Below are 114,197 nucleotides of genomic sequence, written 5' to 3'. Positions count from 1 at the left end.
TATGTGCATTCGCCTGTAGGAGGTCGAGGCCAGGGCAAGTACTACGGCAAGTGCTATGGGCTAACATGGAGTCTGAAGAGGTGCGTTTTCAGTCTGCGGCGGAAGATTGGGAGTAAATCTGCAGTTCTGATTGTAATGGGAAGTGCATTCCATAGTTTTGGAGCCAGAAGGGAGAAGAGTTTGGGACGTGTGGAGCGTTGTCCCTGCGTTTTTAGCGAAGATACAGTACTTTCAGCTTCCCTGCAACGGCTGATCTGAGCGCTCGAGAGGGTTTGTATCGTGCGATCATACTAGAAAGATATGGCGGTGCCATACCTTTGGTTACTTTGAATGCCAGCATCAGAGTTTTGTACTCTGTACAGGCAGCGACCGGGAGCCACCGGGAGCCAATGGAGGGAGCAGAGAAGGGGAGTGACATGTGAGGATTTTGGCTGGTAAAAACCAGGCGAGCTGCAGCATTTTGGATCAACGAGAGGCTTAAGTGCGCATGCCGGTAGGCCAGTATGGAGGGAGTTACAATAGTCAAGTTTTGACATGACTGATGTCTGGATTAGGAGCTGGGCTGACACCGGTACATACTGTACTTAATTACAGTAAATGTATCGGTGTCAGCCCAGCTCCTTATACTGTATTTAAGTACAGTACATGTACTAAGTTACTTTACAACATTGCGTGACATAGATACAAGAAATCAAACAAATCATAAGCCTTGTATACACCAAGCTGCAATGTTGAGTTTCATGTATGACCTTGACATCAGTACCTGAACGAATGCAGCAAGCAGACAAGTTAACGTCTCAGCACAGGGAGACTACAAGGCAAAAGGTGTTCAAATAAAAAGCACTCATCTGTCTCCTTTGAAATGTTTTCCAGCTGCCTTGTGGTTTCATAGCTGTGTCTTTATCATTCAGAGTCAAAGACTTTTTAGTTTAATTTAAAAGTCAAGCCCATGAAAACCAATGTGAAACTTTCACTTGGGTTCTGCTGACGGGTGAAGGCAGGGGAATGGAGATAGAACTGAACTGAACTCTCAAGTCTCATTCTGTCATCACAAAAAATATATTTTTAACCACATCAGCTGATCTTCTACAACACTTTCAACATCTGGTCTCCGGACCTGACTGAGTTACAGACCCGTAAGGGTTTAGAGAGTCTATAACTCTCCTAATGCATATGAAACTGGTGTTCCATGAAATGGTAAAGGTTGGGAATCACCATCATTGTACAGTCTGTAGGTTATTAGAAAACACCGGGGGAAACTGGAAAGGTACCTCGGAGATCTAAAGCCTAAAGGAGTTGCTACAGGTACTGATGCTGGACTCACACTGATGTGTGTGTGTGTGTGTGTGTGTGTGTGTGTGTGTGTGTGTGTGTGTGTGTGTGTGTGTGTGTGTGTGTGTGTGTGTGTGTGTGTGTGTGTGTATATATATATATATACCTGTATATATATATATATATATATATATATATATATATATATATATATATATATATAATAAAAATCCAGTGAGGAGCAGGAAAGATACAGTACAGCTGCTACACTAATGGAAGGTTTGGTGCATTGATTTCTGTCTGTAATTGACTGTGAAATGTCTTCCAGGAGATAGAGAACTCAACACTTAGTTATAACAAATTACACCTCTACTGACATGAAGATGCAATATAACCTCAACAGCTATAATGCCTCAGTTCAAGGGTCTTCAACAGGGGGTGTTCAACAGGGGTCCTCAGAGTTACTCCAGGGGAGGGCACCAAATCTTTAGGATTTTTTCTCTCTTTTTTTCCTTATCTTTGTTTTAATTAACCTCTTTAACTGTAGCATCCCTATTCGGGGGGGGGGGGGGGGGGGTTTGCAAATCACAAAAGGACCTTTCTGTGAGGAGTTTGCATGTTCTCTCCGAGTCCCGGCCTAGGGTAAGTACCCTCACAAAAAACATGCAGTAATCCTAGTCTCTAAACTACCTCCCCCATGGCCAGCCAGGGCACCTGAAGGAGGGGAAAGGAACTGGTTGGAATAACGTGTTCGTTCCACGTGCTACGCCCAACCGGGGAAACTCCCCACTGTCAGGTGAAAAGAAGCAGCTTGGACTTGGACATGCATGGAAGGGAGCATGAGGTTGGTGTGTTGCTCTCCCCAGGTTGGCAGAGGGAGTGTAGCGTTCAGGATTACACTAGACAATTGGCACTGGGTGAAGAAAATGGGTTACAAAAAGTTTAGGGATAAAGATTTAGGGGGAAAATTGGCTAATAATAGTAAAAAAAAAAAAAAAAGTAAAAAAAAAAAATCCATTTATGGAATTCCCTAGATGCTTCACTTATGTCCTCATTATCCTTGCCAATATTCAAGAAACATCTAAAGAAATATCTTATTTCTTCCTCTAGATTACATGATTTAGTTTCATGTGTTATATTTTCTTTTATGTTTTTTTTGTTGTATTGTTTATTTCCCCTTTTTGTGCAGTCTCTGTGTTTTTATTTCTTTATTGCACAGCTGCTCCCTTTGCCAACTTGTAGTAATTTGTATTGTTCTTAATGGACTTTTAATCTGCTTAATCAATGACCTCTTCCATACAGGAAAGGATTCCAAATAAGCCAGCTGGCTTCTACCTTTCCTTGCATTGTATTTTTGTTCTTTGATATGTATTGTCTATTTTTTATAATATGTGCTAAATAAATAAACCTTAACCTAAACCTAAACCTAAACCTAAACCTAAACCTAAACCTAAACCTAAACCTAAACCTAAACCTAAACCTAAACCTAAACCTAAACCTGCTCACCCTCCACCACCCCAGCCACCACCTGTCGTGTTGTATCTGCCGTTTACTTGGGGTCCCTATGGTTGGGAAAGTATAAAAGCAGATCCAATTAATTGCCAAACCATAATACATATATTGCTCTTATTAGATGCAATATAAATATCTTATCCTTCATGAGTTGTCCTGAAAGAAGTGTATCTTTCTTTCTCTATATGTGCCAGACGCATGCAGTGGGTGCGTACAGGCGCTTGTTGTGTGTGAATGGGTGAACGTGAAATACATTGTAAAGCACTTTGAATGGTCGGAAACACTGGAAAGGTGCTATACGTAGAATGCAGATCATTTCCCGTTCACCATTGATTTTACTGTATGGCCACATAGGGGGCCAATTTGCGCTGAATAGACATGTGGAGACTGGAAATTGCTGGCTTGGTTCTTCTATAATACGTTCTAGTTTAGACTTCAGCATGGGGCGAGAGAGAGGGGGTGAGGGGGGAGTGAAAGGGGAAGGTATTGTAGGAGATGGTTAAAACAGAATACATCAAGAATAAAAACAAAAATAGAAACCGGCGTGAGACATGGATAGTACTGTACAGGAGAGCCTAAATAGGTTCAAATCAGTTCACATTGAAAGCCAGGGAAAAAAGGTGCGTTTTAAGCAGGGATTTGAAAATGTCAATGAACAGGCCAGTAATGGAAAATGCAGGCTGGGTTCTTTTGGGAGAGAGAGAGAACAGAAGGGGAGAGAGACCTTTTGACCTTTAAAAGCACCTTTATTAAAACACTGCAATACAAAATGTCGCATCACAGTTGCAATTAACTTATGCACTGCTCATTGTGTGAGCACACACACACACACACACACACACACACACACACACACACACACACACACACACACACACACACACACACACACACACACACACACACACACACACACACACACACACACACACACAGTGAAACAATGTTTACTTCAGATGGCCAATTCCAGTCAACGTTAACAGTCATTTGCATTGATTTTAGCCTCCAGTGGATACGCGTGCACACACACACACACACACACACACACACACACACACACACACACACACACACACACACACACACACACACACACACACACACACACACACACACACACACACACACCTGTGCGTGTTCACACAAAGACCAAAACTAAACACAATGTTGTGTTCCAAAACATGCATGCAGCTCCTTTAAAATGGAGACAAAGGCATCATGAATTGATTGATGTAAAACTGCATGCATTTTTAATCACTTAGTTCATAGACATTTCCTCCCTGGGGTATACAGTGCTGACCTTGCCTTGTTAAAACTCATGTGCGTGTGCGACGTGCGTGCATGCACATGCATGCATGAACGTACACATACACCTCTCTCTCCCTCATCTCCTATGACCTCATATCACAGCCATCGATAACCTCTTGCCTGCTATATAAGATCGCACAACTTGCGGATCGACGTTTCGTATCAAATTATAAACGCTGGTGCTATCAATAATACCCCAGAGTGTTTGGATTAAATTAGGAGGCATAGAACGTCGATAAGAGAGCGGTCGCGTTAGTCCAGGCCACGCCCCATCGATGGCAGACAGCGACCTAACAAATGATAATGTGGACCGATCAATAGGTGATATCGATGATAAACCCCCACCACCACCCACTACTGTAAAATGTGCATGTAAGGTCACACCGAAACAATGCATACATAAATACAGCTGAAAATATATTTTTGGGTCCAGAAACATGTTTCTTTCCAGATATTTTGACATGATGTGTCTACTGTCTACACTACTGTCAAATGGTGGAAGAAGTACACAGTACATTTTTCCTTTATTTAAGTAAAAGTAGCGATACCACAATATAAAAATAGTAAATGTCGTGTATTGTGTCCTGTATCGATTACTTTTTTCAGACTGTCGGAACTACAGACATTCGTAGAATACAGAGGAATACCTTTCCCTTTTTTGATACGATATATAGGTTTAAAAAAGGTAAGAATTGAGGAGCTAATCGCGCCCTCAACACTTTGACGGTCAGAGTAGCTCATCTGAGGTCACAGATTGGGTTTAGAGAATAATTCAGATCATAATAAATCTTTAATCCTCTGAAGTAAAGTTGGCTATTTTAACATAAAGCAACAAGTAACAACTGTTAGTCTAGGATCTGGCTAAGATATGTATACACTTCATTTAGAAGAGAATATCTAAAATTTTCTTGGCTAATATGACCCCTGCGAACAACTTGGGAACTGTGAAAAATTCTCTATCTGGGGCGAAATACTCGAAAATGACCACACCCTTTATAAAATGGCCGCTAGTTCAAACATGGCTCTATTTTCTAAACTGTTGGACTGTTGGAGCTACAGATTTTCTGAGGTGCTCAAAATGTTCAGAAAACTCATGTTTGTTGAATCCGTGCCCGAGCCAGCAACCCTCCAGGTCATCATTGTGGCCAAATCCAATATGACCGCCAATCCGCCACCTGAAAAAGGTTTTGTCTACAACTTTTGAACCAGATGAATGCAAACTTGGTGTCTAAATCATGTTTTTTGACATTTAGAAACATTTTGGAATGCTTATCTGTATGACTGGGTGTGGCTGAACCTCTATTTTACCAGAGGTGGACAGAGTACTCGACCTCAGTACTTGAGTACAAATACGACCTGTTCAGATTTACTCCACTACAAGTAAAAGTAGCTCAGTCAAAATGTTACTTGAGTAAGAGTGAAAAATTATATGCTATTAAATGTACTTAAGTATTCAAGAGTAAAAGTAAATTCAGGCCTGGACTGGCCACTTGACGTGCAGGGCATATGCCGGTGGGCCACCCAATGAATGGGCCGCTCCATACATTTCCTTTTTGACCCTGTCCAGGGTCCGCACGCACGCACGCACGCACGCACGCACGCACGCACGCACGCACGTACGCACGCACGCACACACACACAGAGAGAGGTAGCTCACATCATATGTAGACTACTTAAGAAAAGTATCTGGTGTATTTAAGTATCAAAAGTAAAAGTATTAAAGACCTTTTCATGGTACAAAGAAAAAAAAACAGCCAGACTACTGTTTCTCTTTCCTTTCAGAATAATGCAGCTTTTCAAGTACCGGTACTTCAGCTGTTTTTGTAGAGAAATTTCTCTTAGACATCAAGCGTAGCCCTTATGCCCATGTCGCCGCAGAGCAACGCCAATACATCTTTCTTGCAACATCAAAGAAAACTGCCCTCTTCAAGTGGCTGCTGTCCATTACACCAAAGAAAGAATTCTCCGTCTATATCCATTAGCTAGTTTTGTCGTCCAATGGTTTCATCTGTCCTTCAGTGTCCTGGGCTGAATGAAGGTCTAAAAGCACATCATAGGAGCTTGTGCTCTTATAAGCCGGATGCTTAGGGGGAAGAAAAGGGAAAAGATACCATTCCTTAATACGAATGAATGTATACAGAACTTAACCATGCTAGTCTGCCTCCAATATTTCAATTCAATTCAATTCAATTAAATTCAAAGGGCTTTATTGAAAGGGCTCTTTCACTATATCCATAAATCTTCTCTTTGATCTTCCTCTAGGCCTCCTGCCTGGCAGTTCCAACCTCAGCGTCCTTCTACCGATATACTTACTATCCCTCCTCTGTATGTGTCCAAACCATCTCAGTCTGGCCTTGGCCTCTCTGGCTTTATCTCCAAAACATCTGACATGTGCTGTCCCTCTGATGTACTCATTCATGATCCTATCCATCCTTGTTACTCCCAGAGAGAACCTCAACATTTTAGTCTCTGCTACCTCCAGCTCTGCTTCCTGTCTTTCTGACTATCTCTAAAACATAAATGTGTAAACTACAGATGTAATTTTATTGAAACAAGACAATAATAGCATAAGAGCATAATAGCCAAATAATTTATGCTGAGCATTAGTCAAAGGTATCACATTTTAACAGTATGTTTAAATTGGAAACACGCGTGAGCAAACACACCCACACACACACACACACACACACACACACACACACACACACACACACACACACACACACACACACACGCTCTGTCCTTTAGATTGGGCACGGATTCAACAAACATGAGTATTCTGAACATTTTGAGCACCTCAGAAAATGTGTAGCTCCAACGGTTTAGAAGATAGAGTCATTTTCGAAGTAGTGGTCATTTTAAAAAGGGCGTGGTCATTTTCGGGTATTTCGTCCCGGATAGAGATTTTTTCACAGTTCCCAAGTCATTCGTGGGGGTCATATTAGCCAAGAACAGTTGAGATATTCTCTCCTAAATGAAGTGCATACATATCTTAGCCAGGTCCTCTACTATGTAGCAGTGTTCCCAAACTGCAATCTATTTATATGGAAATTGCGTTACATTAACACATGCATTAGTCCCAAGACCCATGGTCCCAACTCTGGGAATGTGTGATGTCAGATGTGCCTGCACAAATTGGTATTGCTAAGCAATGGTTTGTGTTTGTGTAGGGTTGGGTATCATTTGGGTTTTATCCAATGCGGTGCTAAATTGGTATGTTTGTACTATAAAAGGTGTATAAAAATAGAATCAAAAAATTGTAGTGGTCGTTATTATATTGACAATTGGTCGGTAGGTAGGAACCTTTGGTAAGATGCACAATGTTCAGGAATTTAAGTGCCACTGAAATGAATTCACCAAAACCTGTGATCCGTTCCGGAAGGTATTGAACCTATAGATTTCAGTACCCAGCCTTGGTGTTGTGTGACGTCAGATGGGAGATGTATAAAGTCAACTTTGTCAACTTCATTCACATTGTCCTGTTCAAGTGCCAGTTTTGCATCAGCAGAGCACCCTCATTTGAAGTATTACTGTGTGAGAGCCATGTCTGTAGCCATGGTGGTGGAAGTACCAAAGGATGGTGCCAAGACGAAATTCTCTGCTGAACAGTCCTCACCCACACAGGCTGTCAGTGACCAGCACACAGATTTCCCATTAGTACCATCAGCAGGGGAGCCTCCTCTGTGGACGTCCAGAGGCAATGAGGAGGTGAGGTTGAGAATGGAGGAGTCTGGCACGGCCGGCGAGCCCCCAATGACGATCCACCAGATGTTCACCTCAGCCGTGGAGTGCTTCGGTGACCGTACCGCCCTCAGCTGGAAGGAGGGCGAGCAGCAGATGTTTATCAACTACACAGACTACTACCTGGCCTGTCGCACGGCAGCCAAGAGCTTTCTCAAGCTTGGTCTAGAGCAGCACCACGGTGTGTGCATCCTGGGCTTCAATTCTCCCGAGTGGTTAATCTCCGACATTGCTGCCATCTTGGCAGGAGGATTTGCCGTGGGCATCTACACCACCAATTCTCCCGAGGCGTGCCGGTACATAGCAGATAACTGCAAGGCCAATGTGATCGTATTGGAGGACGACACACAGCTTCAGAAGATCCTCCAGGTCCAAGACCAGCTGCCATACCTAAAAGCAATTATCCAGTACAAAGACGCGCTAAGAGAGAATAGGCCAAATCTTTACACGTGGACCGAATTTATGGAGCTGGGACGGCACGAGCCAGATGTTCCCCTTAACGACATCATCACCAACCAGAAACCCAACCAGTGCTGCTCGCTCATCTACACCTCAGGGACCGTGGGGCAGCCCAAAGGAGTCATGCTCAGCCACGACAATCTGACATGGACAGCCTTTGCCACCAGCCGTCACTGGTCCTCCGAGGCCTGGGTGTCTGTGATCAGTTACCTGCCCCTCAGCCACATCGCCGCTCAGATGAATGACATCTGGTGCCCTATGAGGATCGGAGGGGCCACATACTTTGCACAACCAGACGCCCTCAAGGGCTCCCTGGTCAACACCCTGAAGGAGGTGCGTCCCACGTTCTTCATGGGTGTCCCCCGCGTCTGGGAGAAGATGCAGGAGAAGATGATGGCCGTCGGGGCCCAGTCGTACATCATTGTCAGGATGATGGCCGCCTGGGCCAAGGATGTGGGGCTACGCACCAACCTCAGCAAAATGAACCAGAGCGCAGCTGTGGGTCGCACGCCGCTCAGCTACTACATCGCCAAGATGTTGGTGTTCAAGAAGGTGCGGCAGGCGTTGGGCCTGGACCGCTGTGACATGTGCTTCACGTGTGGCGCCCCCATCAGCAAAGAGACCCAGGAGTACTTCCTCAGCCTGGACATCCCCGTGTACGAGATTTTCGGCATGAGCGAGCTCACGGGACCTCACTCCTTCTGCCGGCCCGACACCTTCAGACTCACCAGCTGCGGGAAGGAGCTCCCAGGGTGCAGGACGAAGATTTACAACCCTAACGAGGAGGGCATCGGTGAGATCTGCATGTGGGGTCGACACGTCTTCATGGGCTACCTCAACATGGCCGACAAGACAGAGGAAGCTATGGACGCAGAAGGCTGGCTGCACTCCGGGGACCTGGGCAAGCAGGACGAGGACGGGTTCCTCTTCATCACCGGACGCATCAAAGAGCTGATCATCACCGCGGGCGGACTGAACATCCCTCCTGTCCCCATCGAGGACGCCATTAAGAAGGCTGTGCCGTTCATCAGCCACGCCATGCTGATCGGAGACAGGAGGAACTTCCTGTCCATGCTGCTCACCGTCAAGTGCCAGGTGAACGAGGAGACGGGTGCCCCCGAGGACCAGATGACGTCCGAGGCCATGGAGCTGTGCAGGACGCTGGGCAGCAAAGCCACGCGCGTCTCCGAGATCGCCTTCGGCCGAGATGGCGGCGTTCATGCCGCCATCCAGGATGGGGTCAACCGGGTCAACGAGAACGCCGCCTCCAATGCCCAGCGTGTTCAGAAGTGGATCGTCCTGGACAGGGACTTCTCCATCGCCGGAGGGGAGCTGGGTCCTACCATGAAGCTGAAGAGACCCGTGGTCACCAGGATGTACAACGAGCAGATCGAGAACTTATACAAATAGGTAGCGATTTGTAGAATGTTGCTTTCAGAGGTAGACAGTGACCATGGAGACCTATGGAGATCTCCATATCCATATCTTAAAATGTTCATATTTTTGAGGGGCGCTAGCCCCTCCTACTATCTCAGTATTTGCCATTGACAATGAAAGGAGAAATTAGGTCAAATGTCCGCCAAATATGACGTAAATTTGTACGATGACAAGAGCGCCTCTCACTTCACACGGATGTGATTTTTGTAAATCAATTTCCTACTTCATCACACTAAAGTGTCACATGGTGGACATAGCAGGGGCCTTCCCTGAGCCAGGCCAAAACCTGACCCTAACCCATACCAAAAATGCCCTACTTTGTCATGCTGTGTCACAAAAGCAGCGTTGGAAAGTAACGAATTACTTAAAGCAGCGGTTCCCGAACCTTTTTGGCCGTGCACCCCCTGTTACCTCCCGACCTAGCTGATGCACCCCCTCACATGGAAATATAAATTGCATAAGCTATATAGAGACATATATTTCCTTTTTATCCACATATATGCACATATATGAACCTGAATATGGCATAATATATGAAGCATAAACTATATTCTGCATTACTTGCCATATATTGGCATAATATGTTAATATATTTAAAATAAAACCATAGCACCACCATTAGACTTTTCATGTTGCGCACCCCCTAGAAGGCGCTCGCAGTTTGGGAACCACTGACTTAAAGTAATATTATTACCTTTTTTTGAGCGCCCCTCAAAAATCACTCATGTGTGAAGTGAGCGGCGCTCTTATCGCCATACATCACCATGTATGAGCACATTCCATGCTCGACACACAACGCTGTGCATAGGATTGGCTAGCGCCACTCAATTAGTTACAGTATATTACTAGTTACTGGAAAAAGGTAATAATATGACTTTAAGTCAGTGGTTCCCAAACTGCGAGCGCCTTCTAGGGGGTGCGCGACATGAAAAGTCTAATGGTGGTGTTCTGTATACAGAACTCCCATAGCTTTTGTCCCCACACGTCTCAAGATTTGCCATTGACAATGAACGGCGAAATTAGGCCTAAATTTCGCTAAATATGACGTAAATTAAACATCAAAACATTAAACGACATTGACAATGAAGGAAAGATTTACGTCACATGTAAACGAGCAAATCAGCTAACCAATCACAGGCAACAGCATTCTGATTGGCCAGTATGAGATGATGCATGATGATGTATGATGATAAGAGCGCCCTTCACTTCACACGGGTGTGATTTTTACTCTGCATTTTGAGTAATGGTATTACTAATATGTTACTAATTTACTACGCACACTTGTCTCCATCCATCCATCCATCTTCAACCGCTTATCCGTAGTCGGGTCGTGGGGGAAACAGCTCCACCAGAGTGCTCCAGACTTCCCTCTCCAGAGCAACATTAGTGACTTCATCCTGGGGGATTCCGAGACGTTCCAAGGCCAGTGAGTCGATGTGTTTCCTCCAACTGCGCCTTGGTCTGCCCCGGGGTCTCCTCACAGTGGGACATGCACTGAGGACCTCCCTAGGGAGACGCCCGAGAGGCATCCTAACCAGATGCCCGTACCTCTATAAGTTGGCTCCTTTCCAGACGAAGGAGCATCGGTTCTACTCCGAGTCTCTCTGGTGTGACTGAACTTCTCACCCTATCTCTAAGGGAGATGCCACCCTTAAAAAAAACGAATTTCGGCCGCTTGTATTCGCAACCTTATTCTTTCGGTCATGACCATAGGTGAGAGTAGGAACACACTTGTCTGTACGTGTGAATTATTGGATGCAGAAGGGCAGGCCGTAAACTGTCCGGAAGTCCGGGTAGTGTGAGACTTTTGGAGACAATTAATGGGGGCGAGGGAAAAAGTAACTAGTTACTTTTCGTGGGAAGTAATATGTAAAAGAAAAAGTAATAATATTACTTTTTTAGGTAACTAGTAATAGGTAATATGTTACCGTTTTGAGAAACTCTTTCCAACACTGCACAAAAGTAGCAAAAACTAGAAAGTGTGGTTGCTGCAATCGCCCCTCCCGTTCATTTTGCTAGCCAATTACAACGTCACTATCATGTATAAGTAATTTGGAGTGGATTTATCCCCCCCAAAAGTTTTTCTGCAACAAACGGCTATAACCTCTCAACGTGTTGAATCAAGACACGTGAGGATCTTCATTTTTTGCTATTCTTTTTGAGTAAAGCAGGATTTTACATACCGATTCTGATATCCATAACTTGCATATCGGTCAATACCGAGTACCAATACGATACCAGTGTATCGTTTGTATTTACGTCCGGAGACTCCTGTCCAGGACAGGCTTTAGACACACATTCTCAGGAGACCTGTGTAATTTAAACAAAATCCATTAATAATAGTTAAAGTGCAGCTCCAAGTTAGTAAAATAATAATAATTGTACAGTATAAGAATATAAAACAGTATTGCAACATGAATTCAAACTAGATAAATGCGAGTGTGGTTTCCAATCTTTATAGGAATATTGTTTAATTAGAGCCATTTAGAAGTGTCTGTCTGTCTGTCTGTAACTGGACACTGGACATTCTACCACAAGGCCACTGAGCATTTTGTGATTCACATCGGTGAACATAAAATTACCACTTGGATGGACAGAAGCCATACTTTGACTTTTGGCAAATAATAATAAATAGTCTGCATTAGAAATGCCTAAATGCTGCCATCATCACACAGGTGATAAATTAATTGCACATTTAGCAGCTGCTGGGCAGCAAGCCAGGTTTGTTTGTTTTTACTCTGACCAGACATCTGTTTGATGGTGTTTATCATGAATCACAATCTGAAATTGGCCTAGGTTATACTTAATTTAGTGGTGCCGGGGCCCTCTGGTGGATCGTGAGGATATTGCAAGTGGGTCCTCAAATAATAATAAATGGCAAAACACTAAGATTTTAAAAATATGACATTAAAATTAAATTGCATGGTATCAAGGTTTGGATTTAAGTCCTTGTGACATACTATAGGGTCATATCTTGTCCAGGCCTGGTGTACTTGTACATCAAGCCACCTGCAATACAGAAATGGGCCGCAAAGCTTACTACTACTTAAGGGTGCAAGACTTAATTGAACGAATTGATAAAAAAAAATATGATTTAATAAAATAATCAATGACTAATCAAACCCAATAGGCCTATCTCACAGCCCGCTTTCCATGCCCACTTCCGGTAGATAGTGGTGTCATTTAACATTAGGCATTTACACTTTTTTTCTCTGGAGAATCTAAGTACATTTCCTAATGTTAAAATGTCAAAGACCGATAATAATATGAAGAAAACACAATGGTATAACAACTCAAATAAGTAGAATAAACCTTACCTTTACAAAACGGTAGTTTGTGGCTTGTGAAAATACCTCTTTTAACATGGAAGCCTATGGACCGAAAAAAATATAACACCACTAGTTCTAAAAGGGGGCGTAGAAAGGGGGCGGGGAAATTCTGTGAGATTTCAGAGAGGTCATTATAGGCAAAGATCTTAAAGACATTTTTTAAATAGTAAAATGTGGCAATCTCAGCTATTTTCACAATATTTTGCCATATAAAAAAGGGCTTAGGTGATTAATGGAATCGTTGATAATGTGTTTTGATGTTGTTTATTAAAGTTGCAGTCCTAATGCATGGCTTGCTCAAACCATTAGAGGTTTAGTATTGAATGTTGCAAACTAAGCCAGAAGCGATATTTAATGAGGAAATGGCAGTAATCCCTGACAGACAGTATGTCTATGTGGGCTAGCTTCTCTGGTGACTAGTTTGTGTTGCTAATGAAGGGTTGTGAAGTGACAGCTAAACGCCTCCAGCATTTCTGACTTCTCCGACTTCCTGCTCCATAGAAGTCCCCTGCAAGAGAAACTGTTCTGCTGTAACAACACAATCCCTCTAACCTTGCATTGTGTTTACAGTGTGATGCTTAAGGCGAGAGCTGTCTACACTGATTATAGGGCGTTCATCCGTGTATGTATACAGTATTCTGTATGTCCCACAAATGTTTGTGTCCATTCGTGTCAATGAGAGAGACGGCCTCTCAGAACTAAATGTTGTGGAAAGAAGAGGCTGTGGTAGAAATGTACACTACATTTGTACGTGTTACCCCAAGTGTGACATGGATCAATAAAATGGGAGTAGGCCTACAAGAGAAGATAAGTGAGCCCTATCTTGGTAATCATTCCACACACACACACACACACACACACACACACACACACACACACACACACACACACACACACACACACACACACACACACACACACACACACACACACACACACACACACACACACACACACAAACACACACACACACACACACACACACACACACACACACACACACACACACACACACACACACACACACACACACACACACAAACACACACACACACACACACACACACACACACACACACACACACACACACACACACACACACACACACACACACACACACAAACACACACACACACACACACACACACACACACGGATGCGTGTGCGTGCACGCAAGCGACCTTTAGGGCGAGGTCGCTTCTCGCCCTCAGGCCCTGTGTCAACATGGAGAGAGACATGGTGGATGGTGAGGAGCTTTTTGCACAAGGTGTCGGCCTGTCGGCTGCAGTCAGTGCCCGTGCCATGCAGCGAAAGAAAGAAACCACTGGCCATTAGCTGGACCGTATGCCAACTTCAGTGTTGCTCTACATCTCACAGTGACTGAATGTGACATAATCCATGAGCCAGACAAGATTTCAGTACAAAATGAGTGAGCAAAACCATACCTATATAATAAATTGTTTATAGAGTCAATATAAGTATTTAATACGGTATATGATAACCCCTTCCACAGGAGTAGCTTTTTCATGTATCACACTTTTGTTATTTCACCTACCATACATGATAGGTGAATAGGATGAAAAAACATCCCCAGTTAATTACTTACATGAAGACAATGTGAAATTATACGTTTAAATATGCATGTTAGGCATTATATAGGAAAATATGCCTGAATTTGCATGGTTTTGCACACTCATTTTGTAATCATGGCTACATTTTGGGGCTCTGGCTCATGGACTGGTTATTATTATAATTAACTACACTAATAAATAATATAATTAATTAACTGCAACTAGAATTGGAAAAACATTTTAGTTAACTTAAATGAAAATAAAAACAAGGCTTTACAAAAAATATGTAACTAACTGAAACTGCAGTGTATTGTGTGTTTACAAAACTAAACATGATGTGAGCGAGTAATCCGTATATCCAACAGAGTTGTCTGGGTTGGGTTCTGCCACAGCAGAACACATGGGCACATCCGCATCCATCAGAGCTGCCTCCACATGCCAAGGCTATCGGCGAAGACCCATTTGACCCCAGCACCATGGCAGTCACCACCCTGATGGTGAAAGGGAAGTCTTTTGGAATTGCTGGTGGTCTCAGCAACTTCTCTGCAAGGGCCCCATGTCCAAGCTGTCGATTCCCCCCACCATCTCATTGGTATAGCATACCATGGAGAATGGAGCATGGAGTTCTTGTCTTTGATGCTACTCGGTGCTGTTGTGATGATATCCGATTTAATACTGCATTCCTAGGAGTCAAAATAATGTTACACCGCAAAGAACTTGTCATCTCTGAAAGACAGCCGAGACATGGAATGGTTTGAAGACGTCCACTTCACAAAAGAGATGTGCCTCAAAGAAGTCAGCTCTCTCCCATCACACCTCCTGTACTCGTTGAGAACCACTTTTTGAATAGCCGTTCGTGACTGTTCTGTTCATTTCCTACATTAAAAGCAGTGAGTATCAGTATCAGAGTCAGTTATAATTATCTTTTATTTCAGTTATACAAAAGGCTTTTTTTCCCCCTTTTCCCCTTTCTTTTTTTTATCACCTTATTTTGATGAATTGAAAATGGTGGGCCCTATTGTAAACAAGTGTAATGCTTTATGGTGTTGTCCACTCACTGTTAACAGTTTTTGTATTGAGTTGTACTTGAAATGTACTATAATTCTGCAAACTGATAATAAATCAATCAATCAATTAATCAATCAAAATCACATCCGAGACAGAGAGCAATTTCTTTCATAGAATTAAAGGCTAATTACAGTAATAATGGCTATGATTCTACTATACTTGAATGATCTGGACCTGTATTCAACAAGCTGGCTGGAATTATCAATGAAGCACCCACTCATGACAAGAATAATGAAAGACATTTTATATGAGAGACACAATGGAATATGATGTATGATTCAGTGTTGATTTCGTTGACTAAAACTATGACAAAACATGTTCAACTACCTTTTTTCACTGACAAAAACTAAATAAAAACTAAACAAAAACTAAGCTATGATGACTAAAACTAAGACTATTGACAATTGCGTCAAGAAAAACTAGAGAGATTGCGGGTGTGGTTGCCTATCTATAGGAATATTGTTCAATTAGAAGAGTTCAGTTGGGTATGTCACCGTATGCTGTCCAATCAGATGAGAGCAAAGCGCACAAATGCCTTGGGAGAGAGTTATTGCACGATTTAAACGTTTAACGATTGAAGCGATGGAGTGCAATATAACAATAGTCTGCTTGCCTATAGGCAACCACACTAACTAGACTAAAATTATGTTTTACTCGCTTATCACATTGAAGTCTGTAGGTCGACACCATTGTTTAAGTTTGTTATATGTGGTTTAAAAGGTACAGAAAACATCTGTCTGTACTTCTGTCTGTACATCTGTTCGTGGCAGCGGTGGCCGAACGGATAGCGGCGCGGTCTAGATACCGGAAGGTTCCCAGTTCGAATCAGCCGTCCGACACGTTAAAATTACCACCGCTGAAATGCCCTTGAACAAGGCATCAACCACTACGATGAAATGTGTTCTATGAGCAGGGCCTGGCTGGAAACAAGTTCTTGAGCTTAGCCCAGATACCCTGGGTAAATATAGATTTCATTTCATTTCATTTCATTACTGTGACTACACATTCAAAGCATCTCATCTGGTTCTCCATGTGAAGTTGAACCTATTCTAATGACCATCGTGAGGTCAATCATCACACAGACAGATACACATACAGACTATTTCTAAACTGTAAAAATAAAATAAAATAAAAAAAGATAGAGATGTGTGTATATTTTGTTTAATTGTTGTCTTTTCAGTGGAGGTGGTGGTGGTGGGCAGGTACTTTAGCACTGTGCCACCCGAGCAGCCAGAGATTCATGGAACTTCTATCATGTCCATGGTTTTAAGTTGCGAGTACACCACACATGGAGGGGTGACAGAAATCAGGAAAACCACACTGCCACTGTGTTCTCACGCCACTGAAACACTCTCTACAGGATGAGCTACTTGTGGTTTCACAGGAGTGACTTCTACTGCTGTATGTTCATTTACACAATTTAAAACTATTAGATGTGTTGAACCTCCACCGAAATGACCTCTCAAATAGTGAAGGCTCAGATAGGGAGGGTACAACAAGTCACAGCCAGGAAAAGCCTTACATAGCCAGAGGTGTTATTCCCACCAAGCCAATCATATCTTTGGTGTCGGGCAGCAACCTCTTATCTCCAATTATCCATATTCTAACCTATGTGTTTTAACTTTTTTCACAAATGAATGCCCCACTTGATCATACTAACTATACAGAGTCACATGATTAGCAGATCCACACACAATTAGCAGATCCACAAGCACGAAGCACGCCACGTTTTGAGCTTGTAGATCTGCTACTTTTGCTATCTATCTGTCCATCTGTCTATGAGACAATGTGAAACAACTCACTACATTCAACAGCAGCCAGCATTTGGAATTGAAGGCTGCTCATGTCAGAGCCAAAAAATATAGATTGAACTTTAAAGGAAATAGCAAAACTCACACAGGCTAAGTGAAGTGACTAGAACCACAACTCACTACCTCCAACAGCAGAAACAACACAACATGCACACTCAAGATTCACATCAGTCTTCAATTCCAGAGCCAGACAGTCACTGCACATGTTTCATTGCCACCCAGTCTCTGGGTCCCAAAATGACAGCAAAAGAGCAACAGTTTGAATCACTTTAGTTCGTACACAGCATACAACACAAGCAGCAGCAACAAAGAAAAAAAAAAGGTTCCTATACTTCCTACCTTGAGACCTTCTGCTTGACTTCATCAGTTGTGAAAGTGAATTGGCAGGGTCAAACTTTGAAACCCATCCATAGAGAGATATAGGCCTAGAGCCCCTCTCTCTAGTCCTACTCCTTACACAGGCGAGCCCTCCAGTGGCGTCTTCAGTCATTTTCATCCTAGCTCTGGTCCATTTGTGGCAGCGGTGGCCGAACGGATTGCGGAGCGGTCTTGATACCGGAAGGTCGCCAGTTCGAATCAGCGGTCCGACACGTTAAAATTACCACCGCTGAAGTGCCCTTGAACAAGGCATTGAACCACTACGATGAAATGTTCTATGAGCAGGGCCTGGCTGGAAACAAGTTCTTGAGCTTAGCCCAGATACCCTGGGTAAATATAGTAATCATTTAATTTCATTTCATTTCATAGCCTTACTGCTATGGAACTGATTGGCTTCCTGCCTCGCATGAAATGCAGACCAGCCAACCTGCCAACCTGCAAAGCGGCGCCAATCGGCGTTGCCGTCTCAGTATTTTTAATTATGATTTCAAACGATTTATTTTCAAAAGCTTTCTCAAACGAATTTCAGAAAAAGTCATACATTTAAGAAACTATAATAATAATGTGAAAATATAGCAGATAGGCTACATGAGCTTGTGAGGGGAGAAAGCAGGGGAGAAAGCAAATGTATCTTAGTTTAAATATAGTTTTGTAAACACCTAACTAATTAGCTTAGCTAATGTTTTATGACTAGTTTCTGCTTTGAGTACAAATTAATAAAAGTGAAATTGCATTCAACTCAAATATTAGCCAAATATTAGCCTAAGGCTAAGCAGCCAACTGTAGGTGGGCTATAAATAACTCACCTGAATCATAAATAAAATAAAAGCAGTACAAGTAGCCATGATGATGTGACAGCTAGTGTTTTCACTCCCTGACAACACTAACAACTCTGCTAAACTTTCATGTTGTTAAAGTTTACTTTATATGTTCTTTTTTGTTTGTTTTTTAGCACTTTATTTTAGCTATATGGTTAATTGTATATTCCATTACAGATTGTGCCTCACTGTTGAACCTGCTGTTCTTTTTACCTTTTTGTTTTGTTTTTAAGTCCATGCTACTACTACAGTTTTATTCTTGTTATACTTTATACTATAGCCCAAGTGGCTCTAAATGTGTCCTCATCCTTACTGTCTTAAACCTCCTGGTTAATTATTAGGCTACCGCCAGAGACAGACTTGGTTAATCGTTAGACTGCAGATTTACACTTGATTATTGTCCCTTTTTACTATACGTGGTGCTTATGGCTTAAGCCTTTTAATATTTGATTGCAGTGATCTTTACAGTGGGTAATGCCAATTATACCTGGCTCAGAGTTTTTATTTGCAGTGTTTAACTGTGTACGGACTTAGTCAAGTGGAGTAAATCTCAGTGCAGCTATTCAGTCCAAGTTGTCTATCTATTGGAAACCTATGCAACCTATCATGGTGACAAGTGGAAATAGGTCTTGATTGAAATGTCAATTAATAGGCCTAATTTGTACTTTCTCTGAATAAAGTTGTATTCACATTCAGCAACTGACCATTCTTGTTCACTCAACTGAACACTTATAATATGTAGCCTATTCCGGGTCTCCCACCCTGTAATTGGGAGTGGCATAGTTTAACTGTGATACTAGGAGTATTTCATTGTAACTCCATTTGGTTACATAAGCTTTGTACAGTCAAAGTAAAATACAGTCAAAGTCAAATAAGTATAAGTAAAGTAAGTAAAACAAACTAAGCCATATAAAATAACCCACTCATAGGCAAGTAAATTAAGCCGTAGGTCTGCTATATTATTATCTTATTAAGTTAGAGAGCTGTGACTTTGTTTCATAATAATATTAATAATAAATATAGCTGCAAGCAGCTATAAAACGGGGTCAAGCCCAAAAAGAAAACAAATCACACACGTGTGAAATGAGGGGCACTCTTATCATCATACATATAAAGGGGTTGTCTGTCAACACTGTGGTCCAGTAACCAGAGTCAGACTCCATTCGCAGAGTCAGATCTCTTTTGACGAATGAGTGTGAGCTTCAGTTCCTCAGGGATTCTCACGGCCCTCTACCATAATGCCGAATGTCGTGAAGAACAATAGCACAGAACTGGCAAAACTGTTAAAATGAATAAGGGGTTAACGCCCTTTGGGCTTGACCCCTAATAAATATAGTACTGTTCCTGAAGAAACCGCATGGGCTCGAGTAGCTCACTACTCGTGTCAATGATATGTGTTGACCGACATGACGTCACGGCCACGGGGGAATAATAAATAGTGAAAATAATATAGTGAAGATAATAATTGTCTTATTGGCTTATACTCGAGCTGACAATTATTAGTAGGCCTATTCTCTCTATCTCCCTCTCCCTCTCCCTCTCATATCGTGTCAATGTCTATGTAAATCCCTGATGGCTCATCGAAAGTAATACTCGATAGCAGCAGAGAAAGCTGCAAAGCTTCCACATCCCAGCACACCTGCCTTGGGACCAGCACGGAATCCAATGAGCCCCCCTGTGACACAACCGCTGTAGACCGCGTTCTTCCAGTCCGACTTCCCTCTGTGCGATTCAATGATGCATTCTGTGCAGGAGAACATGGCGCCCACGATGGCAAAGTTCTTAGCATACGACACCCCTCTCTGGCCCATGTCCTTGAGGACATCTCGTGCCGTCGGAGTTTTCAGCGGGTCTTTGGGGTCAAAGCCAGCGTTGGTGTCGATGCCGGCTGTGAAAAGTCCAAACGCTCCTCCAAGGACGGACCCTGCGACGCACGCTAGGACCGTCTTGAAGGTACAGCTCTCCATTGCTCTTTCTATCGTCTTCAGCTCCTCACTTTTGTGGGGCACCGGTAGCCCACCTAAAACCCTGGGATTTAGGTCCTTTATTGGCCTCTTGTCACCAATAAGGTGTTCTAAGAGTGTGCTATACTGAACATGTTGGCTATCAACGTTCAAACTAGTCGAAGCTGAGCCTTGTGAGTCGGAGACGGGATGATTTCCATCGTCCATGGGCAGACGTAGCTGAGTGGATAGAGAGGCCGGTTCGTGCCCTGCATGGTCCAGTTCAATGTGTTGAAGTGTCCCTGAGGATAATAGGCAAAGAGTGATGTCAGTACTGTGATGTCAGCACTGTGATGCCAGAATGTCCATATATGGGCATAAAGGTTCATACACACAGACATGTGGCAAAGAGCAATGACAGTACCGCAATGTCAGCATGCCCATATATGGCCATAATGATGGTTCAGACACACAAACATGTACATCCATAATGTGACTTTGACAGGTGTTCTTCTATCTGGAGTCTGGAGTCACAAACATTCAGGGAGAGTCATGTACTATCATGACTCTCCCTGAATGTCTGTGGAGACTGACTGACTGACTGACTGACTGACTGACTGACTGACTGGCAGGCAGGCAGGCAGGCAGGCAGGCCAGGTGTGACTGGTGTGACTGGTGTGCCCTGAGTCCTCCATCCCACAGGGCAAATGTGTACACACAGCAAACATGGACATTCATATCATGACACATCTGTGGACATTTTCATCTCTTCGGCTACAAACACATTGTATAGAGGTAATGAACCAGTGTACCAAAAGGTACATTCTATGCACATTCTTTTAACACGAAGACAGTGGTTCTCAAACTTGTTTCTACAACAATTCAGAACCTGTCGCAATGCACTGCGTAACCAAATGAAACAAATGTAACCAAATGGACTATTGCGGTCCTTCTCTCACTTTGAGAAACGGTGGTGTAAAGTGAAAACAAAGCAGGGTCTGAGGATGTAGCAGGACTTCCTTTGTAATCGAAACAAAGGTGAAAGTTCAGCTTGTTGTTGTTCGTTGTGCGTTTACTTGCATTACTATACTTGTGAAGTATTGTAATATTTGAAAAATGTATAGGCTTAAATTTATAACTAAGATTTAGGCATTTAGAGGTTAAGTTTAACTAACGTTTAGCGGTTAGGGTTAGAGTTATATCCCTGATTTTCAGTGTCAGGCACCGAAAATAGTACTTCTACAAGCTCAAGTGTAGCTAATCTACAATCTACGTGACATGGTACACACAGTACAATACAATACAAACAACTGTCTTTAGGATTAGTGTTAAAAATACAAAAGGGTGGAAAGGACATTTATTTATAAAGTTACCATCCTAAAATGTTGACGTCCTCACAAGGATAGTAACGTGGGTGGGTGTGCTTGTGTGCGTGTGTGCGTGTGTGCGCAGTTCCATGAGAGCTGCAGCTCGATACAATAACCTTTCGTAACCAATAGAGAGTGTGTGAGTGTAATTAATCATGTTGGATGCTGGCCGGGCGTTTTCCTCCACAACAACACTGATAAAAGATGGAGCTTCTGGTGGTATAAACACATGAATCACTGGTTGGAGAACACTTGCTCTGTACTTCAGTGGTTGCCAAACAGTATGCCGCCCCCACAAGTCCTGCTGGCTTGTGCCACAAGTCCTGGTTTAATTGCAATATATCATCGCTGCCGGGCATAAACCTGCCCTACTTGATCATATTACAGCATCACACAAAAGTAGCAAAAGTAGCAGATATCTGCTTTGAGCTTGTTGAATCCTGAAAAATAACAGTTTTTTGGACACTCCTGTCCACCCAACAGAGATGATAAACAACTATATAAAAAGTTGTGATTTCTTTTCAATTATTATCATTTGTTACTATATAATATCAGGCCTTTTTTATGGTATAGTGATTTATTATGTTTGACGCAGTAATGGAGACAGAGTTGAAAGAGTTGACAGAAATGGAAGATTTTAGCGTTGGCTATTCAAAAATATATACAAGCGCAGTGCATTATTGTTCCACGCTGCAAACCTGAAAAAAATAAAAAGAATCTGCTGTTTTAGACATTTTTTAACACATCTTGAAACATTTTCAGATGGGGGTCCATGGCTAAATACATTTGGAAGGCATTTTGTAGAATCTGACGCATGGGTTAGTGGGATTAAGGAGGGGAGCAGTAACGACCTGCAAACAGGATGCTCATGGTGGGCCTGTGTCGGATGAAGAAGAGGAAGGGGTGGTCAGCGACGAAGCTTTGGGGCCCCAATCGGACACTCACAATGGCGGCGGTGCTTGCCGCCGCCTCGCTGCCCTCCTCGCTCACCTCCACACAGGCCTTGTGCACCACCTTGGAGAGCACCAGATCGTTGTCCGGCGACATGCCGCTGAAGTCGCTGCGTTTGTCATCAAAGGCATCCGCCATGCCCATCCCGATCAGGACGTCCTTCATATCGTACGTCTCCTCCATCTTGAAACGAGGCAGACCTACCTCGACTTCTCTCCGGTGCATGGTGCCCGGTTTGGTCCATTCCACGAACCTCTCGTAGGTCAGCTCCTCTTCTAGCCTCTCCAGGCCCGTCGTGGTGTTGTCCTCCGTCTCCACGGGCAGAAAGACGAGCATGCTGAGGTCTCCGCCCGCGTAGGGCAGCTCCAGCACCTGACAGTCCACCTCGGGGACAAAGCCCAGAGGGAACGTGGCGGTCTGGTACATCATCTTCGCCGTCTTGCTTTCGGTCTTGCTGAGTCTGAACTGAACATCGCCCGTGCGGGCCTCGCTGAACGGCTGGTCCCACTTGCCTTTGAAGTAGAGGCCGTTGACCAGCACCAGCCTGGTCAGGTGGTCCACCGCGTCTGAGGCAAGCAGCTCCTTGATCTTACCTTGCGTCCGTTTCTCCACCCAGCCGTTGACGTTCAGCCTGGCTCCTTCTGCGTCGTTCACAAAGTCCACAGGCTCCAGCCATGCGTCGTAAAGTTTCCCGGTGTCACTCAAGAACTCCTCTGCGAACCGGTAGGACTGCTCTCCGTACAGGCGGCCGGCCAGGCTGAGGGTATGGTGGGGTTCCTCCCCTGCCGGCGTGTTGTTCAGGTCCTTCATGAGCTTAGAAAGGTCCATGTGGTCATCATGGCTGTTGAAGTGCAGGACCTGAGACATCTGTGCAGCCGTGTCACCTCGGGCTCCCAGCAGCACCATGGCCAGAGCAGAGCAGATGCTCAGAGGAGAGTAGAACACGTTGCCTGATGATGAGTTGTTGTTGTTCATTTCTACCAGCTGTTTGAACAGAGACATGGAGAAAGAGTTGCAGGCTGCTGACGGGGAGGAGGGGGATGACGCCATTGTTGTGAACAATGTCGTCGTGACCAGACTCCAAATGTTGCAAATAGCACAGAGTGAAAATATTAAAACTATACTTTTTTTCAAAGTAGTCATGTGCTCTGAACTAGTTTATTGGACAGCCTGCAGAGGAGTCCTACAAGAACAAAACCGATTATGCCTTTCTTTATAATTTCAGAAGGAAAGTCTGGAAACTGTTGCCCTGACTCCAGATAAGTGGTTGAAGATGGATTATTTGTGAGAAGGATATCTGAGGTTTGTAGAGGGTTGTATCTTTGTATGTCTGCCCAACGGTTGCGCTTGTTTATGCTATGAAGACATTCAGATAGCTAAGTTAAAACAGCTCACTGGAAGATGTTGTGTGAGATGGTGTTATATTGTTCATCACTCTGATGTCATCATGATGTCAGACAATTTGCCCAAATATGAGAGTCCTGCAGTGTCATTTGGGTGCCTTGAGGCTAGAGTATTAATGGTTGGGTGCTGGGGTACTTCTATTTGAAGCTAGAGCATTACATTGGGAGCGAATTGTATACGATACAGATCACACCCGTGTGAAGTGAGGCGTGCTCTTATCACCATACATCATCATGCATCATCTCATACTGGCCAATCAGAATGCTTGTTGCCTGTGATTGGTTAGCTTATAGCTGGTTTGCTCGTTTACAAATTATGTACATTTTGTAAATGTTTAATTTACGTCATATTTAGCGGAATTTTGACCTAATTTCTCCTTTCATTGTCAATGGCAAATCTTGAGACGTGTGGGGACAAAAGCTGTATATAGGAGGGGCTAGCGGCCCTCAAAAAGTTACATAGCGCGGCTCTAAGTAATGTGCTATAGTTACTGTCCACTGTCCACCACACATCACATGTGAAAACATGCGGTTGACTTGATGGTATTAATTAACTCATCTCCCATGGTCTTGTGTGTGAGACCTTCAAACCAAACCACCTCCTCTCTCCCTCTGTGCGTCAGGATGAAGATAAATTATTTAGCCATTAGAAATCTATATGATCAGAGTTATGAACACAACAAAGGAGCACCTCAAGGAGACTGCATGAACAGCCCTGGTCCACATTAGAGCTCATTAATAAATGGATTCATCTCAATGTGTTTGTTGTGGAACTTAAGCCCAGGAGAGCCATTAATTGACCATAAAACACTGCAAGGAGTCATGCAAGGACAAAATATTGCGTGTGTGCATGTTTCTCCTGTGTCTGTACAAGGCAGGAAGTCCAGAGGATAGAGTTCAATGAGAGTACATGGTACTCAGATAAGTAAAAATCACACCTGTGTGAAGTGAGCGGCGCTCTTATCATCATCATCATCTTATCAACATCATCATGCATCATCTCTGGCCAATCAGAATGCCTGTTACCACAAATTTACGTCATATTTGGCGGACATTTGACCTAATTTCTCCTTTTATTGTCGATGGCAAATATGAGACGTGTGGGGACAAGATTACGTACATTTTCCCATTCATTTTGTGGGTAAGTATAGCGGGTAAGTATAGCAAATATCACAAATATAAAAAGACTATGTAACAAGTAAAAGTCCTGTATTGAAAATGTTACTTTAGTAAAAGGAAAAAGAAAAGGAAAAGAAAAAAGTATTGGCATCAAAACATATAGGCCTATACTTACCAAAGGAATATTAAAGATTATTTTTCCTACAGTATGAAACACTGCAGGATAATAATCTAAATAGTAAGTGAAGCTATCAAGTAATTGCAATACAGTAACAAAGGTAGGCTATACTTACAATACAGTACTTTTGTACTTTTACTGTTCTTTTTTGAGTGGTGTAAACCACTCCTACAACTGGCTTTGTTAGTTTACGTGTCTGTCTGTCCGTATGTCTGTCTGTTCGTACCAAAAAATGAGCATGGTTGCTATGGTCACCCAGTTCACACGGGTGTGATTTCATTACGTCAGACATTACGTCAGACCACAGCTGATCAGTCTATATAAGACCTTACACCACTCAGTTCACACGGGTGTGATTTTTTTTAATACAGGCCTTTAACTTATTTTTATGAAGTGGTATTGCTAGCTTTTAGTCAAGTAAAGGTCAGTGGAAAAAAGCACCCAGTGGAAGATGAGCCTCAGTAAGTGACTGATTGCACTATTGTGAGTCTCTCTTCCTGAATGTATATACGTTTGTCATGCTCACCACAGTCTACGGTCATGCTCCTAAGAGATAAACAATGGATTGATGTTGAGATGATTATTTCAGCTGCCATCTTCTTTCGACACGGCCATGAGGAATGACGCACTGAACTCCTGTAAGGATGAATATTCATCTGTCCTGGCCTGTCCCTGTGCAAACAATAAATCCACACAACTAGCATGAACCAATAAATAATACAAATCTCTGCTGTCAGGCAGAAACCTTTTATCTCCATATAACTTGAATTAATGCCCTATATGCAACATAGTGACCAACTAAAAGGATCATGGACAATCAAATGTGAACAATTTTTAATTAGGTTTAAATTTAGTTTTTTACTGCTGTTATCTCTTTTGTACCCTTTTAGTAATGTTTTGCTCTTTTTGTAATGTAATGTTTCTTTATGGGAACAAGGGATAGAAATTAGCATTCTTGCTTAATCTGGCGTATTTACATTGCATTGCATGTGTGGTGTTACTGTTTATCAATATGTGCTGTGACTGTAACTTAAAACTTAAAATAATAAATACGTCAACGACACACAAAAGTAAAGTATTCAACAAGAGCTTGTGGCTAAATAATAACTATATTGGATCCACTGTAACCACAGGCTATTAAGTGGTGCAACCACTTCATTACGGAGCTTTGTGTGTCTCTGGCTGGGTCTGTCGCTGGCTGGCTGGCTGGGTCTGTCTGAGCACGAAAATAGCGTTTGGTTGGTTTTCACAACCAAGTGTCACTGTTGCGTAGCCTAACACACACACACACACACACACATATATTAACTGCATATATGATGATTCCGGGTGTGACAGTACAGTACAGTGACAGTACAGTACATTAGAGGGACCCCCTAGGGACCCCCACATGGTAACTTTGTCATTTCTCAACCGTTTCAGACACGGGGCGGCTCGCCGGAACCGGGCCGGCACCCTGGGCACGTTCCTGTGGGTCTGGAAGATCCAGGGACACCCCGGGGACGTCCACACGGAGTTGCACCACTTACTTCACACGGGTGTGATTTTTTTTAAATATATTTCAAATCAATCCTCTGAAAACACAGGATTTGAATAATCTCTCAGTGTTTGGTTAATTATGGGTGTGCGAGATGTATTCTCAGATATTGGGGAAGAAAATATATATAGATTATGGTGTCTAGGTGTGTTCCCAATGAAGAGAGAATTACAGCAATTGGTGAGTTAAGGAGAGCCTAGGAGGTCGTAAATGCCAGGCCACTTCCTTGCTGGGGGGTTGGCTGTTGGCCAGCATTCCAGCTGTGAAGGGTCTAATAGTTTATGGCACCTCTCAGGGCAGTGTCAACTCACACAAATAGAACATGGAAAATGGGGGATGAAGTAACCAATCTTTAATTCCTCTTCAATTGTTTAAATGTGTTCTAATAACCTACCAATATATTGGGTTGGTAAAAAGGCTAAATGATAAATACCTGTAATAATCTAAACAGTTTAAAGTAGTTGGGCATTACAGGGACTGTGTAGGAGCTGCTGTAGCCAGAGGTGCAAGCAGGATGGTCTGTGGGATCTGATTGGCTGAAAGTGTTTGTATGGAGGTGGGATCAGTCAGAAGGCTGCATTGACTATTCTGTATGGCACAAAGTGCAATTAGATTCACCAATACCATCGAACGTGACATGTCTAGGCAGAGACCAGCGGTAATTATATGCTATAATGTATTATGCGATGTAATTGTGCATTATTAATAATTGATGTAATATGATGTTTAGATTGTAACCAAATGTCATCTGTGTTCTTGTCTCCCGATCATTGATCAATTACCATCTGATGAATGCTAAGGTAGATTTAAAACCACTTAATCACTTAATGTAACTAAGTCTGAGAGTCAACAATGACAAGCTAAACTGTACCATGATCTGGGAGATTAGAGTGTTCAAATGATAGCTAGAATTCCTACCAACAGAGCAGATAGAACTGTACCAATAGGACTGTAACCCAGAATCCGGGATACTGAATTCATCTTGTGTTGGGGGAAGTTAGGGGAAGTGTGAACAGAACGTGTGAATGTATGATTGTAAGTGTTTAATTAATATGAATTAATAAAAACCCTATAAAATGCACGTTTGAGTTCATCAAATATAAGCTATCATTGGAGCATTTAGTTCAACTGTGCGTGTTAGTCACTTTAACTCTGCCTAGTGCAAGGGCTGGTCGGAGCCTCGGCATGACATCGCCAAATAACCGAACACTCAGTCTCAGTTGACTATCCCTCCATATTCATGGACTGGAAATGTATAAAACATGCAAGCATATGGTTCCTGCAACATTTTGGTTTTTGGAGCAATGGAGCCTCAATTGCAGCACGCACGTGCGCACGCACGCACACGCACGCACGCACACGCGCACGCACACACACACACACACAAGATACAAAAACATGCAAAAATATAGGTAGGCAAATTGAAAGTGGATTCAATCAAGTAATGATTTTGTGCAACATGTTTACAATAATGTGGACTACCTCCAAACAAATAGGCCCCACCTGTGATCTCTGGTTCTTCCACAAGGGGGACCCCAGAGCCCAGGTTGGGAAACACTGACATAGATAGACCACCAGTGGTTCTCAAAGTTGTCTGGGTCCTTGAGGGGGTTCCAGGGGGTCCCCAGTCAAATCTGTCAATATAGCATCAAAACTACTTTGACCCTATAGTACATCAGGTGCCAGCCAGGCCGTGTCCTGAAATCATGTGAAGACCAGCTGTACACAATAAAATACACCGTACACACAGTATAAAATACCTAAATACATGTGGATATTTTCTAATTAGGTAATAAAACTATGCTATTGCTATTGGACTGTATTTTATTTAAACAGAGTAAGGTTATATCTACATACTGTACATTGGATTGGATTTGTAATTGCTTTTTTTGCAAACTGGCATAAGCCAAAGGCCCCATGAAACAAAATACATATGATTGAAAGGACAGATTGGTTAAATAAATGAAATAATAATAAACATAAATAGGCAGGTTTTACTATATCTTTTTATGAGTGAATAAATTAGTAAATAAATAAAGTAAATAAAGGAGATGAATAAACTTCATGAATGGTTTTAATGAATTCATGAAAACGTGACCAATGCTGCGGTTTAAAATCAGTGGTTTAAAAGCCGGCTCCATCGCTGAGCTGTTTTAAGTCATTCAAGTGAAGTCACAAGTCCTGAATTCAATAAGTCCATTCTAATTGGCCAGTTGCGATGCCTTGTGAGCTTGTACGTCATCACGAGTCTCACGTGAACAGTATAGTGAAGACACAATAAACAGTAGTATTATTATTATGTTAACATTCCGGAGCAGGGGTCTTCAACGTCTTTCAGGCCAAGGACCGTGAGACTAAGGCGCGATTCATACTCCTATTTTAGAGCCGAATAAAAGTCGGTTCGGCTCTGTAGAGCCTACAATGTGACGTCATTTGAGGTTCGGGGGGGCGGGTACCGTCCTAAAGTCGGCGCTTCGGTGCTACTGAAAATTTCTGACGAGCCGAAATCATTTCGGCACTACAGCGCCGAAACAGCGGTAAAATAGGAGTATGAATCGGCCCCAAGACCAAGGCTGTGAGACATATTGTATAAAATTGTGCTGCATATTAAACCTTTTCATATATTTCATACATTACAACACTGTATACATACACACTCTGAGGAGTGAGGACCCACTAGGGCTCCCATGTTGAAGACCCATGATCTGGGTTAAAATCGTTAAACCTACTTATGTCCTCCTCTGAGATTAGATCTGAGTATAGGTAAAAAGCTATACCATATATAGCGCATATAGCATTTGTAGAATCGGCGTCAGGTCTTAATGGGTTCATATTCATAACTTGATATTTGACAAATAAAATAAATCTTGCTTGTTCCATGTTTTGACCTTTTCTTTTTTATATATATTAATATTATATTAGCATTAACAATATTGTGTTTAGGCGTCACTTTGTTTTGGTCCCCCCCTGTTTGTTTTTAGTCTTGCCTGCGGTCTCCGAGGCTAGGCCCTAAATGAAACAAAACGCCTGCGGTCTCCGAGGCTAGGTAGGCCCTAAATGAAACAAAACGCCTGCGGTCTCCGAGGCTAGGTAGGCCCTAAATGAAACAAAACGCCTGCGGTCTCCGAGGCTAGGTAGGCCCTAAATGAAACAAAACGCCTGCGGTCTCCGAGGCTAGGTAGGCCCTAAATGAAACAAACGCCTGCGGTCTCCGAGGCTAGGTAGGCCCTAAATGGAAACAAAACGCCTGCGGTCTCCGAGGCTAGGTAGGCCCTAAATGGAAACAAAACGCCTGCGGTCTCCGAGGCTAGGTAGGCCCTAAATGGAAACAAAACGCCTGCGGTCTCCGAGGCTAGGTAGGCCCTAAATGGAAACAAATCGCATGCGGTCTCCGAGGCTAGGTAGGCCCTAAATGAAACAAAACGCCTGCGGTCTCCGAGGCTAGGTAGGCCCTAAATGAAACAAAACGCCTGCGGTCTCCGAGGCTAGGTAGGCCCTAAATGGAAACAAAACGCCTGCGGTCTCCGAGGCTAGGTAGGCCCTAAATGAAACAAAACGCCTGCGGTCTCCGAGGCTAGGTAGGCTCTAAATGGGGGTAATTCTGATTCCGGTTTGGTAGTTCTGGCCTTATGACTACAAACCAGTGACTATAACATGATGTCAGTTATCATCCGCTCCCGACCGGATCAGAAACCTGAAAATGGTATGCGTCCCAGCAGGCTACTGGTTTAGAGGTCAGAGGTTAAGTCCTTCTTGTTTAAAGACCAGCTCCACAGCGGCCTCCACATCGTCTACGATGTGATGCGGTTCCACCAGGGCGGGGTCCAACAGGAAGTCACGCTGGTCGTGGAACATGGTCTCTGTCACCGTGCTGTACTGGTCACTAGGCAACGGTGACTGAGGGTTATAAACACCTGTACACACCTAGAGACACAAACACACAAATACAAGACACAGTCCACTGTAAGGATTTGTTTCTAATAGCCATTATTCTGTCGATTAGGCTACTTTTTCAATTATCAAATAATCGAAAAGAATTTGAAAAGAATTGACTGTCACTAAGCATATTCGTCTGATTAACCCTAAGCCCATTTCTTCTTTATTAAACACATCTATGAAAGAAAGAAAAAATATTATTCCCCAAAAATATATTTTTTTAGAAAGAAAGAAAGAAAGAAAGAAAGAAAGAAAGAAAGATTATTATTCCGCCAAAATCGATTATTTATAAAATATCAAATATCAATAGTCAGTCAGTAAAAGTCATTACCAGAATTGATTGACAGCTGGTTGCTGTAGCTGCAGAAAGTAGATTGTCCCAGGCTGCAGTTCCAGTCTCATCCTGTGGGGGCGCCATGGTCACCTGATCCCTGCTTCCCTGAGCTACCAGTTTAGCGGGGGGCGACCGGGCAACGTGCCGCTGCCCAAGGTAACGGTTGTACAGGTTGGCGCCATAGATGTCTGTCATCAGGTTGTCGCTAGGCAACGAGAGACAAATGAGACAACAACATGAAGAAACAACATGACTAGTGTGTACTGTACACTACAGTACCTACACCCCCCATACTGCCTGCATTGTACACTAGTAGTTCTACCTACAACACCACACTGTCTGCATCATACACCAGTAGTTCTATCAATTCTACCAATGGACAAGGCACAATCTCATGCATTCATTTCATAGCCAATCGACAAGCTATTATTTGTAAGGACCAAATGTCGCCACAAGTAGAATTTGAGAAACAGAGAAATAGTGAGGACCATTTTCCTGAGAGGTGAACAAAAGTAAGACACAATTATTTGTCTCAGGTTGACACTAAAGGCCAGTCCACACCAATGCAACTCCTTGCAACTGCCATTAGGGATAATGGTTGCTAGTAGCTACTAGCAAGCAACCATTATCCCCAATGGCAGTTGCAAGGAGTTGCATTGGTGTTCACTGGCCTTAAAACAGTTTTGTTGCAAGGAGTTGTGACTAGTTGCATTGGTGTGGACTGGCCTTAAAACAGTTTTGTTGCAAGGAGTTGTGACTAGTTGCATTGGTGTGGACTGGCCTTAAAACAGTTTTGTTGCAAGGAGTTGTGACTAGTTGCATTGGTGTGGACTGGCCTTAAAACAGTTTTGTTGCAAGGAGTTGTGACTAGTTGCATTGGTGTGGAGTGGCCTTAAAACAGTTTTGTTGCAAGGAGTTGTGACTAGTTGCATTGGTGCGGTCTGGCCTTATAAGGGCTGCCAGTCTGGCAGGAAATAAACTTTCGGGCAGGTGGCGTTTGCCTTCAGGTTGCCCCTGACAACCTGGCAAGTGCGTGTTTGAGTGGAGACGCAAACGTCTTTAGTTCGCTATAAACACAATACGAGATATCTGTCTAAACACCTGAACGTGGCCAGAGCGCTGTCTCTATTTTATTGCGCAGCCCCAGAAAAAAAAGCGGGCAAGTGAGCATGAGTGTGTGTATGTGTGTGTGTGTGTGTGTGTGTGTGTGTGTGTGTATGCGTGCGTGTGTGCGTGCGTGCACGTCAATGAGTCTTACCCTATAGCGTACAGGGTGCTGATGGGGGCGTGTCCAGCCTGCTGGGTCAACAGGTATTCTGCATGCTGATAGGTCAGCTGGCTGGGTTTCCCTAGCAACGCTTCATACTGCAGCTTCCTTCCGGTCAACTTCCTGTACACGTTCTCCAAACACGCCATGAACATACCGTGACCAAACCTACACACAATTTATCATTTAGCCATTTAGCAGAAACTCTTAAACCAGAGCAATTTACAGTAAGCAAGGTAAAGACAAGGTGGAGACAGTATAGTGCCTCAATAATAGGATCATAGCATCAGTTTAAACTTCTAATATCAAAAATATGCAAACTATAGAATGCCAGCCAGGTCAACAATTTTAACCTTTGTATAAGACTGCATGGTGATCAAGGCTAGGGCAAGTGCTAGGGCAAAAGGGTATTTCATTCGGCGACCACCCGCGGCCGCACATGTGTGATTATGCATGCGTGTGCTGAAGTCGTTAATGCATTTTTGGATTTTGTAATAATAATCAAAATCTAAAAAGTAACTAGTAACTAAAGTCTTCAAATAAATGTAGTGGAGTAAAAGTACAATATTTGCCTCTGAGATGTAGTGGAGTACTGGGGTATAAGTATTGGAAATTGGAAATACTCAAGTAAAGTAAAAATGCCTCAAAATTGTACTGTTCCAACAGTGTGTTTGTTTAGTTGTTAGTTGTTTAGTTGTTACCGTGGCGACGGGGCCTCGGCCATCCACAGCAGGTCCATGTTGCATGCCAGCACAGGCAGGTGGGCGGAGTCATGAGGCACGTAGGCCGAGCCAAGGTTCCCATTGGTCAGCAGCACATCAATCACCAGTTGGAGGTTTGTCTCCCACCTGACTGGCTCACCCAGGAGAATGATAGCTGGGGGGAGGGGTCACACAAAATATTAGTGTGTGTGTGTGTGTGTGTGTGTGTGTGTGTGTGTGTGTGTGTGTGTGTGTGTGTGTGTGTGTGTGTGTGTGTGTGTGTGTGTGTGTGTGTGTGTATCTTACCCTCTACTTTAGGGTGAGGCAGAGGAGAAGACTGGAGAAGTGAGAACACATTGTTAGCTTATACATTTCCTACACACACACACACACACACACACACACACACACACACACACACACACACACACACACACACACACACACACACACACACACACACACACAGTGTGTCATTCGTAGATTATACAAATATCGATTCAGGCTAAATAACTACAGTAGATATGGCAGGCTGGCGGCAGGCTGTATCTGGCATTATAGCATGCTAATCACTTTAATAGTGGATGTGTAGATCGAGGTGTGCAGGTTCATGTGCCCTAAGATATAGTATGCCACGAGGAAAACTTGAGAATATCAGTTTCCATTAGGGAAGATTGAAAATTACTTTCTACTTGACATTTAACAACTTCCAGCATCCATATTCTGGCCTGGGGGGAATATTTGCCAAAAATGTAGATAGAGGGTTAGGGTTAAAATTAAGGGATATTGATCAATTTCAAATATTTTCAAAGTAAATTCTGTGGCACCCCTGAACTCTTTGAGAAACCCTGAGCACACCCACTGTTAATTTGATTAGCTGCAGCTGTGCTGCTTACTTTGCCTTGTAGTGTACACGGTCAGCCTTATACGCAGCCTGCTATGTTTTAACCCTGCTGTAGTCTTTAACCTGAACTCACTGCAAAACAAGGGTTGTGATATAATACGTACAGCTAGTTTAGGTCGTCTGTTGTGATCCACCATGTCTAGCAGGGGGTACTGTTCTCTCAACTGGTCAATAGTCACTGCCTTCTGAAAACCAAGACTAGTTTCACAATATTAGTTAAGGATTAAAAACCAGCCAGAGACACTGTGGACTGGAGGACTCAAACCCCAGTAAATATTATGATTAATTGATTATAAAAAAAGAGCCATATTGCAGCTTCAATTAATACAGTTTTTAGTAGAATGGGTTAAATCATATTTTGGTGAAAGGATACTTGTTTGCAATGTCAAGGACAGGTCCCTGACCTGAAACCAACACACACTTATCATGAAACCTATGAAACATCTGCAAAGGACTATGGGACAGCATCACCTGGTCCTCTGAGATCTGTCACAAAGACAGACATACACATAGACAGATACAGAGTATGTATGATATGTTGTTAATACAATGACTAGTTCATTTGTATGGTAGAGTATAAACGTTTGCAGATGATGGATGGAGCTCGCACACCACAGGTACAAGAAAGACTTTCTTTATTGAGAATTGAGAGTAGCTTATAAACGTTTGACATTTTGTGACATTGAAACTATTTAGCCTATTATGAACTAGAACTGCACTCTGTCGAGTGCCTACTTGCTTGTTGCATACAATGGCCTACTAGTGCGCAAGCAGAGCGTGCAAGTACTGTAGACCGCTACAAACTTTCAAATCTCAGCCTCTCTGTGAAAGAACGTTTGCAATATTGAATTATTAGGTTTAGCTATTTGCTACGTACCTTGCTTTTGGTGGAAAAAAAGTAGTATTTTGAAGTATGGTAATGATTACTTATGCCTGTTATGGCAGTGGTGTCAGATTACATACATGTATACATAGGGGCATTACCTTTAGTCCACCCGACACTAAAACATGTCATCGTTACGTCACCATCAATAACCAATTATACCCTGGCATTGGTACATATATTCATCACGTCATATGCTCATATATATGTATATGTATGTATATGTAATTTCTGAGTTGATTAGTGGTATAATGTGGTTACTCGGGTGGTTTGATGCGCATGTCCCTTTAATCCACCCGACACTGAAACATATCATCATTACGTCACCATCGTAAACCAATTATACCCTGGCATTGGTACATATCTTCATCACGTCATGGGACATACGCTTCGTAGCATGACGGAAAACATACCTGCACGGTCTGCTTCCGTATGTCCCGTGCCAGCATATGACGTCATATAATTTGCTGCTAAGGGACATTGGTACATATCTTCATCACGTCATGGGACATACGCTTCGTAGCATGACGGAAAACATACCTGCACGGTCTGCTTCGTGCCAGCATATGACGTCATATCATATGCTGCTAAGGGACATACACATCGTAGCACCTGACTGATAACATTACTTGCACGCTCTGCTTGCGCAAGTAATTACAGAAACGGGGAGTGAGTTTTAATCAATAATTTGTATTAAATCGATTATTGATTATCAGATATTGTTTTATAATCGATTGCTGTACTCTCTCTACCTGTCTGTCCTACCTGGACTCCCAGGATGTGAGACAGCTGCTCAGCCTTTTGTCGCCTCAGACAGTTCCCTGCGTTGGTGACGAAGACAACAGGAAACAGGAAGTGACCTTGTGAGTCCAGCAGCTTGTGGAAGGCTCGTCGCGCAGCAGGAAGAGGCCGCTTGCCCCGAACCAAAACGCCATCGATGTCAAAGATAAACCCCACCCCTCCCTATGTGCAGAGAGACACAGACAGACACCCCGATAGACAGACCGTTATCATTTTTTTATCATTGAAATTGTCGCTGTCTATACGTAAATACATTTTATTGTACTTATATATCTCACACACACTCAGTTTGATCCCATTGAGATAGAATGAGCACTTCCGCATTCCGTTATTACAATGGGAGTCAACACTAGTGTCGTCACTCTCATACTAGATCACGCTGCCCGAGACTAGAATTTCAATGAGTTTCAATACCAATACCTCTTGGACAAATATGGTAATGCTATATAGTCGTGAAAACAAAGTGATTTTGTTTATTCATATCGCACACAGTAGGTGGATTTGTAACAGAAGATAGGATACATGCAGGCCTATGCATAAGGGTCAACATAGCCTTAAGTACTTTGGCCCATAGTAGAATGAATGACAATGAATGAACCCATACTTCATGCTTAATGTTAAAAGGAACAAACATTGACCAACTACATGCTCCATTTCTCGCCTAAATGTTATCAAAAACTACCTTTGTTTGTAATAATTAAGTTATATACTGTACTGTCAGCTCCCAGTACAACAGTAGAAGACTGTGGTTGTACTGGTCAGCACTCAGTACAACAGTAGAAGACTGAGTGGTTGTACTGGGTAAAGGAATGACAACTATTTGACAAACAGACCTTTCAGTTTTAAAAATGTACTGATAACAATGTTTGCCACACACACATACACACATGCATGCACACACACACACACACACACACACACACACACACACACACACACACACACACACTACCTGGTTGTGTGTGGTCGTAGAGGCTGCCCTTCGGCAGTGAGACAGTAACAGTTGTCCAGATGTCTGTCTGTCTGCTGTCCGTCCAGCCAGCATCACAGCCCTCTGCAAACCAACGCCAAGCATCTCCACCTGTCCGTCTGTCTGTCTGTGTGTGTCTTTCTGTACACTTCATGGTGTTGCAGAAGTTCATATAGGCCCTCGCTCCCCCCACCCCCGTCCCCAACACAGCACCACCCACAACAGTGTGTGTGTGTGTGTGTGTAATGAGTTGATTGTGGAGTCGTGCGGATCACATGTTCTCACATGGCCCAGACAGACAGCCTCTAATCAGCCAATCATATGCAGCAGAATGCTTCCAATCATTAGACTGTCAGGTCCCTGGCCGGAGAAAGAATATAAATAAAACTAACCAGTTTAAAACTGACCCATCTAATACTAAACAGTTTAAACTAACCAAAGTCTAACCCATCTGAAACTATAACCAAAGTCTAAAACGAACCCCTCTAAAAGTAACCAGTTTAAAACTCACCCCTCCAAAACTAACCGGTTTGAAAGGGGGCAGAGTGGCATTCCGACGCACCGCCATTCCGACTATGTGGCTTCCGCGTGCGGTTAGGGACAGGGTTGGTAATGCGGTGAGTCATCGGAATGGCGGTGTGTCGGAATAGCGGGATTCAGAAAACCGGTTTGAAACTGCCCTTTTCAAAATACTGAAGCCTAGAGCTGCATGGACATTTTTCACTCATTGGTTCCAGTATTTTGTCCATAATGAATAGTTGTGTGGAAGTTATACAATATACTGTAGGTTTGACATTTTCATTAGTTTGTCCAAAACCAATATCGTTGCTGTCGGGCAGAAACCTCTTAACTCCTCTTAACATTGTTTTTTTTCGTCAATTAATGTCCTCTTTGATCATACTACAGTGTCACACTGACAAAAGTATCAAAAATAGCTCGAAACGTGGCTCAAGCTTGTAGATCTGGTATGTTTTGTGTTGCGCTGGGCAGACAGCCAGTCGTCTCGGAAAACAACTGTTGATCAAATAGAATACATAATAATACATACAGTACAACTAATCAGAATCTTACTGGTTTCTCACTTTGTACTGTAACATAAATCAATACATTTGGGGTTCCTTGAGATGAAACAGTCTGAGAACCAGTGCTGTATGCAGTACAAATGATATGTTGTTGTTGATCTTCACACTACTATGGTATGGTTTGGAACTTTGGATCAAAATTGTGTGGCTGTTATTTTAAATTGTGGCCATCATGGAAAGGAGATTGAAAATTGGAGAATGAGATTATCCCAGGATTTTGTAACATTATTCAGCCGGTGCCAACGAAAATTTGTTTTTAACCACTTAAACCTCTACAGCAGTGGTTCTCAAAGTGGGGTTTGGGGTCCAGGACCCAGACAAGCTACAAGCTTGTAGATCTGCTATTTTGAGACTAACGTTTCCCCCCCAGAACATGAATGCTGGCGTTAAAAGCATAGAGCTATAATATAATCTAGAGAACGGATTGAGGAGCGATAGCCCCACCTCCCACTATTCAATGGAAATTGCTCAGTGGCGTTTTGAAGCCACGACAAAGTCTTCCGGGTAGTACCCCTCGAGCATTTATATGATTGGTTGGCTCCTATCATAGTACCCTTCACGCTGTTCTTGTGGTACCTCTACGTCACGACCTACGTCACAATTCATTCATACATGTAACCTGGGCCTGTAGTACCATTTTTGACTAGTAGGGATGGCGGCTTCAACATTGCCCAGCTATTCTGCAGGCTTGGGGGGGGCTTAATTAAGATGGCAACAGACAACTGTGTTTGTACAATCTGATTCACATTGTCTTTAATCTTTAAACAAAGTTCATGTAGAAAAAATATTATTTACACAAACATCCAATATCCAATATTACGACAGTCACCTAGCAACGGCCACTAATATGGAGACAGACACTTCTGCTGGCACGATGGCGTTTACATCACTGGTATTGCTGCTCCCTCCCATTTTATCATGATTATTAGTGAGGACCTATTATATGAAGATAGGTTGAAAAGTGGTGAAGTGGTCCTTTAACAAACGTGCCATATTTAAGTCTAATGGACCCGTGAAATGTGTTCCAAAATCCCATTTCGTCCAACATATTACAGAACAACAAAATCCAACTGTTGGGTATTACATGGACGTGGCAAAAAGAATAAACTCAGTTCTACCAGCAGATGCCAGTTATAGACTACTGCTCCATAATTACACCTACGTAGCATACCTATAATAAGAGAAATACAATTTTTTATATCAATGTTTTAGCTGAAGAAGGAATCCAAGATGGCACAGGGTTTGCACTGTGCCCTGCTTTGATCCCATGGAGGTATAGTTTGATGTAATCTCAGCTGCCTGGTACACACAGATGCACAGCTTTCCCCCAAAGAGTCATCTGATCCTAGGTCAGTCTAGTCATCAGGATTTCTTTTCTTTCCTGATCAGTTCGGAATACGAGTCTTCACAGATCCATTCGGGAATTACACATAACGATAAACAGACCTGAGCGGTAAAATAATTTGAACCGACCCGGGCATTGTTGGATTCTTTCGGTTCAGGTAGACCCGTGAAGAGCCCCAACACACACAGTGCCTACATTCCCAGTAGTGTTTTGGCCTCTTGGCTCTGTGCCATCAGACTCTCACTGGCGTATCGTTCCAATAACTCCATCTTCCTCCGACGAACAAGCTCCTCCTCCACCTGCACACACACACACACACACACACACACACACACGCACACACACATCATGTTTCTGTACAGTTATTTCAAAAGGAATGAAATCAATACTTTAAGAATATTTTGATGCCAATACTTTTGTACTGCTCAAGTAAAAACTAGTATTTCTAGTTCTACAATATATTGTGGTATTGCTACTACTTTGACCACCATTGATGAAATGAAAACATGACAGCACTCATATAAGCGCGTCTCACCTCTTTCTGTGACGGTACAGGTACATGGGCGATGAAGGTATGGGCCCCTTCCTCTTCCTCTGTCTGCTCTCTGTTCCCCTCATCCCACTGGCAGACAGGAAGACAGACAGCTTGGGAGTTACTAATTATCATTTTGTACATGAATTTACGAGTTATGGAACTGTCGCCAGCACACACACAGACTGCCTTCTTGTACCCTGACGGACTCCAGTGTGTATGATCTATTATCTATTTATATGTTGGCAATTCAAAAATGACTTTCAATAATTTTGAATTACTTCCACATAAATATATAATACCAGAGCATATGATGAGTGGCATAAAGTGGGAGCAAAGCGACAGGATTTTGAATTGAACGTGGAGCGGGTTTTAAAATGGGTCAGAGCGGCTTCGTAACGAGAACCGCATGCCACTCAAAGCCACTCCGGTCGTGGCCGTGCACCACATGTTTAAGATGCCCGGTCGCACGGACAGACACAGAGAAACGTTTTGCCGCGTGTTTGTTGCGTGTTTCGAGTCTAAGCAGAGGGACCGGTGCGCAAATGAAGGCGAGCGACAATTAAATCAACATGAGCAAATGAGCGAGCGTGACAGCAGCCCTCTGGAGTGAGGAGCGGCTCGCCCCACCCAAACACAGCTCAAGTGTCCCCGAGCAAGGCTGCAGCCTTGTGCCTCACCTCTTCATCTCTCTCAACAGCGTAGATACTCTCCTCTTCCTCGTCTGCTGCTGCTCCTCCTGCTCCAGAGATACGAGCCTCCTTCTCTGCTTTCCACTTTTCTACCGCCTCAGCTACGGCTACACACACACACACAGACACACAACATAAACCAGTGGTTCTCAAACGTTTTTATTTCAAGGACCACCGGTTTGGTAAAAGGCCAAGGACCCCGGCAAGCCTGAGAGGGTACCAAATGGTTCCATTTGCTTCCATTTGTACACTAGCTCCATTAGGGTACATTTGGTTCCTAACCGGTTCCTATCAATTTCCTGGTGACCCCCTGGAACCACCTCAAGGACCCCACTTTGAGAACTACTGGTAGAACCACATATCATACCCTACTACATTTTTTATATTCATCAACGAATCATCATGGCAAAATTCTAATGGATTATTTTATATTAGACTAAATGTATTAGTCTGCTTAGCCTACACATTGTACATTTACATTAGCTAATTTTGCTATTTTTGAAAATCACTTGTAAAGGTGTTACAAGTGACCTTTTCACTAAAAAGATATCAAAGCTCTATATTCCCATAGTAATCATTCCTATAGTGTTTTGCTTTGACTGCTCAGTCCAAGTCGCTCACCTTGTTTTTCATAGATTAGTTCCAGAGGAAGTAGGAGGCCGTCATCTTCATCTCTATAGCCGTAGTATTCTGCGTCTACCTCCTTCATCATCTCTGCCCTGGTCCGCCTCGCCGCAGGAGTCGCTATGCACACGCACACGCACACGCACACGCACACACACACACACACACACACACACACAATGAACCAAGGGTTAATGCCCCCCCACCCAGTCGTAAGTACTCTACTAGTCTACTTAGTACAATCTTTGAGGTACAGTATCTTTACTTAAAATTTAGTTTGGTTTTTGGTTTACAACATATTTACTCCATATAGGCCACTACAAATTAAGCAAATATTGTACTTTACTTCACTACAATTATTTGAAAGCTTTACTTTCTAATTATTTGCAGATTTAGATTTGATACAAAAGCAATTCCAACAAAACATCCTCACACCTGTTGTGAGCTTGTAGATCCGCTATTTTCAAGTACTTTTACTTTTACTTTGCTTCAGCGTTGCTGTGGGGCAGAAAACTCTTATCTCCTGAACTTTTTTTAAAAATTAACGGTGCACAAAAAGCATCAGCAGATCCACAACTTCGAAACATGGCACGAAGTGATGTTCGTGATGTTTTTTAATTTGAATCCTGAAAAGTAACAGTTTTGGACATATGAGGTTTCCATCCGACAGAGACAACATGAAGTACTGAAGTGCAATAGTTGTAGACAGTTTTAACTGTGGTAGGTTAAGTACCAAGTAGAGCAATAGTAGTATTAATAGAGTTAAGTGTAGTACTTGTAGTATTAGTACATACGTTCTTTCTCAAACAGTTCTCGAACTCCTGGTAAATCTCTGGCGGCTCCAAAGTATTTGTACCCTCTGTTACCAGGTACTTCTTTACCTTCATGATCCAACATCCTAGGACCTGTACGCTACAACACATTAGATAGCCATTACATACAGTATGTACATTCTAGGACCTGTACGCTAGATAGACATTACATACAGTACAGAAAAGGATAACATAATCACAAAATGATAACGAAAACAAACTTACAGCATAGTCGGGTCCTCCCAACTCTTTAATTCTGACCTCCCAGTGACCTTTCTCTCTCAACAGTTTGTTGATTTCATCGTTTAGATCTCTAATCTTGAATTCTCCGAGACCAGCTGGACGGACGGACAGACAGACAGACAGCAGTCAGCATGGTGGACAGTACATCTTCATCAACATGTTAGGGAAGTCTGCACACTGTAGATCCCAGTATAACATTTAGTTTTAGTTTCAAACAACATTTCGACCACTGTGGGTCTTCATCAGGTCTGAATCAACATATTCTATTAAAGCAATAAGCCACAAGAGGTCTCAGGTTACCGGGTATTTTATAATGGCTGAGAGGCGTAGTGAGACACTACGCGCAGCGGAGTGTCTCCGACCCTTTCCGACCCAATCAAGTGCTCCCCTTGCCCAGTTCAGCTACAGAGCTGCGGGATCAATGTAACGCAGCTGGGAATGATATAGTGATTGAAGGTGTGGATGGATTATCGTGAGATTTACCATGGCTACCAGCCAATCAGATTATCAGAATCAAGTATTGGGACTAACCATTTTAGAAATGTCTATTTGGTCAGGGTATCTTTGTTATTGTTATATTATTGGTGACTGATGCAGACATTGTGATGTACTTTCAAGTTTCGCATCAACCATGGTGACCCTTTCAGCGATTGTTTGCTATTCTCAACTAATACGGCACTGAGCCGGCAGGAGGATTGACGAGCCTGTCTTGTTTACGGGCTCAAAAGTAAATCGAAGTAATTGATTATAAAAGAGAATCGATTTTTTTTTTAAATAATAGATGCAAATAATAGACGAGCAATGATACTTTCACTGTGTGTAAAACAGGGCCCAGAGTTTTTTTTTAATTTTTACAATCTGTCTATTTCTGCAATGCTACATGTCTAAAATATGTCAACACATTACTGTTGCATATGCATTTAAACAGTTGTTTTATTTGTGTGTGTGTGTGTCCTTCTCTTATCCCACATAATATTCTCACCATTCTGGATCTGAGCCACTTTCTTTGAGACTTCACTGATGATCTGCAGAACAAACACACATATAATTTATAGCAGGTCTGACATAAAACAGAAACACTGCCACTATGAAAAACAACTGCAATAATAACCTGTCTCCTCCACTTCTCTGCTTTAGGAAGTTCACTGCACTCTGAAGCCAAGAATGGCCTCCTCTCCTACAGACAGACAGACATGTGTTGTATTATCAGTGTTCATGTGCGTAGTAGCAGAGTACAGTAGTTCAGTAGAACAGCAGAATTAAACAGTATAATTATTAGTTTCTTACCCTCACTTTCCCCTCCTCCAGCTGTGCCTGTCTGAACCGAGCCAGAGCAGTCCTACAATACACAAGTTACAACCCATTAACACATCTTGTGCCCAAGACGTCTGTGGACGTCCTGGGTATTGCGCAACGTGCATAGCCCAAGACGTCTGTGGACGTCTTGGAAAAAAAAAAAAAAAGAAAAAAGTTTTTTTTTTTTTTTTTTTATTATTTTTTTTTTTAGTAAAAAAAATCAGAAAAATCAAAACACTTTTTTTTTTTTTTTTTTAACACGTGGTGCCAAAGTTTGTTTTTTTCGCCATTGAGAATGCATTTGGCGTTTAAATTAAATAACTCAGAAACTATAAAACATTTCAAAGTAAAAAGTTCCAGCATGTGTCTCCACAGTCAGCTGAATTATAAAAAATGTGAATGGATTTTCTAGGTGAAAGTGATTTTGGGCAGTTAAGCGTGGGCTCTCAATGTGTTAACAACAAGCCTGAGGCCGATTCTACACATGTCTTCTAAATCCAAACAGTTTTCTAGAAAAAAAACGTGTGTTGCTATATCAGTGGTGCTCAGACGCTGACCGCCATCTCAAAATATTTTGTCCCAGGGACCCCAAGCAGGAAAGATTTTAGTGAAAAATGTTCGCTTGAAAAAAATATATGTAGGCTATTCATAGATTTGCACAAATTTAAAAAGAAAAATAGGCAACCTATTAAATAATGGTTAGTGCCAGTGGTTCAAATCTAAAATGACAGAGATGCTTTCCCGGTTTTAATGGGTTGGGTGAACACAAACAACAGCTCAATAACTAATACAATAACTCAGTGGTTCTCAAACTGGGGTCCAGGACCTTGAGGGGGTCCCCAGCTAAATGTGTTCATAGAGCATCAAAATATGTTTAACCGCTTTACCCTAAATACATCAACTACTTGAAAATAGCTGATCTACAAGCTCACAACATGTAACATCGCATTGTAAGCTTGTACATGCGCTAAACACAATAAAAATAAGAATAGAAATATTGGGGGGAAAGGAACACGTTTAGAATATTTTAACACAAATCCTGTATCCTGTAATCCAGAGCAAGGTAAATAATCACACATTATAATGTATCTGTTTAATTCAAGCACAATACTCACATGGCTTTTTCTGCATTTCGAGCCTGGAAGAGAAGGAGGAAGGATGAAGGATGAAGCGATGGTATGGAGGAAGGTAGACAGACAGACAGCAGTTAACACCAGTCAGGGTCACAGACACACAGATTTCACAACTGCTGTGTGTATATGATGCTAGTTATTATAAAATTACTGTACAGCTTTCACCATTACATTAATGTACACACGTTTCATTGCATAGTGAAAACAAAACATACTGAGTGAGCGTCAATGTCGATTTGTGGCTAAAAGTAATGTAGAACAAAATCTAAATAATAATAATAATAATAATAATAATAATAATAATAATAATACATAGAATTAAAAAAGTAAAAACAAAAAACGGAATACATATCATGACAGATTTTGGCCAGGGTGAAAGTAGTTACAGTTCAAACGTCACATAATTTAGCCGCAATTTGCATTTAGAAGTTAGCTTAGCCTCCATTCACATTACATTACAGCACCGCTAGCAGCTAAGTTAACAGCAAGCATTTTAAACGTCTGCATAGGTTCTAATAGCACCAGGTGCTCCTTACCATCTTTGCTGTCTTAAGTGTTTTTTGTCTGTTAAATGTTAACTGTTAGTTAAATTGTAGATTAATTAATTTAACTGATAGATTTTAACTTTGTAGTTCACTTCACAACGAACACTGCACGATCTGGAAATGTGAAAACCACCGGAAGTACTTCTTAACAACAAGCCCGATACTTCGGCGCAAGACGGTGTCGCGTGTCAGAAATGGCAGATCTACAATCCCACGACTCCTCGCATCCGGGACGCGCTGTGGGCTTGTAGATCTGCTATTTTCTGTTGCTGTTTCCGGCAGACTATAGACGCCCGTTGGCGTAATGCTGCCGCCTACTGTTCGGGAAGCAATAAAGCGCTCCAACTTTTATTGTCATCACCTCATCATAAAATAATTTAGACTCTAAATGAACTTTATAATATTAAGTATATAGCCCCTAGATTGTATTAGCCTCGGTCCCAGGCTTACTTTTCTGCGAAAATAATTTGTATCAGTTTGTAATTGTAAATGTGATTGAACCAATTAAAAGATTAGCCAGGATGTTGTGAATGTGAAACATCTGTCTGTGGGAAATAAACCTTTGTCGCCATCTAGCGGAAAGAAACCATTACGGTCTCCTTGCAGAAAAAAAGCACAGGAAAGTATAGCCTACAGTATATGCCCTATATCTTGCGCCACCCCTTACCCCATATCCCTAAACTTATTTGCCATTTTTTACTAGCCGATCTACATGCTAACAACGTGTCGATGTAGATTGGCTAATTTAACTATTTTTAAATGTTTTAAAATAGCAAAAAATGGCAAATAAGTTTAGGGATAAGGGGTAAGGGATGGATGGAGCCCTATGAGTACAGTTCAATACAAGGTCTGCTAAGAGGAGGAAGAAAGCCTATAGGCTTGTTTCCATTGGAGTCCTTTTATATTCAATTCATCTGAAAGCTGTAGTGTACTAGTGTACTGTGTAAGCATGAGTGTCTATTTCAAACAGTGTTTTTTGACTGGGGGGTCCCTATCTAAGTATTGGTCAGTATTATTGATTTTGTATTCATCTTTAGGCTTGAGTGCTTTCAAACACAGTGTTTTTTGACTGGGGCGGGGGGGGGGGGGGGGGGGGTCATCAAGCTTTGTCTTGCCCCACTTTCTTTTGGCTGCCCTTAGAGGTGTTTGTTCAGATCTGAGAGTTTCAGATATTGATTGATTGATTGATTGAAGAATTTATTAACAGTTTGCAGAATTACAGTACATTTCAAGCACAAACTCAATACAAAGGCTGTTAACTGTGAGTGGACGACCCAATTAAGCATTACACTTGTTTCCAATAGGGTCCACCATGTTCAAATCATCAAAACATTTAGAGACGTACAAATAGACACTTCTATAGACAGAACAGGAATTCATCATAAAGGAGGTAAAAAGGGAAAAGAAACATATACAGTGAGGGAAAAAAGGGGGTGGGCGGTGGGGGTGATTCACGTTCAGCTCCGTTAATTTGTTTGTTTTCCTTGGAGGAGCTTGGCCGTACCTTGAGTTGGCTGTGTGGCCGTGACCGTCTCTTGTGTTGTCCTTGTGTTAGGTCCCCAAATCGGCTCCGTGGCCGTACCTTGAGTTGGCTGTGTGGCCGTGACCGTCTCTTGTGTTGTCCTTGATATGGGTGCTGTCGAGGACGACACCCAGACTCTTAACCTGAGGGGAGGGGGAAACCGAGGAGTTGTCAATGGTGAGGGTAAAACTGGGTTGCTTGGTGAGTGTGGATTTTGAACCAATGGGGACCAATGGCCCTGGGGAACACCGGAGGAGATGAGGGAGGGATGGGATGTGAATGTAATCAAACGTAATCAATTTAACGTAATCAAAAAAGTCAACCATAGAACAAGATTCCTCTACAGGATCTCCTCACTGGTCAACAAAAACACCTTGAAGACCTTAACAGGAGCCCTTGTACAGGGTTTCTTTGACTATGCATGCACCTCCTGGTACCACAGCACCTCAAAGGCCCTTAAAACCAGGCTCCAGACTTCCCAAAACAAACTGGTCAGGCTCCTACTTGATCTAGCCCCCCGAACCCACCTAACCCCTGCCCACTTCGACAGGCTGGAATGGCTTAGGGTCGACGACAGAGTACAGCATCTTGCAATGGGTCTGGTCCACAAGATTCGATACACCACCAAGATACCCATGTACCTGTCTAGATACTTCCTTAATGTTAACGAAGTCCACACCCACAACACCAGAGGGAGTGCAACGAACCATGTACAACCCAGATTCGGCACAAACAAGGGACTAAATTCTTTTCGCTCCTATGCCACCAAAATGTGGAACGCCCTACCAACTGTCATTAAGACATGCGAATCCCTTGACTCCTTCAAAACCGCTCTCAAAGGGCACCTACGGATGGCTGCAATTCGAAACTGGCCCCCGTAAAATCTGAATCCCCCCCCCCCCCCGCCCCCCCCTTTTTCCCCTCACTGTATATATTTCTTTTCCCTTTTTACCTTTATGATGAATTCCTGTTCTGTCTATAGAAGTGTCTATTTGTACGTCTCTAAATGTTTTGATGATTTGAACATGGTGGACCCTATTGGAAACAAGTGTAATGCTTAATTGGGTCGTCCACTCACAGTTAACAGCCTTTGTATTGAGTTTGTGCTTGAAATGTACTGTAATTCTGCAAACTGTTAATAAATTCTTCAATCAATCAATCATTCAATCAATCAATGATTTTAATTGAATGAACTGAGTACGGCCAGAGAGATATATGAATGAAACCAGTCTAGGGGTGTGTCAGATAAACCAATGGATGCAAGTCGGTCAAGGAGCTGGGTGGAGTGGGAAATGGTGCCGAAGGCCGCGCTCAGATCTAGGAGCATGAGGATGGATATTAAACCGGAGTCAGCTGCCATCAGGAGGTCGTTAGTGATTTTAAGTAGGGCTGTTTCTGTGCTGTGACGGGGGCGAAAACCGGACTGGAATTGTTCATAGAGGCTATTGTTAGTGAGGTGGGCCTGAATCTGGGATGCTACCGCTTTTTCCAAGATTTTAGCGAGAAATGGCAGGTTGGAGATGGGACAGAGGTTATTGAAGATGTTTGGGTCTAAACCAGGTTTTTTGAGTAATGGTGTAACAGCAGCAGATTTCCCCCTCCTACTATGTAATAACATCGTATAAACGGGTGCACACACGGTGTGCACGCACGCACACACACACACACACACACACACACACACACACACACACTGAATGCTTCCCTGCCGGCTGCTGTCTCATTCACAACTAATCACGAGATTGGGACAAAAACACAATATGTTGATGATGTCACACCAGGGGTGTCAAACTGTAATCAACACATGATGTAACTAACAATATAACTGCACGGGAGGGGGAAACCTCGTGTCGTGTGTGTGTGTGTGTGTGTGTGTGCGTGTGTACAGTGTGTGTGTGTGTGTGTGTGTGAGGGAGGGGGGGGGGGTACTACATCGGGTCGTGTGTGCGTGTGTGCACAGTGTGTGTGCGTGAGGGAGGGGGGGTACTACATCGGGTCGTGTGTGTGTGTCACAGTCAGTGTGTGCGTGTGTGTGTGTGTGTGGGGGGGGTACTACATTGGGTCAGTGTCTGTGTGTATGGGGTGGGACCGGTGGGTGGGGGGGGGTGGCTGGGTGTGGTGGTCGATCCTCTGGTGCCGTGTGCAACAGAGTTTGGGGGGCGGGGTAGAGTGCCGTGCGCAGACCGCGTGTCGCAGAGAGGAGGAGGGATAGAAAACAAACAGCAGCAGAGTCACGTCGCCAGGTGAGTTTTATTCACAAAAAAACATTTAAAAATATCCCCTTAAAAAAAAGTAAAAAAACTTCCTCACGCACGGACACGCGCACGCCGCGGGTCGACGCGCACGCGCAAATTAAAGTCGATAAGAAAACAACAACCGTGGCGTTGTGTTTGATGCTAACAGTGGCTAGTTTGCATGCTAAGCTAACAGCAGGCCCGGCCGTTGCTGCGTCAGACTACACAGTTGTGTTTCTTTACGGTGACGTTATCATTAAATTAACACACAGGCGCGCGCTATACGGTGTGCGGGGTGGGATTGTGAAGAGGTGGGGGGGCGGCGTGTGTCAGTGTGTGCGTGCGTGCGTGGCCGCAGGTCCGTTACAGGGGGTGGTGACCGTGATGTGTTTGATTTGTGTTGTATAGGTGTGTGTGCGTGTCGTGATGGGGTTTAGGGGTCACAGTCACGCCTGTCTGGTAGTTTGGGGCTGTTAAGGAGGCCTACAGCGTGGGTGGGCGGACTGGCGGAGCAGCATTACTTGACACCAACAACAATATACGTGCCTACCAACCTGTTTGTGTGTGTGTGTGTGTGTGTGTGTGTGTGTGTGTGTGTGTGTGTGTGTGTGGAGAGGGGGGGGGGGGTCAGTTGTCACGGTTGAAATAATAGTATTTTAATTAAAACACGAAGTTTGTAGTTTAAAATCACTTATACAACTTTGTTGACCCGTGTCCCCAATGGGTCTGTGCTAGGTCCCCTCGCCAACCAATGTCTTCGAACCACAATTGCAGCTGTACAATGTATACATAATGAGCTATTTTTGCCTTCATTACCTCATCCACAGATACATAATAATTGTGAAAATAGTTTTCCCATGAATCCCATTTTCACAGTGTTTTCCTCTTTCTTGCGTAATATTTGGCAATTCATCATCCATCACTCTTGTTGATTGAAACTTTTGAAAAAGAATTGTAAAACATACTACTTCCATTTGGATATTCTTTTCAGCAGTAGGAGTAACCTCACAGCAACAAGAGAAGAGAAGCAGTGTAGAGATTGTAAAGCCTGGAGTATACCTGCTATGAACCCCCCTATAAATAATGCTGCAAAACACCCGCCATCCAAGTTTCCTTTTTATGTAGGCATTGTATTTTTAATAAGAGTGACAAAAATAAATCATGCAGGGCATTGCAGGCTAATCATCTTTCTCTATCCCTCTCTTTCTCTGTCTCTGCTTGTGGGGCAGTGAAAGTGTTGGACACTTTCCAACAAAATCCATGCATAAATGGCGATTGTGTGCTGATGACATAGAGTATATAAAAGGATAGAGACTGAACTGTCGCGAAGCTCCGCCCCCCCAGCTATTCATGTCAGTGGAAGTTGCTCAGTGGCGTTTTGAAGCACCCGGAAGACTGCCGGAAGTACCGTCTCAGAACGTCTACTTCCGCATTTGACCACCAAATTTTGGTGGTCAAATGCGGAAGTGCATCCGAGCGCTCAATGTTAAAGCCCAGCTGCACGGGGTTTCCCGGTCATGAATCCACGGGTCCGCCTGTAGTCCCTCCTCCTACCACTAGGGCCGAGCGCCTCAACGTTGAATAGCCTCACTGGCCCCTTGGCTGATGACCGTCAATCACATCATAACGATTCGAGCAGCACTTCCGGGAGCCACATAATGCATGCGCTCTGAATGGCCACATGCTCCAATTGGGCACGCCCCCCAAATAGGCCCCTGACAACTGCGTGCAGCAATATTAGGAGCCAAACACGCACTGCACTAATCTTAGTTATAAATTCCAGGAATTAGAACCAGCAACCTACTATGAATGATCTTTGATTATCCTATTGATTACTTATATGATTCATCGAATAATAAATAAGTGCGTTTTGGGGATAGTTTAAAAAATATATATCAATGAGTGAATCAACCACTTTAGCCTTTTTGCACAACGGTGTCAGGCAAAAGTGTAGGCCAACAATTACTACTACTTCTTAAATGTAATGCATGTAATGACATGCTCAAAATATTTGTAATAATTGATAAAATGTATTAGATTGATTAAGTGTTAAGTGCACCCCTAGCCTAGTAGACCAATCTCTTACAGCTGTCTGTCTCTGTCTGTTACAGGTGTAGTAGGAGTGTAGTGGTTGCCGTGGTGATGAGCAGTAACGAGTGTTTTGGGTGTGGCCGGACGGGTCACTGGATCAAGAACTGTCCCAACGCTGGGACTGGGACTGGGACTGGGACTGGGACTGGAACTGGAACTGGGACTGGAACTGGAACTGGAACTGGGACTGGGACTGGGAGGGGGCGGGGCAAAGGACGAGGTCGAGGGAAAGGTCAGTCTGCCTGTCTGTCTGACTAACATATTGATTGCATGGATTAAAGTTCTCAGTCACCACGACTGATTTCAGACAGTCATTTGAATATCAGCATGTCTTCTATGGAAGCACGCCATTCAAAGGCTGTGACGTGTTTGTAAGCTTGTACATAGCCTATTTTCAGTTATGTGTTACTTTTAAGTGGTCAAACTAGCAATAGAATGCAAGTTCAATCTTCCAGAAAATCCTAATGATTAGGGTTATAACCCTCTGGCTTCAATCTGCAATTTCTTCAACTGGTTCGTTGTATGGCTACCAAAACATCATAAATGTCACATCACATATTACGACTGGGTCTAACTTTTTGTTGTTGTTGCTTTAATCCATGTGATTGTTTCTAACTGTTCAGAAGTCAAATGTAACACAAATTACATTTAGTCAAACTGTGTGTGTGTGTGTGTGTGTGTGTGTGTGTGTGTGTGTGTGTGTGTGTGTGTGTGTGTGTGTGTGTGTGTGTGTGTGTGTGTGTGTGTGTGTGTGTGTGTGTGTGTGTGTGTGTGTGTGTGTGTGTGTGCGCGCGCAGATCTGTTCTGTTATCGCTGTGGAGAACCAGGACATGTCGCCAGGGACTGTGAGAGAACTGAGGATGGTGAGACACTCCTGACTATCTGTCTACCCGGCTGTCTGTCTGCATGTCTGTCCACCGGGTTTTATTACCTGTCAAATACTTCTCACCAGAGCCTACTATTAGAGAGTTGCGTCACCTCCATTCACTTCATCGGGACCCACACATTTTAGACTTGAGAGTTACTTTCAAAATGACCAACTCACCCAGATCTACCCACCAAAATATTTATATTATCCCATTGCTGAAAATAGTTACATATTAGGCAAACGCACTTGGAATGGGAAATAGAGGGGGGAAATGGAATTGGTATGTTTTTTTTGTATATAACTTGTATATAACTAAATGCCAAAAAATTATTTTTATTTATTTAAATTATACATTTTTAAGGGCATGTCATGTGGTCCCTGCCTGTGTGATCTACTGGTAGATCACGATCTACCTGTTGGGCACCCCTGTGACTGGAGTCTATGAGCATGTCACTATTTCGAGTTACATGAACCACGTGTTTTCTGCCTCCTTTTTGACAGACCTCTAATAGAAGGCTCTGCTTCTCACCATTTGTCTAAGATGTCAAAACGTCACATAAAGTAACTATTGTCTGTTTTGTCTCCTCTCCTCTCCAGCCTGTTATAACTGTGGTAGGTCAGGTCACATCTCAAGGGACTGTAAGGAGCCTAAAAAGGAGAGGGAGCAGGTCTGCTACACCTGTGGGAAAGGAGGCCATGTGGCACGGGACTGTGACCACGCTAACGAGCAGAAGTGCTACTCCTGTGGAGGCTTCGGACACATCCAGAAGGGATGCGAGAAGGTCAAATGTTACCGGTAAGAACAACGAAACTAGAGCCCGGCTGATCAATGGGTTGTCCGATTTTATCAGACGATATGTTGTTGGTCCCTGTCTGGTCATGTGCTTATTCAGCAAATAGAGAGAGGCACAAAAACATTCATATAACCCATATGAGTGCTGTTTTGAAAGACACGCCCCAGTCAATTGAATGATGCCAGTGATGCAATGTTACACGGGAGGTTGTGCTTTAGCATTATCATTGGCACGACAGTGATGTGGCCAGGAACGAGGCACTTGCACCTCTTTCTGTAAGTGTCATTGAAGTGCCAATAATAACCCCTGCCCTAGACCCATTGAGATTTTACTGTATAACATCAAGGTTGAACAGTTGTATTTGTAAGTAATGGGAGTAATATTTAAAGGCATGCTCATTTTGAGCATGGCTTACAAGCCTATTTATCATAACAACTCAAATTAATCAGCTATTAATAAGGAACTGCTCTTTGTAGGTTGGAAAAATTGGTAGAAAACAAACTACTACTACTAGACCTCACTCCCAGGACTCACCTAACCTCAGCTCACTTTACTAGGCTGGAATGGCTGAAGGTAGAGGACAGTACACAGCGACTTGCAATGGGCCTTGTCTTCAAGTTACTCAGGGGATCTGTGCCCAATCTGTCAAACTACTTAACTAGAGTGAGAGACACCCACGGGCATAGAACCAGATTGAGCTCCACTGAATCTCAAACATGAAAGGTATAATAAAGTTTGATATTATTTGAAACATGGTGATTCTGCACTATTCTGCAACCTTTCTGCCACCAACATGCTGTCTCTAGGAGTAACATAATCTAGTTTTTATTTTTCTGAAGCTCCTTATCATCGTATATCATTATGACGTAAAATAGACACTATTTGCTCAGACACTATGACGTAAAATGTTTTATTCATTGTCAATGGGAATTGAATGTTTGTGTAGGACAAAGTCTGTGGACACACCAAAAGCTGGATATGGAACGGACTAGCGCCCCTAAAACAAATACAAATATGTATGGATAATCGGACTCTGATGATCAATTGTAAGGAGGCGAGATAGTTGTATGCTACCTGAGGTCATGCCAGCTAGCCTACCCAGCCAGTAACGCTTCATAATGGTCTCCTCATGTCTGTTCATAATACAACTTACTGATGTGACGCCGAGGGGGAGACTGATTGCATCCCAGTCAGTGTTTCATCGTCCATGAAATGTGACTCAGTCTCACTCTCAATACTTACAATATAATTCCACTGACACTAATCCATACTATTTCTGATTTCTAGTTTTTAACCTTTTAACTAGTTTTTCTAATAAAATTGGGTTTACTTCTGTTCTGTAAAGCGACTTTGGGTAAATGGTAAATGGTAAATGGTGCATTTATATAGCGCCTTTATCCAAGGCGCTTTACAGATATTGTGCATTACATTCACCCATTCACACACACATTCATACACCGATGGCAGCGGAAACCATGCAAGGCACAAACTAGCACATCGGGAGCAATTTGGGGTTCAGTGTCTTGCTCAAGGACACTTCGACAGTAACTCTGGGGGAGCCCGGGTTCGAACTGGCAACCTCACGGTTCCCATCCAGCCACTCTACCCCTGAGCCACCGGGGTACCTAGAAAAGCGCTATATAAATTGTATATATGATTATTATTATTATTATAGTTAGTTTATTTATCTCGGTCATGGTTTAGTACAGCATTGGGAAAAAAAGGTTCATATATTATACAGATTGACCAAAAAGGTATGGGCCTTATTATGCCCACCTTGTTAACATTAGTTGATTACATAGAAAAAATCACACCCGTGTGAACTGAGTGGTGTAAGGTCTTATATAGCCTGTCTGACGTAATGAAATCACACCCGGGTGAACAGGGTGAACATAGCAACCATGCTCATTTTTTCTGCACAGACTAACAATGCCAGTTGTAAGAGTGGTTTACACCACTCAATAATGAAATCACACCCGGGTGAACATAGCAACCATGCTCATTTTTTCTGCACTAACAAAGCCAGTTGTAGGAGTGGTTTACACCACTCAAAAAGAAACCAAAGCAGAATAATAAAAACCAAGAATCAACGATGCTGCACTTCTTGCTATATCGTCTCTTACACCAGTGGTTCTCAACCTGTAGGTCAGGACCCCCCAGAGGTCAAATAATATAAAAAAGAGGCATCATTTTTTTAAATAGCTGATACAAGCGCTGTGAGTCTGAAGATCGTCTATTTTCACAATATTTATCTGTGGAACCGAGTCAAACTAAATGAGTCAACTTGTACAATCTTTATGCTTTTCGGATGGGGGGTCCCCAGTGCAGACATGACTTTTGGGGGGTTGCAGCCTGAAAAGGTTGAGAACCACTCACTTACACCATGCTCCTCTCAGCTGTCCTATCCGTCTCAGTAACGCATTCAAGTTGTAATAAAGTGTGTTTGTCTTTTTGTCCAGGTGTGGAGAGATTGGACACGTGGCGGTTCACTGCAGCAAAGCCTCTGAGGTCAACTGCTACAACTGTGGGAAGTCGGGTCACCTGGCCAAGGAGTGTACCATTGAAGCTAGCGCCTAGCAGCCCGCTAGCACGCTAACAAACCCACACACCCTCCCACTCTCAACCACCGTCTTTCCTTTTATTTCTATTATTATCTCTATCGTTTTCTTCTCTTCTTTATTTTATTATTTTTTATCTTCTCTGATCCTCCTTTTTCCATTGGTTCAGAGGGCACTCGGGTCAGCCCCTGCACCAGCCAGTCAGAGCAAAGATAAGGAAGGACACTAAAGTTTTCAAAAAACAACAAAGAATCCACTTTGTTTCTAAAATATATATATATATATATAAAAATACAGCTTTAGTTTGGTAGAGATGTTATAAAGCTTTGTTTTAAGACCACTGTTCTGCCCAGCCGATTGGCTGAGAACGTCATGTGACCCACTCAGCTCTGACACAGACTGGGTTACCTGAGGAAGGCAGAGCTTGCCTTACAATAAGCTTGAGAATTCACTTTGTATGGACTTATTTGAGTTTGTCTTAGGGGTGAAATGTGATTGGCCAGCCTCCGGGCAAAGCTACAGCCAATCAGATCACAGGACGACTATCACATCATCACACTATAGGAAAGGAACAAACCAACAGAAAAGCCGGATGTTTCATAATAATAATGATAATAATAATAATGACATGTAAACACTGATCATTCATTAATATTTTAAAGATTAATTTTGTTTTTTTGTACAGTTGAGCTGACTGAAGTTCAGTTCAGCTCACAACACATCAAAGAGCGCCACAGAGAGATGGACAAACGGATAGACATCAGAAAAGACAAAAAAATTAACAAAAAAAAAGAACAAAAAAAACAATTTTAGGTTTGGACATGGAGAGGAAAAAGTTTTCACAGCAAAAAAAAAACAAAAAGAAAAAAATCCAAATGTTATTTTTGTACAATATATCACATAGAAGTACAGAGTGTAAAGATGAAAGAACATTCAGCTTCTTTTTACAGCGTGGCTGTAGACTGGGCGTGGCTTTAGACGGTAGAACTGTAATTTTAACCAATCAATAAACGAGGAGGAGGAAGGGGAGTGGACTGGAATCATCAGCTTGCTGACTAATGTCTTTATTTAACACTCCATACAAACACAGCTCCCTGTTCAAAACAAACCCGTGATGAGCTTCATTTATACTTCTGGCGCTTTCCAAGAATAACCGCTGTTCGTTTGTACTTTGTAGATCAGTTATTTTTGCAAGCGCCAAGCTTGTATTACAGAGTGAAAATTAGGCTTCACTCTTGTGAAGGATCAGTCTCAGCGTTTCCAGACCTGAGCCGACGCCTCGGCCGTTTTCTCTGTCGGCTAGCGTCTTTTCCGGGTTTTTAGATGGAAAAGAAGCTCCCACCCACGCGGCTGAATGTCGCGACGGCCAGATTCCCAGAAACGCTTGCCCCCGCGGCAGTCAGTCGCGGGGGTGGAGCTTAATTTCCATCCACCAGCTGTCTAAAAACCCGGAAAAGACGCTGTCCGACAGAGAAAACGTCCGCTGCTGTCTGGTAGGTCTGGCTACGGCTTCTGTCGACCACTGTGACTAGCTGTTGCCAGATCTACCAGACAGGCTTATCTGGCCGTCGTGGCATTCAGCCGCATGGGTGGAGCTTCTTTTCCATCCACCAGCTGTCTAAAAACCCCAGACCACGGCTGTCGGCTCAGGTCTGGAAACGCTGACTGAGTACCAGGTGTTTTTACCCGGATGGGTGTGGTTTAGCAGGGTGTGGCAGTGCGTGCTGCTGATCAGTAGTACGGTAGTATAATTACTCCCACAAGTATCACTGCTACTGCTTCTGGCACTGCAGCCTTTATTGGTGAAACACGAGATTTAAAATGAATATGTTTGACGTGAAAAGTTATGAAGACCCAGCCTGGAACGGTAAGTGTGCGTTTGTGTGTGTGTGTGTGGGTTATATATAGTCTGGTCTGTAAACTGATCTGGCCTGTATTTGGACAGGGCCTTCTGCACTGAAGTGTGCGCGCAAGTGTGTATAACTGGGAGTGACATCAGGAGTTCAAATCAGGCTCATGACCTTTGTCATATGAGGAGTAGTATTTATACATAGCCTTCGACATTCTACATATTTAACACAGGTTTTATATTAAACTATGAATACAAGTGAATGGGAGTCCTACAGAGGCTATATACAGGTATGGTGACTTGGTGAGCCAGGCTACGGGAGTTCAGCACCCAGCCGCCCACTATTAGAGAAATTTAATATTTTTGGCATGGTTTAACCACTTCATTTAAGCAATACTTAGCTGTTTGGGGTTCCCCATGGGTATATACTTGGCCTGCCCTTTTTCCCACTAGACGTCACCTCGGAAATAGACCATCAACAAGTTTGCGATTGGCTTTTCAGTTTGTTGATGGGCTGTTTTCGCCGAATGTACTGGTGGAATTTCATTGTGTTATGTTTTGGATTTGATTTTTGTGTCTGAATGTTTGGATCCCATGAAGAGTATAGAAGGACTACTGTTGATCCCCACAGAATGGGCAGTTATCTCCCCCACAGTATGGACAGTTGTAGAATTAATAATCTAAACAAAAAAATAACCTCTTATGGGGGTCCATGGCACAAAATCCTATCAAATGGGTGTCTATGGCCTAATGTGTATCAAGTTGGTGAAAATGTTTGAGAATCACTGTTATATAATGTATTGTGGCTCCCTCTGCTGGGCGAGATGATCTTGCTAGGTGTGGATATTTATAAATAGGCTTTTTGATTGATTGATTGAAATATTTATTAACAGTTTGCAGAATTACAGTACATTTCAAGCACAAACTCAATAAAAAGACTGTTAACTGTGAGTGGACGACCCAATTAAGCATTACACTTGTTTACAAGAGGGTCCACCATGTTCAATTCATCAAAACATTTAGAGACGTACAAATAGACACTTCTATATAGTCAAAGAACAGAACAGGAATTCATCATAGAGGTAAAAAGGGAAAAGAAACATATACAGTGAGGGGAAAAAGGGGGGGGAGGGATTCAGATTCTTACGGGGGCCAGTTTCGAATTGCAGCCGTCCGTAGGTGCCCTTTGAGAGCGGTTTTGAAGGAGTCAAGGGATTCACATGTCTTAATGACTGTTTGTAGGGCGTTCCACATGTTTCATTAGTGTTTAGTGTTTCATTAGTGTTTAGTGTTTCAGTAGTGTTTCATTAGTGTTTAGTGTTTCATTAGTGTTTAGTGTTTCATTAGTGTTTAGTGTTTCATTAGTGTTTCATTAGTGTTTAGTGTTTCATTAGTGTTTAGTGTTTCATTAGTGTTTAGTGTTTCATTAGTGTTTAGTGTTTCATCATTAGTGTTTAGTGTTTCATTAGTGTTTCATTAGTGTTTAGTGTTTCATTAGTGTTTAGTGTTTCATTAGGGTTTCATTAGTGTTTAGTGTTTCATTAGTGTTTAGTGTTTCATCATTAGTGTTTAGTGTTTCATTAGTGTTTAGTGTTTCATTAGTGTTTAGTGTTTCATTAGTGTTTAGTGTTTCATTAGGGTTTCATTAGTGTTTAGTGTTTCATTAGTGTTTCATTAGTGTTTAGTGTTTGTTTAGTGTTTCATTAGTGTTTAGTGTTTCATTAGTGTTTAGTGTTTCATTAGTGTTTAATGTTTCTAATGAAACACTAAATACTAATGAAACACTAATGGAACACTAAACTGAGGTAAAAAGGGAAAAGAAACATATACAGTGAGGGGAAAAAGGGGGGGGAGGGATTCAGATTCTTACGGGGGCCAGTTTCGAATTGCAGCCGTCCGTAGGTGCCCTTTGAGAGCGGTTTTGAAGGAGTCAAGGGATTCACATGTCTTAATGACTGTTTGTAGGGCGTTCCACATGTTTCATTAGTGTTTAGTGTTTCATTAGTGTTTAGTGTTTCAGTAGTGTTTCATTAGTGTTTAGTGTTTCATTAGTGTTTAGTGTTTCATTAGTGTTTAGTGTTTCATTAGTGTTTCATTAGTGTTTAGTGTTTCATTAGTGTTTAGTGTTTCATTAGTGTTTAGTGTTTCATTAGTGTTTAGTGTTTCATCATTAGTGTTTAGTGTTTCATTAGTGTTTCATTAGTGTTTAGTGTTTCATTAGTGTTTAGTGTTTCATTAGGGTTTCATTAGTGTTTAGTGTTTCATTAGTGTTTAGTGTTTCATCATTAGTGTTTAGTGTTTCATTAGTGTTTAGTGTTTCATTAGTGTTTAGTGTTTCATTAGTGTTTAGTGTTTCATTAGGGTTTCATTAGTGTTTAGTGTTTCATTAGTGTTTAGTGTTTGTTTAGTGTTTCATTAGTGTTTAGTGTTTCATTAGTGTTTAGTGTTTCATTAGTGTTTAATGTTTCTAATGAAACACTAAATACTAATGAAACACTAATGGAACACTAAACTGTTTCATTAGTGTTTAGTGTTTCATTAGTGTTTCATTAGTGTTTAGTGTTTCATTAGTGTTTCATTAGTGTTTAGTGTTTCATTAGTGTTTAGTTAGTGTTTAGTGTTTCATTAGTGTTTCATTAGTGTTTAGTGTTTCATTAGTGTTTCATTAGTGTTTAGTGTTTCATTAGTGTTTCATTAGTGTTTCATTAGTGTTTAGTGTTTCAGTAGTGTTTCATTACTGTTTAGTGTTTCATTAGTGTTTCATTAGTGTTTAGTGTTTCATTAGTGTTTAGTGTTTCATTAGTGTTTCATTAGTGTTTAGTGTTTCATTAGTGTTTAGTGTTTCATTAGTGTTTCATTAGTGTTTAGTGTTTCATTAGTGTTTAGTGTTTCATTAGTGTTTCATTAGTGTTTAGTTTTTCATTAGTGTTTAGTGTTTCATTAGTGTTTCATTAGTGTTTAGTTAGTGTTTCATTAGTGTTTAGTGTTTCATTAGTGTTTAGTTAGTGTTTCATTAGTGTTTCATTAGTGTTTAGTTAGTGTTTCATTAGTGTTTAGTGTTTCATTAGTGTTTAGTGTTTCATTAGTGTTTAGTGTTTCATTAGTGTTTCATTAGTGTTTAGTGTTTCATCATTAGTGTTTAGTGTTTCATTAGTGTTTCATTAGTGTTTAGTGTTTCATTAGTGTTTAGTGTTTCATTAGTGTTTAGTGTTTCATTAGGGTTTCATTAGTGTTTAGTGTTTCATTAGTGTTTAGTGTTTCATTAGTGTTGCATTAGTGTTTAGTGTTTGTTTAGTGTTTCATTAGTGTTTAGTGTTTCATTAGTGTTTAGTGTTTCATTAGTGTTTAATGTTTCTAATGAAACACTAAATACTAATGAAACACTAATGGAACACTAAACTGTTTCATTAGTGTTTAGTGTTTCATTAGTGTTTCATTAGTGTTTAGTGTTTCATTAGTGTTTCATTAGTGTTTAGTGTTTCATTAGTGTTTAGTTAGTGTTTAGTGTTTCATTAGTGTTTCATTAGTGTTTAGTGTTTCATTAGTGTTTCATTAGTGTTTAGTGTTTCATTAGTGTTTCATTAGTGTTTCATTAGTGTTTAGTGTTTCAGTAGTGTTTCATTAGTGTTTAGTGTTTCATTAGTGTTTCATTAGTGTTTAGTGTTTCATTAGTGTTTAGTGTTTCATTAGTGTTTCATTAGTGTTTAGTGTTTCATTAGTGTTTAGTGTTTCATTAGTGTTTCATTAGTGTTTAGTGTTTCATTAGTGTTTAGTGTTTCATTAGTGTCTGAGTGTCTGAATGTTTGGATCCCATGAAGAGTATAGAAGGACTACTGTTGATCCCCACAGAATGGGCAGTTATCTCCCCCACAGTATGGACAGTTGTAGAATTAATAATCTAAACAAAAAAATAACCTCTTATGGGGGTCCATGGCACAAAATCCTATCAAATGGGTGTCTATGGCCTAATGTGTATCAAGTTGGTGAAAATGTTTGAGAATCACTGTTATATAATGTATTGTGGCTCCCTCTGCTGGGCGAGATGATCTTGCTAGGTGTGGATATTTATAAATAGGCTTTTTGATTGATTGATTGAAATATTTATTAACAGTTTGCAGAATTACAGTACATTTCAAGCACAAACTCAATAAAAAGACTGTTAACTGTGAGTGGACGACCCAATTAAGCATTACACTTGTTTACAAGAGGGTCCACCATGTTCAATTCATCAAAACATTTAGAGACGTACAAATAGACACTTCTATATAGTCAAAGAACAGAACAGGAATTCATCATAGAGGTAAAAAGGGAAAAGAAACATATACAGTGAGGGGAAAAAGGGGGGGGGGGATTCAGATTCTTACGGGGGCCAGTTTCGAATTGCAGCCGTCCGTAGGTGCCCTTTGAGAGCGGTTTTGAAGGAGTCAAGGGATTCACATGTCTTAATGACTGTTTGTAGGGCGTTCCACATGTTTCATTAGTGTTTAGTGTTTCATTAGTGTTTAGTGTTTCAGTAGTGTTTCATTAGTGTTTCATTAGTGTTTAGTGTTTCATTAGTGTTTAGTGTTTCATTAGTGTTTCATTAGTGTTTAGTGTTTCATTAGTGTTTCATTAGTGTTTAGTGTTTCATTAGTGTTTAGTGTTTCATCATTAGTGTTTAGTGTTTCATTAGTGTTTCATTAGTGTTTAGTGTTTCATTAGTGTTTAGTGTTTCATTAGGGTTTCATTAGTGTTTAGTGTTTCATTAGTGTTTAGTGTTTCATCATTAGTGTTTAGTGTTTCATTAGTGTTTAGTGTTTCATTAGTGTTTAGTGTTTCATTAGTGTTTAGTGTTTCATTAGGGTTTCATTAGTGTTTAGTGTTTCATTAGTGTTTAGTGTTTCATTAGTGTTTCATTAGTGTTTAGTGTTTGTTTAGTGTTTCATTAGTGTTTAGTGTTTCATTAGTGTTTAGTGTTTCATTAGTGTTTAATGTTTCTAATGAAACACTAAATACTAATGAAACACTAATGGAACACTAAACTGTTTCATTAGTGTTTAGTGTTTCATTAGTGTTTCATTAGTGTTTAGTGTTTCATTAGTGTTTCATTAGTGTTTAGTGTTTCATTAGTGTTTAGTTAGTGTTTAGTGTTTCATTAGTGTTTCATTAGTGTTTAGTGTTTCATTAGTGTTTCATTAGTGTTTAGTGTTTCATTAGTGTTTCATTAGTGTTTAGTGTTTCAGTAGTGTTTCATTAGTGTTTAGTGTTTCATTAGTGTTTCATTAGTGTTTAGTGTTTCATTAGTGTTTAGTGTTTCATTAGTGTTTCATTAGTGTTTAGTGTTTCATTAGTGTTTAGTGTTTCATTAGTGTTTAGTGTTTCATTAGTGTTTCATTAGTGTTTAGTTTTTCATTAGTGTTTAGTGTTTCATTAGTGTTTCATTAGTGTTTAGTTAGTGTTTCATTAGTGTTTAGTGTTTCATTAGTGTTTAGTTAGTGTTTCATTAGTGTTTCATTAGTGTTTAGTTAGTGTTTCATTAGTGTTTAGTGTTTCATTAGTGTTTAGTGTTTCATTAGTGTTTAGTGTTTCATTAGTGTTTCATTAGTGTTTAGTGTTTCATCATTAGTGTTTAGTGTTTCATTAGTGTTTCATTAGTGTTTAGTGTTTCATTAGTGTTTAGTGTTTCATTAGTGTTTAGTGTTTCATTAGGGTTTCATTAGTGTTTCATTAGTGTTTCATTAGTGTTTAGTGTTTGTTTAGTGTTTCATTAGTGTTTAGTGTTTCATTAGTGTTTAGTGTTTCATTAGTGTTTAATGTTTCTAATGAAACACTAAATACTAATGAAACACTAATGGAACACTAAACTGTTTCATTAGTGTTTAGTGTTTCATTAGTGTTTAGTGTTTCATTAGTGTTTAGTGTTTCATTAGTGTTTAGTTAGTGTTTAGTGTTTCATTAGTGTTTAGTGTTTCATTAGTGTTTCATTAGTGTTTAGTGTTTCATTAGTGTTTCATTAGTGTTTCATTAGTGTTTAGTGTTTCAGTAGTGTTTCATTAGTGTTTAGTGTTTCATTAGTGTTTCATTAGTGTTTAGTGTTTCATTAGTGTTTAGTGTTTCATTAGTGTTTCATTAGTGTTTAGTGTTTCATTAGTTTTTAGTGTTTCATTAGTGTTTCATTAGTGTTTAGTGTTTCATTAGTTTAGTGTTTCATTAGTGTTTCATTAGTGTTTAGTTTTTCATTAGTGTTTAGTGTTTCATTAGTGTTTCATTAGTGTTTAGTTAGTGTTTCATTAGTGTTTAGTGTTTCATTAGTGTTTAGTTAGTGTTTCATTAGTGTTTCATTAGTGTTTAGTTAGTGTTTCATTAGTGTTTAGTGTTTCATTAGTGAATTAGTGAACTACAGCCCTGAAAGCGACAGGTGTACCATCATAATGTGTCATAAAACTCCATGTTAACTGCCTGAATGAGTCAGCAATTTTTTCATCACAAACACAATTCTTAACTCGCTCTTATAACCACGTTTTTATCGTACCAATACCACGATCGCACACGGCGTACCTCAATGTCTCGGGTCACTCACAGCGAAAACAAATCGCATTCGACTTTTAGCGATAGAGCAATTTGTTCGGACAGTGTGCTTTTAACTTTCAATAGTGGTTGCATTTGCATAGACTAGCTCAGGTGAAAAGGATACTTTGTTAATGATTCAAGGTCAAGTTGACCACCTCTCACACACGCACACACGGATGCACATGCACGCACATGCACACACGTGCACGCACACACACACATTGAAAGTCAATGGAGAGAAACGGGGAAACGCGTAACTCTGTCATTTCTCAACCATTTCGGACGTGGGGCGGCTCGCCGGAACCGGGCCGTCCCCCTGGGCGCATTCCTGTGGGTAACCAAATAGACCCTTACAGGTCTGTCACTGTGAGAGTGTAACACATGTAACCAAATGGACCCTTACAGGTCTGTCACTGTGAGAGTGTAACACATGTAACCAAATGGACCCTTACAGCTCTGTAACTCTGAGAGTGTGACACATGGAACCAAATGACCATTACAGCTCTGTAACTCTGAGAATATGACACATGGAACCAAATGGACCCTTACAGGTCTGTAACTCTGAGAATATGACACATGGAACCAAATGGACCCTTACAGCTCTGTAACTCTGAGAGTATATACATGTAACCAAATGGACCTTTACAGCGCTGTAACTGAGAGTATATGTAACCAAATGGACCGTTACAGGGTCCAATGTCATCAAATGGTGGTCTGTGGCTCAAATGGGTCTGAGAGGCTAAATGTCATCAAATGGTGGTCCGTGGCTCAAATGGGTCTGAGGCTAAATGTCATCAAATGGTGGTCCGTGGCTCAAATGCTGCACAGACTTGGCGAGCTGCAGGCACCCAGTCAATTTTTTTTAAATGTGTTTCTAGTTAAGTATGTGTTTCGGATTTCAACCTGTGTTTCTGCCATTGCATGGAAGGCACCCAGAATGAATCATATTCGGCCAACTGTTTCCTATATTCGGTATTCGGTTTCGGCCAAGAATTTCCCTTTCGGTGCATCCCTAAGCCCTAAGTCAAAATTGGTTATTTGTGGGGATCGAAAACACACATATTGGAGCCCCAAAAACACAAAATAAATTGAAAAGGTTGAATTGTATGTTATAGGTCCTTTAAGGTCTAAAATACCTTTATAGTAAAGAGTGACACAAGATAGTTTATTGAAAAGTCTTGATCCCTATTTTTATTAGTTTTGTAGCAAAATGAGACAGAACATTTGAGTGTGTTCCATCCACTATATTCATCTCATATAAAACAATACATTCAAACAGTGGATCATATTGTTTTTCCCTAACAGTGCTGAATATTTTGGGTCTGGACTGGTTTAGAATTGGTTCCATACGTTAGCAGTAAGCACTGAACATTTATGATAATTACAAAACAATTTGAAGCCATTTTCTTAAAAGGACCACACCAGTGATCTGTCATGTTTGCCCACTGACTACAAGTCACATTCTGACCTTAAAAAAAACATACAGTAGGCCTACTGTTAGTTTGATTTAGGAAGAACTTAAGTCATTTGTTCTACAATTTTGTACAGACCTGGTTTGTTCATTTACCAACATTAATGCCAAAAAGCCTACCCATTCATTCAACACACACACACCTAAACTATTGCTTCACTACTAGTGGGAAACCATGTTAGCTACATACTGCCTACAGTTAAATTCTCTCGTAAACAAATATAATCTGTTTGTGTTTGCATCATTTGGACAGAAGAGACAGACAGACAGACAGACAGACAGACAGACAGTGTCTTATACTAGACAAGATGTGAGTTCATAGCTAAACAACCGTATAAGATTACTGGCATTTTATTTCAGTTTGATAACTACCTTTAGCCTACTTCCAAACTAAGGCCACATGTTCACTAAATTACTTCAAGTTTTGTTTGTGTATCATGTGTGTGACATTTAAAAACAGTTATGTTAGTGGAAATAAAACTTCCATTTCCTTTTTATATGAATTCTGAAGCACTTAACTATTTTGGTTACGGTTAGGCATTTTAATGCATTCTAAAGTAGGCTATGGACTCATTTGAAAGGTTTAGGAGAAAAACAGTTGCAAGTGATGGTGTTTTGCCAACATTGACACAATTATTCAGGTACGTTTGATGATGAAATGATTTGGGAATTGGGACAAAATGTAAACAAACAGGAAACAGTTTATGTAAGATATGACTGAAGTTGCGATAAACAATGACATCTACTGACAACGGTATGGTCCTTAAGTTCAGCACTTTTCACAGTGCGGGAGCACGGCAAAAGAAAGGAAATATAACTAAAAAGAAATACATACTGTAACAGGACCCTCACAGGCAGGCAGACAGTCCTTCCAGACTCATCTACAAACCAACATGAGTGGTCAAACAAAGAGATCTCTGCAGTTGTACAGATATGGACAGTTATTTGGCATAACATCACATAGCTAGTTGCTTAGCACCAGTCCTCCTGGCCTCCCTTCACTGGATTGATTTTAAGATTTTACAACCAGTAAAAGTTACATTTTAGACATTCTGGAAACGTATGAGCCTGTGTCCTTAGATCCTCAGACAGGGCTTTCTTGATTGTTCCCCAAACTCGTCTCATCACTATGGGTGATGATCAGGCTTTTGACTAGTCTGGGAATACCCTGCCTCAGGACTGGTTGCAAACTCAGTGTCATCTTTTAAATCAATTCTGAAAACCTACTTTTATACCAAGGCCTCTCTTAGATAATTTTGCTTATTGTTTTGTTTTATTATTGTACATGATCTTACCATCAGTTTTTAAGCTCAAACCTTCAGCATATTACATACAAAAACAATTAAGCCGAATCGTTCTTAGTGTACTGTATTTTATATTGACATCGTAAAGCACGAGTAACCATGATTTGAAAAGCACTTTATGCGTCATTATTATTAACAGTTTAGCCGTTGAATAAAAGCAATGGAACACTAGTGGAAGCCGTATGTTACTTGAGAAGAACACTGGCGCCTGTGATCACACTTCACAGCTGTTGTATTTACCAAAACTCCCTCCTTTTCGTGTTGTTCTGTTGTTTAACCACTTTAATCCAGGCATCCGAATGGTTCCCAATTTCTTTTGTGGTTAAGTGGTTCAGTGGTACAGCAGCATTTATGGTTGGATTACTGTTGAAAAAACTGGTGAGAAGCCCTACTGTAGTTGTCACCTATGTTACTTAATGGGAAGTTAAGGAACAAGGTCCAGCTTGCTTGGCATCGTCACTGGTCCGTCGCTGCGAAAACCACCTCAGAACAAGTTTGTTCTAACACACTTCCATCCTTCCATGATTCTATCTAGTATCTGTCTCTCCATCGACATAAAAAGTCTATCTACAGTATTAGTGACTACTGTGTGTCCTTCATTCTCCTTCAGTGTTGTGCTGCTGTGATTGTCAGAGGTGTTTACATGATGATCCTGGGTTCAGGCACTGAGTCACTGATAGATTTGTGAGGCAGAACGTTGGCTCCGTTCAGGTACAACTCGTCATTGACGATCACATCCTCCCCAAGTACTGTTACGTTCTCCATACGCACCTGCAACAAACAGCACACAGTCAATGCAGGACCACTTCTAGAATATACATCGTCGCTGTCGGGCAGAAACCTCATCTCCATATTTTGACGTTTTTTCGTAACTTAACTAGCTTGGGATCTAGCCTGATTCACTATATTCTGTGGATTTCTTTTGGCACTTTGAGAAAAAAATCCACGGAACGTAGTGAATCAGGCTAGATCCCAGGCTATAAATTAACACACTACTTGATCATATTATAGCAGAGGCTTTCAGCTGATTGTGAACCAGGGACCACCATCCTGACTAAGAATCAACCTATTCCTATCCTACGGTTACCCTTATTACATTCTCTTACCTTTACTTCCATTAAACTACCCTTTTCTGTGGAATTGACACACTTCAACGGAACAGTGCACACGAGTTTAGTGCACTTTTCCGTGGAAGAAAATACAAAATCTTCATTTTGCTACATTACTAAGTGCATGGTCAGGGACCACATGCAATACCTTCACGGACCACCTGTTAAACCTCTGTACGATAGCATCGCACAAAAGTAGCAGATCCACAAGCTTGAAACGTAAAGAGACACGTTTTAAGCTTGATCTACTACTTTGGTCTTTTTTTTATTTGAATCCAGCAAAGTACAAGTTGTGATTTTAGACATATACAGCAATAGTATAATAGTACAGTAGTAGTGTATATACTGTAGCAGGGTATACGTAAGGATAATTCATGATCAGTGCTACAGTTGTAGTAAAACATATTTGTTCTGAACTCACCCACTGGCCCACACATGAGCTCCATCCCACAATGCAACTCTCCAGCCAGGAGTGCGACCGAATGCGTGCTGCTTTCAGGACGGTACATCGTTTTATCCTCACGCCATCCTCCACAACCACGCCTGCTCCGACCGTTACATTAGGCCCTATCGTACAGTTCTGTCCTATCTGAGCTGTAGGGTCCTACACACAGAGAGACAGAGGAAGAGGGACAGACACACACAGAGAGGGACATACACAGACAGACACACAAACAGATGGAGACAGAGACACATACCAACAGACATTAACAAAAGAGACTAAACTCATGCACTGTAACCTGGAAGTTATCGCTACATATTAACCAGTGCTTAGTATGCGTGAACACAAATGTCAGAACTCATGGGACCTGAAATGCCAGACTTGACTGTGCCAGCTTCCATTGAGTGAAGTCGGTGTAATGTCCAATTTAACCGTAAAGGCTCAATGTGTGAATGGGCGAGGTGATTGTCCAGTTAATGGGCCAATGCAATGCTGCCATTCTAACATAGGATTGGTGAATGACGGCATTTTTGTCATTTGATGAAAGTAAAAATCCACACATTTTTCCAAACAAGCTAACCAACTAGCCAGCCAACTCACAACCAGCACGTTTCCAAGGAAGCCGGGTCCTGTGCGTAGCTTATCTGGTGCATGTTGCCGTAGCGATTGCAGGTACATACACATCCCTGTCAGGAAGTCTTTAGGCTGACCAATGTCCATCCAGAAACCTACGCACACGTACGGACACACATAGACACAGCATGAATCAGTATGTGCAGGATTGTAATAGTAATAATAGACACTCTACTGGTCTCTAGTACTGCTGGTTTTCTATCCTACCAGGATCTCTAATGCAGCTGGTTTGTATGTGAGGCCAGAGAATGATTAAGGCCATACACTTACGTTTGGTAGCACTGAGAGCTGAAAAAACCAAACACAAGAACGCCACACATTTACAACCATGACACCGAGTCTACACACATTTACAACATACAACCATGACACAACACATTTACATCCATAACTCTACACATTTACAACCATAACTCTAATTACAGCCATAAATCTACACATTTACAACCACAACACATCTACAACCATAACTCTACACATTTACAACCATCATGACTCTACACATTCACAACTTACAAGCATGCTAGCACACACAGCCACACACCAGGCATACTGTAGGCACACGTGCCCCGCCTCCCAACAGCTCTGGTAACATGAAGGAAGTCAGCGATTGTGCAGTGGGCTCTCCTGAGTCCCGACAGCCAGGTACGTTCACAAACAAACTGTGTACAGTGCCCCGCTCAGCTGTTTATAAACCAAAACGCAGTTTGGGCTTATTTTCACAGGCTGCAGCTGCTGCTCTGTTCACAATCGTGACAGGTACCCTCACAACTGCTGTACAGTATCCCCGCTGCGCTGTTTATAACTTAAGCCAAAAAACAGTCAGTTTGGGCTGTTTTCACCGGCGGCTGCGATCGCAGGGGGGTTGCTGTCGGAGGACCAGCCTGCGTCGGGGCCTTCTGACGTCTAGTTACGCCCCTGTACAGTAGGTCTCATCACCAGCCGTTTTGTGGGTGCAGGCTGCAACCAGAAGCCAGAGAAGGCTGCACAAAAGGGTAGAGGAATATTAGCATTAGTGCCGTAAGCGGCAGTACTGTAGCATCATTACCTTGTAGCTCCATGGCGTACAGTTGTCCCTCCTCTGCCATGACAGGGAAGATCTCCTTCTCTATGGACGTTGGTCTGAGCTGCAGAGAGACAATAAGACCTTAATATACACAATGACCTGAACAAAACGTAATCATATTATAGGCCAACTACTACATTTTAGTAGTTTTAACCCATTCCACAAATGTCTTCTAACAGTTTTCTGAAAAACACATGTTGCTACAGTATCAGTGGTTCTCAAACTTTTTCATGTCAAGGACCTGAACCCCCCCCCCCCCCATCTCAAAATATTTAGTTCCAGGGACCCGGCAGAGGCATAGATTCAAAGATTTGCATGCACGTATACCTGTATGCGTTTCAGTATGTGTGTGTTGAAGATGTACATTCCAGCGTTGATCTTGTTTGAGACAAAGGTTTGAGGTTTCTCCACGAAGCGCTGGATTCTGCCGCTGTCAGTCTCAAAGATCACAACACCGTATTTAGAGGGCTCCTCCACGCGTGTCACCTACAGACAGACAGACAGACAGACAGACAGACAGACAGACAGACAGACAGACAGACAGACAGACACACACACACACACACACATTAAAACAACAAATCTAAATAACATATGTAACAAATACCTGTAAACCACATACTGTACTTAAATCAAATACCAAAGTGGAAAAAGCGACACTCCAAACTCCAAAGTAAAGGATGCAAGACTGGCTCGGATACAAATTCTCATTGTATTGCCAACGCTTATGCATTTCTGCCTCAGCCTTTCGAAGAACAGATAACATTTTTAATCTGAGCCAGTCTTGCATCCTTTACATTCATTGGAGTGCCTCTTTTTCCACTTCGGTGGCATTTAAGTTTTTATCGCTGAGCACCCACTGCCTACACTAAAAGGATATCCTGAGGATGTGCACCGGTTTTAATTTTTACAACTAAACAACATACATTTGCGTATGGTAAATGGTGTGTCATCATCGTGTTTTTACGTCCAGAGACTTATCATCTTTCCTTTTTTTCTCCCAATTTAGTCGTTATGCCAATTCCTTAAGGTATTGATTGAATTAACACAGAAATGCAAATGGCACGAGTACAGTCATACACTTCGTCTAAAACCCCCAAAAGGTCCTGATAGGACTTGTTTCCCATTGAGGTACTGTAATCCCATGTCACCGCTGACCCCTACTGGTTAGTTGGTTAGGCAGGGAGCAGACGAGCATGTGATGCCACCAGTCTGTTTCTTTTCACCTGACAGTGAGGAGTTTGGAGGAACATGCTATTCCTCTCCCTGCTCAACAGCACTAGACCAACCGGCTAGTGCAGTGACAGATCTCTTTCAAAATCGCTTCTGAATACACATCGTTACGTTAAGAGTTTCTTACCTATGACACCTCTAATGTTGTAAAAACAATAATTGCTGTTATAATATTTTAATTTAAAAAACTGCAAACAACAAAGCAAATAAAGATGACAGTCTTTGCTTTACAAAGCACTTTGTAACTTTGTTCAGAAAAGCGCTATATAAATTAATTTATACAAATTTCTGCCTCCTCACCTGCTCCAGCAATTGGAGACATTAGTGACCTGCCGGAATATGTGACCAATCTTGTGGACTTCACATAACACCAATATCAGATGTGAATCACTGCTGTTTGTTTGTTTGTTTGTTGACAGGGATAAACTTAGTATACTCCCATTTTACGTTCGGACAATGACGTTATGTGAAGACCACAAGGCGCCGGCGGTCACATATTTCAGCAGCTCACCAATTTCACATTAAAGCCTCACTATGACACTTTTTGAATGAATAAAATAAAATTGACCAATCTGTATGATATGAGTATATTAATACAATATAACGCATACAATGGTTGTGTTTTGTCTTCGTACTATTATATTGAGACATTTAGACCGTGTCAAAGGTCAAGTTTGACCAAGATTCAATTTATAAAGAAAAGTAAGAAAAAAAGATTACAGGGTTCAAATGTGGGGTTTAAGGGGAATAGTGCTGCTTTAACATGCCGAAACAGGCCGAAATGTGAGTGTTGGAATTAGTCTCTAGTCTCCACAGTGGTGGGAAAGAACTTTAACCATGTGCCACCTGAAGAACTTTAACCATGTGCCACCTGAAGAACTTTAACCATGTGCCACCTGAAGAACTTGAACCATGTGCCAGCTGAAGAACTTGAACCATGTGCCAGCTGAAGAACTTTAACCATGTGCCAGCTGAAGAACTTGAACCATGTGCCAGCTGAAGAACTTGAACCATGTGCCAGCTGAAGAACTTTAACCATGTGCCAGCTGAAGAACTTGAACCATGTGCCAGCTGAAGAACTTTAACCATGTGCCAGCTGAAGAACTTTAACCATGTGCCAGCTGAAGAACTTGAACCATGTGCCAGCTGAAGAACTTGAACCATGTGCCAGCTGAAGAACTTTAACCATGTGCCAGCTGAAGAACTTGAACCATGTGCCAGCTGAAGAACTTTAACCATGTGCCAGCTGAAGAACTTTAACCATGTGCCAGCTGAAGAACTTGAACCATGTGCCAGCTGAAGAACTTTAACCATGTGCCACCTGAAGAACTTTAACCATGTGCCACCTGAAGAACTTTAACCATGTTCCACCTGAAGAACTTTAACCATGTGCCACCTGAAGAACTTTAACCATGTGCCACCTGAAGAACTTGAACCATGTGCCACCTGAAGAACTTTAACCATGTGCCACCTGAAGAACTTTAACCATGTGCCAGCTGAAGAACTTTAACCATGTGCCACCTGAAGAACTTTAACCATGTGCCAGCTGAAGAACTTTAACCATGTGCCAGCTGAAGAACTTTAACCATGTGCCACCTGAAGAACTTGAACCATGTGCCACCTGAGCTGTCTGTCTGTCTCTCTCACCACTATGGTCCCCTCGTTGCCGTGGCGGCTGTGAAAGGCGAGGAGGTCTGTGAAGGGGAAGTCGCAGATGACATCAGAGTTCAGGACGAAGAACGGCTCATCGTCATCACCACCCAACAACTCTTTGGCCAGAGCCAGGGGACCCGCTGGAGAAAGACAAAAACACACACACGGTCCGGTCAGTCTCAATGTCCACGGAGAGCACACTTTGAGTGGCAGCGCCAGTCTGCTATGCATATCTATGGTAAAGACGGACTGGAGCACTCCTCTCCCCTGTGCCCGAGCATTGCTCCCGACACCCAGCGTTTTTTGTTCAACTTTTAGAAGAGTTTTGATCCTCCTGGCTGTGTCTGACAATCCAGTGATTTACGACCCGACTCCGAGTCGTCATCGTGACCATGAGAAGCCCTTGTTTATCCTTGTTTCAGCTAAGCTATTTGTGTTAATAACAAATAATAGATGAGGATATTTGAGCACAGCAATGGTTGGTGGGTTTGAACGTTGTGGGTGTTATTAAACGCTGAATGCGAGCGATGGACCTGATGATAACCACGGTGCTCTTCAGCTCAAAAGGCCCTGACAACGCTGAGGAAGACCTGGTAGGTTGAAAATCGTCTATTGCTCTGTACGTGGAGAGGTAACATGGACATTTATTGTGAAAAGGGCATTTACTGTGTGTAATAGCCAGTGCTAGAATCTAAAATGACACAAATGCTTTCCCAGTTTTAATGGGTTATGGTCCAGTAGGAACTGGTAGATGGACTCACCTGTTCCCAGTGGCTCCGTCTCATGAGACAGAGAGATTTTAATCCCAAGCTACAAATGAAACAAATTATTGTATTATTATTATGAACAGTAACGGTGCACGACAAGGACAGCTAACAATTAACCACTTACATTTCTATTTCAAAATAGCAATCCACAGGCATGACACATTGTGAGCTTGTAGATCTTCTCTTTTTGATCATTTACATCACAAAGAAACATTTTATGTGGTTCTTCTGAGTGTCAGATGCATTGTGGGAAATACTGTACTAACCCTCTGCTCCTGTATTCTCATCTCTCTCTCCAGCAGATCAGACATGTAGCTCACAGCTAGAATCACATGGTCCACGCCAGCCTACACACACACACACACACACACACACACACACACACACACACACACACACACACACACAAATGTAAAAATCAGTCAGTCATCAACAGTTTGACTGGCTGAAGAGAGACGTTCCTCTGGCTCTTTTGTCATTGGGCAGAACTACGTGACGGCTGAACAGGAAGCACTGCATGGTGAGCGAATCACTGGAAATCTCCACGCCCCGAGAAAGGCTTGCCCATGTTGAAGCTGCGAGACGTACTGGTGAAAGCTGGAACTGCTAGCGGGCCCCTGAACTCGTTTGCACTTCCGCATTTGCCAACCAAAATTTGGTTTGGCAAATGCGGAAGTAGAGCGTTCTCGAAGTTGCTCACGCCAGTGAGCAACTTCCATTGAAATTAATAGCGGGGGGGGGGGGGGGGGGGTCCCTCTATCCTTTATAACTCTGTGGAAATCTCTCATTTTGACCAGAGCCTCAGCATGGTGCAGGAGGAATGGTTCGTTTACATATGACTCTGTCTCTCACCTTGACCAGAGCCTCTACTTGGTGCAGGAGGATTGGTTTGTTTACATATGACTCTGTCTCTCACCTTGACCAGAGCCTCTACTTGGTGCAGGAGGATTGGTTTGTTTACATATGACTCTGTCTCTCACCTTGACCAGAGCCTCTACTTGGTGCAGGAGGATTGGTTTGTTTACATATGACTCTGTCTCTCACCTTGACCAGAGCCTCTACTTGGTGCAGGAGGATTGGTTTGTTTACATATGACTCTGTCTCTCACCTTGACCAGAGCCTCTACTTGGTGCAGGAGGATTGGTTTGTTTACATATGACTCTGTCTCTCACCTTGACCAGAGCCTCTACTTGGTGCAGGAGGATTGGTTTGTTTACATATGACTATGTCTCTCACCTTGACCAGAGCCTCTACTTGGTGCAGGAGGAATGGTTTGTTTACATATGACTCTGTCTCTCACCTTGACCAGAGCCTCTACTTGGTGCAGGAGGATTGGTTTGTTGCAGAATTCCACCAGTGGTTTTGGCACACTGAGCGTGAGGGGGCGGAGCCGGGTTCCATAGCCACCAACCAGAATCAGAGCCTTCATCGTCCTGAAATCACCATGCCAACAAATTGTAACCAACACAATTCAATTAAATTAGACTTTTAACAACAGAAAGAATATATAAAACAGTGGAGTTGAGCTGCAGGTTACAAAACTAAACATAACGTCATCACTGACAGATTTGGTCCTGAATAATGCTGTGCTGAGGCAGTTGGAATTGGAAAACTATTCAATTTTCAGAGTAATCCATTATTGAGACATCTAAATGTTTGTATTTTCAACTTTCAACTGTTCCGCAATACCCAGTACCCTCAGCCAGCTCAATCTGTCTTGAAGTGTCCATGAGAGGAGCACTTCCCCAGTGATCATAATAGTTGGGACAGGATAAACACTCAAACCCTTGCATCCCCATTCTGGGAATGTCATAATAGCTGAACATTCCACAAAAATAGTCCTGGGGGATCCCAGTCAACAAAGTGTATATAGGGTTTAAGTCAGAGAACAGTCCAGGTCTTCCTGACAAATACCCCAACAACTAAAGGAGACACAAATGTAAAGAATCTATTTATCCTGCATTATCCAGAGTTCTGATCTCATGACTGAAAGAAATGTTTTGTTAATCTAATCTTTTTTATCTATTATCCATCACTAACCAGGATAAGTCTGGTCTGAGTCCACACCCAACCTCTCAGCAATGGCTTTGGTTATGTCACACAACTACATCTCAATAGACCAAGACAATACGCACCCACCCAGTCAATCAGCACCTTATGCCCGCTCTGTGCGTCACTTGGTACATAACAATGAGGTAGGGCAGGGCAATTATTAATAACCAAAATATTTAAAAATACTGAAAGTTAGAACCAATCCTTATCATCCTGTTCATGTAATACAAATAATATATAATATAATATATATAATAATACAAGATTTCTTACAAATCAACAGATCGACACAAAAACTAATTATTCTAAATTGATTTGCAGTGTTGGTCATTCCACGAATGCCTGGTCTTTACAAGCTGTACTTCATTGTAAAGGTGACTAATCAACAATTAAAATGAATGTGACTAATCAACAATTAAAATGATATAAAATACAATACTAATTTATTAAAGTGGAGAAATAATTGACCAACATTAAGTTTTGCTGAGTTTATTTATTTGACAATTTGGCAATTTATGTATAGTTTGAGCTGGCCTGAAGACCTAAACCTGATCCAGTAGGACTGCATTCCTGACAACAATCACTTCTCATATTATGACCTGCAGCCTGACATGAATGAATGAATGAATGAATGAATGAATTAATGCAATACTATCCTGCTAGTGGGTGATTCGTATCAAACCAACAGTTACAACAACAGTGCAAGAATTTGAACCGATTCAGAAGTAAACAAAACGATTCGGTCATTGAATGACAGCTGCATGCATGCTACTGTTAGCATCTTCCAGCTATAGCCTCCAACAGTCATGCACTATAAGAACTATGAGAAGTATTGACGTATGGTCATATTATTTTATATGGTGTCTCTACGTGAGGCTCTCGGTCTGTACATCACTTTCCAACACGGACTTCCAATTGGTGTCACCGTACGTTCGTGTGCTTGAACTTTCCACAGTTCATTGACAATTTGACATTCTAGCTCACTGAGGCTAACAACAGCTAACACTGGCAGTGATTGGCTTAAACCAGGCAGTAACAGATTTGTGTAGTCATAATGACAACAACACAGTGAGTGATATTATTAACACATACTTTTAACAGACACACAGTACCTCCTTTAACAGAACAGTTTACACAGTAATTATTTCTTACAGAGTACACTTTCAAGGCATAACAGCCACTATTAAATGAAGTATATCGTTATTATTATGCATCAGTAGTGGTATTATATAGTAGTACTTACAGTGAGTTGAGTCACAGTGTGTGTACAATATCCTATGTGTAGATGGCATGAATGACCATAGAATGACACGTACATTAGAATATCAGGATGGATTCCACTGTTTCTGTTCCTGGATCCATGGTGGGCGGAGCTGGGACCGTACCATTATGTAGGTAGGTAGGTACCCTTCCAACCAAGTATCCTTCACTGACTGACTGCAGACCGCGCAGACTGCACAGGCGCACATCTACAACAGAACAACTGCTCTTTTCGGCGAGCGACACCCTCGTCCTCATTACCTCATAGATATTGCTCGTCCTCGCCCGATGGAGTAGGACCTACTCCATCGGGCGAGGACGAGCAATATCGTTGCTCGGATAATCCCAGAGCCTTAGATATAGATGGCCTGGCCTGGCCTGGTTACTGTCTCCATAGCCCCCTCCATCCCTCCCTAACAATAATGTAATAATGTCTCTGTTGTCCCGCCTCTTCTTCGACTTTTGACCAATCAGATGGAAACAACGTGGCGGGGGGAGGTGCGGATAGAAGTAATAATAATAATCGTTATAATATTAATATATCTATTCTATTCATTTGAAATGATTGCTTGTTTAAATGTATTCTTATCTGTGAAATATACATTATTTTTTTGTTATGTCTTTGTTTCATTTTCACAATTTGTGAAGTTTTCTTTTTTTTTTACAATCTACCTGAAGCAGACTTGAATTGGTTAATTGTTGGGGGTTTGTCTAAACAATGGGATGTGTGTATGTGGATACTGTATGTATGTGGATTTTGGCAGGTCATTTCTCCACCAGGCAAAACTGGTATGTGGTTTTTCTTACATCTGAAGGAAGACGTCGTGTAAAAGTGTGAACTGTAATGTTAATGAAGAGTAAAGTTGCTGTGTAAAAGTAAAAAAATCAAACGAGAAACAAAAACAAAAAAACACATGTATGATAGTTTGTTTTTTTAAAACATATTTATTAAAGGTTGTTCCTTAATACTGCATCTTATGTTTCCACATTGAAGCAGAAGGAAGTCGTCAAGCAGATAAAACAATAGTTTCGTTTAGACAACTCAATACAGCACTGGCTGTTATTGGTCACCTTGCATTTGGTCAAGTGATGCGATAGGTTAAAAACAATAAATAGGAAATAATAATAATTGAAACATTATATCATTATGAAAATAACCATCATATATATTGTCGCTGTGGAGCAGAAACTGTTCTCATAAATTACTGCCATTCTAAAAGAAAATCCTTCTGTATAATATTATGCCGAAAATAAGGAGGCAATGTTTAAAGTTAACTCCGTTTTCTTTAACAAATTAAAAGTACTCTATTAACAAGAGCTTAAAATAATAACTACATTGTAGATTATGAATTGATTAATACATAGGACCACAATGGAAAAAGGCTTTTTTGTTTTATCCCTTTACTTAGCATTGCTTGCGTAATTGTACTTGCTGTACTGTTTGCAAACTGTAAATAAAGTCAAAAAAGTATCCAATTGAACACAGGGTCTTTTTTCCATTTCCTGAAAAGTAACGGTTTTATACAACCACCAGCAACAGTGTGTGTGAGTGTGTGTGTGTGTGTGTGTGTGTGTGTGTGTGTGTGTGTGTGTGTGTGTGTGTGTGTGTGTGTGTGTGTGATATCACTTTATTTGAATACATAGACTGACATACTGTCAACAAGGAACTGCCAGGATTTACCGCCCACGGATCTATAAACTCAGTCAATGACCAATGTCAGGGAGATAATCAATATCGTCGCTGTCGGGTGGAAACCTTGCATGTCAAAAACCATTACTTTTCAGGAAATTGAAAAAAAGAACCTGTGTTCCAATGGACCCACTGTTGTAATTATTTAGTCCTGTTAATACTTTTCATTGCTTCAATATTTACATTAAAAAAAACCTATAGATCTGCTATTTTCACTACTTTTGTGCAACACTTTGTGAAAAAGTAATACATTTAATTTACAAAAAACATAACAATTTGAAATACTACACCGGTGCCCGTTGGGACCTGTCTACTCGGGAACAATGCATATTGGAAATGCATGCCACACCCGGTTGTACCTGATGTCGGAGTGACCTCTGTGTCCGACTGTCTGTCTGTGTCCCTTTTTTATGCCCATATGTGGAGATCTCTGTACCTCACCTGTCTGTGTCCCTTTTATACCCATATATAGAGGAGTTCTGTGTCATGCATGCACAAATATAGAGTCCAGGCCAGTCTATGAAGTCAGTACTATGATGTCATATTGATGATATCAGGATTGGGGATTTTTGGGAAAGCTGATGATCCGACTCACTTTCCACTCGGTGCATATCTGTCTCTGGTCCTCGGTGACCCACGTTTGAAGGTGGTCAGCCAATATATGAGCGTACCGGTTGGATTGACGGTTCTGGACAACCAGGTTCTGGACAACGAGATCTCCCATGACGCTTGCACAGAGTTTGAAGTCAGTCGGACACAGTGACACACTGATGGACATAGATTTTGTTCATCAATAGTAGGATTGAGATACAAGGTTTCTACCCAACAGCGATATACAGTATAAACAATAAACAATTAGCTCTGAAATGTAAAACCATTAAAATAATAATAATACTAAAACAATAATTATAATAACAATAATGACATTATTTTAATCTTTGTCAAAGATAATCTTCATTCAAAAAGGAACACAAAAAATATGTTAAATAAAGCAGATTGTTACAAGCTGCTGTGTGTGTGTGTGTGTGTGTGTGTGTGTGTGTGTGTGTGTGTGTGTGCACATGTGCACTGAGAAGCCGTTAAGAACCCAGAAACAACGTAAACAGGAAGTCAAATTTTCAGGACTCTGTGGCACTGTTCAACATCATATCCATGTTCAATTATTAATGTATAAAAAAACACTGTCTGTCTGTCTGTCTGTCTGTCTGTCTGTCTGTCTGTCTGTCTGTCTGTCTGTCTGTCTGTCCATTAGATGCAGAGTTCACATCATCAGTAGACTCCAGCCAACCAATCATACCGTTTGCCCGGCCTGTGAGTTGGGCCAATCAGCCGGTGAGTTCCACGGGCAGTTCTCGACTGCAGAGAGCCTCCCACTGGCGCGCCAGGAGAGAGAGGAGTCTCTCCCTGCTCTCTGCTCCTGGTACCAGGATGCACCACTGCACCTCCCCGACCGCACCTCCTCCCACTGCACCTGCACCTCCTGCTGCTGCACCTCCTCCTGTTGCTTCCGTCTCCTGGTTGAAGTGGTCCATGGTCAGGTGACACAGGAGGTCCGGTCCGCTCCAGTCGTCAAACACCAGAGTGAGAGCCTGTGGGACCGGCTGGTAGCCCAAAAGAACCCTGTCCAAGTCCCGAATCCTCCGCCACTCCCTCACCTGGTACTTCTCCCTGGACAACATAGAACATATCGCTTTAACCCTAACATCCTTGTTCTGGGGAGAACATTCAGAGAAAATAGCCAATCTACAAGCCCTCAACGCACAAGTAGATGTAGAAGAGATTTGGTGTAGAGGGGGAACAAAAGAGAAGACCAAGTACATAGCTAACCACAGGACGAGACTGTCCTCCGTCTCTTGCTGAGCGAAGCATTTAGAGTTTAGAGACAGTTTTGGAAGTGCAGCTTATAGAAAAGTATTCTGAAAGTTGAAGGTCTGAGAAATCTGGCATCAAAGTTTTCACAAGGATTTTCAGTTTTCACACTTACTCAGCTCCACCCACTGAGTTTTGTTAATTTTATCGTAAGATAAAAATAATAACATTGTCATTAGGCTAACATTGGCTTTCAAAGTTTGCAGGATTGGTCCGTTTTGACCAAAAAGCCTCAAATCATGAACGCAGTGTGCAATTTACATTTTTGGAACAAAATCAAATCATCCAATTGCCATCCAAAGCGTAAGAAGAAATGGTACCCTTTTCACATTGGCCTATTATAGCGCCACCAGGAGGCCACAACCTGACCTGCCCTGGTGGTGACCTGTTATTTCTGTGCCCAGCAGGTGGTAGCATAAGCACAGCTAAGCCTTGCCACCGTTCACTCCGTAATGACCCGCCGTTTAATTTCCGGGTTATCAGGGAGGTGCTAAAAGGTAAAGTGACGGTCGCCGCTTTCATATATGGAGTATACGGGGGGTACGAACATGTCCGTAGATGGCTGATGCCGTACCCTAGACTAGAGGGTACGAGTATAATCGTAGATCACGAATTAATGATGACACACCTGGAGGGAGGTTCCTTGGCCAAGTCAGGCAGAGGGTAACTGACATAATCCTCGTCCAATAGGAAGATGTCTGTAGAGGTCAGGATCAAGGTCCTGGGCTCCAGCAGGGGGTTGGGGGAAGGGCCAGTGCCAGTGGGACTCCCAGGTGTCTGGACCTGGACGGAAGGAAGGAAGGATGGAGGAAAGGAAGGGTAGAAGGAAGGAAGTGATAAAAACAAAGGACGAAAGAAATGAAAGTTGAACCAATTAAACCATGTAAATGAACCTAGTAAATCAGTACGAAGTTGTGAGTTGTAGACAGACCCTACTTACTACACAATCACAAACTTAGTCTGTGCTCTTAGAAACTATAGCTGGAAATTCAATGGAATGCACTGAAGGCAATGATAGCCAGCCAGGTGGACAAGCATATGAATAAACAACAATATGTTTTTTAATGTTTGCGACCTTTGTCAGATGAAATCGCTCACGAATTGTTTTCATCTTGTTTTTCTAAATAGCACTGTACGTTTGGGCAGTATGGGCTGTCAGAACGAGAATCGGTTGACAATAATTGACCTAGTTGTCCTAGTACGTCCACCCAATGCATCCCATGGAGTGTTCAGCTCAGCTTAGTGTGTACCTGGAAGGCCAGCAGGTAGAGGAGGATGTTGAATGAGGATGAGGATGAAGAGGCAGCCGTCTTCCTCTCTGCCACGATGAAGGTGAGATCTCCCATCTCCTCATCACTGGGATAGATAAACCTCACCCTACCACCATGAACCAGCTCGTAGTTCTTCATCTTACCTGCAGGGGGTGACGTCACGCACGCACGCACGCACGCACGCACGCACGCACGCACGCACACGCACACGCACACGCACACACACACACACACACACACACACACACACACACACACACACACACACACAATCATGCCATTATATCTATCTATTCTAAGTATCTCTCTCTCTCTCTCTGTGGGTCTCAACTAGTGGTACGGGGACCACCAGTGGTCCTTGAGGGGGTTCCAGGTGGTCCCCAGCTAAATGATCCGTAACCCCCGTAGATCTTTAACCATTACGAGACGTTACGCGTCCATTTGATTTCATTTTCATTTTACACTCTCAAGAGTTAATTATTGTTAATTATTGTTAAAGGTATATTCAGTGATTTCACTTAATTCAAATATCACTTATTTTTTCTTATTTTTTGGTTAATCCTCCCTACTATAAAGTGTGCTGACCATATGAGAAGTTCCTCCCTGTCCCCAGTGAGCCCCTGGGGTCAAAAAACCTTAGTTTCGGTTTGGGCTTTGGGTGGCAAAGCCTTCATCCAATCAGGATGAGAGGGGCCTTCTTCCAATCAGGATCGAGCGGGGCGGGTCTTGGTGCGCATGCTGTTGGCCTGTTGCGTGTCCCCCCACTGTAGTGCGTGCATGTGCACATCTTGTTGTGACTGTAGATGGATGGATGTGTATGTGTACCAGTGTCTTTGTGGCTGTAGATGGATGGATGGATGGATGGATGGATGTGTATGTGTACCAGTGTCTTTGTGGCTGTAGATGGATGGATGGATGGAGGGATGGGTGTGTATGTGTACCAGTGTCTTTGTGGCTGTAGATGGATGGATGGATGGATGGATGTGTATGTGTACCAGTGTCTTTGTGGCTGTAGATGGATGGATGGATGGATGGATGTGTATGTGTACCAGTGTATTTGTGGCTGTAGATGGATGGATGGATGGGTGTGTATGTGTACCAGTGTCTTTGTGGCTGTAGATGGATGGATGGATGGATGGATGGATGTGTATGTGTACCAGTGTCTTTGTGGCTGTAGATGGATGGATGGATGGGTGTGTATGTGTACCAGTGTCTTTGTGGCTGTAGGTGGATGGATGGATGGGTGTGTGTGTATGTGTACCAGTGTCTTTGTGGCTGTAGAGTGTAGATGGATGGATGGATGGATGGGTGTGTATGTGTACCAGTGTCTTTGTGGCTGTAGATGGATGGATGGGTGTGTATGTGTACCAGTGTCTTTGTGGCTGTAGATGGATGGATGGATGTGTATGTGTACCAGTGTCTTTGTGGCTGTAGAAGTCTTGCTCTGTGGATTCAGGTTGAGGGACCTTCTCCTGGAGACTGAGGACTGCCATCAGCTGCTGTAAGAAGGCATGAGTCCCAAAACTGTCTCTGCTGAGACAGCACACGATCTGATCTGCACTACTACCTACGCACGCACACGTGTGCGTGTGTGCGCACACACACACACACACACACACACACACACACACACACACACACACACACACACACACACACACACACACACACACACACACACACACACACACACACACACACACACACACACACACACAAATGAGGACAAAAACTATGACTAAATATATATTAACAATTTCGTCAACAAATAAAAACTAGACTAAAATGTTGGGGAGGACTAGTGGACCATTAGAACTAAGACACCGCATTTTATGCTTGGCTGTGCATGGGTGTCATATTCAGAAAATAGGCCATCTACAAGCTCGTAGATCAGGGATTATGACGCCGTCAAGGCCTGCCAAAATAAAAGATTGTCGACAAATTCAACTGTATTTAGGTTTAGGTGTAGTTTTATTCAAAAGACTATGACAAAATGATCAGAATTTGCTGTCAAAATTAACACTGCTACCAGGACCTCTAGTATTGCTGGTCAACTGACCTACGACCCGGAAGTACTGGTCAAATAGCCCCACGTTGACAGACAACAGGTCAGCCAATCGGATGGTCAGATAGTAACATGACTCCGCCTCTGGATCTCTGCACGCTGAATCTGACGTTTCCCACACTGATGGCGAGAGAGAGAGAGAGAGATAAAGAGAGGGAGAGAGGGAGGGAGAGAGATATATATATATTTTTAAATATTTTTTATCCCACGATTTTGTAACCCATTTTTCACCCCTGTGTCAATTATCTAACAAACCCTCTACAAACCCTCCGCCAACCTAGTCCCCATATATGGGGGACATGGGGAGAGCAACGGACTTGAACTCATGCTTCCTTCATGCCTGAGTGTCCAAGTTGCTCCTTTACACCTGACAGGGGGGAGTTTCCCTGGTTGGACGTAGCGCATGGAAGGAACACGTTATTCCAACCAGTTCCTTTCCCCTCCATCAGTCTCTAAACTGGCCAGGGGGAGGCAGTTTAGAGACCAGGATTACTGGATGTTTTTTGTGAGGGTACCTACCCTAGAGAGAGATATTTACATTGACTGGAAGTCATTCATGTTTATTTTTGTGGTGTTTAAAATGGCCACCTGCCATTTTAATGGAAAACATGCACACGCACACGCACACACGCTCACGCACACACGCACACGCACACGCACACACACACACACACACACACACACACACACACACACACACACACACACACACACACACACACACACACACCAATTACTGTCTTACATGAGTGGTGAGTAAGCGAGGAGGCAGAGTCCTCCAACAGGAAGTAGATGGCGTTTGTGGAGAGCAGCAGACAGGAAGTGAGCTCAGCCTCAGGGGATTTGTAGAGGACCACAGACAGCCACAAGACCTGTCTCACCTCCTCCCCCTCAGTCTGACGTGCACACGCACACGCACACGCACACACACACACACACACACACACACACACACACACACACACACACACACACACACGTTACAATTTACGTGTGCGTTACAATTTCCCTACACAGGGAATTGGGTAGTGTCCAAAGAAGTTTTTTTCTTCTTTTTTTTTACCTGTGCTATGTTGTTGTGGAAGTATTCCAATAGGCCTTGGCCTTCCAGCCCAGCGAGGAGCTTCAGTCCTGGGGAGAGGTTGAGTGCGAGGTGGGGGGGTGGCTGGTTCTCCTCTCCCAGGCTCTGAAGCAGAGAGGAGATGCTCTGGACTGGAGGCTGCTGGGACACACTGTGATGGAAAACAAGCTCAAATTATTAGACAGAGCTTTCCAAGCATTGCTCGCATCATATATCTACATTAACGTTGGCAGTTGTCAGTGTCAGAGGCTGTGACACTTTGGACACAGGCTATGCATGATTGATGAAAGAATTGGTGAATATAACTCATGCATAGTAAAGTGCTTTGAAAAAATTGCAATATAAATTAAAATTATTTAAAGTTATTTTAGGAAATGCTTTAGTTTACAATGTGCGGCCGGTCATCCATTCACACAGACGGTGGTGGAAACTCAGAGTGAGTTCAGATGTGGTTTACCTGTAGGTGAAGCTGGCTGGGTTGGGTGGTGTAACACACAGACAGCAGTGTCCTGTCAGATCTCTGCCTCTGGACTGACCTAGGATCAGAACAACAAGTACAAACACTCACCTAGGATCAGAACTACAAGGACAAACACTGGCCTATAGGATCAGAATTACAAGGACACATACTGGCCTAGCATCAGAACTACAAGGACAAACACTCACCTAGCATCAGAACTACAAGGACAAACACTGGCCTAGCATCAGAACTACAAGGACAAACACTGGCCTAGCATCAGAACTACAAGGACAAACACTGGCCTAGGATCAGAACTACAAGGACAAACACTGGCCTAGGATCAGAACTACAAGGACAAACACTGGCCTAGGATCAGAACTACATGGACAAACACTGGCCTAGCATCAGAACTACAAGGACAAACACTGGCCTAGGATCAGAACTACAAGGACAAACACTGGCCTAGCATCAGAACAACAAGGACAAACACTGGCCTAGGATCAGAACTACAAGGACAAACACTGGCCTAGCATCAGAACAACAAGGACAAACACTGGCCTAGGATCTCTGGTCAGCATCAGAAGTTGTCAAACATCCTACTTGGTCAAACACCTGTTCTAATCTATTAAGACCTGAGTATGATTCTAATTTCACAGTTTAAAAAAAAAAATGTGAGTAGGCTATATATAAACTTATGTATGTATATATCAGTGGTGCTCAAACCTTTTCATGTCAAAATCCGATATTAAGTATTACGATATGTACCAAAGACCAGGGGGGGAGCAAAGATTTGAAGAAAAAAATGAATGAGCTTGTATATCTGCTATTTTTGAATAGCCAATGTATAAAATAATGATTAAAGTGGTTAAAAATCTAAAATGACACAGATTCTTTCCCAGTTTGAATGGTTTAACACCTGGTCTAGTTCATTGAATGTTGAGTGGTTCGTTTCTCTGGGCTTACCTGGTTTCAGAGCAGCACTAGTAGTCCTGGGGAGGACCAGGGTCTTCAACCCAGACAGAGAGTCTCTTCTCTCCCTCAGCTGACCCAGGAACAGCAGTCTGTCCTGGGCTAGAGGAAACACCAGCAGCAGCCTCCACTGGCCCAGCAACACTTCCAGCACATGGTCCAACCTGCACACAACATCATTTACATATAGACCACAACACAACTAAATAGAGACCTGTGTATACTGCGTATCAGAAACCAGTGGCAGTGGCAGGCATTTTGTTTACCGGCTCTGTTTCCACAGATAAGATAGAAAGCCCATTCATTCAGCCCATAGAAATTTCAGAAAATATGTATTTTAAGCATGGTACCAAAGCTGCCCAGGCTCCCGGTGAATCATGACCATGAAACATTTGATGCTGTGTCAAAAGATATTTGAAAACTGCAAAAAAGGTTACAAGTGTTTTGTGGTTTTCAAATATTGCGGTTTTCAATATCGTACATTGTGGTCCTGGTCCCCAAGCACAGTGGTTCTCAACCTTTTCAGGTCGTGACCCCCCAAAATAATCATATTTGACCCCATATTTGTAGGAGTTGAGGCATTATATTAGCTTGACTTGGTTCCATAGATAAATATTGTGAAAATATCAGATCTACAAGCTTTGCGTTGCAAGGCGTTTTGCGCTTGTAGATCAGCTATTTTCACAATTTTCTTCCAGTTTTTATAGTATAGTTTGTTGATTATTTTTATGCAGTAATGGTCTTCTTTTTCTGAAAAGTCCTTAAATTGTCACTTCACTGTCATCTGGGGATGACAGTGAAATCACGTGGGGAGTGGGGACCCTGAAGGGTAAAAGGTGGTTTAAATAAATACCTGTGCTGGCCTGCAGGGGGTGCTGAAGGACGTGTGGGGTACAGGGCCACGGAACCCAGGGGAACACGCAGCAGCCTGCAGCAGGACGAGTCCAGCACCTCAGCGTCGCTCCTCTCCCTCTCCGCCAGCCACCTGAAGTTCACCTTCATCACCAGCAGGTGGCGCGGTGTGAGGAAGAGCAGCACGGGGGCGCCCGCCGTGGTCTCCCCGCCGGCCTCCTGGGCGAGGAGGTCCGACAGGAGGGGGGAGGGCTCCGAGGAGGAGGATGAGGAGGAGAGGAGGAAGGCTGGGTATCCACCCTGGGGAGTCTGGTTCTCCTCCACCTCCCAGGAGGTGAGGAGCGGGCGGAGGAGAGGAAGGGGTGTCGGGTGGGGCTCTGAGGGGAGCTGAGGGAACAAACGTGGAACATTAATGAATCGATTCTAAAACGTCTTCGACTGCATTCTACGTACAAACCACTGCTGTCAGGTGGAAACCTTGTACTGTATGACCTTGTAGATCTGCTGTTTTCACTACCTTTGTGTGACACTTGTATGATGAAGTAGTAGGGCATTAAACAAAAACAAACAAACAAACGTAGATGTTTCTGCCCGACAGCAAATAAATACAGTTGTCAAGTTATTGCAGTGGGCCCCCAAACACTGGCAAAATCAAACAATCATATATTAAAATTGGCTAGTAATATAAAATGCTCATACTGTGGAAGTTAGTTCTAGTAGGTACAGTCACCACTCACCACCACCTAATCTCCTCCCATTGCCATCCATCCAAACCATTCTGAGGTGAGATACCTCCATCTAGCACCACCATTATAGTCATATTTTAATATACATGAACAAATAATATAAGAAGAGGCGTCACTATGTTTCTATTCTTCTAATAGACGGTAAAACAACATTGAATCCCTCAACTCCTACAAGTCTAAGTGCTTGGCTGGGGACCAGGGGGGGTCACAACCTGAAAAGGTTGAGAACCACTGAGTCAGAGAGCAGCTCTTACGTTGAGCTGTGCAGACAGCAGAGCGGTGGTGTCCGTGATGGACTGCGCGTCAGAGAACAGGAACCACGTGGTGTTGCTGGAGGAGTGACGCAGGACCAGACAGGAGGCGGGGAGGAGGTCCGAGCACGAGGAGGACAGCAGGAGGACATGGGAGTACGGCAGCAGGAGATCTCTCTGGAGGAGACCCACCACCTCCTTCTGACGCTGGACCTGCTCCTCAGCTGAGGGCAGAGAGGGGAAGATGGGACAAGAGGAGTGCAATTCATATCAATTCATATAATATTAGTACGTTCCTTCCTACCTCAAGGAATTAGTCTCCCTACGACCCTCAACCTCCGCTCTTAAAACACCAACCTCCTCAAACCCACCAAGACCAACCATAGCACAAGAGGTGACCGGGCCTTCTGCTCGGTCACCCCCGAACTGTGGAACACCCTGCCCGCCCCCCTTGGGAGCACCAGTCGGTTGACTCTTTTAAGAGTGGACTAAAGACTTTCCTTTTTAACAAAGCATTTTTATAGCTATGCCCTTATGTTTTCAATGTTTTGTTGTTCCCGTTTCTTAGATGCTTTTAATGGTGTGATGTTTCTTCTGTTTTTATTTTATTCATTTGCTCATTGTAGCACTTTGAGATTCTCACAAATGTAAAGTGTGTTATAAATAAAATCCATTATTATTATTACATTAATATGAATACAAATTCAGATCTACTGTATATGCTCACAACACATCACAACAAGCTTGTGGATCTATAAGCTTATAGATCTGTAGATGTGGGGTTCTAGTATACAGCCCTAGGGAATTCCGGTCATCTAAGTTTATAGATAGTAAATAGTATCTTTGCATAAAAGTAGGAGAGGAGAGGAGGGGAGAGGCTGGTCAAAATGTGTACCTGTGTCGTGTTTGGTTGAAGTGAGGTCAGTTGACATGTAGAAGAGTCCCAGCAGGCTGTCTGTCAACACAAGACACGCCTCCATCTGTTGTAGAGTTTTCTCCACCCGAACACAGTGACACCACACCACCCTGCTCACCTCCACCCCCTGCTGCTGGGGTGGACTGCTGGCCGGGACCTCCACCTTGGAGTCGTCTAGTCCCATCTCAAAGTAGCCTGGACCTGACCTAGGATCACAATGAGAAGACAGGATGACTCTAGGATCACAATGAGAAGACAGGCTGTAACTGATAGTACAGCCAATCACTATTTTACAGTATTTCTTACCTAAAATGTCAAAATCCTTTACAAACAAGCTGCCAGAGATAAGCATGGAGTGTCACTCTGCACTGCTCCTGCCTGCCTGTAAGCTCCTTGGCCGGGTGCAGCTTCTGGCTTTGATCCAGACTACCGGAGCACTCACTACTAGAGCACAACCTGCTCATTTACAAGTGTCACTTATAACGTTGGACAAGCCCACATGATTGCACTTTGCGAATGTTCGCACTGTCATCACACTACGTGTCTCACAACACGTTCTAATCATTGATCATTCATACTGTCTGACTCGCCGACAGCCTCACAACAAAACGTAAACAAAGATGTGAATATGGTACGTGCATCTCAGTGGAAATGGAGCTTACTTCATCTTCCAACCAATTACTTGTCGTTCGACACAAGGCAGAGTTGGGTGGTCAGGCCGTCATTCAGAGGCTGTGTGACAATATTGGTTGTAGTTGTTGTGGTGTGAAAACCATTTGTATGAATACATTTGAGTATGCTAGGGTTGACGATGTTAATAAAAATCACACCCGTGTGAACTGAGTGGTGTAAGGTATTATATAGCCTGATCAGCTGTGGTCTGACGTAATGTCTGACGTAATGAAATCACACCCGTGTGAACTGAGTGACCATAGCAACCATGCTCATTTTTTTGGTACGAACAACGTGGACACGTGAACTAACAAAGCCAGTTGTTGGAGTGGTTTACACCACTCAAAAATGTAATAGTTTTTAAATAATGTCTAATTAAATCAAAATGTTCCACATCAAGTGAGCTTTGAGATATTAATTTACATAAAGCACCTGCAGGTAAAAGAAACAAGTGACTTATGTTATGGGTATTGTAGTGATTACCTGTTACTGGGGGTGAGTACCTCCGTCTCCTCACCTCCAGACTCACACCTCCTCTCCTCTACCTCCTTCCTCCTCTGCTTGTCTTCCTTCTCCTGGAGGGTGGAGCCCAGGCGCTGGGAGAGCTGGGAAATGAAGTCTTTGTTGGAAGAGGAGAGGGAGAGGAGGTGGGAGAGGAGGACCGGGCAGGAGTTCACGATGGAACCTTCCACTGGTTCACTATGACAACAAGAGAGAAGAGTAGAAAACTGAACACTGTAAGCTATTTTAATAGCTTACAGTGTTCTACTTCCTTACAACATTTTCCTTATGAAATATAGATATGATGAACAGAGGCATCTTAGTTGCACTTTTTCATTAGACTTAACCATATTTTTCAAAGCCTTGGGAATAATAATATATCTATAGTTAAAAGTAGATTTTGGAAGCTAATTGGGCAGAGCATCAAGGCAGAAGGTGGATGTCTTAAGACGTCACACAGTGGGGGTATCCGGGTGGTGCCTACCACCATGGAGACAATGGGGTTGAATCCTCTACGGCAGAGCTTCTCAAAACTGGAGAACTGGAAGGAATCGCTAGACATGTCTACACCAGAGTTTCAAAACTGTTCATTTCAAATGACTGCTAGTTTGATATGAATTAGGCCAGGGACCCCCTTTTGACATAATCGTTTAGAGACGTTTACCTCCGGGACCCTATAAAAAGACACTATGAATATGAAATCCTCAGTGTTAGAGGGCATACTATACCCTCTAACACTGACTAGAGGGTCTGCGTGTGACATCATCATCATACCCGGTTATGCGGGAACGCCTACTACTACCGAGTGGCAAAGAAATACTTTCTGGCCTTGACAGCCCATACATCCAAACAGAAAAGTCCTACAGTATCTGATTGCATTAAACATGCACATGCATACCTGGTATGTATGTGTTGGTGAGTAGAAGTGTGACAGCTAGACAGACAGACTGGTTTCTGGTTCAGAAGATCAGAATTATGACAAGAAATTACTTTCATACAAAGAATCAACATGTTAATGATAATGTAGAGATAGGTGTCATTCCCGGAAAATAAACAAGTTCATCAACATGTCAATGATAGTACACAGTGGTCATCATTGTAATATAAACAACAGGTTGACAAATGTGTAAAAATCTTTATATTACAATAATGACCACACCTAACTGTACTTAACTGTACTTTCTACTTATCACGCAGCTTAACCAAATCAATACTTCAGTTGTGTTTACCTGTGTTGTGTGTTGTGTGTTGGTGGTTGGCGGTGGGGGGAGAGGGATCTGGATGGTCGGGGGGGAAAACAATTCTTCTTGTCCCATGTTTACTTCTGAAAATGGCACAAACAACAACAGCACAGAAAATCAAGGTAAGGTCGCTCATGCATATTGCTTACTTATATTAATAATACACTTATAATGTGTCAATTACATGCTATTTGTTTTCTTTTTTCACAACTCCCATTTGAAGTTCACCAACATTTTGGAATCATACTTGTCAAACTAAAAGTAATAACCCCCCAATACTGACCCCCCCAAAAAAATAACCTTAATAATAGAGAAAATATATCATAAATGAATACTGAAACCAGATATGAATACTGAAACCAGATATAATCATTAAGGAAAGTTTATGCATGCACTATGTGTACTATGTAAACTCTTCATGTCCATTTTCCAGCCATTCAGTTGCAAAAAAAATATTTTGAAAATAATTTGGGGACCCCCCAAAATAATTTGACGACCCCCCGAGGCGTCGCGACCCACAGGTTGAGAACCCCTAGTCTAACTGATGGAATAGGTGACGGTTCAGTGTCTTGCTTAACCCATTAAAACTGCTAGATGGCAAGGTCATAGTGTGGCACTCTGAATATATGTATTTTTAACATTTTAAGCTCAAATCTTTGCTTCTGGGGGCCCCTGGCACACACATTGTTTTGATGAGGGTTCACGGTCAAATACATATCATTTTGGGGGTCCATGACATGAAACAATTTTGAGCACCACTAATATAGCAACATACGTTTTTCAGAAAACAGTTTCAGAAGCTGATTTAGAAGACATTTGTAGGTCTTAATGGGTTAAGGGCACCTGGACCGGACACGTTTGTTCAGATTGTAAGCGGTGACACCGGGCCGGCCTGACCCACTGACTAAACAACGTCAACATTACTGTAGGGCCCTGTGACTTGTTCTACAAACCCTCCCTCCATGATAAGAACATTGATTTTCCCAATCAATTGACCCATTAAGCCACTGCAGCGTGGCTATATCTTGATATATTGTATATCTGCTATTTTTCAATAGTCAACAAACGCAAAAATCTGCTTTCCCGGTTTTATTCCGTTAATATAATAGGCAGCACCCACACAACCATAACATTATTTACTTTTTTAAATAGTGACACATTAAAATGTGTACACTTTTAGTTATAATTCTGCTTTTTTAACCACTTTCAACCTGACATCCCTATTACGGGCCTATTATAGATTTACATCTTCAAAAATGTCTTTATAGTATAAAATAGGGCTTAACCTCTTAGGTGGAAAATCCGCAACATCGGAGTTGGAACCGGAGACCAATTGGGTCTCCATTGACCCGCTGAGCGCTGTTCAGAGGTGGACAGCCGCTGCCACCGCCGGCGGGGGCAATGGGGCTCAAGAACCACATGAACCCTTACACAAAACTACAAGCTCAACGCAAACTGCTATTCTCTGTGAAGGCATTTGCTACGGAGGGACAAAAGGACCCTTGGGGGATCCCAGTCAACACATTACAGTACATGGGTTTAACTGGTTATGTGGTAAGTATTTTGACAAATTTTAATATTGTGTGCTACTTACTTTTGTAATAATGTAACGAATCTAAATATACTAGTTTAGAGAAAGAGGAGGCCTCATGTGTTTTGGGCCTACCCTCAGTACTTCCAAAACATGAACACTAGGCTCATGCACAAACGAGCATGGACAGAGTATGGCTTGTGCCAAGTGTGCACGTGCTCAGGGCCCTGAGACAATGTGCACGTGCTCAGGGCCCTGAGACGTGCTCAGGGGCCCTGAGACGTGCTCAGGGGCCCTGAGACAATCCGGCCATGCCAACGAGGAGCGTGTCTGGGTGAGAGTGTGCAACTGTGCATGTGAACTCAGATGGTGTTGTTGAACCCCACATGCAGGCACAGGCATGCTCTTCGTTCAAGGGTTAGACAGACACTGGGAAGTGTTTTAAATACTAAAGTTTGAGTAAGAGTTCAGTGTTGAAGAGTAATGCAGGTATGATTGGATATACAAGTCACAAGGATTATACTGTGAGAGCTTAGTTTGAGTGCATACGGAGATTTGATACAGTTTTGCTGCTTTCTTTTTGCATTCTTCATTCACGATGAAGGATCGCGCTGATATTCTTCCTGCACCTTAATATTATGAACAGTACCAGCTGCTATGCTGATGCACCGTATGTCTAAAACCTCATGTAGGCCTACATACAGTACTGTGTGGATGGATGCTATGTGTTAATATGTAGATACCTTTGTGTTTTGTTTTCTTGATTCTTTCTTTTTCCCTTTCCCCTTCTTCTTTTTGTTTTCTTTCTCTTTCTGGGAACAACAAATAACAATGAATCTCGCACCAAAATTAATTTCACCCACTGTTTTAAACCTGCGATGTGACAATATTACAATAAAGATGATTCTGAATTTGATGCAATACAAAAACATTCTCTATGAATTCAAGGCTCCACAGGATGAGTAATTGAAGTATCCCTTTAAATGTAAATTCCAAAGTAATAACCTCTGAGGACAAATAGCTGGTCTCTTTAAAGGTGCAAAAGACTGTGCCATTCTGCTTGTTCATTACATGTCAAACAGCATGATTGGAAACATCTTAATTATACACCTTGACAAACTGTACGTACAAGTTGAATGAAGTCTACTGTCATGAGTGATACAGGAGTAAAGTTCGATTCCTACACGTGCCTCTGACTTTGCAGAACGCTCCAACAAGCACAATTCGGTGGCACACCGAGTAATATCTGTTTTTATCAAGATCTTTTTTCTTTTCTTTTTTTTTAACCAAACTGTCTACACATCCAAAATAGAAATCCATAAAATTGCTGCAGACTTTTTTGTTTTCATTAAAGGAAGCCATTTCTGTTCCAAAATTCCAATCCAATGATCAATTTCTGACTCCATCAAATCCTACAACTCCATAGATCAGCACATAGATTGCCATCCTTTTGCCGAAACACCCTCCCCTCCGATCCACAGCCTGGTACATGCATGATTACCTTGACTGGCGGCTGGCTGGGCCACACAGGGGGGAGGAGGAGGAGGGAGGGAGCAGGGAGAGGAGGTGACAGCAGGAGGAGAAGGAACGACAGCAGAGGAAGTGCAGGAAGGGGAGAGGTGAGGAGGTGCAGGAGCAGACAGCCTGGTCTCCTCACTGATCTAATGAAGACAGGAGAGAAGGGCAGAGACAGATAAAGAGAGGTGTCCCCCAGGGGCCTGTCATAGAACATTGGGAGTCACTAGATGACCATTAATTATTTAGCTTTAAATGTAAATGTTCACAATTTCATCTTTAAACTTGCTTCCCGCTATCATCTGAAACGGCGGTCAAGTTAATCCATTGATCAGTTGGTTTGGTGTTATGCTGCGTTAACACAAGCTACAAAAGAGGTTCAGATGCCTTCAACATTTCTCAGGGTTCCAATGACGCAATGAAGCGTCAATCCAGGGGTTCTCAACGTTTTTGGCCGGGGACCCCCGGAAATGCTTTGGCAATGTCTCGGGACCCCCGCCCCGCCCCCTCCCGACCCCCAATATAAATTGACTGCTACAATAACCTTAAACCATTTTGGGCGGGAACCCCTTTTGGTGTTTTAAGCATTGTTATAATTTAGCTATTGAAAAATAGCAGATCTACAAGCTCGTAGCGCGCCACCGAGTGGCGCGCTACGAGCTTGTAGGTCTGCTATTTTTTTTAAATCGTGAAAAAAAATAATAATAATTTGGGGACCCCCTAAAATAATTTGGCGACCCCCCGAGGGGTCGCGACCCACGGGTTGAGAACCCCTGCGTCAATCAACCATGTCCACGACCCTTGTCTCTGCACACAAGTACTGCTTGTAATGTGTGTTTCCCCCCTTTTTAACTTTCTTTACTGTATGATGATTTCCTGTATATTTGTACGTCTATGTTCTGATGAATTGAAAATGGAGGACCCCAATGTAAGCAAGTCTTAGTGCTTTTCCTGGTTTCATCCTCGTGGCAGTTTTTGTATTGACTTGTCCTTTCGTTTGAAATGTACCCATTCTACCTACTGTGAATAACATTTTCAATCAATCAATAATGGGGGGGAAAGCAAATCACTATTGTCAATCAATAGCAATGACAATTGCAGTGGATTCAACAGGTTTGAGTAGATAATAGTATAATATCCATATCCATAATGGCATAAATATGACTTCACTTGTGTTAGTCATTTTTGTTAAAAATGTGAAATAAAAAGTATTGATGTGTCATGTGATAACAGTATTAGGTAGGTTGAGGTTACAAAATCGTGGGATTAAAAAAAACACATTAGGTAGGAATCCATTCTGGCTGACTAGACACGATTCAACCCATAATGTTCTTCTGTTTGTTACAGTGGAATTATTAAGAATGATTTTTCTTGGTGCCCATGATAAGTTGATACCCAATGTACCCATGATTGGTATTGGATGGTGTTTATGAGCAATACAGAGACGATTTTCAAATGTACAGTTGTGGGATGTTTCTTTATTATTTCCATTTAAGGATGGGGGTGCCAACACTAAAAGTTTGAGAACCAGAGTGATGGGGAAGAAATCCAGGTTAGTCAAGTGCTGTAAACAGCAGAAAACACAATGAACTTAATAAAAAAAGAAAAACAGCTGTAGGGCTCTCATTTGAAAAGGATTGTCTTTATTGCACCCACAAGTGCCTGTGTGACGTTTCAATTAGCGCTGCAACTATCAATTATTTACCCTTTGGATTTGATACTTCACCGCATAATGGTGTCGTGCAAAAAGCTCACAGGAGCTTGTAGAGAAGTAGAAGAAATCGCCTAAATTATGGTGTCACAGACAGGTGGTGGTGCACAAGTTTGAATCTGATGGCCTTGCACTCTATTTTGCACACTATTTTCTAGACAGCTCTCTATTAAATATCTCGACAGACACTTCTTTGTGATCAGATTTTTCTTTATTTAAAAAACGAGCTAACACAGTGTACACAATCAATGTCCAATATGAAAATAAATATCATACAAAAGAAAGTAAAAGATAAAAGAAAAGGAACTAGAAATGTGTGCTCAGTAGAGCACAAATCTCCGGCAGGAAGTATTCACAACCTCCATCTTTCTGTCGGTCTCAAATTTTTCTTTGATGAAGGCACAGGATTATGGGGGCGGGGGGATTTGATTAAAACAAATGTTAATAGTTAATTTGTTGTGTCAACAAATCAACAAAGTGTTTTTAAAAAAAAGAATGTTTTAGCCTAGTTCCATGTGATTGATTGCCTTTGTTGTTTTTAAACCCTGTAGCACTTTGAGATTTGCAAAAATGTAAAGTGCATTATAAATAAAATCTATTATTAATTTTGTTTCTAAAAAAACACACACACACACACACACACACACACACACACACACACACACACACACACACACACACACACACACACACACACACACACACACACACACACACACACACACACACACACACACACAAATGTTCATCCAACGAGTGGCTGTGACGCTGCATCATTGTTTCAGTCGAACACAATTCGGTTTTCCAGGGTGTGTTAAAAACGGATTGACCAGTACCCTGTCTCTCTCTCTCTGCATGTGTGTGAGTCTGTCAGTAGGCGCTAGAACGTTTTTGTTTTTTTTACCAAATGGATTCCCAGATTGATAGGCGCTATGCGGAAGAGGCGAAGCAAGGTGGTGGGCACTGGAGAGTTTACATAGGGCTAATTTCTATATGGACATAAAAATCTTTATACACTTCATCAATAAGAATCAATATTTATATCAATATTTCACAAGAACAAGGTTTAAAATAAAAAATATATATATTTTTACATGCATTTTAGATTATCAGTTAGGATTCAAGTTGTTGCATAACTGCAGCTAGGTGTGGAGTCGAATTGTAATTGGCTAACAGATCCCATACACCGGACGGACAGCTTGCGCCCAACTGGCTATATCTTATAGCCTGGAGGGATGATTGTTTTGCAATTATTAATTCCCAAAAATGACAGGAATTGAGGTCACTGGCCTGTTGTCAGTGTGCACAAGAAACAAGACACTGATCCGCCTCGTAGCATGTGCTGATGTGATTAGCTGCAGACGGTCACACATTGAGACAAGAGATAGGCAAAAACCCCACTTGCCTGCAGGAGATGATAAAATGACTAAAAGCAAGATACAAAATAATAATGGAAAAGAACCAGACATTGCACCTTACCCGGGATCCAGACTATACCCCTCAGTATGTGATCATTTTAAAACGCTTTTAAAATTCAGTCTGAATTCCGCAACTCTATCATTGACTCACTTCACTCCACGTACACAATACCTAAGCATGTCAGCCACTACACTGGAGAGGAAAAGGAGCGGGTTGGCTTCTAGTGCATGGTCGCTGTAAGTCCAGCTAATAACACTTGTTTATTGATCCAGGTCAAGCCCAGGTTTGGACATGAGTGTGTAACAGACAAAATAGGCACTGTAATCTGACATCTCAGAGATGTTAAAAGCAACCATCTCCCAGATTACGGGCCACTGGACAACATTCCCAGAACACATGTAAATACGTACCAACAACCTTCATAGAAAACAGTGTGCAATCATTTTCAATTAACCTTTTCCTAGGCTAGTGCAATTTGCTAGTGGCCACACTTTGTTCCAATCAAAGGCTGGATCCCAGTCCGGAATAACGGCCCTCCATAAAGCATTTATGACCATGCGTCTGCCACGGAACTCCACTATTCTTTACAGCTGATCTTAACTGAAAATAAAAGAAAAAAGGAAGAACGTGGTAAATCAGATTCTGTACATAAATCTTGAAAGGAATACAAGCCCTCGTCTTTAAAAATATACCCCAGTCTATGAAGACCTTTCTCTCTCCAACGAGAGAACCAAGTAGGATGACCACCAAACAACAGTCTTACATTATTAGCAAGGGTTCCATGAAGCAGGACAACTACACAGTGTCTCCGCCACCCTCCATACAGAGACCAATTGCTAAACAATGCAGCCAAAGTCACAATGACACTGAGTTTTGTGCAGAGTAGAATACAGAAGATCCTGAAGACAGTAAGGAAAGGATGCTCTAGAATCTCTTCCAGAGCCCACCACAACACCAATGTGTTAGTCTGAAGCCAGGTCGGTAAGATTTAAGCGTAAAGTCCCAATAATAGTATCTACAACTTGGAAGAGGCAAATTAACAGCCTGCCTCTCCTGCTGCATGTTATAGGGCTTGATGCATGGTCATTTATCTCCCCATATACATTTTGTGACAGCCGTCTGAAGCTTATTCCAGGATTGGTTTGGTGGAGGTAGAGGTACTACTGAACTAAATAAATTAACTCTGGATAAAATGTCTATTGTCCATCGTAATTACTGAAACTCGGCAGCGGATATGATTTCGCATCATCCTTAATCAGAAATGATTGAAAAGATGATGTTTAACAATTGTTTGAATCAAAGAGATCCTTTCAGTCCCATATATGTAAAAACTGTGTTGCTGTCACTCTTGGGTAACCTTTGAGACATCCTTGTAGAAGCCCATTTTATGTCTCTTCCAGCGCACATCTCAGATTTCCCTGGCGAGGTTTCTCACACTCTTTTTGCTGAAATCTCAGGAAACAAAATGATGACGAAAGGCTTCAGTGGGGCCTGGTCTTGGCTGGAGACTGCGATCTTTGTGTGTGCTCCAATCCAGGTCTCCTGGAAAGTCCTCTTGAAGGATCTCTTGGAGCGTTTTTCTTCAGGAAAGATTTGGCGTCTATGTCCTCCGACTGCTCTGGAAAACCATAAATGCGTAGATTTACCCGGCTGTCCCTGTCCTTGTGTTCAAGTAGTTTGGCATTCAACATCTCAAAGTTGGGGCCAAAGGGTAGTCACAGCGCGTCTAGCCTAGCTTCCATACTAGACATCCATGTAATAACATTGGTTACATTTCTCCTCAGCAGAAGCAGAAACAGCTCTCCATGTTTCCGTCAGTTCGCTCCACGTTTCCAACAGTTCCATCTGTGTTTCCGACAGTTACTTTAAAATGTCTGTGAAATGTCTTGTTTGATCCTCAGATAGCCTTTGGAAATGTTCAATACCGGTCATTTTGATATGGGTTGAGCTACAGAGCTAACCGGGGGGTTTGGGAGAAGCCTGTCTGGCCTTAGAGTTAGCATTAGCCTTGAAGCCCAATAACTGATGAAAACTATAGGGGAAAAGAGATGAGCACAGTGTGAACAGAGGTGTGTTTACCGTTTGTTCTGTGTTGTTCATTCGTTCTCGGGTCTCTCTGGCTCTCTGAATGGCTTTCAACACCTCCACTGTGTCCAACTCCTTCTCTGTGTTGGATGTCCCATCCAGACACACCTGAAACGCGTGCACACGCACACACAAAGCATATCTATAAAATTGCAATACTGGTGGGTGGGAGTCACGAAAAACGGTTTGATTGGCCAACAAATGTCCCAAAACGTGACATCTGGATTTGGTTGGCCAAGCTTTGTGCGATGCTTTGTGACATAATTTACTAGGAGTAGTAACCAAGGCAGCGATGTCATGGAGGCCGTGAAGGCCATGGCCACTGCACTGTAGGGTCCTTTGTTGAGATTCTTATATAATGCTTAAAAATATATTAATTATTTCCATGGACTTAAAATAATTGTTTTATTACGTAGATGGCCTTTAGCCTGTGCCCTGGCATTTGGCCTGTGTTCCCTAAACAAAACGAGAACGTCAAATGCCACGTGACCTTGATTCTAGAAAAAAATTATTCCAACCCTGGTAGTAAAACTGAAAAACACATTTAAGCCTAATATGATACGTTGTTAGCTTGTCCATCGTTCTTTTAGGCAATGACACTCCTGTGATGGTATATGAATTGACCTACTGTACCGACAGACAGACAGACAGTACCTCAGCAGCACGGTCACAGAACTGAGCGAGGACCTTGGTCCTGTAGTCTGGGTCGATGCACACTGGATTGTTGTTCAGACTCAGTCGCTCTAAACACGGCAAGGAACCAATGTGTCTGACCTCCTCCAACTAACACACACACACACACACACACACACACACACACACACAATTTCTACTCGTTTATATGATGTTTTCGCATAGTATTGTATATTTGTCATTATATGTTTCAATTAATCGAGTACAAAGGATCTCAATGGAAACAAGCCATAGTGATTTCTTGGGTTTAAAATCCTCTTAAACATTGTATTGAACTGTTAATTGTACTCTCCTGTGCTTATGTTTGCAAACTGTCAATACAGGATTCAATCAATCAATCAATCAGTTGGTCAATTAGATAATAATAGACTCAGTGTATGTATGTACCTGTGTCAGCTGGTTGTAGCTCAGATCTAGGTTAACCAGTGAGTAGAGTTTAGTGAGTCCAGACAGGGTAACCAGCTGGTTACCGGCCAGGTTCAACGTCTTGATGTTCCCCAGTCTTGTGTGAACCGACTCCAGAACACACATTCTGTTATAAGACACGTCTAAATGAATCAGGTTGTACAGGAGCTGAAAATTAAACGCACACGCGCACACACAGACGCACACGCACACACACACACACACACACACACACACACACACACGCAGTTAAGACTCACTTCATCCTTCCCAAAAAGGCTCATATCGTCTGTAAAGCACAAACCTTGTATCTCCATATATACTGCAATTAATAGAAATTCATAGAAAACTAGAAACTAGCAACAATGTTCTTCATTTTGTTGAGGAAATGCAGATCCAGATCACTCATAGCATCTCTGAGGATAGAATTCTGGATGAGCAGGACATTTGCAGCATTTTGTATGAAACGGGCCACGCCTGAAAACTTAGCCAATCAGGCAATCTTAGCCAATCAGTGTAGAATCTGAGAAATCCAACAGACTCGTCTTGATCACATGACTACAGAGATCGTGTGTACCGATTTGCGTGAGATTTGGATGAAATCTGTGCGACTAATATAAACAATGTGTTTTTCAGAAATCAGCCTCATGGTGGCGCTATAAGCGGCAGATGTGGAGGGATGCAGGGAAAATGTTTTTCCATGGCCTCTAGGGAGTGCGCATACAAAGTTGTACACAGATCGATGCAGTTATAGGTAAAAACAGGAATTGGCCTGTTATAGCGCCACCGTGAGGTTCATTTGGAAGACTTGACTTCAGCCTGTGACTGCAACTTGTTCCTGTTCGCAGATGACTCAGCACTGCTGGTCTCGGACAGGGACAAACTGCAGGTTGAAAATGCCCTCAGCTCTGAACTCGGTAGAATCTGCACCTGGCTCGCTGATAACAAACTATCTTTACACCTGGGAAAAACTGAATCCATTCTCTTTGGCTCTATTAGTAATCTCAGCAAGGCAAATGGCTTCTTGGTTAGAGTGGGTGACAATGTTATCACACGTAAAGATGAAATTACCTACCTAGGTTCCATCCTGGAGGCTAATCTTTCCGGTGATAAAATGGCCACCAACGTAATCAAAAAAGTCAACCATAGAACAAGATTCCTCTACAGGATCTCCTCACTGGTCAACAAAAACACCTTGAAGACCTTAACAGGAGCCCTTGTACAGGGTTTCTTTGACTATGCATGCACCTCCTGGTACCACAGCACCTCAAAGGCCCTTAAAACCAGGCTCCAGACTTCCCAAAACAAACTGGTCAGGCTCCTACTTGATCTAGCCCCCCGAACCCACCGCACCCCTGCCCACTTCGACAGGCTGGAATGGCTTAGGGTCGACGACAGAGTACAGCAACTTGCAATGGGTCTGGTCCACAAGATTCGATACACCACCAAGATACCCATGTACCTGTCTAGATACTTCCTTAATGTTAACGAAGTCCACACCCACAACACCAGAGGGAGTGCAACGAACCATGTACAACCCAGATTCGGCACAAACAAGGGACTAAATTCTTTTCGCTCCTATGCCACCAAAATGTGGAACGCCCTACCAACTGTCATTAAGACATGCAAATCCCTTGACTCCTTCAAAACCGCTCTCAAAGGGCACCTACGGATGGCTGCAATTCGAAACTGGCCCCCGTAAAATCTGAATCCCCCCCCCGCCCCCCCCTTTTTTCCCCTCACTGTATATATTTCTTTTCCCTTTTTACCTCCTTTTTGATGAATTCCTGTTCTGTCTATAGAAGTGTCTATTTGTACGTCTCTAAATGTTTTGATGATTTGAACATGGTGGACCCTGTTGGAAACAAGTGTAATGCTTAATTGGGTCGTCCACACAGTTAACAGCCTTTGTATTGAGTTTGTGCTTGAAATGTACTGTAATTCTGCAAACTGTTAATAAATTCTTCAATCAATCAATCAATCAAAGCATGGCATGTCGTCCTCGGCCTAGTGGAAATGTGCGTGTATAATTTCACGGAAATTGCACAGTGTTTGTGATTTGTGGCATTTTGTTCGAAACGGACCAATCATGTGAGCTTTGGAAGCCAATCTTAGCCAATCAGGATGGAAGATGGGAAATGGAGATCCGTGTTGATCACATGACTATGGAGAGAGTGTATACTGAATTGTGTGATGTATGGACAAAATGTGTACGAGTAATCTACAGAAATGTGTTTTGCCAAAATCAGCCTCATGGTGGCACTATAACAGGCCGTAATAGTATTTGGGGCAGAGGTTCGTCGTTGGCATTCCAGGGAGTGTGTGTGCACGCTGGTAACGGACGGACGGAAGCACGGACGGACGGACACACACACACACGGACGTGCAAAACATACTCTCTCCCCACGCCGTCGGCCTGGTGGAGAAAATAAGGGAAATGGATCACACACAGTGGCAAGAGTCAATTTCTATTTATTTTCTACATAACAGAGAGACTTTTCGGCTATCCAGCCTTCATCAGCCAAAACGTCTGTCTCTTATGTAGAAAATAAATAGAATTGAAATAGACTCTTGCAATCCATTACCGTTATTTTCTATTTTATACTTCATCCTTTGACAGTGTCAAGTAGTGAAAACTGCCAATCTGTAAGATGACAACACGTGCTGATGCGACACGTTGCGAGCTAGACATGCAATGTTTTCACCCGACAGTGCCGATGTTGAATTTTGTTTTTAATTTGTGAAATAAGACTGTAGATGATTGCAGATATTTACCTGTAGGTTGTCAACTGAACAGAGTTGGTTGTGGCTCAGGTCCAAAAACTCCACTTTAGGGATCACTTTCTACAAAGAGAACATCAAATAACAGGATATCCAGCTATAAATAACAGGAATCTGCTCTGTCTGTCTGTCCATCTGCTTGTTCTTCGCGTCTAGTATAAAGTCTAGTATATAGTGGAGACTGGAGAGTGAGGAGAGAGAGACGGGGAGGGCCTGTCAAACACATAACCTTTTTTCATAATTAGGCGGGATGATTTAGATCGCGAGTTATTAACGTTTTAAGATTTTCGTTGTCGTCGGCTAAACAGGCAGGGAACATTTTCGATGACGTGTCACTGTTGTGCAACACCGAGGATTGCGCAACAAGCGCTTCTAGGCTGTAGAGCAGGGGTGCTCACTTTTTGACTTGAGAGCTACTTTCAAAATGACCAGCTTGGCAAGATCTACCCACCAAATCAATTATTATACCATTGCTGAAAATAGTTTAAATATGCACCTGAGGGGGCTTCGGAATAGTAGAGTTTGTGTTACATTCTGTACAGTATAAGACAAATAAAATGCACTTGGAATGGGAAATAGAGGGGGAGAAATGTTTTTTTCTTTTTTTTATCGATTATTTTCTTCAATATATTTAAATTAAATACTCTTTAGGGGCATGTCATGTGATCTACCTGCACAGCCTTTGTGATCTACTGGTAGATCGTGATCTACCTTTTGGGCATCCCTGCTGTAGAGCGATGCGACCGGTTTTGATATCACTAATTTGACGAAGATTAATCAATCTCCGTCTCGGGTACTAAGTACCATGACGGACATCTACGTCATGGGCCCTTAAACTGTTAAGTAATAAGACCTGGTACTTTAGACACGCAACATTTCTGTAGATTTGCTTGTAAATATTGGTAGTTAAGGGTCATGTTTTTTGGAGGTCTTGTTTCTAAAGTGCAGTTGCTTATTTTGGGCTTGCTTCCTTATGTTGTTTAAAGCAGTGGTTCTCAAACATTTTCAAACCCCCCGTAACAGAGATAAATATCCGACATGTGGCCTATATAGTCACTTCTTTTGGCCTTGTTTTCATAGACCTGGTTGCTTAGTAATTTCTCTTATCTGGCAAAATCTGACAAACACTGCCCCTAAAAGACACTGCAGCAGTAACAACAATGATCCATGTCCTCTGCCTGCCATGCTCCTCCTCACCACAGAGCCGTCGATCACAGTGATGATGTTGTGGCTCATGTCCACGGTGGTGAGCTGCTCCCACACAGGGATGATGGCGGTGACGGGACACTGGGACTCCACCCCTTCCACCTCCCACTGAGAAAACTCCCCGGCTTCTGGGACCAGGATGGACTGTGAATGAGCACACACACACACACACACACACAACACCACATTTTTAACAATTAACCATGCCCAAGAGGGCACAATTTCACTGTGGACAAACCTGATACCTGCTGACTCGGGGGATGCAGTGGATGTGTTGTGTGTCATTTAATTGGTAGGATGGTGGAAGGACGGAGGGTTGGGAAGGAATGGGAGGATGAAGGGTGGGTAAGGGGAGAAGGGTAGTGGATACAGAGTTGATTTTGTACTGCTTTAAATGTATAATTGAATGATTCCATGTAAAAAAAAAACTATCAAAATTGAATGAGAAAACAAAACAAAACAATGAATTTGCAAAACCTTCCCGTAACCTTTTAACCCCATTTCCAGGCTTATATATACACAGGTATATATATTATATGGTGCCATAATGAGGCTATTAAACACGTGTGCTATCAATGCCTCTGGTCTAGACACTCGAGCAAAGGTGTCACGTGGCAAAAATAATAATAACAGTTCTACAATCCAACAACGTATCACAGTGCAACGTGTTGTTTTTGTCACGTGACGTCCTGTATACCGCCACACATATTTCACCTAATGGTTTGGCCTTTGGGACATGTTTTTATGAACAAAATCAATAGCCAAAACATTTGAGTAATTCCAAACCTTTTCCAGGCCTCTGTGGAGACACTGGAGATAAGAAAGGGAAGTTTATCAAACGGCAGGTCAGACAGACCTGGGGAAGACCTGTTTAGGGTCGAAACATTGTCTATAAAATACGTTGGACTGGGAGCTGGTAAACAGTGTGCAGACTTCCCTTTCTTCTCTTCCACTGCTTGCACATTACACAACACTGTTTGACCTCTGTCTGTCTGTTTGTACACATTGGACACACCTACATCTAACACTCCATTATTCATTTTATTAATAGACCGGGACAGTACAGTACAGTAACTTGGCACAAGGACTTTGTATTCACTACAAAAAAGTAAAACATATCTACAAATACTTTTAACAGCTGCGTTGCTTACCAGCCTGCCATATTTCCAAATGTGGTGTCCAAATTTGGAAAAATAGTAAAATAGTAGATACCATAAGCTCACATGTTGTGATGTGTTGTGTGCCTGCATGTGTTTTTCAGAGTTAGGGTCGAAGTGTCCTTGAGCAAAACGCTGAACCCCTAATTGCTCCTGATGAGCAGGTTGGTGCCTTGCATGGTCTCCTCCACCATTGGTGTATGAATGTGTGTGTGAGAGGATGAATGTAATGCAAAATCTATGTAAAGCGCGCGCGCGCATATGTGTGTGTGTGTGTGTGTGTGTGTGTGTGTGTGTGTGTACCATACCATCATGTTGTCAGTTGAATTATGGATGCTGAGAGTTGCCAGGTTGGACCTCAGAGATGGCAGACCTGAGATCTGCTGCCAACAGCATTCACTGATCTGGAGATACACACACACACAGTTAACACACACACACACACACACACACAGTTAACACACACACAGGAAATATAACACCACAGCGTGTTCCTGTGAAAATGATGAATATCACTAATGATGGTTTGAAGCCCTAGACACAACACGTTGTCTATTAACGGACAGACAGACAGACAGACAGACAGACAGACAGACAGACTTACCTCTATGTGTATCAATGATTTGAAGACAGACAGGTCAAAGGGCAGGTTGTTCTCCTGAATGTTGCTGCTCCCAATCGGACCTTTACTTCCTGAGATCTGACCCAAACACAACACTAACCCATTAAGACCATAACCCATTAAGAGGCCATTTCTACAAATGTATTTTTCAAGTCAAGGACCCCCAAAATGATGTGTTTGGCCGCCGACCCCCATCTTAAAATATTATTGTTCCAGGTACCACCAGAAGCAAAGATTTGAGTTAAAAATGTTTAAAAACAAAAACAAAAAAACATATATATCGGTATTCAAAGATTTGCACAAATTTTCACAATCTTTAAAAAATATAGCAGATCTACAAGCTCATAGTGTGGCACTAAGTGATGCGCTAAGACCTTGTATATCTGCTATGTTTAAATAGCCAATGTATAAAATATGGTTAAAGTGGTAAAAATCTGGAATGACACCGATGCATTGCCGGATTTAATGGGTTAAAGATTAACAACTGATCTGAGATCTGAAACAAACAATTAAGAGTATATCCATCCCAACATTTCTTGAGACAGTTTATTGAAAACAGTTTAAAGGTTATTATATTACAATGAATTTTGAACCTTGAGGTATCTGAGGCGACAGGTGAAGTCCAGGATGTGACCCAGGTCTGTCTTGGCGTCTCCCGTGCAGCAGGTTGGTTTGGCCTGACGAAGCTGCTGAGTCACCGAGTACAGCTGGAGGGGCCGCAGCGTAAACACCTCACCTGCTAATATCAACTGATCACCTACACACAGAGACGCAAGCAGACAGACAGACAGACAGACAGACAGACAGACAGACAGACAGACAGACAGACAGACAGACAGGCAGACAGGCAGGCAGGCAGGCAGACAGACAGACAGACAGACAGACAGACAGACAGACAGACAGACAGACAGACAGACAGACAGACAGAGGGATTAAAGGAAAAAAAAGACTTTTGATAGGCTGAGTTTCAAATCCACTTATTAATGCTATCCATCATACTGCTTTATGAAGAAAGACTATAGGGCTTAAGCGGTTAAAGAGATTCAAAATTTAAATATTATTCCAGATCCCAGTGTGTGTGTGTTTTCTTTTATATATACATATATTGTTCATTATATCTATGAATGTATTCTACTGTATATGTCTGAAAAGTCTCCTGTGGTGCACAATGTAAGGTCAGACCCAATGGAACTCCTGGAAACAAAACAGTTTTAAGACCAATGCAACTCCTTGCAACTGCCATTGGGGAAATGGTTGCAAGTAGTAGGCTAAAATGTCATTTAGATATGTACAGTTGGAGGCCATCGATATTGTCCTTTTCTTTTTGCTGAGGTTTGCGTGATCTGCGCAAAAGGACAGTTAACCCATTTTGGGCGGGAACCCCTTTTGGTGTTTTAAACATGTTATAATTTAGCTATTGAAAAATAGCAGATCTACAAGCTCATAGCGCGCCACCGAGTGGCGCGCTACGAGCTTGTAGGTCTGCTATTTTTAGGTCTGCTATTTTTTTTTTATTTTATTTATTTCAGAAAACTGGAGGATTTAGAAGGATTTTTTTAAATTTTGAGGTCAGGCCTAAATGGGTCAAATAATAAGGGACAATATCGGTGGCACCCAACTGTACATATACATATGCCAGGTTCATTTGTAGACCTGGCATCCTATAGTGTGTATAGTTTCAATGTATAAACCATTGATTTATTTTTAATATTGTACTGTGTAGACTGATTATAGGTTCTTTTTTTACCTATGATACTAGATTACTATTTCTATTAATTTGATGTATAACCTCGTGTTTACGTTGCTTACTGTAAGTCGCTCTGGAGCAAATGCCTAAATTGTAAATCGATGTTGACTCACTGACCTCTGTGGAATAACTCCTCTGCCAACGCCGCGGTGACACCGTTTACCTCCTTAAAAGACAGACACACACACACACACACACACACACACACACACACACACACACACACACACACACACACACACACACACACACACACACACACACACACACACACACACACACACACACACACACACACACACACACACACACACACACACACACACACACACACACACACACACATATAAGGCCTTTATCCAAAGCGCTTTACATAGATTTTGCATTATATTCATCCTCTCACACACACATTCATACACCAATGGCTGTTACATTGTTACACTGATCCAAGCCAGAACACATTCAAATAAACATTCTGAAAATGCACACGGCCCACCCATCTGATCCACTTAACCTCAGCCTGTTGGCTCCCCAACACATTTCTGACCACTTGAATGTAGAAGAGGTCGTAGTCAAAACGCTTCACACAACCACAAGGGTCACATAACTAAGTTGGGGAGAAATTATCAAATTAATGAACAAAAAAATAAATGAACAAATAAATAAAAGTTAGATAGTATTTAAAAAAAATCTGATAAAAAAAAAGTGTTTGGCACAGTGCAATAAGGGATTGTGAAGGACAAATATCACCCCAGCAATGGACTGTTTGTACCGATGTAGTAGACAAACGCCTGAGGTGTCTCAGTTAAGTTTTTTTTTCCTGCAGCTGTCAGAGCTCTGAATAAGGACAAATAATGCATTAAACTGTAACACCCCTTTGCTCACAGCAGTCCAAAGTAACCCCCTGCACATACTGTTCTATGTATGGTACCCTGTTAAATACATGCAGGTCAGCATTTTGTTTTCCTGCTACTTAAATCAACTTCCTCTTTATCACCCAAACATATCGACAGTGACACACTGACAGCATCAGGACTCTATCCAATCAGAGGGCTAGCAATGTGATGTGACAGTCACTGGTTACCAGGCAGACATTGGAGATAAGATAAAAAATAAGTACAACTATTAATAACTATTATTAAATGGTAATTAGTGCATTTATCCAAAGCACTTTACATAGATTGTGCATTACATTCATCCCATTCACACACCGATGGCGGAGGAAACCATGCAAGGCACCAACCTGCACATCGGGAGCAATTAGGGGTTCAGAGACTTGCTCAAGGGCACTTCGACACCAACTCTGGGGGAGCCCGGGATCAAACTGGGAACCTCACAGATTCCCAGCCAGCTGTTCTACTGGCCACTCTACCCCTGGGCCACTGCCACCCCATTACACATATATCTATACATTCCAGGATTCTCTGTATGTCTGTCCTACATATATCTGGAGAAACGTACACAGAATTAAGACTTGGTGGGCGTATTGATATTTCCAGAGGAGGGCATACATGAATGGTTGTGGGTTCGAACCCTGCCGTGGTTGACGCCGTCAGCAAGGGCATGTGGTCGCAACGGGTTCCCAACGCCAAATCAAATTGGTTGATTTTAATTTTTATTTCATGAGCAATTAATTCAACCATAGTTCATAAGTTTAGTCTATGTTGTTGCATTTGCACTTTGCTTTATACAGATTTTGTAAAGATAGTTTTTACAACTATCTGTACAGATAACACTTATGACTGAAATGACTGTGGAGTGTGGACTGATCAACTGACTCCATTCAACTCAGAGTTTCAGTGTACTTACAGTACATTTACTACCGTTTCAGCGTACTTACAGTACATTTACTACCGTTTCAGCGTACTTACATATAGGTTAAAGTGCAAGAAGCAGGACAGAGCTTTGGGAGTAACCGTGGTGAACTGAGACAACAGTGTGTGCAGGTAAACGTCTAACTCTCTCTGTCTCTTCTCTACCAGACTCTTGGAGTTCTTGCCCAACATCTTCTTAGGAGGTAGGAGCTGCTTGTCCACCTTCTTTTCCGCTGTCAGCTAGGAAGAGCAAACATAATATGACAACATTATACCCATTATACACATGCATGTGTCATGCACATAATGCGTTCAATAAAAGCAGTAAGCCTCAAAAGGCTGTGGTTTACTGATTTATTGTGATTTTAGAACTGTTAAGGGGTGTTGTTAGGCCCAATGTGGAGCAGAGTGCCTTCCCAGATGTTATAAAATAACTGGAAACTGACAGTCTCTTAGGGCTTATTGCTTTTTAAAACACTATGGCAACATGAAAATCATAGACATTCTAATTAAAGGTTCACTACAAGAATAATTTCTACAAGAAAGTAGTCCCCGATTACCTGCAGAAACAAGGAAGTTGCTATGCAACTCAAACTAGCTGTTGTGAATGTGAAAGAAGTCAATACTCCATGGCCAATGTCTTACTTAAAATGTTACCATGGACCGTTTTGTAAATCAACATTTTGAACCAATTTGTGTGGAGCAGTAATAAGGATGACATGTGCTGTGTGTTTCACAGCACATGTCATCTTGCCAGCACATTGTGGAATGCCCACACCATCCATTAAAACATGTTGTTACAGTGATGTTACCCATGTTTTAAATGGCGAGTTTGTACTACTGCCCTCTGGGAGAAGATACAAAGAACCAAAGTGGAAGTACATCAGATTTAAAAAATCGTTTATACCAGCATCAACTAAGATGTTGAACGAGGCTCTGAAACAGCAGTAACTGTGTGAGGCTAGATTATCCACATCATGTGTGCAATTGTGTAATTGTGTCTCCCTCTGTAATGTATTTTTGTTTGTCATTGATGTTTTATGTGCAGTATCAAGGTGTCCTGACCTTCTGGTGGAGGTCGTGGAAATCACTGTAACGATGTTTGACCGTCCATTTATGGTCTCCGTCTCTCACCTCAATGATGTACACCTGCAACAGCCAAACACAACAGAACACCTCATTAATATGTACAGTATGTCCGTTATGGACTCATAACCAATATACAAAACCTGATGTGTGATGGCTGCAAAATTATTATACGCCCCAGAGTGCAGGATGCATCATCAACATTAAAAAGAAATCTAAAATACCTTTACAGCTATGAGCTACAGATGTAGCCATGGTTCACATGACGTGATGTTTTTTGGGACTGCTACATTTACAGAAAAAACGGCTAGTAGCAACCGTGCATTCCGCGTTGTTTAATAAAAAGCATTTGATTTTTATCCGAGCTGTTTTTTCGCCATAGGCTTTCAACTACGCGCCCCTATCGGTTGGGAGGTTTGATTGATTGATTGATTGATTCAAAAAAGGATTTCACAGTATGTAGTGGTACATTTCAAACGAAAGCATAAGTCAATACAAAGACTGTTACTGTGGACGACACCATGATTAAGCATTACTCTTCTTTACAACAGTGTCCACCGGTCCATCAATTTCAATTCATCAGAAATGTGTGTTGCACTGATACACTGGGTGTGATATAGGCACACTGACACAGCTCAGGACTGCTACAAACTAATAATAGGCGAGTGCGCTCCCGGTGTGCAACTGTGGGTTTTCCTAACGCACCCCGTTTGAGAAAAATAGCCGAGGCGCTCGACTTGTTGTTTTATTATTGTTTTATTAAACAATGCGGAATGCACGGGTGCCGTGCATTCGACCAGCAAAATTCTAACATCAGTGGCACTTGGGTGAGCGCTTTATATTTGTAATCTGAACGTTTATTTTACACTTTGCTCTGTAAATGTAGCAGTCCCAAAAAACAGGCTGAAGTTGCTGCATCACTGTTATAATCATGACAGTCATGTTTCAGGGATAGAACAGATGCAACAACAGATGCTCTTTTCAATATTGCAAAGTAATCACATAGACTGCACAAATATGTGATGAACGAAATTAAACATTGATTTGAATATCATAGGGTCTTTAATAACCTGTATTATATCCCTCTGACTGTACTGTCAGTGGTGTGTCTAAATTGAAAACAGTTAACTCATATCTATGATATGAGTATGACACTTCAGTAAATTGACACTTTGAACCAACTACAGTGCATAAGAACCTGTCACATTCATCATTATGGTCAGACTCATAGCATTAAGATAATCACTTTCATCAACCTTCTAACCTGATTGATTGTAGAATGGGTAGATTAAATATTAAACGTCTAAAAGTGCTTGTTAGATAAGCAATGTAACTTTGAGGAATTAGAGTAAATAAATATTTTTAATTATATTTTTGCAATCACCAAATATATTTTGGTAAAACCAAGCTAGCAGACACACGTGTGCATTGCATTTCTTCTTTAGGTGTTGCACCGAAAATGGTGACCTAACACATTCTGTAACTGTTACATCATAGAACGGTTTAAAGAGGAACTATGACTTTTTCAGTCAATATTTAGTTTAAACTGGTAGAATTCGTATTAATAGGTCATGACCAATGCATCAACGCTGTGTAAACGCATGCAAATAAACAAATCAGTAATGACAGAAAGTAAACATTTTGTAACCTGCTGTCCAAACTGAAATGGTGAAAATGATGTCAACATTCCCCCTAAGCATTCATCAATAATACTGAGGTGTTAGCTCATACACAGTATTGGATAGGTCACAGATTCGCCTGCAACACCTATCTAACTAACCTACCCCAGTATTGGGTCACAGATTCCTCTGCAACACCTATCTAACTATACCCCGGTGTCGCTTGCAAAAAAAATAAACAGCAGATCTGTTCGAATAGCTTACATAGTAGATCTACAAGCCCACAAGGCCTCGCGGAAGCCACTTAGTGGCCTTGTAGATCTGCTATTTTAATTATTATTAATATTTTACATTTTTGAAAACCGAACACAACTGTTCTTTTCTTTTGGTGACAATAATTCAAGCGACACCCTCGCAGTCGCACCATGGCGTATACATGAAGCCGTAACGTTATTAAATAAACACTGTTAATATATATAATATATGAATATATCAGTTGTTATGATAATAATATTGAATAAAAGTGTGCAACGTACGGTGTAATTTTCTACCAGCTCCGAGCCAACAACAGACACTAGTTTCCTCTCCTCTGGGAAACACGCGACGGGATCCATGTCCAATATGAAATACACAGCTGCTGCTGATCACCAATATGTTATTAATAGTAATTATGATCAATCATAATAAGAAGAGGACTCTCAGCTCAGGACATGATGTTTCTGTTTCTCTCCTCATCATTCCTCTGAAACCTCCATGTTTGTTGTTGTGACGTCAGCAGTCAGCAGCTCGTTCAAAGCAGAGCAATCTTTATTCATCCCTGCAGTGCTGAACAGTCACGCAGAGTCGCGCGCACACACACACGCACGCACGCACAAGCACACACGCGTCGGGCGCCCCTTTCTATTTTGATTCGAAACGGACTCTCCTGTGTTGTGTAGTTTACTGTGCATATAAGGCTCTGGTTTAGTGTAGTCCTAGCCCTGAAACATGACTGCCATGATAATCATCATGACAGTCATGACGCAACTGCAGCCTGTTTTACGCGATCGCTACATTTACAGTCCAAACGTGTATATAAACATTCCGTTTTCAAATATAAAGTACTCTCAATTTGTCCCACGGGTGTTAGAAATTTGTTGGTACAGCGATTAGCATTGCTGCATCCCGCGTTGTTTAATAAAAAGCATTTTTATCCGAGCTGTTTGTTTGCCATTGGCTTTCAACTACGCGCCCCTGTCGGTCGGTCGGGTGTGTTCGATATATGCACGCTGACCGCACTGCCAATACAGACTAATAGGCGAGTGCGCTCCCGGTGTGCAACTTTGTATTTCCCAAACGAACCCCGTTTGAGAAAAGTAGCCGGGGCGCTTGATTGATTGATTGATTGAAGAATTTATTAACAGTTTGCAGAATTACAGTACATTTCAAGCACAAACTCAATACAAAGGCTGTTAACTGTGAGTG

The 114,197-nt window shown here is 42.1% G+C and overlaps 8 protein-coding genes across 11 annotated transcripts; 2 read left to right on the top strand and 6 right to left on the bottom strand.

Annotated features, from left to right (window-relative positions):
• Positions 1-7,635: 7,635 nt before the first annotated feature.
• On the top strand, positions 7,636-9,702 carry LOC306929947 (long-chain-fatty-acid--CoA ligase ACSBG2-like; the record flags this gene model as incomplete). Its single annotated transcript, XM_079510685.1, has 1 exon — positions 7,636-9,702. The coding sequence occupies one exon, from the start codon at positions 7,636-7,638 to the stop codon at positions 9,700-9,702; it is 2,067 nt and encodes a 688-aa protein (XP_079366811.1).
• A 10,580-nt stretch (positions 9,703-20,282) lies between these two features.
• On the bottom strand, positions 20,283-20,876 carry LOC306929946 (mitochondrial import inner membrane translocase subunit Tim22-like; the record flags this gene model as incomplete). Its single annotated transcript, XM_079510684.1, has 1 exon — positions 20,283-20,876. One exon carries the CDS (start codon positions 20,874-20,876, stop codon positions 20,283-20,285), a length of 594 nt encoding a protein of 197 aa, XP_079366810.1.
• Positions 20,877-22,843: 1,967 nt separating this feature from the next.
• On the bottom strand, positions 22,844-24,016 carry LOC306929945 (leukocyte elastase inhibitor-like; the record flags this gene model as incomplete). The annotated part of the gene is made up of 1 exon (XM_079510683.1): positions 22,844-24,016. The coding sequence occupies one exon, from the start codon at positions 24,014-24,016 to the stop codon at positions 22,844-22,846; it is 1,173 nt and encodes a 390-aa protein (XP_079366809.1).
• Positions 24,017-30,938: 6,922 nt separating this feature from the next.
• Positions 30,939-37,078, bottom strand: LOC306929944 (haloacid dehalogenase-like hydrolase domain-containing 5; the record flags this gene model as incomplete). Its single annotated transcript, XM_079510682.1, has 9 exons — positions 36,982-37,078; positions 35,994-36,191; positions 34,719-34,831; positions 34,450-34,543; positions 33,748-33,778; positions 33,442-33,616; positions 32,732-32,908; positions 31,471-31,678; positions 30,939-31,127 (listed from the first exon to the last, which is right to left on the bottom strand). Exons 1-9 carry the CDS (start codon positions 37,072-37,074, stop codon positions 30,939-30,941), a joined length of 1,278 nt encoding a protein of 425 aa, XP_079366808.1. The 5' UTR covers positions 37,075-37,078.
• A 1,726-nt stretch (positions 37,079-38,804) lies between these two features.
• Positions 38,805-45,444, bottom strand: isy1 (ISY1 splicing factor homolog). The gene is made up of 11 exons (XM_079510176.1): positions 45,295-45,444; positions 44,741-44,763; positions 43,617-43,668; positions 43,441-43,506; positions 43,312-43,354; positions 42,312-42,424; positions 42,069-42,186; positions 41,272-41,394; positions 40,639-40,757; positions 39,962-40,048; positions 38,805-39,725 (listed from the first exon to the last, which is right to left on the bottom strand). The coding sequence occupies exons 1-11, from the start codon at positions 45,295-45,297 to the stop codon at positions 39,618-39,620; spliced, it is 855 nt and encodes a 284-aa protein (XP_079366302.1). The 5' UTR covers positions 45,298-45,444; the 3' UTR covers positions 38,805-39,617.
• A 3,503-nt stretch (positions 45,445-48,947) lies between these two features.
• On the top strand, positions 48,948-56,416 carry LOC306929330 (uncharacterized protein). Its single transcript, XM_079509773.1, has 5 exons — positions 48,948-49,068; positions 51,171-51,382; positions 51,948-52,013; positions 52,616-52,814; positions 55,272-56,416. The coding sequence occupies exons 2-5, from the start codon at positions 51,202-51,204 to the stop codon at positions 55,387-55,389; spliced, it is 564 nt and encodes a 187-aa protein (XP_079365899.1). The 5' UTR covers positions 48,948-49,068; positions 51,171-51,201; the 3' UTR covers positions 55,390-56,416.
• An 8,515-nt stretch (positions 56,417-64,931) lies between these two features.
• On the bottom strand, positions 64,932-76,995 carry LOC306930143 (mannose-1-phosphate guanylyltransferase catalytic subunit beta). 3 transcript variants are annotated; one of them, XR_013790857.1, is made up of 11 exons: positions 76,815-76,995; positions 74,747-74,879; positions 73,713-73,793; positions 73,441-73,489; positions 72,674-72,819; positions 70,121-70,279; positions 69,776-69,854; positions 68,695-68,822; positions 68,074-68,256; positions 65,253-67,314; positions 64,932-65,174 (listed from the first exon to the last, which is right to left on the bottom strand). XR_013790857.1 is itself a non-coding variant. In XM_079510897.1 (10 exons), coding segments are annotated over exons 1-10 (1,092 nt in total). In that variant the 5' UTR covers positions 76,817-76,995; the 3' UTR covers positions 64,932-67,182. The 3 variants fall into 3 exon arrangements, 2 of the variants coding, with proteins under 2 accessions (XP_079367023.1, XP_079367024.1); XM_079510897.1 differs by having other exon boundaries at positions 64,932-67,314; XM_079510898.1 differs by having other exon boundaries at positions 64,932-67,314; positions 76,742-76,993.
• A 700-nt stretch (positions 76,996-77,695) lies between these two features.
• On the bottom strand, positions 77,696-113,496 carry nisch (nischarin). Of its 2 annotated transcripts, XM_079509433.1 has the most exons (29): positions 113,270-113,496; positions 111,094-111,177; positions 110,086-110,268; positions 108,332-108,380; positions 107,061-107,224; positions 106,450-106,545; positions 106,154-106,249; positions 104,680-104,832; positions 103,477-103,545; positions 100,684-100,869; positions 100,258-100,386; positions 99,598-99,711; positions 94,375-94,534; positions 93,617-93,685; positions 91,331-91,425; positions 91,000-91,055; positions 90,084-90,299; positions 88,908-89,134; positions 88,016-88,236; positions 87,017-87,402; positions 86,158-86,327; positions 85,192-85,270; positions 84,717-84,885; positions 84,399-84,549; positions 83,648-83,773; positions 83,003-83,155; positions 81,568-81,731; positions 80,946-81,100; positions 77,696-80,116 (listed from the first exon to the last, which is right to left on the bottom strand). In XM_079509433.1, the coding sequence occupies exons 1-29, from the start codon at positions 113,345-113,347 to the stop codon at positions 79,774-79,776; spliced, it is 4,341 nt and encodes a 1,446-aa protein (XP_079365559.1). In that variant the 5' UTR covers positions 113,348-113,496; the 3' UTR covers positions 77,696-79,773. The 2 variants fall into 2 exon arrangements, with proteins under 2 accessions (XP_079365559.1, XP_079365560.1); XM_079509434.1 differs by lacking the exon at positions 93,617-93,685.
• Positions 113,497-114,197: the final 701 nt, after the last annotated feature.

This window comes from Electrona antarctica, assembly GCF_951216825.1.
Source record: "Electrona antarctica genome assembly, chromosome: 9".
NCBI classification, from domain to species: Eukaryota; Metazoa; Chordata; class Actinopteri; order Myctophiformes; family Myctophidae; genus Electrona; species Electrona antarctica.
Note: the sequence above shows the minus strand (reverse complement) of the source record. Positions and strands in the feature narration are given on the sequence as shown.

Coding starts and splice junctions, on each gene's coding strand:
- isy1 (XM_079510176.1), bottom strand. Junction 43,669..44,740: donor CGAAATGCAGAAAAAGCCAT/GTGAGTATTGTG, acceptor TGTGTATTGTAG/GACTGCTCTGGCTCGGTTCA. Junction 43,355..43,440: donor CAGAGAAGTGGAGGAGACAG/GTTATTATTGCA, acceptor TTTGTTCTGCAG/ATCATCAGTGAAGTCTCAAA.
- LOC306929330 (XM_079509773.1), top strand. CDS start 51,202: ATGAGCAGTAACGAGTGTTTTGGGTGTGGCCGGACGGGTCACTGGATC. Junction 51,383..51,947: donor AGGACGAGGTCGAGGGAAAG/GTCAGTCTGCCT, acceptor GTGCGCGCGCAG/ATCTGTTCTGTTATCGCTGT. Junction 52,815..55,271: donor GAGAAGGTCAAATGTTACCG/GTAAGAACAACG, acceptor CTTTTTGTCCAG/GTGTGGAGAGATTGGACACG.
- LOC306930143 (XM_079510897.1), bottom strand. Junction 73,794..74,746: donor AAGTAGAGGCTCTGGTCAAG/GTGAGAGACAGA, acceptor GTGTGTGTGTAG/GCTGGCGTGGACCATGTGAT. Junction 72,820..73,440: donor GACGGAGCCACTGGGAACAG/GTGAGTCCATCT, acceptor GTCTTTCTCCAG/CGGGTCCCCTGGCTCTGGCC.
- nisch (XM_079509433.1), bottom strand. CDS start 113,347: ATGGATCCCGTCGCGTGTTTCCCAGAGGAGAGGAAACTAGTGTCTGTT. Junction 89,135..90,083: donor GTACTCACCCCCAGTAACAG/GTAATCACTACA, acceptor TTGTGATCCTAG/GTCAGGTCCAGGCTACTTTG. Junction 81,732..83,002: donor CTACAGCCACAAAGACACTG/GTACACATACAC, acceptor CACCCCCTGCAG/GTAAGATGAAGAACTACGAG.